Raw genomic sequence first — 130,601 nt, forward strand, 5'->3', positions numbered from 1 at the left:
CTTCACATCTCTGTGGCTAGACACCTCACCTTGGTGATGGCAGTGAAGACCTTCTCCAGGATGGCATTGGGCTGGGCCTTCTGTGGTCCGTTGGCTTGGATTTTCATACCCAGGGCACATGGTCTCGCAATGAACCTGCAGTGAGAAATGCATTCTTTATCAGGTTAGGGTAGATAGATTGATCAGTAGGCCCACACAGAAAACCTTATGAATGTTGTCCTTTCACAGTGGCTAATGAGAGTGTCATTTCCAGGAAAGGAAAAGTGCCACTCATTCTTGAGAACTAACAGTTTTTTGTTATCTCTCTCGCCATCCTGTCAGTATCTCTTCACTGAGGGGGGAGAACTTAACCGCATTATCTAGATCAAGACACAATACAGATGACATGTTGTTCTACATCTTTATTAGACCGAGGGCTCGAAGACAGACACGATAAACATCTCTGGGTCTGAGGCCAAATGAATGGCTCAACCTTGTCTTACCCTAGCAGAGATGACACAAGCTGGAGTCTTTTATCTCTGGATGATAAAATACACTGGGCTTGACATTCACAGTACAACTTAAACACAACACAACCAAAAAAAAGTTGCCTGAAAAGCTGTCATCTCTGGCCATTGCTCTACAACATATGCTGGTTCTCTGACTCTGCACACTGGGTCACTGAATACTGCGCAAACAAACAGGACAGTTTCATTATCACATCGCTTCTGAGAAGAATCATATCCTCCATCTGGCTGTGGGCTTAATACAAACATGTTAATGAAGCCTGTTTGGTCAGCCAACAAAAAAAAAACCCCTCATGTATCATACTGATACTCATGTGGTAAGCATTCTATCAAGAGCGTCACTGGCAACAAAGCCTGAAATAAATCTCTCTGTATCTGACCTGTATTCTTGCCTTCGTCTCTCTCGACTCTAACTTCTGAACCACAGCAGGAGACGGCAACGGGAGACTAACTGCTGCTGCGGCAGAGCGCCGGCTCAGAACATGTGTACTGTGGGAGGAACCGGCGGAAAGGACAAGAACGCACGCCTCTGCAGGGCCGGTGCTCCGCGCACTGAACAAGCCGCTCGAGTGCTCTCACGCCGCCACAGACACACTGCTACGGTGGGGGAGCGATAGCAGTGGAATTCACAAACTGCCCTACAAATCAGGTGGGGATGCCATCTGTGTGCTACATCCTGCAGCCTTAGGTGACTTTACGAGAGAGAGAGAGGGAGAGAGAGAGAGAGAGAGAGCGAGAGAGTGAGAGTGAGAGAGAGGAGAGAGGGAGAGAGAGAGAGTAGAGAGAGGAGAAATAGTTTTATCAGCCCAGACAAAAAGACAGGTGAACTAGGGATCTGTTTCATCCCTCACTAGGTTTAATATGCTGTCCCACTGCAGTTCAACTTTAAAGCACATTCTTATATGGTTGAATATAAAGTGCTCAAGAAACCCTTCTTGCTGCTTTTTTTTTTTTTTTTTACATTTTTTTATCATGATCCTACCCATGAAGTTCCCTATTAGATCCGAATTCAGAATCTAACTATGTCCAAATATCCACACGTCCTCTCTATCTTGGTGCATATTGGCCTAAATTGTATGATGAGTATTTTAACATGTCATGCTTCGACCACTCATTTCAACCAACCATTCTCAGGACCACTCTAGTGCTGCCCTGAATAGGCCTATTAATTACCCTGATCTACTGTACCAGTGTGCATGATTGTCCTTCCACACCCAGAGGCAATGAGGAGAAACTACAGTTAGATCAATAGAAGACTAACTCAATTCAGCTTAGGCCGTTAACATGAAGTGGTTCTGGATGAAGGTTGCAGCAGAAAATATTCTTATTACCCTACAACCCTCCCCCAATCCCCCTCAAGGCCTGGGGCATTACACAAGCCCTCCATTCCAGCTAGGCCTCCTCTAAGATGCAGCGTGCTGACTTCCAGGGTTCTTGCTCCTGCACAGTGGTGCCAGTAATTGAAAGATCTGTGCTCAGAACACAAAGTCTGTGTTTGGTCATGCTGTAGATGCAAATCATCAGAACAAGTTAGAGATATTGCTAAGTTTTCACAGAGTAAAAGCTGTCTCAGGGGATCAAACCAGACCGCTCCTGTGCAGTTACTGTTCAAGAACTAATATGACATGAGCATGTGGCTGCTTTGATGACCTGTACAAAGTAATGCATTTTCATGACAAGAGCATTGGCTCCTGATGTTTTGATGTTCTATTCCTGCCTACTGCAATAGCACGATGAAGAATCCAGCGTTTTGCACAAGGTCAGTTCTCAGAGTAGCCCGCTTTAACAAGAGTTACAGTAGCCTAGGCATTTTGTTCACTGTTTAGAGGGTTAAAAATGTGTAAATGTTGTGGCTTGCATATCTCAAAGTCTAAATAGTTTCAGACTGATCTGTAGCCTAAATGCTAGACCAACAAAGAGGAGTAGCCAACACTTTGTCCTGATATCCACAGTTCTTCATTGGTTGTTCTGAAAACGTGTATATTACAATGCAAGGAACAATTACTGAAACAGATAATGCAAGATAAGACAAGACAAACTGGAGTTTTCCGCCTCTTGGTGACGGATGCAACATCCAAGAGGCTACAGGCCAACTGTAACTTATGAATTATATCCATCACATTCATAACGTTAATAAAAGACTGTATACAAGGTAAGCACTGCAAAACAATTGTTTGAATTTCAAGCTGATGAATTGTCGATGAAGAAAATGGCTCCTAATAAAATTTCTTTCTGACAGTCTTCCCATAACGCGAGGTGAGCGGCTCGTCCAGGAAATCCTCAACGTTAATCGATTGCAGCGAAGATGAACGAGATGTTGAATGAGATACACTTCTAGACTTGAAATTTGAATTACTTCATCACAGGGACGACAGGTTTCATACACATACCTTTCAAATACCAGCCGGATCATGAAGATGCAGAATGCTAAAGGGCATGCCAGATACAGGTCCTCAGCTTGCGGGAAGGTTAACTCGTCTGTGTTTTTTAAGTCAGCCCAGGTTACATTATGGGGGAGCCAGAATCTCTCGTTCCAAAACCACACCAAAATACCAGCCATGGTGCTCGACAGCCTGCCAGTCGGCCTGTTTTAATAAGTTACACAAGGTGCTATTGACAGCCGATGCTGGGCTGTAGCCTATGTTGCTCCGACGGCAGATCTTTGCAGCTTTCAGTGTGATGATGGAATCAGTTTATGCACCGCCCGTTTATTTGGTCGCTCTCGCGTTTTCCAATGTAAGGAAGTGAACTTCGCTTTTCAGCGTATGATTGGTCCGCGTATGTGTCATTCATCTAACAGCCATTTAAAGGCCTACACATTGATACTGTAGTTGCAAATTAGTAATTGTAACACTTTTGGCAGCCACAGTGATGCTGATGAGCAGGTCGACACGTTAGGCCTACTCTTGTTGCCTGTTTGATGAAAATGACCCGTAGTCCGATGTTGGATCGCGTTCTCGTTATCTTTGTAATCCTCACACGAGTAGGCCTATAGGCTAGTGAATATGTCAACCTATTATGTGAAAAGAAGGCTTTGATGTTGTTTGCAGAAGTCAACTTTCCTCAAGTGCAACCTATTTTTTTTTTTTTTTTTTCATATTTTGATTTTTTTTCTATCTAAATGTTCTTCAAAGCAGGTCTTACAAGACCTTGACACCAGCTAAACATATTGCGTTGATTTGGCTAGCCTCAGCCGTGGTTGACGTTTCACACTTTCACTTTTTCGCACACAAATGTGCTCATATAGGCATATGCTCATGGTTACAGTCAAGTCACTCATCTCATAGGCTACACCTCATCACAGACACTAACAAAATAATTCAGTGGAACATTTTAATTTGGTGGAAAGATTTAATTGCAGCAAACTTTATGACAACTGATCTTGTTCCGTTCTTTTTGAAAATCTCCACATAACATAGGCTATTTCCAATAGTTTCCAGTAGAGAATACAATCTCTGAATACGATGGCCTACTGGCGCCATCTACCGGCCAACATTGACCAACGCTATGCGCTCCCTGAATACAGGCATAGACCAGAGTAAACTGCATGACATGACTTGTGATGTCACGTTGTCTCAGAATACCACAGGCCACATAAAAAATTTTTTCCCGAGATGGCATAGTCCGATGAAAGGCCAAATCATGTTTTAAAGTTTGGATACAGTATTTGTGTAGCCAAAATTAACACACTGACTGTACAACATAAAAATACGTAGCCTATAGGCTACCGAAACAATATGCGCCGAAATACTGGAATTAAGTGTGTATTTAAGTGGCCTAAACTACACTTGAGAAGATTAAACGCTCTAAACCTAAACCGCCTTTCTGCAAATAACTGGATTAGCAAATTAATCTAAGACTCCCTATTAATGAACGCAACAATCACTGTCAGTTTATCTCTAATTATTTTGACCAAATTATTCTATTTCTAATATCTATATTCTGTAGACTACATTTGGCATAAAATAGCCTATGCATAACGTAGCCTAAGCAACGTATCTACCTTAATCCTTGAAAATATTTCTGTTAGTCGTGTCAAAATGCCACTTAGGCTACTTAGCGGATGGGTGCATTGCTAGCGGTAGGCTATTATCAGAAGCAGACACACTTTTTTTGTCAGGAGGTGAGGGCCGCTTTCTACAGCGCTGAGAACTGTCAACCAGCTAAGCTAAGTAGCCCAGCTGCACAGACAGCATCATGGCGGAGCAAGGCGATCCTCCGGCTCTTGGCCACCATCCGCAACCAGTGCCGACAACGAGCTGGCCAATTATCAAGGAGTCTTACCAGCTGCAGGAGGTTATAGGTTAGTTGCGGCTTTAATGGCTACATTGTTTATGAATTAGCCTTCTCTGTTGGCTTAAGATCTTGTCAATTGTGAATGACGATGAGGGCCTACCGGCTTTTTCATGTGCAACAGCCGATGTTGTCGTACAAAGCTAGTGCTTTGCAATGCGGATGTGAGACACCGCAATATTTCGCATGCATGTGCTGAGTAAATGTTCCTTTACGACATGTACTGTGACTATAAATGTTCATTTTAGCGCGCAACCGCATAACGGCGACTGTCATATTGTTCCAAGGCGCACTGCGTGTGATTATTTTTAACTGAAAGATGCTTTGACATGACATTCATCCACAGCCAATTGGTCTATCATTGTCATGGAATGTAATTGATAGTCTGAAAAAATATTTTCGGGCCAGACTAGAGAGCTGGGGTGTTGCGTCCCCGCTTTTGGCACCGTTGTTAATAGAATAGTGACATTTCCCTCTGAAGTTTAAGCTTAGATATCGCTCTCGCCGTTCAGCTGCCACCTGCCGTATAGTCCATGCTGCTTCGGTGATACTACAAGGGAAAATGGACTATGTCCTTATAAAAGACGCTAAAATGGTATTGTATGTGAGCGAATAAAAGGATGTGCTAATATTCATAGCTCTATTGCTAGAGTCATGATTTCCTTGCTGAAATCGCGAAACCAGCGATATCTGCCGCTCACTACTCACGCCTGTCAATTTTCTTAACTGCTATTGGTACCTTCTTTATATTGATCATATTATGTACGCCCTCTGTTGGTTCTACTGCAGTTCGCATGCTGCTCTAATAATTTAATGTATCATAAATGTGGATTTAATATCAATCAGTGTATCCTTTGCGTGTTTTAAGTCTGTGAAGCAATTAGGTCTACCGCTTGCCCATGTCCCTGAAGGCTGGCCTATAAAACAGTTGTAACTTTTTCTCACAACAAGTAGAGGAGTTGGGTGCGAAGAAGACCCACAAGTCTTTGGCATTTGACTGCTGATAAGCAGTTCGGCACTATAGTGGCCCTTTACAGTGCAGCACTCAACCACCGCAGCGCTCATAATCAGCACTAGTGTGTGGTCAGGTCTCTCCTCATCCTTATCTCCTACAAGCACTTGGCATTGTATATGGTACATGTCACATACGTTAGTGTTCTTATCAGCGCACTTGTGCGTCTATTTTGTTGTTTGTAACACTGTAATGACATGTGTTCAGTGTTATTGCTTCCCATGGATTGGTCTTGAAGGCAATTATTATATTCTGCTAAGCAGATGAATGATGGTGTGCAAATGGGTCATTCAGATCAAACTGATAGGACTGTCTGTGCAACTTCGTTTTAGAGAAACAATGTCGGTAGGCCTGCTAAACACAAAATCAATTTGATTATTTACGACTGATGTTTTTGGTGTTCTTGTAAACAGTATCCTTATTCACCATCATTATTATGCAATTATTCTGAAAATCCATATACTTGACCTTTAAACCAGATCTGACAGCGTGAGTGTGTGGGTTTTGAAAAGTCCACGCAGGCATTTTTCGATTCTTTTTTTCCCCCCCTCCCGTCTTTCAGGAAGTGGGGCCACGGCCGTAGTGCAGGCCGCCCTCTGCATCCCACGGCAGGAGCGTGTCGCCATCAAGAGGATCAACCTCGAGAAATGCCAGACCAGCATGGATGAGTTGTTGGTGAGTGAGTTATAAATATGGGCTATTTTTCTCCCTCCTGTCGTGTTTTTGGCCAGACAGATACCACCCAGCCCTCCACCCACACCCACACCACACCACCCCACCTCCACGCCAGCCTTACGCCCTCCCAGGATTAAGCTGTTTCTCATTGATCCACTTTGTAGGGGTCTAGCATGAGGGTCGGAGAGGGATCTGGATGATTAATGTGGGGACAGTTGTGCACATGAGTGCACCCTGGGAGGGGAAATGTGTGATTAAACAGGCAGCAGGGCTGATCCAGAATGGCTTGCTCTAGTCACACTGCCCCAGGCTAGACCCCATGCTCTTCAGGAGGTGTTAAACAATACCTAGCATGTGTTTTGCTTTTTGGTTTGTTTTGTTTGTTTGTTCAAGGTTACATTATTGAGATGCCATTTCCCCTCTGCCTCCCTTTTCTTGCTTTATCACAGAAAGAAATTCAAGCAATGAGCCAGTGTAGCCATCCAAATATCGTGTCCTACTACACTTCGTTTGTTGTGAAGGATGAGCTTTGGTTAGTCATGAAGCTTCTCAGTGGAGGTAAGTTTGAATGTTGCCAGTTGAGTCGATATTCACAAAGCAGCATACAGGTCTGTGATCATGTTGGCTCTCTGATTTGAGAGTAGAGTTTTTGGCTGCAAATCCCTGCATTTGGTACGTTGACGGTCATTTGATGAGCCTGTGTCCATCTGAACTTGTGCAGGGTCAGTGCTGGACATCATAAAGCACACAGTCAACCAAGGAGAGCACAACAACGGAGTCCTGGACGAACCCACAATAGCCACCATTTTAAAAGAAGTTTTAGAAGGCCTTGACTATCTGCACAGAAATGGACAGATTCACAGGTAGAACTCTCTCATACTATCATACCCAGCATTTACACACTCTGGTCAAATCACACTATTTCACTACTACTGTAGATTGAAAAGTTGCCATACAGTATACTGTATGTAAGAGTTGTAAACACTGTTTTTGTTGACATCACTTTGTATGTTGACTATGTTCACAACTATCACAGGATGTATGTTGCACAGAAAAAAATCTATCCATCCATGTAGAGCAATGATTTGAGGGATTCACTCAATGGCATTGATTGTAAGACCAGAAACCCGTAACTGGGAGGTCATGAATGAACCTCTGTGGATGTCACGGACCGGAAAGGCCTGAACCATCGACATCCCTCAGGGGTGTGCTGGGTTGTGACTCTAGTCAGTCCTAATGGATGCTGACAGATGGAATCGATGGTGCCCCAATCCGCAGTGGGTCACCCAGAGTTTCTCTTTCTCCCTGTGTTATGTGTGTGTATGCGTGTGTGTGTGTGTGTGTGTGTGTGTGTGTGTGTGTGTGTGTGTGTGTGTGTGTGTGTGTGTGTGTGTGTGTGTGTGTGTGTATCCACAGGGACGTGAAAGCGGGGAACATTCTGTTGGGGGACGACGGTTCGGTGCAGATCGCAGGTTGGTTGGGATATTATTTATTCCTTGGGGGGGGAAAAAACTGAATTCACCTCAGAGCGCTCAGGACAGGGCTGTGTTGGTTGGGGGTGGGGTGAGAGGTTGGATAGGCTTGGCCCCTGCTTCACTGGATGTGCACAAGGCAAGCACTTCTCATGGCTGCTGGAGAGTAGGCAACCAGTTACTCTCCGCTCAACACGACCCATTCAGCTCTGGCCACGTTTAGAATAAGCCCTCTGTGTGTAGGACTCTCAGAGGGTACAGTAAAGATAAACTCTCTCCTGTGCATGCCCTTACCATGGACACCATTCATTTCTAACATTAGTCTGACATGGAGATATTAGAGTCTTCAGTTGTCCTATTTAGAGAGTCTTTGTGCACATCCCAGGTGCTGGACAGAAAACTTAAAATGCTCGAAAAGAGAAGTCTGCACACTCCTTGGTAATTTCTTTTCTTACTTTATTTTCTCGTGTTTGACTTATGAATGAACGTCTCGATCTACTTGTCTTCCTCAGACTCACTACTCGAGCAGTAACAGTAGTGAATCTGAGGAAAACCAGTAGGTCGAAAACATCATTAATTCATAAGCCAAACATGAGAAAATAAAGTAAGAATAGAAATGACCAAGGAGTGTGCAGACTTCTCTCTCAAAGCTAAGCTGTCCTATTCACAGCTTTATCATTAATACATATTTTAATTATTTTTATTTTTTTTAATTGCTAATATTGATTTGATGATTGTTATCTATTTTGGACATGCATTTGTTAGTGGCCTCATTTTAACAATGACACACTTATTTGGATCTGTGCTAAAACTACCACTGTATGTTAAGTAGATATGTAGTGTGGAATATGTGGAATGTTTAGGTTTTTAAATATTTATCAGATAAAAGAAAAGGGATCGGTTGCATGCTGCTAAACCAGTTTCAATTATTCATGGTGGTTGATTTTTCCCACTCTGAAGCTGATGGTGGATCTGGTTCAGTTGGGTATTGATTTTGGTTATGTAACCTTGTTTACTATTTTTGACCTTGACTGACATTGCTCAGTGCATAGGTTGTAGGGATTAAGGCATGATAAAAAAAGGATGCTTTTGTGATAGTGCTAAATTTGTCTTCTTATAGAAACAATATTAAATGACTTACCTGAAAAAACCTTAAAGGGATATTCCGCCATTTTTGGAAATACGCTCATTTTCCACCTCCCCTCGAGCAAAACAATCGATATTTACCTTGTTCCCGTTCATCCAGCCATTCTGTGAGTCTGGCGATACAACTTTTAGCTTCAGCCTAGCATAGATCATTGAATCGGATTAGACCATTAGCTTCTCGCCTGCTAGCTTCATGTTTAAAAGTGACTAAGATTTCTGGTAATTTTCCCATTTAAAACGTGTCTCCTCTCAAGTTAGAAAGTGCAATAAGACCAACTGAAAATGAAACCTGGCGTTTTTCTAGGCTGATTTGACATGGAACTACACTCTCATCTGGCGTAATAATCAAGGCAACTTGCAAACGTACCATAGGCGCAGTGATATCGTACGCAGCATCTGAAAATAGTCCCCATAGACAACAAGCAGTAGTAGTGCCAGTAGTGTGCAAGTTGCCTTGATTATTACGCCAGATGAGAGTGTAGTTCCATGTCAAATCAGCCTAGAAAAACGCCAGGTTTCAAAGTCAGTTGGTCTTATTGCACTTTCTAACTTGAGAGGAGACACGTTTTAAATGGGAAAATTACCAGAAATCTTAGTCACTTTTAAACATGAAGCTAGCAGGCGAGAAGCTAATGGTCTAATCCGATTCAATGATCTATGCCAGGCTGAAGCTAAAAGTTGTATCGCCAGACTCACAGAATGGCTGGATGAACGGGAACAAGGTAAATATCGATTGTTTTGCTCGAGGGGAGGTGGAAAATGAGCGTATTTCCAAAAATGGCGGAATATCCCTTTAACCTAACACGCTAGCGGGAATGTTTCATTCTTAAATAGATTTTGGAGTCAGCGCATTCCTGAACACGGGAGGAGATGTAACGAGGCACAAAGTTCGCAAGACGTTTGTAGGTACCCCATGTTGGATGGCACCAGAGGTGATGGAACAGGTAAAACTCATCAGCAGTTTTCCCAGCCTGTCGTCTGTAGTGCAGTATCCCCTCTCCTAAAGCTCCAACTCTGTTGCCGGCAGGTACGAGGGTATGACTTCAAAGCCGACATTTGGAGTTTTGGAATCACTGCCATTGAATTGGCCACAGGCTCGGCGCCTTACCACCGATATCCACCCATGAAAGTAAGAGACCACGCTCAATTTACTTCTAACGTTGGGCCAGTTTATCGCTTCCTATGAAATTATATCGTGCATAACTTGTATTATATGGAGTTCTTTAGAGACTACATCTCAATGTCTCTGTCAGCCCCTGCCTTGTTCTGTATTCTCCATTTGAACAGTAAAAGATTATGACTGCTGGTAGTGTTGTGAATGGCTTTGTTGTTGCCCTCCAGGTCTTAATGTTAACGTTGCAGAATGACCCCCCGACCTTAGAGACGGGCGTGGAGGATAAGGAGATGGTGAAGAAGTATGGAAAGTCCTTTAGGAAACTTATAACCTTGTGCCTTCAGAAGGATCCTGCCAAAAGGTTTGAATCTCATTCCGTTTTTGTTTTGATTTGTTCAAGTTTGTTTTGTTTTACGAATTGTTGATTAATTAGCTCCAGGCTATTTTCAGGGCCCAGCCTAAGTTACTGGGTTTCAAGGCCTTGTGAGAGTATAACATTTCTAAAGTTCAAAAATGGAGCCAGAGCCCTTTAAGTGTTTAAATCTTTTGTACAGTTCTGTTTGACTCAAGTAGATGTGCTAGACTTCCTCTTGGCCTCTTCCTTTTTTGGTGGCTTTGGTTCACTCAGACTGAATTATTGTCAACTTGTCACTAACTGGGTGAAAGGTCATTGCTGAAGAAGTACACGTACAGCCATTCAACCTCTTCCTGCTGTCTGACCTCAAACTAAATGTATTGGTCCCACAGCTGAAATTGAAAGAATTAGCTGAATGCCTCCTCATTTCTCCAAAATCAATACAATAGGAGGCAAGATGACTGGGAGAATTGAAATGTAGGCTCTCTCACAAGCGCCTGGGTGAATTCATATGCCATTTAGAAGGTGTCCATCAGCAGGAAGGACTGCTGTGTGATTTGTGTGGTCTGATGTGTGGGTGATGGCTGAGTGTGTGAGGGCCATGTGGTCAGGAGCGAGCGGGTCTCAGGGGAGTGCTTTAAGAGGAGCTGGGCTCAGTGCTGTCAAACTCGGCACAGCATGTTTCATACACCTGGAGGCACATGTGTGTGAGCTATATGAGTTACACAGTGCTCAGTGAGCTCATAGCCCCTCTTTTGTCTCCCTCTAATTCCCCTCTCTCTCTCTTTATCTATCTATCTATCTATCTATCTATCTATCTATCCACCCACCTCCCATTCTCTGTCTTCCTCGCAGGCCTACTGCAGCAGAGCTTTTGAAATGTAAATTTTTCCAGAAGGCCAAGGTATGTCCGTAAACCACACTCAAATCCAGTTCTACTTTACATCCAATCCACACTGTCCCTGCGCAATGCATTCAAGGCTTATTCCTCCTCTCTCAACGGAGCAGACCCACGAGTATTTGACTGAGAAGTTGCTGTGTCGAGGTCCCAAAATAGCCCAAAGAGCCAGAAAGGTAAGGCCTTACTCCCGTCAAGCAGACACATGCCATTCGATCCCTCATCTCCACAGCAGGAGCAGCCGAGGCAGCTGTATTGACTGAGGGAGAGAGAGAGGGAGAGTGCAGGCAGAATGCGTGGCTTTGTTTGGGGGAGTTTTGAAGGGTGTTGACAGTACAAGATCCCCCAGAACGGCACATTTACTGTCAACACGTACCCATGCCCACATACGCATGCACACATGTATGCATGCAAACACACACACACACACACACACACTGCATACAGACAGACAAATACTGTACACACACACACACACACACACACACACTGACCATCCTGTCCAGGTCGATCCTTGGGTGGTAACAAACCAGGGCTGTTCCGGGAGGCATCAGTCATGCAGAAGGCCGTGTTGTGTGTGCTGACAAGCCATGCGTTCAGCACTGTCTAATGCCCCTTCACTGCAAATGGAAGTCAAAGACAAATGGGCCTTAATAGCTGCCAGTCCCGTAGCTGGGGAGGTGCACTTAAACACACCCATTTGCATGCCCAGTTGGTTCCTGGTCACAGTTAACTGGCTGTGGGTCTGGATCTGATGAAGCCTCCGCTTCTCTTGTCTCTCAGGCCAGGCGTGCTGCTGCCCTGCCCAATGGAGCTCTCAGTGCTAGCAGCTAGCAGCTATTAGAAGGGTCACAGGGGCCATTGAGAACTGCTGGCAAATACTAGGGTGGAGTGACCTTGTGTAGGTTTTAAATGAGAGCTGACTGTGGTTGTTATGGAGAAATAGTGCTAAGTAGAATTAGTGCTGGGTTTTTGGTGAGGAGGGTTAGAGTTTGGTGGTTAGTCCCAAAAAGTGTGAAAATCCCTTTCGAGTGCAGTGATGAGTTAGCCACTCATAATAACTCACTTTCTGAAAACTTTCAGAAAGAACAATGATGGGTTATGACAATGATGTGGATTAAGCAACCTATCATTTTCTGTTGTTTTCCATTAAATATATTCAGTGATGTCCTCTTTAAATGGCATAACATGCCAGTGAAACTGTGTGGGCCAAAGTTACATAAGATGGACAGCTCAGACTGAAACTTGACAAGGCCACAGTCTATAGTGCCAAACCACATCCATTTGACTGAGATCACTTCTGATGATGAGTCACTCTGTGGGCCTGTTGATTAATCAGGCCTGCGTAGCGTTCATGGAGAGGAGAGGAGAGGAGAAGGAGAGAAAACTCCACTGCCCCACTGCAGCATGGCCTCTTAAGGACTAGAACAGGCCACAGACCAGGGGCAGGAGGAGCCCTCTTTAGTCCAGGCCTCATTGGGCTTCCCAAACTAGTTGGTCGGTTCCCTGTCTGCTCACCCACTGTGTGGTCAGCACAGCTGACTGCTGCCACACCACTCAGTTGGGCATTACATTTAGGTAGGAATGTACTGTAAGCCCCCTGCGATGATCATGGAGTGGACAGACGATATGGAGAGAATATTTGGTATGTAGGTTTAGCTTCTCAGTCAGGTCACAGCTGAATTTGAAGAGACCTGAGAGCAGTGTGATAAGTGCTTATAAGTGATTGTGATTCAGCTAGGGTCCAGAGGCTATTTGGATAAGATGTTGCAGTAAATGAATGTAACAGCTAGAGTAATTGATGCTCTTTCATTGACAGCCCTGTGCAGTGTCTGTAATTATAAAATAAGCCTTTGAGTTTTTTTTTTCTTTTAGCCTTTTAGACTTACAGGACCAGACAGATAATATTATTATCTTATTATATAAACCTCTAGTAATAACAACCTTGAAGGAAATGACACTAATATATTATGCATGGGCTGGGATTATGGTTTATCTCCAGCACTTAGATGTGGATGATGAACCACTAACCTCATTTTCAAACTGGCCCCTTAACCCCCCTCCCAACAATAATACATGTGGCCACAGCACCATTAGATTTCTAACTGCAGTTAATGAAGAAGACATTAAGCAAACTGCAAGGCATAGCTGCCATAGCACAGGTGCCATTGTTCACTGCACTTTATAAAACCTGTTCATGTTTGCATTGACACAGTTGTTGGTGGCACGCCTGGCCCCCACAAGGCTAAATTCTACTTGACTAAATATGATGTGCGTTCTGTTGAGACAAGTGGATGGCTGTTTTGATAACTGATTGCTTAAGTCAATGAGCTTGATGTGGAGAATTACACTTAAAGCATAAAAAGCACCCTAGTGCACTTCCATTGCTTTGTACTTGACAGAGAAAGCTAATGAATTCACAGCAGGGTTTTTCTGTCATCCTGACCTTGGGCGGAAAGTTGTGAATGCAGCAGATTCCAGGCTTCAGGGAGCGGAGGTTTAATTAGCGACCTCACAGGCAGATTGTGACACAGAACTGACTGGAAATGATGGGAGGGAGATCTGCTGTTTATATGTTGTGACTTGATTGGCTTAACTTTGTATTGTGCATGTGGGTAACATATTCTTATTGTGTCCACTTGTGTGTATAAGCTTGTAATAGATATGTAGATTATGTATGAATATTTGTCTGCCTGTTTTTTTTGGTATGTCTGTGTGTGTGTGTGTGTAAATACAATGTGACAGCTATATTTTTTCTCTCTCTCTCTCTCTCTCACACACACACACACACACACACACACACACACACACCACACACCGCAGCCTCTGTTGTTTGACATTTTGGCTTTGGAACCATCCACTTACATTACAAATCTGCTCTGGGATGCTGGCAGAGACAAAGTCAATTTATGAAGGAAAAAATGAATCCATGCATTACAAGTGAATGCAGTACTGACAGAAGGTTAAATGAGTTTACTGTGTTGCCTTGGCTCATGCAGATGTATTACATTACAATGTAATGAATGTGAGTTGCCTTGAGCAGTGTGTGAGCGGTATAATCTAGATCAATGTTTTTTATGAAAGAGGGACATTTTTTAAGACTATTTCAAGAAGTGTACTGTTACACCAATCAGAGACACCCACAGTGTTCTTAGCAATAAACAGAAACAGAAGAGAATAGCCACTGTGAAGACACTGGAGAGAAACATCAAAATGCCAGTGACCTTTTTCTGTGCAATGACATAGCATATTTCAAAGTCAGACAGACGTGCGGAGCTGTCTTGCATTGAAATGACCTTTCTGCATGTGTTACTTGATGTAGCCAGTAGAGGGCGCTTGTGCTCTTTGTTTCTCGATCGTACCATCAGTAGCTGCTGTGGGGGAATAATCTGAGATCATGTTATCAGACATTGTGGTGTTGGCATCAGCAAACATCTGTCAGTGTGGAACAGGTGTATTGATGTTGTGCAGTCATATAGGGAATTGTGTTATGGTGCCTCTTAACTAAATCTAATAGTCTGTGTTCTACAAGCAATGGGGCCTAGGCCACATCTCTGTGTAAAGTAGCTTAGTCTTTTATGTGTGTATGAACTGATGTTGTTTTTGTTCTACACAAGGGGCCTGAACAGATATCTTGGAACAGGGGTTCTGAGAGAGAACATGATGTCGCAATGGTACATATATGACTGAGTTTAGTGACTGACTTTTTTTTTAGTTTTTTTTTGCTTAGATGACTAAAAAGCAAGGTGCATTAGATAATGTCTTTGTATGTCTGTGACTTTTGTGTTCATCATGCTGCATTTTTTTTTTGCCATTGCACCCGCTTTTAAACAGAAACGCAGGGGCTCACTGTGCTCACTCTAGCATAACCGCTTCTCTCATTCATATTCACATCGACATTCACTCCGGGCCCTGGCTGCCATTTATGCATATTTATAGCTGGGTAAGTGTTACGCTCATTCGAGTGCTTTGCTCTTGTTTTCACACGGAGGAGAATAAAGGGGGGGGGGGGGGGAAGTGTGTCTGGTAGACGGACGGCGTTATGTTCAAGGGCTCTTTTCTTGCGTGCTTCTGTCCCAGGTGCGCCGGGTGCCCGGCTCCAGCGGACACCTGCACAAGACGGAGGACGGCGACTGGGAGTGGAGCGACGACGAACTGGACGAGCAGAGCGAAGAGGCCAAGGCCAACGTCAAGCAGGGCAGGGTGAGAGAGCACGTGAGTGAGTGTGAGAGAGAGAGAGAGAGAGAGTGAGAGAGAGAGAGAGAGAGAGTGAGTGAGTGAGTGAGTGAGTGAGAGAGTGAGAGAGTGAGTGAGTGAGTGAGTGAGTGAGTGAGTGAGTGAGTGAGTGAGTGAGTGAGAGAGCGCAAGTGAGAGAGTGAGAGAGAGAAAGAGAGTGAGAGAGAGAGAGAGTGAGTGAGTGAGTGAGAGAGAGAGTGAGTGAGTGAGAGAGAGAGAGAGAGAGAGAGCACCCACATGTCTTTAGCACTGCAGCCCTGTGTGGACGTAATGCTCCTCTATGCCCATACGGGTCCACTTTGACGTAATTGGCGGAGACCATAAACACAATTTATGATGCTGTGTCAACATCACAAGGCATTTGTCAGTGTATTGCTTTTCACCATCGTTCATTTTAACGACTTGGACATAATGATGTTCAATGAAAAAATCCCATTAAACTTATTTGACCCTTATTTAGATTTTAAGGTAGAACATGCTCATACATACAGTACCAAACTAAGTGTACTAAGCTAAGTGGTTCAATGGAAAACTTTATAACTCACTCAATTTCTTGCATTTAGACATTATTCAACATATCACAGTCTGTTAACCTTGGTGTTGTGTGTTAGTGTGACTGCTGTATGTGTGTAGTGTGCTTTGGCCAGAACAGGCGAGTGTGTGGATGGAGGCGTTGGCCTCTGATTGTATGACATGATCAAAGAGGCGCTGTTGTGCCTTTGATACGGGCCTGGGGGCGTGTCAGCCTCACCGCTGCTGGGGGGGAGGCACATCTTCGCCGGAGCCAGGAGGCGACAAAATCACTTACCGAAGCCTCCTCCAGCTCAGCCTCCCTCCACATCATCACATAGCTATTGTGTCTGTTGTTGTTCAGCAGACATGCAAATGGCTGTGCTCTGATTGCTTCCTCCACCCTCCACTCCCCTCCCCTCGGCCACGGCTCTGGCTGCTTGGCTGTCAGCAGTGGTGCTGGGGTGGGGTGGGATGGTGGCATTAACTCTGTTTAACTCTGTCATTCCTTTGTAGTCTCCGAGGGTCAAAGAGGAGAACTCCAACGTAAGTCCTCCATCGCTAGCTCGCCCGCCTCCGCCGCCGCTACGCCAAAAAAAGCACAGAATGCCGTCATCAAATTCCAAAATCATTCCGAATCATTCCGAAAGCTCACCCTCGTGAGTGCATGGTGCTGTTTGATTCTCATTTCTTCTCATCTTCATTCCGTGTCTCTGCTCTCTGGTGGCGATGTGTCCTGTGCTCCTAGACCTGCGCGTGATTTATTCAGGCCTCGTAGACTCTCCACGAGACGCATCCCCCGAATCCTCCTCCTTAATGCCGTGGCGTGTATCTCGTATCACAGCGCATGCTGCAGGATACAGAAGGCTAAGTAGGCTAAAGGGTTCAGCATAGGTTCAGCTCAGTTGAATTATCAGCAGCTGGCAGGAGGTCTCTGCTATAAGATACATTATTTGATTACAATTCCATGGGCAGATTGTGTTGCTATTCTTACGCTTGTGAACAGATTTCCTACTCTTCTCTCCTCCCACTCCTAGCCCCCCTCCCTTCCCTTCGAAAAAAGCTAGGTTCACTTTAGGACTAGGTTTGGGCTTTATCCAGTCTCACAGTTTTACAGCTACCATGCTGTTGTTTGACTTTGAGCCAGATTTCCCACCGAGTTTGGTTTAAGCTGGATGCTCTTCACTTCCCTGCCCAGCATGCGGATCAGGTTGCATGTACTATCACTCGATTACAGCACTGCTTTTTTTTTCAGCCATTATTTTCCTGCCGTAGTCATCCGCATTATAAACATTTGCGCTCTAAAAATGAAAGGAACGCTACAATTAGCGCTGATTGATGTTGTTGCTTTTTTCCCCCTCCGTATAGCTTGGCCGCGGTTCCGAAAAGTTGTTTACAGACACAAACACTCGCACCCAATCATTACATCTGCTGTGCTGTGATCACTCTCCATTTGGTGTTTTGGATTAGCTACTGTGTAACACCGTGATAGGGATTGCTTGCATCTGCACTCCGAGTGTGTGTGTGTGTGTGTGTGTGTGTGTTCGTGCATGTTGAGGCGGGGAGCGGGTGTCGTGGGGATTGTGTGGGCTTTAAACACACACACACACACACACACCCATATACACAAAGGAATAAAGTAACTGGTTGGCAGAGGAGGAGAGGGGAAGAAAGTGAGTGTGAGTGCTGTGCGGTTGCCATCACCACTGTGCCTTATCCGCCGTGTGTCTGGCTTCCCCTCCGCAGAGCGAGCCCAACGCCAACAGTGTTCCCTTGGAGGGGCTGTCCATTCAGCATCCCCAGGTGAGGAGGGGCCCGCACCATTTGTCTTGATGCGGTGACCTTGCTGCCCCGCTGAGCAACTCTCTCTCTCTCCTTCTCTCTCTCTCACTCTCCTTCTCTCTCCTTCTCTCTCCTCTCTTGCTATCGCTCGCTCTCTCTCCCTCCCCCTCTCTCTCTCTCTCTCTCTCTCCCTCTCTCTCTCCCTCTCTCTCTCTTTCCACACTCTCTGGGGCGGAGGGAGCCTTTTAGCCGTAATGACGGGGAGAGCTGGCTCTGGCTGCAGAGCCCTGCATTACTCATTTAAAAGCCACCAGGGCATTCACTCTCTCCACCGCCTCATTGTCAGCTCAGGAAAAAGCATCAGAAATGGGACTCAGGCGCTGGCTCTCACCTCTGGGTTAGAGTCTGGGGTCACTTCCACCCCCATCACCCCAAAATGAAATGGCCTGAAAATATACAGTAGATACTGTCAATGTGTTCATGCGTTCACGAGAAGGTTGAACATTCTATATGTTTAAGGTTTTTTTTTCTCCATATAGGACTATGTTATGACTGTGTTGCTTCCTTGGCTTATTCATTATTCCATGTGCTCCCACATGCTGTGTAGGAGAATATATGCTACTTGACATGGGTGATATTGCCTTCCCCGTTTAACCTCCTGGGCAAGCTCACACTCCACAGACATTTTCATCATCACACTTAGTCACCGGTGGAGCCGCTATCTGTGTTCCTGCGCGTGAGAATCTAATCTCTTCTCTCTTTCCTCCTGCTGAAGGTGCAGCCGTTCGAGCATCCTCCTGACATGCAAGGTGTTGTGAACATGGTCCTGCGGCTGAGGTGAGAACCTCGTGTTTTTTTTTTTTTTGATCTGTTTTGTCTTTCTCGTGCACAGAGCCCAACATGTAACCCAGAACAGTCAGTGAGGAGCGGGAGCGGGAGGGTAGGGGGTGTGGGGGCCTGTGGGGGGGTATATGTATGGTGGAGGTGGTAGGAGCTGCTAGCAGGGATTTCATCTCCCCTTCCAGAGGCTGTGCTGAAGAGAAGCTGGAACTCCTCCAGTAGAGAGGTCATATCCCCCCACACTACACACACCACCACCTCCACCTCCACCACCTCCAGCAGCAGCAGCAGCAGCAGCAGCAGCAGCAGCAGCAGCAGCGTCCTCCTCCTGTGCAGTGAGGTGGAGGGACAGTGGCAGAGGCGAGCTCTGAAATTAGGGTGTCATGCTCGGCTGGCTCCGCTGAATTGCCTGGCGCTCGGGGACCCAAGCCCAGGGACTGGAGCAGGAGAGCTGGGGCCCCGGCCCGCCCGTCCCCACCCCGCCTCTTATCACTGCCGACTCTGCACTGTGCTCATCGCAAGCCACAGCAGCACAATTCCCCCAGCGTTATCGTTTGTCATTGAGGTTGAGAAATTCATCTCTGTATTTCGTGTTGTTGGAGTGACATTCAGAGTCCCTACTCTCCTTTTCAGAGACTTGTCTTTGTAAGGCTCGCGTCGAGACATCAATGTGTCTGTGGCCTCCCTGGGTTCTCCATTGTTGCACTTTAGCACATGCTTTGGCAGGTCAGGGCTGAAGATTGTTGAGCTCTTTGGGAGATTTACTTGAGCACACTTGACTCGTGACTTACACTTGGTTTGGATGTTTTGAAAGAAGCGGACTGGTCTTAAAGCTCGATCACAAACAATGCCTCAGGCATGGCGTCCTTGAGAGTGAACTTCTCAGGTACACCGAAGTATACAGCTTTTGATTAAATCTGAACAGCCTGATGGTTTAAAACCTCGCTAACTGTTATCTTCTGGCGATATTGGTGATGTGAAGGCTCTATCTACCTGTTATATTCTGCTCCTTACATCTTCACACAGACACTGAATATCTTGTTTGCCCAATCATAACAATTTTAACACATGCATAAATCCCTCTTTATCATTACGTGCTTATTCCCCATTGCAACACCCAGCTGGGTACAGAGAGCCTTTCGTGCATGTAGTCCATTTCGGAAGAGACAAGTGTGTTCACCTACACATTACCATGTTCCATTAAAATTAATTTGAAGTTGGTACCAAAATCTCATTGAAATCCTACGTCACAAATGGGTATATTGTTTTATTGGTAATGTGTTGCTTTAAGCCATAGGGCAAGTGTCTTGTTAGTGTCAAAAAGCCACTGACATTCTGAGCATGGCTTGTGTATTCAGGCTGAGAGCATCTACATAAACTGTGCTCCTTCTGCTGCCACTGATCATCATGGCCATTGAAGTAGCATAGCAAATACTGCTTATGATATTTGAGGGGCACGCTAAGCCCCGGGCTTCTTCCCTAGCGCCATTAGAAGATGATCTGCTGTAAGCCCAACAGTGCTATCAGTTCTACTGAAGACAGGCAGGAGCGACACTGACAGGCGCTGTCTCTCACAGGCCTGTGCTAATCTGCTTGGGTTAGGGAGAGGGGGAGAGGGGGAGTTGGGGAGGGGTGGGTGGTGCTGATGGGGTTCAGAGTGGGGTGTTGCCGAGGGCCCTTGAGGGTGGTTTATGGCTGGCGATCAACAGGGCACCGTGTTGCATCGCTTTTGATTTCAAACAGACAGAAGCCACTGGAGTCAGCTCGGCTCAGAATGCGACACCATGGAGACTAGTTTAATCAGCGCTCAGATCTGCACTGCTCAGACGCCACTCACATATTTCCCTTTTTAATCTCGGATTCCATTTTGATCCACGACGCCCCGTTCCCTAGGCGTCAAGATAAAGTTGTTCCCTTAATCTCAGTCTTGATGGGAGCCTCGGTGGGGATTGAGTGCCGATCAGATTGTCAGCCGCTTGTCCTTGTGTGTGTGTGTGTGTGTGTGTGTGGAAGGGCAGTCGCTGTCTTGATCAGATGATTGATAAGATGACTGGAGGATGCTCGTCGAGCTTTTTGTACGGTCATACACACTTGCCCTTTAAGCTGTGAAATTGTCATATGAGGTTGGAAGTGTACAACTATTGCAGTGAAATGAGACTTTTGCGCGTTCCCCTCGCAGCTAAGTGTGAGGAAAGTTAATACTTTGGAGAGTTGAGCGCAGCGCTGAGCAGAGCGTGCCAAATCACATGGTGATTACCCCACGGAAATCCTAATCAGTCCTCCAGAGTAAACACGCACACACACATTATTAAGCTGGTTCACACTCGCACTGCGTGCACTCACTCACCACGCATACCCACACACACACACACACACACACACACACACACACACACACACACACACACACACACACACACGCACGCGCACACACACACGTATTTGATTGCTTATATACACAAACACAGAGACATACAAAAGTGTGTGAAAAGAGTAGAGGATCTGGCAGGCAGGGTGTATTTTTGGACAGAATCGTCTCTTGAGATAATCAGTGGAGGGCTGCCTCTGGACTGGGCTCTGGGCAGATGAGATAACAGCTGTCTGCTGGGCCGTCACCAGGCCTAGTGTGTACACACACACACACACACACACACACACTCACACACACACACACGTTCACATACACGGATACACACTTGCCAGCAGCAAGCCAACTGGAGCACTAACACAGGGAGCAGTAATTATTCTAACCTTGACATGTGAATTAATTGTCTCAGCGCATGAATGCAGTCCTAACTTTTTCCCCTGTTACTAGTTGTCCTCACACACAGACTGCAACTGCGTTTGTACGGATGTACGCTTGTGTATTTTGAACCTCGCGTTCTCGACAGTGTCCATTTCCCCTGTGCAGATGCGAGGGCTGCTCTGAACAAGCCAAATAAAGCAAACGCCGCAACATGGACGTCCGCTTTTGAAACCAAAAAAACTCGGAGCGGACATCTGTCAGCCCCCTCGTTTGTCTGAGGCAGTAGTGAGGGCATTGTTAAAGCACTACTGTAAGACTGTATGGGGCGGATACAGGAGAGAGCCTTTATCCAGCAGAGCTCTGCCCCTACACGGCAGTGCCGAGGCCCGAACGTTCCCTTTCTCCGGCACGTCCGTCTCCTCCTGATGTGGCCGAAAGAGACGTCTGAATGAAATGTGCGCTGGATTCGGGACAGGCCTGTCAACTCCACTCACAGCCTCCCCGCTGTCCCCGCTGACATGCTGCGGGCCGGCAGCCAGTTCTGGCTCTGAATTCCTCTTTGTGCTTTATTTGCATGGCAGCGCTCCCGTGACCCTGCTGATTTCCACGCGCTGCACACAGGCAGATTTTTTTTAGGGGGGGGGGGGGGGGGGGGGGTCTTTTCTTTTTGTGCGAAGGGAGATAGTTGACTGAGCGTTACATTGGATTGGATGCGCCGGGGTGATACCTTTTTCTGTGGAGGCTGAATTACATTAGTTGCATTTCATCGCGCGCGTGCCAGAGAGAGAGAGAGAGAGAGAGAGAGAGAGAGAGAGAGAGAGAGAGAGAGAGAGAGAGAGAGAGAGAGAGAGAGAGAGAGAGAGAGAGAATGGGCCGCGAGGCACTTGAAATAGACACGTCTGCAATGCAGTATTTCAGCTGGGATCCCTCCATTCACAAAAACACAAGTACAGAGCAGCATTTGTACCTGGGGAGCAGGAAGCCACAGTGTGCATGGGGCCGCAGTAGTTTGCACAGAAGCACTAGTTGACAGAAGTGAAACAGTAGCATCAGTGAGCTAGCGGTGCAGGCGGTCAGCTGACACATATGAGCCATCATCTGAGTGTCTGGCGCACACCGCAGGCCTATGGGGAACTGATTTGGTCTCATTAGGGCCGCAGGCAGCCATGGAGTGCACAGCTCCTCCGTGGAGGAGGCTCTGACAAGAGGGTCAGGCAGTGCGTGTAAAGCACTCTCTGGTTCCCTCGCAGCACCTCCACGCTACTCCTCCACCACCACCACCACCACACCTCCTCACCGAGACGCGGTGAGTTAACAAAGTGCCAACTTGTGATTTTTTCCCCCTCCTTGACGGAGGCTATATCTCTCTGGGGAGCAGGGAGGTTCATTTGATGGGCGAGTGAAAGTTCTTGCTTTTCCCCCCCTAGAGAGAAAGAGAAAGAGAGAGAGAGTGAAAGAGAGAAAGACAGAGTCTCGGAGTGACTTCCATGGAAGTGTTGTTGGTGAGTGGTGGCGGTGAGTGCTGCTGGCGGGCGAGCGGAGTGGCATGATGGCCGTCATGCTTGCCTGGAGGGTGGACAGCTCCGCGGGCTCGACTCGGGGAGGAGGTGGGCCAGCAAACGCCACGGAGTCAGCAGGAGCGTGCTAAAGTGGGGATTTCTAGCGCAAAGGGACAGGTCTCTGACGAGTGTTGGACAACAGGATTAAAGCCTAAGCTGACAGCAAGCAGGAAAACGAGAGAGAAAACCAGCAAGTGAGAGATAGAGAGAGAATGAGAGAGAGAGAATGAGAGAGAGAGAGAATAGAGACAGAGAGAGTCATACATCAAAGGACACAGCGAGCCACCTCTGTTTTGATACATTTGCACAACAGATCATCATTCACATGAGGAATGCTTGAATACTGCGACTGTGAATATTAGTTTGTGTCCACACTATTGAATGCCACAGATTTATCACGCTGGGCAAATGCTAATGCTAATATCAGATCATCGGTCAAACGGGGCCGGTCCAATGCACAGCTGCAATATTAGCGCTGCTTTGTCAGGGATTTTCTGGTGGGAGGGCAGAGCCGCCCTGAAAGAAAGGCCCCTAATTGCTTTTCCGAAGTGTTACGGTCTCAATTATTTTTTTCTCCCACGGACTCCCGGCAAATAACGAGCATGTCGAGGCCGTGTTTTTTTTCTTCTCTTTTCTGTTGGCTGGTCAATTGATGGACCGCTGCTGTGGGTATCAGTCAGAGGCCAGAGTCTTGCTGCCGAGCAACAAGCAGACAGCCTCCAGCTTTGACATCCGCGGCGGGAGAGACGGAGCGGTCGCCGGTGGTCAAGCGCGGGGGGAAATGGCCGCTGCTTTTCTCTCTTGATTCGTGGCGTAAATGTTGGCGATGAGGGCAAACACTGGTCTCTGTCACTGCCAGAGCTTCCAGGCTTCCGCATTGATCCCCAGCGATAGATGCTGTGCACACACACACACACACACACACACACACACACAGAGTCAGAGAGCCAGCCTGGCCACCTATCACAGCAGCGTTTCCTCTCGAGCTTCCTTGTGTTGGTCGTGGTTCTGTCTGAGTGCTGTTTGATTCTATTTGCGCAGCAGGTAGCCATTCATTTGCTGTAAATGTTGATATGTGGTTTTTGATTTGCGGAAATGGGAGCACAACAGAACTGGAATTAGAACCAGAATTAGAGCTCGAGATTAGATAGCGGCTTGGGCTATTACTGTGATGCTGTCATATGATGCCAAAAATGCCTTCAGATGCTGCCACTGTCACTTAGGATAAATATTCCTTTAGCTTTACATGTGATGAAAACGAAAAGAAAAAACCCATCGGCTGCCTACTCCAGTGGAGGGGGTGATTGAGAATAGTGAGGATGATTCCCTCACAAAACCCCTCACTTTGTTTAGATCCCAAATAAATGATTTTAAAAGTGGCCATTGATTTCCTCCCTCTCCTCCCTTTTGTTTCTCCTCGCCGGTGATTACCCCTTTCAGTCAGCCGCGCTCTGCTCAAATGGGCTCCGCTCAATCTATTTACCTCCCACAATGCAATCTGCCCGCTGCCGCTCAGGAGCTCCGCTGCCGCGCAGGGTAGGGGCAAGATGTTGTGGGACACACACACACACACGCACACACACACACACACACACACACACACACACACACACACACACACACACACAGATGGATGTACAGATGTGGTCGTGACAGATGTTGCAGCGATCTCATTTCTTCTGTCATGAGGATTATAACCAGGATCTATTGTTATCGCTCTCCAGCCTCCTGAGTCTAATTCCTACCCGTGGTGGTTAGGCCAGCCTCTCGGCTAGGCTACAGTAGCTTTGAACTGTGAGCCTGGGCGTTGAGCTACGAGTTGGTGTGTGTTTGTGTTGACACTCGAGCTTCAAAGCGGCAGGTAGCTATCAAAACAGGAGTGCGGTGTTTCCAGCTGCAGTAAAAATGTTTGAAGTTGCAGGAGCGGATTTATGGCGCAATTACATAAAGGTGCACTCAGTTCAGATCGATAGCCACTGGACCAAGTTATTGACACATGAATTCTCAGTCAGATCCGTCCATTTTTCCTGGAGCCCTTTTTACATATGCTCCACTACAGTCTTGCTTTAGATATAGTCCTTATGCTCACCTGCTTTAAATGTCCCCTCGTCAAAACCCACTTTGATGCCGTGAGTCTGAGTGAACAGGCGCAAGCTGAGCACCGGCAGCAGCATTTCAATCGAGCGGCGCTCTGAGAGCTTTTTGGACCAGCAAAGCCACCGTGTGATCAGCACAGAGCCGGCATTAATAAAAGCTAAAACCCTCTCTCCACAAATTGTGCTCCCCGTCAGTCCTCCAGAGAACGGCCATCATATATCATTTGTGTTCCCGCCAGCCCTCACTGTAATCTGGGCTAGTGGGGCTGAGTGTGTGGCTGGCCGGGGGAGAGATGGCCGAGAGAGAGAGAGTGACTGTGTTGGGCCACTGCTGCACGCTCCTCAAGCTTTTCTCCCCTTTCCTCTCTCTCCTTCTCTCTTTCTCTCTCTCTCTTCTTCTCTTTCTTGCTTTTTCTCTTCCCCTCTCTCCCTCTCTCTCTCTCTTTCTTCCTCTCTCTCTCCCTCTCCCTCTTCCCCTCTCTCCCCCTTCTCGCTCTCTCTCTCGTGCTTTCTCTCTCTGCCCCTCGCTTTCTCTTTCTCTTTCCCCCTCTCTCTGGATAGAGAAGGTCAGAGTCAAGGACACTTGCTATTGCAGGGGAAAGCTCCCAGACATTAGGCAGATCTCATAATGGAGATGATGTGTGGGCTCGCTCCCTAACGGCAGGGCGCTCCTTAACAGGAGCTGTAAAATATAATGGGCTGCTGATTAAAAAGGATTCCGCCGATGGCTGAGGAGTAACCGCCGTAAACCCTACAAAGACTAGCTGCCTCTCACCTGGAGTATTGCCAGATCAGGACCAAGTTGGGGCTGGATTGGGGCCGGATTGGGACCAAATCTCGGCCAGATCCGCTCTGGGCCTGCACCTATGTGGGCCACTCACCTGGCTCTCTGTGTCACGTCGCTTTTGTGAGTTTCTAGGGTGCACCTCGTGGCCATGTTTTATTCCTGGGCTTTGCAGCACGAGAGAGAGAGAGAGAGAGAGAGAGAGAGAGAGAGAGAGAGAGAGAGAGAGAGAGAGAGAGAGAGAGAGAGAGAGCCATAACAGGTTCCCATCTGTGAATCATGAAGGGGAACGGCCCTGCCTGTTGGCCGTACACTCCCTCGTTCTGGAGGCTCTCGCTGTTCTCTTCTCCTCTCGCTGCATAACTAAATGTGGAGAAGCTACTGTTTTTCTGTGTGTGTGCGTGTGTGTCTGTGTGTGTGTGTTTTTACTGTACGTATGTGTGTGTGTGTGTGTGTTTGTGTGTGTTTGTGTCTGGGTACTATGTGTGAAGCAGACTGTAGGAGTGGAGGTATCTGTGCATCTGTATATTGTTTGCACTTTGCTGCATATTTTTTTTTTTTTTTTTTTTAAAAAAGGAGGAGGCCGTTTTTATTGAGCCATCAGACTTTTTATTGTCCCATCCCACCCAATCCTCACCGCACCAGCAGCATCCATAGCCGTGGCGGTGGCGGCAGATACTCCGTGAGCCTGCGCTGTTTATCACCCAGGAGGATCAGCTACCCCCCCCCCCTCCTCCTCCTCATCCTCTTCCTCCTCTTCCTCCTCCTCGTCGTATGTCATCCTGCCGCCCCCTTCCTCCCCTCCGCAGCTGTAACTCAGAGCGCTGAGCGCCGCATGATTCACACCACTGCGCTCACGCAGCGCGCGCACATGAGAAGGCACAAAAGACAATAAAATATCCACACTCGTGCGGCCAAAACAGACCCTCTGCGTGTGTGTGTGTATGTGTGTGTGTGTGTGTGTGTGTGTGTGTGTGTGTGTGTGTGTGTGTGTGTTGTAGGGGGTTTGAGTGAGGTGAGCTGAGAAGAGATGCTCATACCTTTTGAGTGTTTTTTTTCCTTCTCAGGGATTTTTTTTCTTTTTTCTTTCTTTTTTTTTGTAATCCACTGGAGTTATGGCAGGTGTGCTTTTGTGTGTTGGAGCCCCCCCCCCTCTCTGAGCTCAGGAGGGAGCGCAGATGGCCGGGGCTCCTGGGAGTGGGCTGAGCCCAGTCTGACAGGTGGGCCACTCGGTGGCAGGAGACAGAAAGAAAGAGAGAGGATGCAAGAGAGAGAGAGGAGGGGTGGGGGTACATGTGGAAAAGAAAAACAACTCCTCAGTTTCCCATCTTGTTGTTCTGCAGGAACTCCAGGAAGGAGCTGAATGACATACGGTTCGAGTTCACTCCCGGGCGAGGTACGTGCACACACACACACACACACACACACACACACACTCTCTCAGGTTCATGCTTCCAGTGCCTGGCACACATGCCGCACGGCACACTGACTGTCGTCCCCAAAAGAGTGTGTGTGGGTGTGATGGAGAGTGCTTAGCTAACCAAAGCGTGGCGTGTGTGTGGGATGCAGTGAGGGAAATCTCATTTCCGTCAGTTGAAGCTGTGAGTGGAACCTGGTGGAACCCACATAATGTGCTGACTAACGTCACATCTCGGCTACAGTACATTAGCAGATGTGGTTATACAGTATAGGCTCACAAACAGCACTGTTCTGTCCTTGTTACCAGTCTTTTATCTAGTCACATCCTGCGGTATGTATGAAACAAAGATTTACAGTAAGCTGCTCACAGCCCATCCTTATTTGTATTTGAAAAAGTATGAGGGATATATTTGTGGATTTTCGCATGTGGGACATACAGTAAGTTAACATATTTGACTGTTGCTGATCATAGTGCTTTGCCTCAAGTGTGCTTTTGTGTGTGTGTGTGTGTGTGTGTATGTTGCTTATTTGTTTGCCTCTCTCCCTCAGACACAGCAGACGGTGTATCCCAGGAGCTTTTCTCTGCCGGTCTGGTCAACGGTCATGACGTTGTTGTTGGTAATGGCCCATCTACACGCCTAACACAATCGCTATTCATAAAGAGGAAATATAAAAGTAAACCTTTAAACCTTAACACAGCCCAGTTCATCGGACTGAAGGATTAGTCTGCCCCTTGCATGAACTTACATTCCTGTTTTTCCTGACCCCATCTCTCTCCGTCTCCTCAGTCGCTGCTAACCTTCAGAAGATTGTCGACGACCCGATTACCTACAAAGTGTTGACCTTTAAACTGGTGAGTGCCCGTCTTGGGAGCGTCGAGTAAGGGCGCCGCGTGTCGACAGGCTGCGGAGAGGCGCTATTGTGTCGGAGAGATGTTGAATTGCGTTTCTCTCCGAGCACGGCGAGGGCTGAGCATCACAGTCCACTGCTGAGCGCTGCCGGAACATAATTGCCTGTCTCATTGCGATGCTATCACCGCTACACGTTTGCACCAAGGAAACGCTCATATGGGCAAGGAAGCATGGCCTCAACCAAAAAAAAACCACAAAGGCGTCTTAAATGCGGACAAGTGGTACAAGTTACCGTGTCCCCGCATACAGAACCATATTGATTAGAACTAGTTGTAATCTGCATATTCTTGCCTTGTTAAAAGTGTGCCCAAAGTAGACTGCATGGCCCCACTTGGCCTGGCGCATGACGGGCCAAAACTCCGTGAGATTAAAAGCACACATGAAAGCAGATGCCAGGCGCTTGCGAAGGCGTCCCAGTGGACCTGACAGCATGCTGCCATGACTGTTTGCGTGTCCTCTCGGCAGAGGCGTGTGGGAGAGCAGACGACATCTGTGTGCTGCGGGGCGGCTCCTCTCCAAAGTGACCTTTCCTGCCTTGTTGTCTTAATGACAAGCTGGCGAGACTCACCTGTTTTGGTGTGTACCCTCGTCTTTCCCCTTCCTGCCATCTCTCTCTCTCTCTCTCTCTCTCTCTCTCTCTCTCTCTATCTCTCTATCTTCTCTCTCTCTCTTTTTCTCTCTCATCATGCTGAGCATGTGCAGTAGCTGGCGGGGACATAGAGAACCTTCTCTGTCTCTGTGCTGGAGCATCAGTATGAGACTCAATTCCCATGTCCTCTCATTGACACTGCAGGTAGACAGGCAGCCTGCTGTGAAATCACCCAAAACTATTTAGACTGGAGAACAACGGCAAACCACAAAGTGTGTTTATGCACACATATATAGATACAGTATACTCCCTGAATATAAACACAAAAGAAATAAAAGTACACTTTTAGTTGGTAACATTTTAAGCAGGAGGATTTATGCAGCTTGTACACTTTTATGGCCGGGTCCTGGCCAATACATCAGCGGCGGTGGCAGAGCCGAGCATGCTGGGAATGGATTGGCAGAGAGGGTCATTTGTCAGCACAGTGGCGTGCCCGCGCGCCACGCACGCCCACTTGTGCTTTTATGGCTGCGCCTCGCTCTCTGTGTCTGGTGCGCCATGCTGGTCTCTCACCCCTGATGTGGGCGCAGCACACATGACTGAATCCCACCTGATACATGCCTCTGGTCTCCACAAGGATGCTAGGAGTGCAAAGAGAGAGAGAGAGAGAGAGAGAGAGAGAGAGAGAGAGAGAGAGAGAGAGAGAGAGAGAGAGAGAGAGAGGGAGAGGGGCGCCATGTGAATCAGAGTGAAAGAGTGAGGGCGAGCTGTGAAAGTGAAAGAGAAGAAGAGGAAGTGGGAGAGCAGATCTCGGGGAGGGGGGGATGGGCAGAGCAAGGAAAAGTAGAGATAAAAAAGTACAAGAGAGGGAAGACAGAGAGAGGATGAGACGGTGGAGGACACAGACGGTGCCAGAGATAGGAAGGAATGAGGAAAAAGAGAGAAAAGGCTGAGTGGAAGAGAGGTAAGAAAGAAGAGAGAGAGAGGTAGAGAGAGAGAGAGAGAGAGAGAGAGCCATCGATCGCCTGTGAGGGAGCCATTGCAGCTGATCTGAATGGCGGTTGGCAGTAATAAGGCCTCCTCACAGGCCTCGCTAGGCACCTCCATTTTAGGTGGAGGGTTTAGAGGCAGCCGGCAGAAAGCCCTCAGTCCACAATGAAAGCCCTGCCAATAAAATGAAAGTGGCGTTTCATCAGACCTGATGTAGCTTGTAGGGGTGGTGGTGGCGGCTGTCGCAGGAGGACTTGTGAAAAAAAGACTTTTGTGAACTTTTGTGGACTTTTGCAGACAAAAAAAAAAAAAGAGCCCAGACTGACCACAGCATGTTCGTTACCGACGTTATTGTACACTCGGATGAGCTCAAGCCCGAGCCAATTCCAAGCTGAACGTCGGACTCCAATTCCGAGCCAAAATGGGGGAAGATGAAAAAAGGGGGGAGACCGTTTCAAGCCGAGATAAAGAGCCCAGTGCATCAGCGATTTCCACAAAGCAGGCTTCCCATCAGAAGACGAAGACGAAGACGAAGAGGAGGAGGGGGGGGGGGGATACAGGCTCTCGCAGTTTCCTGCTCTGCGCTTCCCTGTGGCGGGGAGTCTCTGCGCCTGTCTAGCGTGCCAGGGAGCAGAAGCCATTACACATTCATTTATCTCCTTTCATCACGGCCCACTCGGCCCTCCTCCACACGCCGGGAATGAAATGGGGCTCTGCCACAATATGAGCCTAATGTATTGTTCCTTAGCGCTGGGTGTCTGCAGTCTAGACAGGAATGCCAAAAAGGGCAAAAAAAGGGGGGGGGGGGGGGGTTACCCGAAGCGTGCATGTGTCAGATAGTCTTAGCTCGTATGGTTCTAAAGGGTTTATCGGGGTTCCGCGTGGTGTCGTGAACTCTGTCAGAAGAGATGTTTGTTGTTGTTTTTTTCCTCTTTTCTCATCCTAATGGCAGTTGGCTGTATAGACGGGAAGTCTTTGTCTTGGAGCGCTCCTTCTAAAAATAGCACTAATCCCCGCGCTGGCTGCGCTCGGAGTCAGGTCGGGGAGGGCTGATCTGGGCGAGGGCGGCCGCGTGGGAGGCCTTGGTCCAGATGTTGAAGCGCAATTATATGGGCAGTGACCGTCTCCGGGCCAGCGTCCAGCGTTTATGCTGATGCCGTCTGAGTCAGACGTAGCCAGCGGTTCATTCAGACAGACCTGGGGTGTGTGTGTGTATGTCTATGCGTGTATATATATGTGTGTGTGTGTGTGTGTGTGTGTGTGTGTGTGTGAGTGTGTGAGTGTGTGTCCTTAAGGGTGCATGGTATTGTGTGTGTTGTGTCTGTGTCTATCTGTTTATGGGTCTACGATAGTGTGTGTGTGTCTGTCTGTTTATGGGTCTACGGTAGTGTGTGTGTGTGTGTGTGTGCCTGTGCCTGTCTTTCTGTCTGTCTGTCTGTCTGTCTGTCTATTTATGGGTCTACGGTGGTATGTGTTCGTGTATGTGTGTGTGTGTGTGTGTGTGTATCTGTCTATCTGTCTGTTTATGGGTCTACGGTGGGGTGTGTGTGTGTGTGTGTGTGCTGTGTCTGTGCTCCTCTGCTGCATTTTCACCATGCTGTCTCCTCGGGCAGGCTTCGGGCTGTGACAGCACTGAGATCCCAGACGAGGTGAAACTGATCGGCTTCGCTCAACTGAGCGTCACCTGATGGCGTGGCCCCCGTGTGGGCCCAACCGGTGGGGAGGGAGGAAGAGGAGGAGGTGGAGAAGGAGGAGGAGGAGGATGACGAAGACATAGTCACAAGCACTGACTGAGCACACCGAGGGGGGAGTGCTAGCCCTCCCCTCCATCTTCTTCCTCACAAACAGATGCACACACAGACAGAAACACACACACACACATACTGTACACATAAACATTTGCTCACCCATTCACGCATACATGCTTGCGTCCATTTACATGCACCAACTCTACCTTTGCCTCAAATATTCAAATCTCTTGCACACACTCATACACACACACACACACACACGCTTTAACACATGCAAACACGTACAAACTACATATACATACATACATACATACATCCACTCACTGTCAGCTTTGCTTCTCCTCTCTTCACCGCTCCAGCTAACAGCCCTCCACTATAGCCCACTCTTGCCCTCCCTGCTTACCCCAGCCCTTCCCTTCTTTCAACATTCCACCGCCTTCTCCCAAAATGGACCAGGAGTCAGCCCAGCTAACTAAAAGATATACTCAGGTGGCACTAGCTAGTGATAAAATACAAATTATATATATATGTATATATACATATATATGTATGTATATATACAGTATATACATATATATTTATGTATATGTATATATGTATGTGTGTATATGTATGTAAATATGTATATGTATGTATGTATGTATATACAGTATATATATATACACACACACACATATGTATGTATGTATGTATAATGAGTTTTTATTTTTTATTGTATTACCTCTGCTTTCAGCAAAAGCTCTTAATGTTATTTATTTTTTTTAAAAGATTTGCCTTTTGTTTTCGTCACTCTTGTGTCCATGGTCCGTTGTGTAGCGTATGTAGTCCGACGTGTGCTAAGAAGTGAGCTTTGGGAAACGGAGTCTGTCCACATGAGTGTTGTTCTTATTCTGAATGTACAAATTCTTTTATTTATGACAAAAGCACATTTTCATGATTCCATTTTGAATGTCGTCTGAAATGAGCGAAACGTATTGTACATTGTAAGAAACAGAAGCAGAAGAAAAAAGAAAATGAAGAAGAAAATAATAACAAAGATGTAATCCAATGAAAATTAATGGAGTCATTTTCAGTGTGATAAAGTGTGAGAAGAGAGAGACAAAAAAAAGGAAATAACGGTGACGCCTGAATGCTGCCATGTCAAATAACTGCTTAATCCACAGAACAGTGTTGATGCTTAAACTGCTAGAGGTGCCTTGTTCATTAAAACTGTGCCTAAGAACGTAGGTCACAAAGGGGTTGTCGCCCCTGCAGCAAGATCTGCAGATGTGTGTCTTGGGACATGTTGACAGAAGTGCTTTCCAACTACGGTACAGACATCCGTGAATAGTATTTTCACCAGTCAGTGGCAACATATAGAAGAATAATAAGAATGAAGAGAAAAAAATGAATGGTATATTAAAAAAGCTACAATGCACTTTTTGGGCAGTGTATACGCATCTGCAAATCAAATAGCTTGGCCCTGGGAGTCAGCCCATCAACCCTACCAATAAAAGCTTCATCCAAGGCCACCTCCAACCATTTCCCAAAACTTCAGCGTATTTCACATCCAAAGCCAACAGATACCAGTAAATACTGACGCCATGCTCCGTCTTACTGCACTACAAAAATAGAATGTCTTGAAAAAACAAATGCATTTTTTTTGTTCTCTGAAATGTACTGTATAATAATGTATCCACGTACGGAAAAACCAAAAGGCAACTATTGAACGTACAACGAGCCATTTATCTGTCCAAGCAGGTACTCGTAGCTCCAAATTATATTTTCAACTCAAATGGGGAAAATACTATTAACTTGTACTAAATACTTTATTATAAGACATTATGGTGTTTTCTACATACAGTGTACCGTGTCCTCATGCTATCCTTGTCCCTCTCTGTATTTGGCAATTAAAAAAAAAAAAAAAAAAACGTCTGTGCTGAGGAGGAACAAATAAAGAATTGCTATTATTAAAATCAGAGAAATACTGTGTGCTTCATTCAGATCCGGTTGATATCCTGGGATGTGTCCATTGTTTTGTGAGACTGGTAACTGAACACTGCTTTGTGTGAACGTGAGCCATCTTCCCAGGGCATCTAAAGAGCCATGGATTTGACTCTGTCATGTCAGACTTCTCCCGAGAGCCATCCAGACAGACATCTGTGCCTTACACCAGCAAACACGGCCATATTTGCTATGATGACATCCAATTGCCCTACATGCACGCAGAGCCAATGAGTGTGTCTGCCCATTACAAGCTGTCGACAGAATCTGGCACTGTCCTATGTTTTGCTCATCATACATCCCTGTCTGTTCCGTCTGCCAAGTGAGCGTATTTGCCCATGTCAGTGTTTGGCAGGGCCCCAACGGTTGAGCGGGGTGTGTCGGGCCAGCGCCGAAAACCCCCTCAAGTGTCCCGAACCTACGGCACGGCCCACCACCCGCTACAGCCCAGGCCAAGCACGACCACTTGGCTCAGCTCGCGTCAAACTGTGGTGCAGAATATCAAGAGAGTGGAGGCAGCCAGGGAGTTGGGAACTGCTTTAGTATTTCTCGTATGTAAAAAAAAAAAGGACACAATAGTACAACAACCCCTTCCAGGATGATTGATTTGTAGTCTAAGCTTTCACAGTTTAATGTCACAACAGCTGTATAGTACTACAGAATAAAAAAATACACACTTGAAATCAAATTTTGGCCTCAATGCAATCAAGTTCTAGAAAATATAATCGATATTTCCCATCAGTTGGACTGAAGTGCTTCGGTATAGATTGATATGCCACAAACACATGATGTTACATTCTCGAGGGAATGTTCGTCGAGTGATCACAATGTAAATATTCACTTGCACAATATGTTACTGGATAGTAGGTGTTGCTTTGAGTACATAATCAGGTATATATGCACATACTGTACAGTAATACAAAGAGGAGTTGGCTAGATGATCTGAAGCAAAACTGTCACCCGCAATGGCAGAAAGTAAGAAAATAACTTTGACATTATAAATAAATGAATCTCACCTTTAGTACATATTTTCCCCCATGAAAGCAGTAACACTGTCAACAATATGTAAACAAATAGACCCAGGCGCTTCCTACCTAAATGGATGTCCTCCACTGGCTCCACATAATTAGAACTCAAAGCTTTACCATCAGCATTAAGGCTGATGAACTGCCTCCTTCAAATAAGCCAAACAGAGATATGTGCAATATTAAATTAATATGAAATTAAAGACTCAGTAACATTCACATTTGGTCATGTTTTCTTTTCCTTTGTGGAAGAGCAAATCATCTGCTTTGCCTCCCAGCCGAATTGCAGCAGCGGTATTGGCTGTTTATGTATGCATGAGCGCCCATGTTTCTCAGTACCTCCTTAATAGCATGTTGCACCATAACATGATGAAATTTTCAGACCCATCGTCAATACAATTTGTATGTCTCTCACTTTTTCTTTTTTTTTTTTAATCCCTTCTATGCTTTGCACGTGAAGATCAGAAATGACTTCCACTCTCACAGGCATGTAGACAAATTACACATCTTGGCAAAATGCTGGACTTCACAAGATCACGTGTTCATCCAATACAATCTCTCCTGCGTGACATGTAGCTTTAACCATTTCCTGCACGCTTTAAAAAAAACCCTATACACACAAACCTCTGGAAGCGTTTTTGTTCGCTAGTCTTTTTGTTTGTTTGTTTGTTTGTCTGTTTGTCTGTTTGTTAACACTTGAGGTGCTTCTTGCTGGACATGTCGTTCCAGACGCGGTGCATCTCCTCGGGGGCGATCTGGTGCACGGTGATGACGCGGCGGTAGCGGCACAGGCTGTAGGCCATCTTCCAGTGGTTGAAGCCGCTGTTCTGGAACGGGTGGATGCCCAGCTTGCGCAGGCACACGCCCACGTAGACGTCCTCCAGGTGCAGGAGGCGCGTGTGCAGCGACGTCTTGTAGATGGCCTCCGCCACGTCGGCCGAGAACACGTAGCCCGTGCCCGAGCAGAACGGCGGGTACTTGCTCTCGGGGTAGAGGTCCCTGGGCATGTACCACTTGCTCCGCATGTCGCGGATGGGCCCGCCGTTGATGACGTAGCCCGTGAAGTAGCGGCGGCGCGGCTTGGTGGCGGGCTTGAGCAGCCGGTAGATCAGGTTGTCCATGTTGACGAAGATGTCGCTGTCCGTCTTCATGACGTACTTGGCCTTGGAGCAGAAGGTGGCCACCCAGCGCATGCCCATCAGGGTCTTGAGCGTCAGGTTGTGGTAGGAGTCCACAAAGTCCTCCACCACGATGTCGTGGAAGATCTGGCTCTCCTGCTCCACCATCTGGTTGAGCACGGGGTCGGTGTTGCGGCCCAGCAGGAAGAGGGTGACCACGCGGATGTCGGCGAAGGTGCTCTCGTCGCCCCAGGTCTCGCGGATGGCCTGCCGCGCGTCGAACTCCTTGTGCGTGGTGCTGATGAGGATGACCAGGAAGGGCGTCTGCTCCTCGCACTTCTTGGGCTCGTTGATGACGAAGTCGAAGACGTGTGGGTTGAGCGGCCGCGTGCGGATGTTGGTGAACGTGGCGTTCTTGGCCGCGGCGTTCTTCGCCGCCGTCTTGGTCTTGCGCGACACAGACATCTGACCCACGTAGGTGGACGTTGGCCGCGAGATGCTCAGGTACCACAGCGCACTCGCCCAGCACACGACCGTCAAGACGTATAGGCATGACACTTTTGAAGGCATCCTGATGCACTTATGTATGCAAAGTGCTCTGAATTTTAAGTGACTTTCCTGCCATTAGTGGCACTTCCATTGGCAAGGCAGCATAATGTTCCTCCTGTGTGCTGCTTGACATTAACGACAGGCGGCTGAAGGCTTTGCCTGGAGCGCGTGGGTCTCCATCAATTTCATCCGAACCGGCCCCCACATGGTCTAAAAATAGTCACAGGCCTCCGAGTCCTCTTCTTGACGCTCCTCATGATCTAGCCCAATCTGTGGGAAAAGAAAAACAGAGAAAAACAAACCTCAAGTTTACAACCGACAACCACAAAGCACAGGCAGATAGCAGAAGTTTCAGTCAGAATAAATAAAGGCAAAGCGAGATTTTATTCAGACGGATGCGATGGAGGAAAATCTGAATGTGCTATTTGGTATCAGTAGTCCATCAGTTACTGTGGTGGATTTTTTTTTTTTTGCACGCCGGTGGAATTGTCATGCTGGGAGTTTTTTCAGGAAGCCACGGGGCCCCTTCGGAGTTTGATAAGGAAGTTCTATCAGCAGACCGGCTTCCAGGCATGTTCATCACAGCGGGCTGTCTGGACCATCAGCATAAACACATCCACACGGAAACCGTTTCACTCCGGCAGAGAGACGGAATTCCTCTGAATTCTAGAGAATGTGGATCAGTGGGAGAGCGTCATGCATGAAGATGGAAGTCTGAGTTGGGTGGGTCCTTTGCTATTAATTAGTGAGACCTTGTGAAAGATATTCACTGTTATTCTTGGCTTCGTTAGTACTGACAGTACTTGGAAATGTCTGCAATAATTTCAGTGATTAATTCATGGCAAGCTTAGGTACGGCATGTTTCACATGCCAAGCCGATAAATTCTAGGGGAAACAGCGGGATAAAAAGACTGATATGAGTACAAATAAAATCCTTTTTTAAAAAGATGGATTAAAACCACATACAGAGCTTACACCGCCATTGCACTCGCTGATAAATATTATCTGAGGATATACAAGGTAAGTTTACAAAAAACCCAATCCAGATAATTGATGCCCTCTGTCTGCTTTACTGGTGAAAGTGAGTAAGAGAATTTAAAACCCTGGCACACTGAGACAGCGAAGCACTCGCCTAGTTAAGAGATAGAAATGGCCAGAGCTGACGTGAAAAGGGAACCCAAACGGAATCAAATCAAAAAGATGGCAGTAAAATCACAGAGCTCCACAAGAGGCACAGAGGTTTCTGAATGCTAACTGCACTGCATCGTGTTCCTCTGAGCAAAGCGGTGCTGTCCGTGGTGCTGAAAGCCTCCTTAAACCACGGCGCTTCCCAAAGTCAGTGGAGCCATCTGTACTCATGCAAACAAGAATACAGGTTCTACTCTTACACGGTGTGTCAGCTAACAAAAGACAGCAATCAGTTCAGTCTTCACATATTGACTTTTCAGTGTGTGAGCAACATATCTGTGTTTCCACACCATGGCAAAAAAATACAAAGCATTTTATACATTATACATTTAAGCATTTCCATAATAATCGAATAGCAATATAAATATGGCATCTACGGGAGTGGACCTGTTTCACGTGCGGTGTGTGAGATGAAACTGCTCTGGGAAACGGTGCTATTGACTCACTGTGGTTAAGCCTTTTGAGATGGGGCTTGTGATAGCAACCGAGGCCTGATAGAATATCTCAGCTATCTATCAAACCCAGCGACTACAAGGTGCAGCACACAACGCTCAGTCTGTCTGTGTGCACTCTGCAGCATGTGATGTGTGTGCAGAGAATTTTCATGCTGGTGTATATACATACACTCCCCCTGTCACACACACACACACACACACTTCAATGAGTGACAAACTCACACACACTTACGCACAACTTGAATGAATAATGTACAGGGCAGCTGCTGGCCATCTGGGTGCCCAAAGCAGAACTCTGACATTGTACCACATCTATAGCACAATATTAACATTGTATAATATCAAGTTGGTATAAATAGTCTCCATTCCTTTGGAAATAGTGGCATGTAATAATGACATGATGCTAGCTAAACATTTTCTGTTTGAAATGAAAAGTGAATTATGAGCCTGGTAGCCACCTAGTTATCTGAGTGGATCTTCAAGACTCACCAGTCCCATTACACAAAGGCAAACACCACTGTTCATAATCTTGTCCATTTTCCAAACCACAGTGAGTGCAGCCTAGGTCAAAGTGCCCTCTCACAGTATATGAATGGTCAGCAGTGGGAACCGGATAACTCCACAATCTCCTCTAGCCTCGTCTTTGTTGCCTTCACGATTTCCTTTTTTAAAGTTTCTTATATCAAAAAGGAGATATCAATTATCAAGAATGACAAGCCAGCTGGAGCCTGCCACTCTCTCCCCCTCTGGTGTGTGCTCAGATGCATTGCCAATTAAATAAAGTAGCATAACGTTCAAGTTAGATGTGCTGCATAATGGAAATTGAGAGGGGACCCGAAAAGTCTAATCCTTATGGAACTTGCTGTTGGTGCATTTTGACATTGCAAACATTGTCTAAGAAAAGTGAAAAGCAGTTCGCAGTAAAGCTATTCCTATTTATTGGCTAAATTGTGTGTGATGTGCATGGTGGTAGCAGAGGCATTGGTCATGTGTGTTGTGCAGAAACAGCTTAGGTGGGGGTTCCATTTTAGCAAACACAGTCACAGCCACAAACACACACACACACACACACACACACACACACACGGACCATATAGAATGCAGCTGGGTCTATGACTACTATCGCTGCTGGTTATCAACCTTCTTATAGAGTGTGGAGCAGCTGCCCCTGACTTCTTGACATCAACCCCAGCTCAGGTTTTGAGATGGCGACTGATAAAGCCCATCATTGAACCATTGTGTGTGTGTGTGTGTGTGTGTGTGTGTGTGTGTGTGTGTGTGTGTGTGTGTGTGTGTGTGTCTGTGTGTGTGTGTGTGTGTGTGTGTGTTTGTGTGTATGTGTGTGTGCGTGTGTGTGTGTGCGCACATGCTGTATGGAGCTGGGGATGAGGATGGCCGTGCTGATAACACAGACAGGCTGGTGTGGGCTCAGAGCAGAGACCTGGGCATGCCTGAGCCTGCTGCTCCATCAGCTGACAGGCTGGGAGCTGTGTGGGTGTGGGAGACACGCAGTGACTAATAGTGCATTTGAGAGCCTGCTAGGGGTGAGGAGGGACTGCAATGGAACTATACAGGTGGTCATTACTGTGCCACAAAGTGCCCATTGTGTGGCAATATACACTCTTTACACCAGTGCTTTAACATATGACAGGTTACTGAAATAGTTTAACAATTAAGATTAACAAAATGTACTGCTTTAGGGGCTTTTTTTTGGGGGGGGGGCACATCATGGCATGAATAACATTAAAAGGTACCGTAATTTCCAGACTATTAGCCGCGGCTTATACATTGATTTTGCTAAATTTCCTCCGATATGAGGTTAATACAGGGGGGCAGTTAATATGGTGTTAATATGGTTTTGTTTCTTTTAACTTGCATAAAACACTGTCCTGCGGCTTATACATACGATTTTTAACCTGCATTTGGACTCATTTTAATTTCTATGAATGAATGCAGCGGGCCATAATAGAACTGGCTGGTCCCTCATAGCTCATGTGCCCCATGGGACCATGTTCCCTTTTTCATGTCTGGAAACAGCTGTGGAAAGACTCCTCCCTTAACCAGCTTTCTGCTGTGTGTGTTTGGGTTGCCACCACCTGCAGAGACTAGGCAGGCGGGCTGTGTTTGTTGAGCTTGATGAGTAAGCTCTCCAGTAAGCAACAGTTCACCCAAACGAAAGCAACACTATTCTGAAGAGTCTACAATGACGTACTGTGATGGTTGACTGTAATGGCATGCCACATCATTCACTGCCGCCGCCACTCCCTAGTATAAAACATCAGTGCCTCTGGCAGATTTGTAATCAGTAATGTATTCCTCTCGCTAAATAAGGCGCTGTCCATGTTTCTCTCACAGCTCATGGGGCTATCCTGTCAGGTAGATCGCCTCATCTGCGGCCATAGACTGTTTTATTGCACTTCAGCAGAGCAAAAACAGGCACATTTAGCAGGCATGGTCTGAGCTGATCCATCACTCCCCTACTCTCTAGTGGCTCATATATAAACATAGATTCTGCAACGGGTCAATATCATTATGGGGCATTAAAGATAAAAGCACAGCACCTATAGCGCCTATAGCTCTATGGCTATATAAAGTGGAGTGGTGTCCATTTCACATATGATTGGCCAAAACCTTTTAACGTTCAGGGGGAAAGAGAGCACGGACAATACCGGACTGGGGATACAAAGGAGAACTAGCAGCCAACGCTGATATGATCTCAGCCTTGCGTCTGATGAGATTAGCTTCATTATGCCCTCAGGGTGAATGTATGTTACTGCATGATGCTATCGCTTCATTACACATGGAGTGTCAGTCTGACAAACGCCACGTATACATTTGAAGACACTGGGATGGAGTTAAAGCACAATCTCATACGCTTCTAGCGCTCCTTTTAGCTCCGACCTCTGAGGACTATTAGGCACAGCGTCTCAATGAGCTGATCTGAGGTCTGTTGAAAAACAGCAGAAATATGTCAGATTGAGTGGGCTAGTAATGAGTCTCGTGCTGATTACTTTATGGAAAACCAAAAAAGATCATCTCATTTTCCATCCTTATTTTAGGGTATTTCTCTCTTTTTCTGTATTTTCTTTCCATGATTCTACTTAACTGTAATGTTTGCTGTAATGTCAGATATAATTGCACTGTTTTAATGACTGTGTTTAATAGCTGTGTTTTGTAAACTTGGATAACTGAACCCGAAATCGACTGCTACCATTATATTGGGAGCTGTGAGAAAATTAAAATACTAAATACAATTTCCAAAAAAACCCCCAAACCCCACAGTGTCATACACCCCAAGTTGACAGTGTCGTAAATCATTGTTGGTGTGTGAGAGTTATTACAGCTGGCTCATTCCCAGACCAAAACACAGAGGGACACGGGCAACAATGTTGAGGTTTGCGTGAGACCAGGAGGAGAGGCCTTTATATGGGCGATTCTACAGAATTCGTGCAAATTGCTGTCCCGGAACCAAAAAACAAATTTAATAAGCAGTAATGTAGGAAATTCTTTGATAATAAAATAATACAAGCAAATACCACTCAAAACCCAAAGTAATATTTGATGTAGCTGCAAGCTTTATATATAAAATATCATCATTTATATGGTGCTTTCTATTGAGAGGTGGTTGTCCCGAACGCTAAGGTCTGAATTTTACCATTGAAAAATAAATATGAAATATTTTTTTTTAATTTTTTAATCATTGTTTTTAGAAGTATCTTTTTGAACACTTCTGATAATTAAAACAAAAAATATATATTTATTCGATATTTTCAGGAAAAATCATGAATAATCATGTAAAAAATGCTGTCCCGCATTTTCACGTCACTACCGAAACATTGCACAGTTTGGTCAATAATATGATACTGCTTTAAGCCACTCCCCTCCTTTTTGGACCAGGAAGTTTTGCCTGCACCTCTCTCCCTCATGGTGGCTTGGTGAGTAGATCAGGCCCACTGTTTTGAAGTAAATGTGATCGAAAGTTTGGAAATCAGTGTGTAACATTTAAGAATGTCACTACCGAACACACATTTTCAGTGCTTAATTAAGTTTTTTTGATTGTTTCTACTGGTCATTTAGGTTTTACTCATGTTTCAACAACTGAGAACTGTGCTAGCTAACTACGTACTGACTAGCATCTTAGTGGTAGGATCAAAATGGGCTTATTTCGTCACTACCGAAACTGTCACAACCGAAACATTTGTTGATATTTCGGTTGTGACGTGATTATTTCGGTAGTGACAAAATGACACTTATTTCTTTATTTTGATAAATAAATAGAAACGTTCAAGTGCACAAATATTCTTTTTCAGTACAAATAATTTGTCAGACATATTTCTGTAATTTTTTATGTGATTTGATTAGGACTACCATCTAAAATAAGTGGCAGAGCTAGACGTCGTTCACCTATCCACCAGCTCCTCAGCGTAATGTCAGTGCAAAGTGCTTTTATGTGGTCTTGCTTTAGGTCCTCTTTGTTCTGTATGTTTTGGCTGCATGATGCCAACCAATTTTGACTAACTAATTACTTTTTTTTACACAAAATATCGAAATGTCAAATATGTTCGTCACTACCGAACATTTGAAGTCACGACCGAAACACATATTATTCTGGAAAAATAAAATATGTTTTGCCATCAGAAAATATTACATAATTTTATTTAGTGAGATAAAAATTTAAACTAATGAATCCTTGAATTTGAAATTTGTATCAGTGCATATATGGCATTTACAGAGAAATATCGCTTTCAAAATGAATTTAATTTGATGGACCACCCTTATGGTTTTGTTAAAATGCTATTTCTAATCAATAGAACCATAACACTGTCTTTAAAAACATGTAAAAAATATATTTAGAAGGTTAATGTAAAGAATATTTAATTTTAATGTTTAAAAACTTATTTTTATAGCAAATGTTGTTGCGTTTCGGTAGTGACACATTTTGGGAGAGAGAAAAAGTCTCAAAACTGTATAAAAACACGATAGGAAATTAAAGTGTCCAATCAGTAGAATAGTGTTCCTTAGATGTTCTACTATGTTTATGACTACAAAACTTGCAGGAAAAAACACATTTTTCTCAAGAAGTTTTGAAGTGTGAATTTGCACCAATTCTGTAGAATGGCCCATATACTCACACCCTGATGCAGGTGCACTCACCCATCTAATGAAGCGAGCCCGGCCCTACCTGCCTGCCCGTCGACTGACAGGAGGAGGCCTGAGGGGGCACAGGGGGTCGTGTGACGAGGGTGGACTAACCTTGTCGTGCGCGCGTGCTGGGAGACGAAACCTCAAGGGCACACTGATGACAGAGCGCTAATGTGGCCCTGTCTCCCCTCAGGTAGAGGCCCTCAGTACCCGCAGGTCCTCACAGCGCTTATTCTATTAAGCGTCCCCGCCGCTAGCTCTGGCGCATTTACCACCGCTAATAATACACTTCCCGCTCCGACACTGTGTGTGAAGCACATTCACCTGAATATGAAAGCCATAGAGGGAGCTTATTGAATTGCTCAGTTGGGGCACAGGTGTTGGGCGGGAGGTGGGTGTTGGTAAGAGAGGGAGGTTTGAGTAGAAATGTCAATATTTTAATCCATTAGGTGGCTCTGTACGCCTGGCAGTCTGCTCTGGGATTAGTGCGGCGTGAAGAAGGTTCTCCTGGCCACGAGCCAGAGCGCTGTGGTCAGAACAGAACACCATTACTTCAATCTGTCTCAACAATTCTACGTGACACACACACGCACACACACACACATTTGTACATCTATTCATATTCATACTGTCACTGTAATGATGTCCTCTGCATGACTACCTGCTCTCTGTAAATGCCATAGGCTCCAGATCTCTTCCTTCTCTTGTGCAAACATGTGTGTGTGTGTGTGTGTGTGTGTGTGTGTGTGTGTGTGTATGTGTGTAAACTTCTGTTTCATATCAGCCATTAAAAGCAGCCTTGTTGTTCGCTGCAGGTGTTGGAGACACAGATGTTTTCCATTCAGTGAGGAATATGATTGGTGGGTTGAAAATGAAGAAATCTAATGTTTTACTTATGTGTAAACCAATCCATGTGCTTGCCACTAAATCCTGTCAGGTTGCCTTCTAGAACACCATCAAGCATGCATGCTCAACTGCCTTCCTCCCATTCGGTATGCATTACAAATCACTTCAGAGCAATGTATATTCATGAAACCAGAAGACAAGCAATCTATTGTACAGGGCAGAACATTATGGAACGCTCAAATAATTAAACTAAACAACCAGCAGATAGGAAATACAGAATATCGTGATTTATGGCGCGGTGCAGCCAAAATCGACAGCAGAAGTGCAATATACAGACAACTATTAATCAAGGTAGCGGCCTCCATTTCATCTAGCCGTGAGCCCCGGGCCTTCAGTGGACTAGTTTGCGAAAGAGATTAATTATACACTTGGCTGTACAGTAGATAGACGCACACTGTGATTTATGGCTATGTGTAAATCTGTGGGCAAATCTTCCTAAACGTCCGGCCAATGAAGACATCTCCCAGCCAGCGCATCCCTTCCCATTCATAAATCCACGTATTCATTTCATGGGGAGCAGAAATCCACAAATCTGTCCTTTCTCAGCTCATGCATTTAGATGAACTTGTTGGACTCGCACAGCACTTGTTACTTGTTGGCATTTGGTCAGCATCAACCATTATGTAGAAATATTCTTGGAACGGAAAAATAACTTCACAGTGATCCATGTTTACTAGAAAAATATAAAAAAAAATCAAGCCATACTTTACTAATTTAAAGAGATGTTCCAAAATAGCCTGAGCATGTTCCTGCTGAAACACGGACGATGTACGACGACTGCTAAAACCTGAAGGTTGAGTGATGCAAATGTACAGTGCGCACTATAACTGATATTTCAATTATTCAATAGACGCTTGCGTACATCTTATTACAATCTACTGCCTTTCACCTTGGGAGGGATAGAAGATTGTGCAAATGGAGGAAGGCCTGCCGGTGCGCTTTCTGATCTGACAACACATACGGGAAAAAGCTGTCAATTTCAATGCGCCTGGTTGTGACAGGCAGGTTACCGTTTTTTTCCCCTTAATCTTTGTATGCGCCCTGACTCCCTATTCCGCAGCCCACTGCCGCCACTAAAGGAGATGTGACAAAATGCATGCTCCCCAGCAGGAGAATATCCACAGTTAATCAGCAGCCCAATCATTCCTGCAGGCGTGACGCTGGCCACCTTCCCCGAGCCAGCTGCAACTTTACATTTAAAAGGCTGTGCCTGCGCGGGCTGTTTAATGATGCATGAAGGTCTTTATGGAGGTTGTGTTTCCACGGTGGCCCCCCGTTTTTTTTTTTTTCCTCCAGATTTCTAATTAAAATGGCGCCGATAAGGAATTCTCCGCGTGGAGCACCGCACGCCGGTGTTTTCGCCCCGATAAAACAGTAATTGAATGATTGCCGTCCCGGAAACCGCTGATGGACACACAGGTCGGCGTAGAGAGGAGAGGAGAGGAGAGGAGAGGAGAGGAGATGCAGAGAGGACAGGAGATAAAAATGCCCCTGTGAGGCTCAGCATGGTCTGACTTAATGCTCCTTCTCCTGCACCCCTGCCCCAACTCTCCCAGCCCCCCTCCTAAAACAGAGTCTGGAGCCCCACTCCTTCATCAAGCTATCTGCTGGCTCTCGTCATTAGCACTAGTAGGGGCTAGCATGCTAACTCCTGTGCTGCTGGCTGAGGGAGGGCCACTGCGTTTGCCTGGTCAAGGCACACGTGAAATTGGGAGGGTAGGCGCCATTCGTAGATGACCGGGCCTCATTACTGCCCGGAGCAGGCCGTCCCGACACGAGAGGCGCTCGACCCCAGTGGGCATCACACATTGAGCTGGCGCTCGGAAACTTCCAGATGACTTTGGCGTTTTTCGGCTGTTTGGAAGTTAGCGTGCGGACAGGCCTCGCGCAGAGCCTGTGGTGTCTGGCGTGATTAATGGGCCCCGACCCGAGAACAAATGGCGCTGATGTCAGAGCGCAGGGAGCTGTTGCAGGAAGGGTGCACCTGCAGCTGACAGCGCCGTTACGCCGTGTGTGTCGCGTGTACTCTCCACTCCGCGCTGAACCTTCAAATGCCCCAGACTGCCCCGGGCGACGGATGGTGCATTCCAAGATCTGCATGGATGGCTGCTTTCTTGTAACCAATATGCATCATGTCCGGGGATGTTATGCGGCATGAAAACTTTGAATTATTTTCTGCCCACTGCCTCCACCCCCCACCAAAACAATAATCTCTTTCAGACAGCTGACCAAACAAGGTTTGCCAAATTATGCTGTAAATGATGTCCAGCTCTCCCAACAAGGACAAACACACACACACACACACACACACACACACACACAGTGACAAGCAATAACAGTGAACAAATAGCTCCAACAAGCAGCAAAAACAGAACACTAATACGAGTCTGGTCTCAGCACTGGCTGTAAACAATGCAAACCCTGGTTCTAACTGAAGCTGTGCACTCCTCTCCCTAGAGTCAGTGACACTCTACATACTATCATCTACAAGGTGAAACACACTACTGAGGTCACTGTGGTATAGAAAGGAAGAGTTCATATTGAGAGGTCATATTCATTAGCTGAGAATGCTGCTCCAACTTTACCCAGTGAGTCAATAGAGGCTTCTCATTTTTGAGGCAGTCACCAACAGTTTGCCAACAGCTGCCAACAACCGCTGTAACCAATGGGATCTTCTGCCATTTTCTGCCTTCTGCCTATAAGTCCTTCTCTTCAACAAAGCTGATCACTAGAGGCGAACGTTCCCAAACTCCCCCTCCTTCAAATTCAGTGCCACTGTCTTGTTTGATGTTCCTTAAACAAAACGCTGGCATTGGTAATGTAGCATCATTTCCATATTCGATGCTCAGGGGCTAAGTTAAATTGGTCTTGCTTTTACAGCGTGCACAACACCAGGAAGAGGAAAATCAATCAGACAATTAAACGAGTGAAGCCACATTAAGCTGAATGAAAACTTTTGATAGATAGCAGAAGCATGAGGCAGACAAACAAGCTCATAAAATCTGCATTACTGTCACATTATACCGAAGAGACCGTTCAAGTCTTGTGGCCCGTATCTCAAGAAAGATAATCAACGTTTTATGGTTTCATGTTTTGCTGTTATGTGGGCTGCGACAACACATGCCAAAATGGAGTGGCTGCCAGAGAGATGTGCAGTTATTGAATACTAAGCAAACACAGTCAACAATTACAAGACGGTGGTTATCTGGACTAAAGTACACAGAATAATTCGGTTTGGCACTAATGTAGGTATCAGAGCCAGAGCCTGGGCCTGCAGCAGTAAGATTAGTCTGCTGTGTATGGAGTTGTCCAGAACCTAATTAAGGCCTGAGTGGAGGGCAAGTGTTCAGTGACTATATTTACTAGAAGTTGTTCAAGTAGTCGCCACTGAAAAGGGAGCATAACAACAGTGTCTAATGTAGCCCCATCTGAACCCTCTGTGTGTCACTTCTGTACGTGCGAGAGCTCACAGCGAAACCTCCCAGGTTTGTTTTGATTGCGTTTGGGCGATAAACACATGAATATTCCACAACTCTGTGCAGCAGCACTGGCGTCAGCAGCAGCAGCAGCAGCATGAAGTCGTGCTCAAGAAGTGTCAGGACCGGAGCATATGTTCACCCCTGGGGTCATCTGTCCAGCGTCGGCTAGCCAGGAGCACCTGTCAGACGCCGCAGGAGAACATCTGCCGGAGGCGTGACGGTCAGCGCAACACACACGTCCAGCTTGCTACATCCAGAGTAGCCCCTACAGTACGCCAGGAGAGATGCACGGCATGAAGGGCACCTACTGGCCGTAATATCCAATTAAGCTTGTGTAAGCTGTCAGACGCACATACAGTAACTTAAGCCCCCATCCCCATTTTCCGCCTGGCCATAGTCCCAAGACAGGGAAACTGTTTAAACTGCAATTTTAAAAGAGGATTGCATCATCATCCTTTATGTCCCCTGATGGCTGATGTGCGTAAAATTCAATCAGACATGCATTATTTTCAAACCAGTGGCTCTGATATATGGACAGAATGTGCTATTGCTCTCCGAAGATGCAGCTGGTGTTTTTCGAAGAGAAATGCACTCTTCAGCCATTGTGATACCTTCCGCAGCATTGAAGACGACAAAATACAGGCGTTTGGAATCCTAACTGCAGACTTGTTTACATCTACCCTGAGGGATAAGTGCATGTGACAGATTTACATATTGCCTTTTAGTCTGTAAATTGACATTGCAGTTCAACGCTTTGAGCTCCCCCAGTTCATTTTCATGTAATCTCCGCAATATGCTGATGGAGCCTCAGTAAGTACAACAGATGGAGATCACATTAAACTTAACATGCAGTGTTGTGTGTGTGTGTGTGTGTGTGTGTGTGTGTGTGTGTGTGTGTGTGTGTGTGTGTGTGTGTGTGTGTGTGTGTGTGTGTGTGTGTGTGTGTGAGTGGGGGTGCATGGAAAGAGGAGGTAAGTGGGGGGTTGGGGGAGGTGGGTTCTTCAATCCAATTCCTCAGTCCATAACTTATTTAGCGGTGAATAACTAAGGCATATGTTCAGCTCTTGAGGAGATTGCCCCCTCAGAACATCATGCGGCCTGAAGTAGACCAGTTGCGGTTGCTAATTTTATCCCTGTGCCCAGCTGAGTCGGTAAATAAATCATTACAGCCCCGCCGCAGACAATGAGGCCGAGCGGCGGGGCGGCACCCAGACCCAGACTTCAGCACGGCTGCAGAGGGCCGTAATGAGCTGACGCTGGTGGTGAAGGGGAAGAGGAGCACTGAGCAGGGGCTAAGGTGGTGGTGGGGTGGGGGCTGTGTGGAGACTAAGGTGTGGAGGGGTGGGGGCTGTGTGGAGGACACTAAGGTGTGGTGGGGTGGGGGCTGTGTGGACACTAAGGTGGTGGTGGAGGGGTGGGGGGCTGTGGAGGGACCGAGATGAGCAGAGCCGCTTCCTGACCCCTGAGGTCTGCAGCCCACTGGGCTACCTGCACTGTTAATCCCCTGCTCTCCCCACCCCCCTATATCCTCAGCAGCCTGCTAACTTGATAACAAGGAGCTAAGTGTGCAAGCCAGGGCAGATTCTGAAGCAACTGAAGTACACTGCAGTCTTCCAGCAGAGAATGCTAAAGTCTGCTAATAGACACCAGCGATGCTAAAACTCTGCTAACCGACACCAGCGATGCTCTTCACAAATAGACACTATGATCAGCAGAAGCAGAAATATGGTCGCTAACTCTCTCATAGACTCCCATGAGACAGAAGCTAACGCTCCAGCCAGGCCAACACAGTCTTCTTTTAGGGCCCATCTAAACCCCCTGAACACATCCTCCTTACTTCCCTCCAAACGGAAGGGCAATCATACACCACCTTTGATTTACAACCCTCACAGCACCCACCCCCCACAAACCCCCTTTTGCTAAAGCTGCATACTCTAATGGCTATCACTTTAAAATGGTTGTAGTTTGGTTGGAGCCATCTGGGATGGGCATAGCAGACTGTGACTCTACGACTCCTTGAGAGGAAAAAGGGAGTAAAAAATGATGCCTCAGCAGAAGCTGAAGATGTTTTAAAGCTCCACTTACTTCTCCGCCATTAAAGGAGCGCTGAGCAGTTGGCTGAGACTTAAGGGCCTAATGAAACAGCCACAGCTCTAGATCATACACTGTGCCCCTCATTACTACTGACTAATGATAAGTCCGGTTCACCAAATAAACACATTTATTTTCAACGCAATTTTCCCGAGCAAAAAAAAAAAATGTGTACATATTTCAGAGACCACAGAGTATATTCAAACAAATGCATGTCACTCAGCAGCTGGAGAAAGAAATCTTTGTAGTGGTTGTCAGATGAGACATAATATAACCCAGGGAGCCTGAGATTCGATTTCATAGAAGAATTCATATCACCTCATTCAGTCCACTGTGAATCCGCTGTGATGGTGTAAAAAAAAAAAATAATCCTATACATACTTGTCATCTAACTGAATCCTCTGTACAGCTATCTGATATTTCATTTGCTTAAGATGTCAGTTTCACTTTGTGACAGGGCTGTGCTTCAGAAGTGAAGGATATCTTTGTAGTTTTCCTCTTTGAAATGAGCACAGCGCATAGGGCTACTGGAATATATCCTGTCACAGGCACTTACTCTCCGAGACAAAAAGGAGCCATGTATAAAGGACAATGTGTTTAAAGAAAGAAAGAAAGCCAGGGCATTTGGATTTACCGGCTGTCTTTTCACATCCAGCACATCAGCTCTAACCTCATAACAAAACCGCCTTTATGGGTATTAGTGTGCAAATGATGAGTTTTGAAAAAGTATCCAAAAATATTCATGCCGTATGCAAGTCCCTACCCTACTGAAAAAGACTTAGTGCATCTTTCCCCCCCAATTTTACTGGCAGATAGGTCTCTTAAATTGGCCTCAGAATTGCATTTTCTGGAAACAAATGAAGCTTGGGTGCCCTTTCAGAGACCACTCGAGTATTTTACTTTCTCCTCGCAAATGCCCTCTTTAATACATTTATACAATGGCATCCTAAATTACTTTAGGACGTTAGCCAAGGCGGTGCCAAACGACCTTAGTCTGTGGCTGGAAAACCTGCCATCCTAAATATTGAACATGGTGTGCAGCAAACCGTGGCTCACAAACATCCTGCAACCATTGTAATAAGTCAAGCATCTGTGGTGAATGTAGCATGACAGGGGTTTACTGACCAGACATCTGGGAGCGGCTGCAGTGTGAGGGGATTATGGGTGCCGCATAACGAGTGTCTGGATTACAAAAATATGTCACTATACTAAACGGCATGAGCAAAATTACCTTACCACAGAGAGAAATCCAAGTGCATGAATCACTTCACTGTCACACGATGGCATTTCCACACCTCTTTGACTGGTGTAAAAAGACATTTGATGTGCCAATGCACCCTAGCTCACGCATGTTTTGTCTAAACAGCAAGTACACATTCACAGCAGAACCACGTTCACGGGATTCTGATTTTCAGATCCTAAGATTGCGTTGCCTTTAGAAAAGAATGAGATGATGTGTTCTCCTCAGAGTGATTGTCTGGCAGTGTGACTGAGAAAAATAGTTAGAAAAAAGTTTAAGTTACAGACAAATGGCTGTTCAGCATGCAGGGATATCTGTCTTAATGTCTTGATGGTGAGATTTCACCTTGAAAATGGTTTCAACTCCGTTAGCTCATTTTAAAACTAATTTCAAGTTTGTGGAAATCTGAATATACAGTATAATAAACTAACACACTTGAATGAAAAAACAACTAAGCAACTGTACTACTCTGACATACAAAACATGCAAAGGTAACTGATGTTATTTAATGATACTGTATGTGCAATGTGATATTGCTTGAATAATTCAGTATGCTAAAATGTGAATCCATACCATCTTGTAAATGTCAACAATTGTCAGCTCAAATTGGAAATGCAAGTCAAACATGGACTTCCTGCTTGAGGGACTTGAATCTGCTGATGTTGCCTCCAGCATAAAGAGACAAGAAATGACAGCCTCTCTACGTAAGTCTGTATAGTTGCTTCAAATCCAATCGGACATAAGATAATGCCAATGATTCCCAACTTCACAGCTCACTATAGGCCTTCCCACCTGTGCTGCTGGAAGTGTGACTGTAGATCTGTGCAAATTAACAGTAGATTTAATTTAATTTAAGTTTCCAGTATTCCTGTGCGCTACATCAATAACAAGACTTTCTGTATTGAGGGTGCCCTGGGAAAATAACTTTTATTGCATTGACCAGACGCTGTATTTGAACACCAGATATGACTCATCACAATAAAAACACCTTTCAACTTCACAGTAAGATGGATTCTCCGACACCTGTGGTAGGTATGGACAAGCAGACTACAAGCAACTGAAATAAACGCTAGTCTACAAACCTTTTCTCATTCTACATTCTATCTTATCAAATGATAATTAAAACATTCTTTCTTTAATTATGTCTTTCACACTCACGGAGAGAGCTATTTTTCTGCAGCGTTAATTAAAACCATTGCCAGAGACAAAAGCGAGAGGAAACCTGAAACATACTTCTACACAAACACTAGGAATTAAACCTTCATATTTCTGACTCAAACATCACTGAATAACTAGAGAGCACAGGTGATGCGTCAGAAGTGGATTCGGCTATCTGTGGGTTTGGCTGTGGGCATATGTGTGTGTGTGTGTGCAGTCCTGTCCACGCGCGCTTGTCCATGTGTGCATCAGTGTGTGGCCGCGGGGGGTTGTGGGGTCCACACGTCTATGTTTGGTTCGTGTCCATGTTTCAAAATGAGAGTGGGCCGATCATCCGCGCCTGGCTCTGGCGTCGGCGGCGTGTCAGGACTCAGGAGTGGTCCGAAGCCCGGCTGTGCTGCAGTAATGAGAGGGATGTGTGGAGGGGCTGGTGGTGTGGAGGTGCTGGTGGTGGTGTGGAGGTTTGGGGGAAGGGGTGCAGCTAAACCTCCTCGCATGCCAGAGCAGGTAGGCATTCCGCTGGCAGATGGTGCTGCCTCTGATTGGCCTGACCCACTTAAGGGGTTGTGTTGTGTGCCCCCTTCCCCTCCCCAACACACACGCACACACACACACACGCGCGCACACACACACACACACACACACACACACACACACACACACACACACACACACACACACACCATCACCACATGGCCAGCTCTGAGGCACAGAGGAACGCGCTGGCACCTAATCAAGCCCAGAGACTGCAGCCGTCAAAACAAAACAAAAAAAAAGAGAGAGAAGAATCCCAAGCTCAGGTGGAGTTGGAGCGGAGGAGGAAATGCGAAAGGTAAGAACTTCAAGGCAGCAGAGGATGAGAGGCCGCTTCAAATTGCGTCTGTGTGCTGTCACCGCCTTCAGTTCTCCTCTGCGAGGAAAACCGAGCTCTCTCTTGGTCGTTCAGTCCCCACTTTGAAAAGTGAGACCATAGTGCATGCAATCAGCTCACGGTGTGTTTCACGCCACGAACAAAGCAGTTTACTGTCGACGGCTACAGGAGGACATCCAAAGGCATTAATATGCCGGCGACTGCATGAGGCGAGAGCATCAATTCTCCCACCCTTTTAGCCACCTCATGCAAAAAAAGTGTTTGAATCGCAAGACACCGCTTTCTCGTCTCTTAGCATTTGGTTAGTGTGATTGCGACAATCACAACCCGAGAGGAATTGGGACCGTCTTGGATTAATGGAAATGATGGTGATGCAATTTAGGGAAAGGTCACTTGGGCTGCCCAGTATCACAGCGGTGAGAAAACATACAGCAGACGCCTGACGATGGGCTGCTAGCTCACCTCATTTGAAATGGCTTGCAAAAACAAAACAGCTGTTCCTCCCATAAAGAAGGAAATCAACAGGGGAAACAAATTAATGTGCCATTATCAGCAAAGGTGCCATCATTTCTGGAAGCTCGTTAGTTCAGTCCAATGCACAGTGCATCTGTTTCTCAAAATGGGGAAGAAGCCACAATGCCACATTACGTGGGACTGTTGGTGAGAATTCTGCTGCCTTCTCTCCCTCCGCCTGTCTCATTCTACTCTTGTGGTTGTCGACAAAATCCGAAACGCGATGTTTCAAACCAATGACAGGCTTTTTGTCTGGACATTATACAAATGTGTTATTCAAATGAGCAAGAAAGCCTATGCATGTAATGGCTTTTAAACCTGATCACGGCTGTGTTGTGGTAATGAATGACAACAAAAAAAACACATGCACACACACATCACTGAATGCAAAATAGGCTCCACGCAACCAAATTACCATCATTTTTACATTGAGAAAGCCTCTTCAAAGGCTGGACGGTAGGAGCTGATCTATCCTCAGTAGCAGCGAAGGTGCCAAACAAACACACCTTTGAAAACAGAGCGGCGTGGCAGTGTGACTCCATGTAGGCCACATCAAAGGCTAAATGGATGGGAAGGAGGGTGTAGCACAACACCAACCAAAGGCTGACATGGCTCAGGTCACAGCAAACCAAAACAAAGGCTCTTGAGAGAGCGCTGTGTGTGTCGGACTCAACCCCTCACTCTGTAAACACCAGTCTCCTGGATGTGCTGTGTGCATGAGCAGTTCAGCGCAAGTGGAAGTAAAGTATTACCAGTCGCGTGAAGACAATCTCATGACAGGGAGAGTAACTCATGCGGCTAAATGCGGGAAACATTTACAGTAGCACACAAACAAATCACGGACAACACAAATTGCCATTTGGCAAACCTTAAACATGCATGTTTGTCAGTGATAACAAAGCCTGTGTGTTTTGTGTTTTCAACAGGGGGGTTTTCAAATTGCATTGTTTTGTGTGAATCTTACTTGGTAACAAGTGTCCCCTATGGGATGTGGCACACAACCACACAACCACATATCCCAACTAATTGTGGTTTGCAGTTCAATCTATTCCCTTTTCTGGCAGCCCGGCAAAGTAGTCCACGTCTGTGTGACTGGGAGCAGAGGGCCAATTAAATGGGGGCGCTCCCATTAAAAAACAGAACATCAGTGGATTTATGGCCACAGCTTGTTACTGCAGCAATCAAGTGCACTAAACTGTGGAAACATTGCCCTTAACCCAGCCTCGTTGCCATAACTACATGTGCTCCATCCAAAACAGCTTAGTTTCTTGCGGGGTTCAGCTAAATGCTTTTTTCCCCGACACCTATGCGCCATCCAAAATAGAATGGGGTGGTAATGTGGGAGGTTATGTCTCGTCATCAAAAGTCTGTTGCCTACCAGTGGATGTCTGTAAGCGGGTTTACGTTTTGAAGCGCCAGTCAGAGGGCGGAAGCTGGCGCCGGCGCTGTGACAGAATAGGAGCAGCAGTGGGAGGCCTGAGCAGAAGGGACATTACCAAACCCCAGCGCTTATCGCAGAGTTGCTCACGGAGTGGCACAACTCTCCATATCGCACTCCTGGATCGCCTCCCCTAGTGCCAACACTGGCACTGATAACACACACACACACACACTGGAGCTGGACATCTCCCCATATTCAACTCATTAGGCAACCATCAGTTAGAGATACAGTACTGTCCACCCCCGGCCACCTCTTGTCACGAGGGGGTGTAGGTCAGCTACGCCTGTCCATTTTCCCGCCCTGGCAGGTTGGGCCCTTCAGCCCGTTCCCAGACCACTGATTGCCAGCGCAGACGAGCTCTCTAAACAGGAAATGATGCAGAGGCAGGCTCTGGGCAGCAGTCAGACGTCTGGCGTGTGATGTCTGGTGTGGGCTTGGACGGCTGTGTGGAAAGGGCGCTGCGTGGCTTTCTGAGTGATTGGCAGGGGCTGATTAGGGGTGGTTCGCCAGCAAGGACTGATAGCAGAGCACAGGTGACCACGGAGAAAAACAGAGGGTCTGGGCATGTACTCAGAAGGGTGGAGGAGTATTAGTGGTGGTGGGGTTGGAAATGCAATGGAGGTTGTCACTCTTCTGAACAAACTATCAGGTGGACCTTCCTACTCTGAAATGTGTAGTTGTGTCCATAAAAAATGTTGTCAGTCATGTGTCAACTTTAGACATGTGAACAGCCCTTCATCTAGTGATCCTGCTGTTGTCTCAATCTGATTCTAGCTGATCATGTTTTGTTCTGTGTTTCAATAAAATATTCAACCAAAGGATGAAGTTAAAGGTTGATAAAAAAAGTTTACTTATGAAACACAGAAAAATCAATTCTTCAACAGATTAATTGTACTTACATGTTAGTTTTTATACAAATGTTGACCCTTCCAGTGAGTGTCAATGTTTTACATAGCTCATCAAATTTAATTGGATCTCGCCTGATCTGCCATGGCAACATGCCACAGTGCATGTGTGTTAGCCTCAGAGCTAAATTGACTCATAAATAAATGAGCCATTACAACGCTGGTTCTGTAGCATTGTGCACGTCCAGGGGCACTACGGAGCGCTAGAGCGGGGTGACCAGTGTCCCCTCTGGGTGTACAGTGCCTGTAAGTACCAGCACTTACATCATGTGAGCACAAAGAGCGAGAGGGGGAGAGTGCTAAAGCAGAACACAGCTCATACAATATGCCGTTCATTATTAAAGAGCTTTGACATCTGCGAGGCTATCACACACACTCATGGAAATAGGCCCGGCCAGTTCAATTTAAAGATAAAGGCGCTCCTTTGAAACAGCGCGTCGGAGGAAACCTCGCCGCGGTCCCTGAAGATGAATGGACAACAAATATCACAAAGCCAGAGCAAACAATCACAGAATTATCTTGCGCTGAATGGGCAGGAATAGAAATTTGCTTGCCCCGGGAGAATGTTTTTGCTTTCCTAGCACCTGAGCAAAGTGCAGTGACAAAAATGCATATGCCTGCGCTATGCTGCTCACATCTCCGAGAGTTAAAATGTGTGTAACTTCTTGGTAACCTTTCTCCACCGAGCATATCCCCCGAATGCATTATTTAAGGAACTGCTGCGAGGCACGGCTAATTATAATCAGTGAGTCACTTTGCCATCTCGCTGGGGACCCTACGGGGTCACAGTTTATCATCTGTAGATGAAGCCAAAGCAAACACAAGAAGAGGTATTCTTAAAGAAAAAAGGTTCACCGGCGCAACTCAGATGTGAAGTTTTTAGATATTTATTTAAGGTGCCAACATTGTAGGACTAACGTTTCGACGTCTGCCACGTCTTCATCAGAGTCCCAAATAAATATCTAAAAACTTCATATCTGAGTTGCTCCGGTGAACCTTTTTTCTTTACTACAGTTTGTCCTCTGCCGTTGACGCACCAGATAGTGATTTCAGGAGCGCGGAGGACTTTTTGTTTTTTTCTGCGAGGTATTCATAAAGTTCAGGCCTGGCTGGGGTCTTAGACAGCAGCCTTGATATACACTTTTGTCAGGGCTGCCAATTAGCATACGCAACTTGATGCTTCAGATTCTAATCTTCCTATCTTTTTGGATGCTATAAAATCAGAAAGCAATCAGCAATTATAATCAGCAGTTAAACCCTACAATGCTTCAATTCCTCATCAGCTATTCTTTCTTTTAAAAAAAAAAAACAATATAGAGAGGAGATAATACGCACGATATGAGGCATTCCAATGGTTGAAAAAGAATGTGATTAATTCCCAGATAAAAAAAAAAATCTCTTTATGTCGTTTGGGAGCTATTGTGTGTGGAGCGAGGCCGTTCATTTATCCTTGATATCGACATCTGTTGCTACAGCCAGAATTAATACGCTTCCCAAAACAGAATTACAGCTTACAGCGCTGCTTGTCAACAATTCATTTTCTGCCCTCGCGTCAGCTAAGAGAGGAGCCAGAGAGCGATGCCATCTCAAGCGCTGATGAATGGGAGCCCACATGAGACCCTGAGCAGACGAGGTTTTTTTTGGAAAAAAAAGAAGAGGGAGATATTTTCACAATCACTCGGGCAACTCGCATCGATTATTTCTCTTTCTTTTGTGTGAGTCAGAATTGCAAACAAAAAAGCCCCTGGATACTCGCCTCACCTGGATCTGAACTCAAAGAGCACGAACAAACAGCAGGAGGACAAATCCACAAAGGAGCTCAGATGTCATCCACAGTGAGCCCGGCACCCCTCTCCCTCAGCCCCACTGCCCCCCTACAGAGCCCCGCGTTTTGGGCTGCGGCTCGCTGAGGGGATTGCGTGTCGGACTCCGGTGATGGATGAGGAGATGGAGGCGGATGGCGGATGGCGTGGGCGAGGGGGGGCGAGGGGGGGGGGTGTTTGGGCACGGAGGCCCGGCGGAGGAGACGAGCAGCCGGAGGGACTGCAGCAGTGGAGAGGGGCGGCGGTGGCGGCGCATCGGCGGGCGCTCCACTCGCTCACTCAGTGTCAGGAGCCAGAGGGACGCCAGAGGACGACAACTTTCTCTCACTCTCCCCCCCTCCCTCTCTCTCTCTCTCTCTCCCCATCCTCTGCATTTCTCTCTGTCATCTACGTCAGCTGCTTTTTCCTCCTCTCTTCCCTCAGTCCACTCTTGCTGCTAGTACAGCATCTCTCTCTCTCTCTCTCTCTCGCTCTCTCATCCTTCTTCTACCTCGATCGAACTCTTCCACTCCCTCTTTCGCTCTTTCATCCTCTCTCTCTCTCTCTCAATCCTCAGCTAACCCCCCCACACACACACACACACCGGTCTGTTTGCTTTTCAGTAATTGCTCAAGAGGAGATGTCATCTCGCAGAGGTGACACCCAAACGGTCCTCCTTGACTAAAACGCTGGGGGGGGCACGGACAGACAGACAGACAAGACAGACGGACGGGCGGACGGATGGCTCTCTGAGGCCATGGCTGCAGCGTGGCAGCTCGCCACCTCTCTGTTTTCATGTCTGCCCAGCATGCCCCGTTCAGGCAGGCGGGTGAAGGGAGCCCGCAGCGCACCACTTGGATGGCAACAGACAGGCCCTGCCAAATGTCCACCACCCTACTCTACTCTGTGCGCTTACGAAAAAATGCACGATGCATCTTGATTACGTTTCCGGCCCCTTCCAACAGCCGTGATTGATAAAACGTTAATCCACTAGCAGATGGCCACACCAACTGTGTAAGTGGAGTGACTTCAAGACTCCGAGTGCAGAGACATTTAAGTCATGTGACTGAGGCAGAACCCCATGGAGAGAGAGAGCGATGGAGAGAGAAAGAGAAAGAGAGAGAAGAAGAGGGAGAGAGAGAGGAAGGGAAAGACGAAAGAGAATGCATATGAAAGAAAAAGAGAGACTTAAAATCAAAGAGGATAACTTCGACACTTTAATATGATCACCACAAAAGAGTGGAAACCATACCCTGCGCAGATCATTTCAAAGCCATTCGTTCTGTTTAGGGTTGAGAAACACCTCAAGCCAAAATGTTAACTGTAAAATCGATATAATCTTTATCCTCTCAGGCAACAGTGGCAAACAATGATTTATGTGGGGCGTAGTGAGAGTGGCAACTGTAGTCTGTAGGCTCTGTTTCACGAGCTTCCCACTCGAGCGTCACTGACAAAAAGCCTGGCCTGATGAATGACGCCGGAAGGTGATGGAGGACACCATAAATTCCTACATTGCAAAGCCACACATCTCCCTCTCCTTCTGATGAGATCTCAAAAGCCGCCCCCCCCCCCCCCACACACACACACACACCACCTTTTTTTATCTCGACTTGTCTACAGGGACTTTGTGGTAGAGCGAGCAACTGTGAGAAAGTGTCCTCGAACTGGATGGAGAAGAGAAATAAATAAATAATGAAGCCTGCACAGCTAATGGTGTCAGAGACGGAAATGCTCCCCACGGAAGTCGAAGCCGCAAGGAATTTCTCTGAGGAATTTATTTAATGTGGCCTATACCTAACCAGACGGCAGAAAAACAACGGCATTTATATTTGACTCTCTCATCTGAAATAACAGAAGACTTCGGTGAGACCAGATGCCAATGGCGTAGTGTAGTTAGCTGCATGAGCATTTTTCTTATCACAATGCCAGGCCACACAGTTTCACGACTTAAACACACTCAAGCATGCTTATCTCCTCTCATATATGAAATGTTTTTTTTTCTAGGGAGGATGCATGTCTGCAGTGCTATTACAAACAAGAAATGTGAGAGCCTGGTATTAGGGGTGAGCATGTTAGTACTAAACATCAACATGCTGCTATACTGTAAGACTGGACATGTCCATTTGTCTCATACGACTTCTTGGAGGGAAAACACAATCCATCTCTGCGTCGCCCCGCGACAGCTGAATAAACTCATCACAGCGATATTGCTTAACCAAGCACACCTGATCCCCCTAGTCAAGGGCATCACACTGTGGCTGTGATCAGGTGTAGCGGGGCAGGAATAAGGAGAACACACGCACCACAAGGGTCCCTCGGGAGAGGCACTGGAAAACCCAAGGACGAGCTCAGGTGTGCGTCCACTGAATGCTAATAGCGGCGAGCGCTAGGTTCATTAGCGGAGGCAGCGCTTGGAAACACACCAAGAGACAACAGAGCATGGAGTGCAGAGCTGACATGCTCTCTGGCTAAAAGCCTCCACTGATGTGTGATCGCTCTGAGCTTCTGTAGGGAGTCCTTCTCTCTTACATGGAAACAACCTTCTCTTTTATATATTTATATACATGAAACAACCTTCTCTACTGTTGGTAGACGGCATGCTATTATTAGCTTGAGAAATATGCTGCGTGACACCACTGAAGCAGAACAATTAAAAACAATCCAATAAAAACTCTTATTCCTATTACTTTAATGCATGACCATTCACACTTCACACTGGGAAGGAACTATTCTGTGGAGACTGGAGAGCAGAGCTCATTATCGTTTCTCTGATGGCAGTGATCTTTAATCCTTTAATCATTTAAAGAACATAGCTGCAGTCTTCAGAGGAGGTGCAAGGCAAGGGAGTTTCAATCAATCTGTCAAGTTTGGCTCGAGCAGTTTGATTTGAACTTAATATCCCTTCGTTTCAACAGACCATTGTTTTGGAACCACTACCGAAGATAATTTACACTTTCTGATTAGCACTTTCATAATCAATTCACTTTCTGGACTAGTGTGGTAGGAGCTTGGGGGGGTCACAGCTGAATCCAAAGTGATCCAGAACCACCTTGTCTGACAGCCCATTCATTTCCTCCGCCTTATCTAGGCGCCTTAACAATCAATAAGTGGGGAGACCTCTGGGTTTGCTGTTTGTTGTTGTTAACACAGTTGTTAGAGTCAGACAGAGAGAGAGAGAAAGAGAGGGAGGGAGCGAGAGGGAGGTAAAGAGAGACAGAGGGAGAGAGACAGAGGGAGAGAGAGAGGGAGAGAAAAGGAGCTAAAGAGAGAGAGAGAAACAGGGAGAGAGAGTCAAAGGGAGGGGGGGAGAGAGAGAGAAATGCAGGTGGCTGAGATGCAGCAGAGCAGATTAGCAGTAAACAATGATGTCTGGACTCAGTCTCAGCTGGTTTTAAACACCTTTGCATTCGGGGAGCAATGTACATCATATCGCTCTCTCTCTCTCTCTCTCTCTCTCTCTCTCTCTGTCTCTCTCTGTTTCTCTCTCCGAGTCGGTGAAATCCATATAGTGTGTAGCCAGCGGAGGAGAGAGCCCATTGCAGACTGCAGCCCGCCCAGTAGGACGCCTCCCCTGCCAACCACACGCAAAGGGAGCTCGGGTTTGGGGTGAGCTGAGTTGAGGGAGTCTCTGTGTGTGAGTAAATCCGGTTTTAAAATGGAAAATTCCTGTTCAGAGAGATGATTACAGCCAATGTGTGCCGTTACTACCCAGGCGGCTGCAGGAAGGATTTGCGTAATCTGCAGATTTTCTCAGCTATGCTGTCTGCCGCTGGTGCAGGAGGCCAGCAGTCTGTTTTCAAGGAGAGCAGAGGGCAACTGACTTGTGCGCTGGCAAAAATATCTTCACAAAAACAACAGCGCAATCCCCACCTTCCAAAAAGGACCACTTCCACAGTTGCAATTCAGTGAATCGTTCTTACCAGCGTGACTCCAGTCCTACTCTGAGCACCTAGAATGGGCAGTGGAAATGGCTGGAGCAACAGGGCTTCTAGGTGCCATCCAAGAGCACAGTTACAGGCTAAAGCGAGGACACAAAAATCGTCCCCAGTTGAAACAACTGTCCTTACACGGTATGATCATTAGATATCATGGCTGGGACATCCAAGCACAGAGAGCTCCTGATATTGGCGTCCCAGTCCAAGATGCTAAATGCTAAATGCTGGGAGAGGGAGGGGGATGGGGAGGCGTGCTGTCTGCAAGAATGTCTGCTTCTATTCTTGTTTTGATTTCCCCAGATGAACATCTTATGACCAAGGCTCGTAGCCGGCCCCAGGGCAAGAGCTAAAATTAAACTTTATGCCTTTGCTTGCACCTAAGGTGCAGGCACTGACAACTGTGCAGTGCTGTGGGCTATTCAAAGGGATAAAGTCCAAGAATGTTCATAATTCCAAATATGACAAGACGAGGAAATATAGCCTTTCTGTTTGCATAGGTTATTACTAGGCTGTTAGCTGGAGGCACATTTGATCGATTTGCTCTCCCCTCCATACCCAACAGCTTCAGAGAAACGATTATCTGATCGCCTAAAGTTTAAAAAAAAAACTGCGTATTCACCAGAAAATACTACCACAAAAACATAAACTAGATGACTGAAACCCTCTCTTAAAACTATCAATATGTACGGTACACGACATCCAATCCAAAAAATCCAAATATCCCAGAACCCATCTGCTCTCCCAAAGCCATCTGCCACTACGTGTTGCATGCTCAAGCTTCTGCCACTAAACACCGACGCACTGCTTCGATATTAGCTGCTTCTGGGGACCACTTTCAAAACTTAAAGGGAGGTGCTATCAACAATCCATAAATCAGCCACACAGGCGCGTGACAAGCATAATCATCCTGTGATCATTGAGGCTCAAGAAGCAGGCCAGGACCAAGAGCAAGCCTTTATGAGCGCTGCCACTTGGGCATACCTGGCATACCAAAGGCCTGCTGGATATTTATCATGTTCCTGACAACCATTAACCTTTCTGATAGCTTTGACCTCCTATTGACCTCAGGGGAAGCCTGAAGTCTGGAGATTCATTGCTCACTGGTGATTAGATACATCAATCCATACACTCACTCACTCTGTAACACACACACACACACACACACACACACACAATATGGAGTGCATGGAGAAACACTCAATAAGGTATGATTTCAAAAATCTGTAAGTTGGCCAATAATTTATCAAAATGCCCATGTGTGATGTGTGAAATCAATTGCTTTTTCTCCATCCCCCACTTAGTTATTGATTGTAGTGAGTTAAACATATCAGTCGATACTGTTTTCCTACTTGGCCACCCATGGCAGGGATTTGCTGCTTAATAAACAAGCTTGCCTGCGTCTCGTCATATCAAAGTGATTGCACTGCAATCTTCTTGAATGATGCGTGGAGCTCCTTATGTTTGTCAGCCATAAAGGTAATGGCTTGCTATCCATAACAAACCATTCAAAGTTTAAACGATAAATCTACCCGGGGCAGTACCAATGCCATCTCCCAGGAGCTTAAAAGGCGGGGAAAAAAAACCCCTATTCAACATCAGACTCAGTTCCAATACGACTCTATATCATGCCTTTTTTTGGGGGTATCTGTGACGGGAAATCATTGTTCTTTGTTGAAACGCGGCTCACTTAGTGTAGATGGAGCTCAGTGAGTAGTTCCTCAAAGGAATTTCCAACAGCTGAGTTCAAACTTGACTAAGACTGAACAGGACCAAGGGAGGCAGAGAGAAAAAAAAGAGAGAGAGAAAGTGTGTTGAGTGAAAGTGTGTGCGAGTGAGAGAGAAAGAAAATGAGAGTGTGTGAGAGTGAGAGAGAAAGAGAGTGTGAGAGAGAGAGAGGGAAAGAGAGAAAGAGTGTTGTAGATTAGAGGGCTGCTCCCAGGTCTCCTCTGGCGTCTCTATCGCTGCGCTCCAGCTCTGGGGTGCTACTGAGAGAGAGAGAGGGAGAGAGGGAAGAAGGGGGGACAGCCTCCACAGCCTCCACAGCCTCCACAGCCTCCGCGCTGCTGCCAGGGCTCTGGATTAAAGACACTCCAGAGACGCGGAGCCGCAGAGACCTCGCACACGCTGCATTATTGATGAGCCATTCATCCAACCACCACCAACACGCCGCCGCCAAAACCCGCTTAATGAAATCCCACTTCAAGGGCACCAGGTTTGGTGGCACCGACAAGGCAAATATATGCCATCATTAACAAGGAAAACCATCTTGTGGTGGCAATAATTATTTGGAAGAACATGAGAATGCAGTGGTACAAGCGTTCGCCATCTTGTGTTGTTGAAACATTGGCTCACGAGCACTACACCTCTCAAGGCTCGGATCTCTCAACGAATTGTGTTAATGGTTCATCTGCTTAATTAGCCTCAATAATTCATGACTGATGGATTGGTGATATTGATTAATTAATTAAAACAAGAAGGAGGGAGGGGGGATTTAAAGGGTCGTTAATTTGACGGCCTCAATCACTCTTTTAACAGAGCAGTGCGGATGCCTCAGGAGAACAAATGCCCCAGGAGCAGGGTCATGCTCTGTCTCGAGCCCAGAATGGACTCACTCTCTCACACATACATACACGTTCCCTCATACACACACACACACACACACACACACACACACTTAAAAGGCATTGGAGCAAAAAAAGAAAACACAGACACGAGTGAGAGAGTCACAGGGCAACCACTACATCCAAATCAAAACAAAGCGTACTGTAATACCCATTTCTTCAAAAAAATATCTGTACGTACTGAATCTGCGTCAACATCCATTCATGGTCGGATCCACAAGCAGTTTTCATGTGAACTACGCTAACTGATCTATCAATAGAGCCTCCACACAGCCAACAGACCTTTCCCACCACCGCCCAGTGACTCAAGTTCAGCATTATTTATGGTACCACACATTTACCCTCAGAGCCACGTCTATTTTTAAGAAAGAGCGGCCTACATTTACGATGAAAACTTGGGTGGGTGAAACTGGGAATAAAATGCTTTCAGAGGAATTATCAAGGGGATTCCATGACTAAATGTTGCGTGAATCAAAAAAAAAAGCACACCCTGTATCTCTGGTAGAACACTTGCTAAGCCACTGCACAGTGTGCATGCTGATCACCCCTGCATGGTGACATTTTCCCGCTGAGAGGCAAAACAAAAACAAGCGCGCGTTGCATCACCGCGCCTTTCATCTGTCTCCGGTGTCGCATGCGTCCCTGTTCTCTCCGCGCTCGCCGCTCCTTTGTCAAGCTCCCGCGTTCCACCCGCGCGGCGTTTCGCCGCACGCTCCCGGTGCGCATACCTTGATGAATGCCGTGGCAATTATTCAGCCAGCTCATTTAGCACATCGCTACGTACACACAGCTCCACAGCAGCCAAACACTACGGAACGTTTCGATTTTTTTTTTTCTTCCCCCGGTCCACGTGTTTCAAAGGCCTGCCACCCAGCATCGCCCTCTCCAAGACCCCCATTAAAAGAAAACGCAACCAAGAGATTTTAATGAGCCGGCATGGCCCACGTTTGCCTCTCTGGTCCTTTGACAGGGCGCGCGCCTGTGTTGGTGGAGTCCATGATTCAGGGCTAATTTTAGCCCCTCAGATGCTACTCAGTGGACCTAAAGCTCATCTTTAGGACAAGTTTAAACGCGGCCCTGATGCTTTAATGGATGCTAATTGCTCTTTGGTCAGTGCACAGATTAGACTGATGCTATTATGCTTCATTAGGCATCAGTGTTCCTTTTGGACTATTTAAGAATGGTTCACTTTCAATGGTTTCACTTCTGAAAGTACAATTGCCACATTGCGGTAGTGTGCCTCTGACCAGCCTTGTCACTTGGCACAGCCTAATGTGCCTTTGTATTGCGAGGCATGTATAATTCATCGATTATAGAGTTGAAAGGAATCTAACCAGTTCATACTGAATTTGAGGAACGCTGCTTGAAGTTCGAGTTCACAAGAATGGGTCCTAAGTGCGGCCACAGTGACCTTGACCTTTGACCTTTAACATACAAAACCTAATCAGTACATCTTTGATTCCAACTGAATATACAGCAACAAATCTGAAGCGTGTCCCTTTAGGCGTTCAGCCGTACGGATGGACAGACAACCTGGACCGTCTGAGGCTGCGGCTATCACTGGTGCGGAGGCATAGAAATGAGTTTCCTCTTTTCTTTTTCAAATGTGTAGTGGATGCTACGCTCAACAAAGGTTCATTTCAGCACCAACTGAGTTTTAAACAAGGAGAGGCATCACACCCTCCATTTGGGAAAAAATAATGACTAACTCAAATCGCCTACTCAAATTACAGCCAGCATGACTTCCCATCCTTCATCTCTCCTAACCTTTATTCTCAGCAACCTCGCGTTGCTTTAGAGCTCCTTGTGCGCCACTCGAAAACCTCACGGTCCACTCATGCCCCTACTGAGCATGGAACACATGACAAAGCACTTCCCACACACTCACATGGCCAGCTCCTGGAGGAGTACCCTGCCTACACACGTAAAGAATAGGTAGAGCAGAGGTGCTACGCTCGTCTACGGTATCATAAATTCATATTGACTTCACCTTAAACCCCTGGCGCCCCTCCAGATCCATCACGCCGTCTTTCACTCCAACACTCTGAAAACAGAAGAAGAAAAATATTATTAGAGTGGAAGTGAGAGAAAAAAAATGGCAGCAAGCGAATAAAAAAAAGAGAGAAAGAAAAGGAGAAAGAGAGAGCGAGTGAGGTAGAAGAGGTAGGTAGGAGAGGGAGGTAGGGTCATGAATGAGTGCTCTTCTTTATGGCTCTGTCAGATGCCCTGAGAGGAGGAATTGATCATTAGCTGTGGTTAGTTTGGGGCTTCGGCGTGAGATGGACTCATGGCTGGTGGTGGGGCGAGCCTGTGATGGATGCTGACACGTCTGAGTTAAAGAAGACTGCGGGCAAAGTCTACTGGAGGAGAAATCACAGCAGAGGTCTCCCATGTGAAAGCTTTCTCTTGGACGTAAAATCACTGAGCTTTGAGCGGGCAACTGACGAGAGTTGACTCATAGCAATAGATTGTTGTTTACCCAAAAGAAAGTGCACAGTTACAGAAGTATATCGTATTCCGCCTTTGTAGCTGCTGTTACTATGGACAAATCTCACCGCCATGGCAACATCCGTCTGGTCTTTTTCCCACTGATGCAAATGTCAGACTTATTGACATGTACTACAGCACAGGAAATGAGAACCCTAAAGACCCCCTGTTGTGGAAAAGGTCAGGATGAGCATTCGGTAATGAATCTGTATTTTTGACTTCATTATCGTGTTCCCATTGATGACAGTGTTGACATAAAGGGAAGATACAAGCGTACCATCAATCTCCTCCTGCCCTAATGCAAGGCTCGTAATAACTCCTCATGTGGCACCGATTTAAATGTCAAAAGCTATATGGTGTCTCCAGGATCTTCATTAAACTGCCTTTTACGCATGCTACCAACGTAGCATGTACAACGTCAGAATGAAACAAAACTGTTCTGTACATAAATGATTTTCCATTTGGCAAAGAATGTGTGTGTGAGAGAGAGATAGAAAGAGAGAGAAAGGGAAAAAAGAATGAAAGAAAGACAGACAGATCTCATTTGAGGAGACCTTGTTCACATGAAAAACTCATTTTGTATCCAAAGGTGCCGCCACTGGCTTTTCATTTATGGTTCCTTCGAGCCAGCCACAAGCGATCGATAAATTAGTCCGGCATCAACCACCAAGAGTGCTCCCTATGCCCTCACCATGATGAATTTCTCTGTTCCCAACTTCGCCGGGGCGGTGACAGAGCGCGTGGATATTAATTGACGCTGACAGCGTGCCTCGCGCCGGAATGAAGCGGCAGGCTGCAATTAAAGAGGCAGATTTATCATATTTACTCCTCGCGCTTCTGTCAGGGTGACACGGCTCCCCCGATCAGAGACGCACCCCCTGCCAAGACGCAACGCTGCTGCCGAGTCTAACACACAGAAGAGGGGGGATGGGGGGGGGTAGTGCTGAGGTGCGCCAGCGAGACTCGTCACATGATCACACAAAACAAAAAACATAAAATATGGAGGGGGGGGGGGGGGGGGGGGATTGTATACGTATGCCTTGCAGAGCATAAATGAATACAAGGGATTTGGTTAGCTGAAACCCTTGTGTGCAATGACTTTGTAGAAAATTGACCATGTCATAAACGTAATCTGTGCCTGGACTGCTAAACTATCTATTTTGTCATCATTAGTTCCCCAGCAAAGGTCTTCAATCTCTGGGGGAAGTGGGGAATTGGAGAACCATTTCGTTGATAATAACAACAATTAAACAGAGAACCCCGCCTCGGTGTTTGATTGATATCCCACACCTGTGACTGGGAGTACTCTAATCTTATCCAATCTAATCTAATTTAATGAGGCCCGGGCTGATAACGCCCTAATCACCTCAGCGCTTTTCTGGAAAAGCTGGAGGTGCTGCTGTGTCCTACAATTTTACTGAACAACCTCGGCCGAGAACTTTTAGCGATGAGGCCCACTGCGGTTCTTCCAAAGTCCACTGCGGTTCTCTCCCGAAAGCTGTAGTGTGGAGCGCGAGCGTGGGTGGCTAATGAAAAGGTCTTCTCAGACCGCCTTAAACAGTCGGGCTGGATAATGGCAATAATAGATATCAGTGGTGTTTACACCTCAAGGACAAGGCCCCTCAGACTCCCGTTAGAGGAAGGCAGACACCTTAGAGAGAGGCAATTACACCGACTGTACAGCGCAGTGTGAGCAAAACCAGGCAAGCAGAATCCAACACAAAAGAAAGAGACAACTGGAATGTTCTCCAGCACATTTTCCACATTCTTAAGGATGACCTCAAGTAATGAATGCAAGTGTCATCATTTGATGGGCTGAGTTTATTTCACTTTCTTTTTCAGTTTTTTTTTTTTTCTTTTTCTTTTTTGTTGTTGGTGAGATGAGGTGTTTCTAATGAGGCTGTGGAGCTGAAGGGGGAGACCAGACCAGACCAGACTAGACGTGGGGGCGCTTGGCCCTGAGACGTGGGCATGTCGGCGCTGCCGTCACGGAGGCTTGCTCCAGGTGAGCGGCGAGTGACGGCGCAGACAGCTAATAGACATCAGAGCAGAGCTGTCAGGCCCGGCCTGTCACCGCCCAGCTGACAGGAAGCAGCTCCGCCACGGCGCCGTAATTGAGAGGAAAGTCAAAAACTTACATGCAACACACACACTCACACACACACACTCACTCACACACACACTCGCTCTCACACACACACACACACACACACTCGCTCTCACACACACATTCACACACATTATGCATACACACACACACACACACACACACACACACACACACACACACACACACACACACACACACACACACACACACACACTCGCTCTCACACACACATTCACACACATTATGCATACACACACACACACACACACACACACACACACACACACACACACACACTCGCTCTCACACACACATTCACACACATTATGCATACACACACACACACACACACACACACACACACACACACACACACACACACACACACACACACACACACACACACACACACACACACACTAATGCACCTACACCCAAGCAATGGCATTCCCCTAGACGAGTGTGGCTGTTTCACACCTCCTGCCCCTCGGGTCTGTTTAAATATCAGATTCAGTCTAATCCTACGCTCCCACTGCACCCAATGGCTAAACGCTCTCACTAACACCTCCGTCACACTCCCCAAGGACATCGGCTGAGCTACGCTGTGCACACGGTTGCCAGTCTGACATTTGGGTTTATGGCCCTCCGTCCCCAGAATTAACCAATCACGCTCCGGGCCAGAGACAAAATGGACCAATCGCCCCCATCATAACTGCTCGACCTCCACAACCTCCAGGCTTTGCACAAGCACATCCCTCTCAGCTTCGGCTAATGTCCTCAATTACTGGACGGCGTGGGGGAGGCAGGGGACGGGGTCTCCATTCGCATACATGGCAGAAAGGTCAATGATGCTGTGCGCCATTATAAGGAATGTCCTGCTAATAAGACTGGAAGTCAATGGCCTGTAGTGCTTTGTTTGCTTATGATCATTAGCAGCAGGCTAGAATGCATTGGCATAATTAACAACAATATTGTTTACAGGCACAAAAAAAATGATTTATCTAGCATTTGGTGGAGGAAAACACTAAGAGATCCAATGAGAGGCCTGAATAATTTATACCGGAAATACTGGCAAGCGGGCCTAAGCTCGCTTAAGCTGAACTGGAAGCTTGACAGAGCAGTGGTGGAGTTTTGAGTGTATGTGTGAGTGTGCAAGCGTGTGTGCATGTGTGTGTGCGTGTTTGTTTGGGTGGGCTACGGGGTGAAAGAGAGAGAGAGAGAGAGAGAGAGTGTGTGTGTGTGTGTGTGTGTGTGTGTGTGTGTGTGTGTGTCACCAGGCAGCAAGGCAGTGTTAAAAGGTTATCTGGCACAGCAGAGTCTCCTTGCAACTGTGTCCTTTCCCAAAGACTGACAGATCCTTGACATGCATCATGAGTCATACAAATACATATTTCATAAACATGCTTTGAATAGAGGTGATTGATCTCAACAAGAACGGATGACTTGTGTGGGTGATGTGGGTGTGTGTGTACAGCTTTCTGCAGTGTGCATTTGTGTGTGTGGGTGCATGTGTGTGTGTGTGTGTGTGTGTGTGTGCATGTGTGTGTGTGTGCGTGTATATGTGTGTGTTTGTGTACGTGTGCGTGTGTGTGTGTGTGTGTGTGTGTGTGTGTGTGCGTGCGTGCTGGCACATTCTTCTCTAACTAAGTGGCTGTCATCATTTCCAGCACTCCCTCTCTTTATGAGCGAAATAATGAATATGTGACTTAGATGGGAAATATGTTGACAGCTTCTCAAGGCAATTAAGCACTTAAATGCTAATCAGCATCGCTCACCCGGGTATTTTCATAGATATCAACTGCACACGTTGACTGGCACTGAGTGGCTACATACTGAGAAATGATCCGGCTTTCTAAAGATATTTCCCATACATAGAGTTGCGCTTTAAAAGACAGATTAGACATTTTAACGACGCTGCAAACAAGAGGTCATGAATGGGATCCGTGATGTGGCTGGCTGCCTTCGATATGAAAGCTCTGCTTTTTCTGCGCCCGCTTCTCTGAGAAGGATTGAAGAAAGTGAGCACTTTTCTGTTGACGCTATTTGGGAAAATGGAAGGCAGGGTAATGTCTTTTCCCTCTCCAGAGGTAATCACTCCGACAGGCACTCGTCAGGCTGCAGGCTGAATCCATCAGCCTTATCTGTGATCCACCATTACTCCTCTATGAAGCACCAGGTGGAGGGGGACACAGGGTATGCCTGTTCAGGGTGTGGCGCTGCCCACATAGGCACTGCCAGAGCCCCCCTTGGTGTATCTCTTCACCATGAGGGTGATAAAGATGCAGCTTTTAAAGTCCTGTGTGTCACACTGAGAAGACCCAGAGAGACAAGAGGCACAAATAGATAGATAGACACTGTAGATAGATAGATAGATAGATAGATAGATTACTTTCCGAGGATGGAATTTCAACAGGTCCTCATGCTCTCTCTGCTTTGGGTGATTCTAAAGCCTTCACCTGGTGCTCTACAGTGGGTATGAAGCCATTGTTTGTAGTGGTGTAGGGAACTGGTGGAGTGAAATGGCACAAGCACAAAACGTGCAGAATTTGAATCAAATGGCAAAGACTCATTCTGTTCTCTCCAGCCTCAGCTCTCTACTTCTGCTCATTACTATCCCAAGAGGATACAGCATGTTCAAGACTGGTGTGCATGCTCCGTGCCATACTGCCTCCAAAGGCAACATATATGTGCAGCAAATTCCTATAAGGTCGAACGTGCGGTCTGGCCTCGGCCGCCTCATTCAGTGACCTCTCCGGATGCAGTCGCCCCTCATCACGTGGAGGTTAGCTCCATGGCCCAGAATCCGTCCCCCGTCCAGCCCTCCTGATCTGGTGGGGACCTGGGGGTCCCCCGAGGGGGCAGCTGGATGGGGACCCTTCTCTGGCTTAATAAGGGAGCCGAGGGGGGCACGGGCAGCAGGCCAGTGGGGTGGAAGGGGCAGGAGGGAGGGCAGAGCTGGAGGAGAGCTCATTAGGAGGGCCGAGGGGCGCACCAGACACAGCTCTGCTCCGCAGCATTCCATCAAGAACACGCTGGCCATATATCGCCACTACTGTCTTCTGGGGCGTGTATAGGTTGACAGTATTATCGATACCTTGCTCAACACAAGGTGTGTGGGTGTAGGAAAGTCCAGGGAGTAATAAACTGTGAAAACCGTCTCAAAGGTTTCTCAAAACTACGTTATGTATACAGTGCTGTATATACAGCAGTGGTTCTAAATTGGTCTGGCTTTTGGACCCACAATTTCCTGTGCTCATAAAGTCGCGAACCATATATTTATTTAGCATTGAAGCCAATGGATATGGTGAGCTACATGGTGACGTACAAAGTGCCTGTAGACCTACTTGTCTGGAACATACAGATGTTTGGCATTATATCTACGTTTACCACTAAAATTATGTCTAACATTACCAGAAAAAAAGCGCCGCGACCCACCCAGAATGGTTCCACCCATTTCTGGGTCACGACCCGCCAGTTAAGAAACACTGATATACAGTATATATGGACATTTTACACGTTCCACCTTTCCACTCCTATCTGTCTTCCTTATTATCCATCATCTTTCCTTTATTTTCCACACTACACATTTATTCTAGTTCTTTTCTCCTATTTTATCTTATTCCACTCTTGTATCATTATTTCTCTTTCTCTCTGTCTGGCTGTCTCTGTGTACTATATCTAATTTCATAATTCATCATTCTTAAACATCTTGGGCTTTATCTTTCCATTTGCTTTATTTGTCACACGTTTACTCTTTTCTGCTTTCATTTCGGTATCAGTCACTGGTGCACTGTATTATTGATTTCCTAATCATTTTAGATATTAAATTAAAGGATGTCTGAAGTACTCAAATATTCAAGTTTCCCAGCTTGAGGTCAACTGAGGTCTTTTGGCTGGCCGTAACACAAACAGAATTTGTGAGCTGTGAATGAAATGTTAAATTGTGAATATACTAGCTGCACCATTGTTGTCAGAGAAGCCAGTATTTCAGTGTAATGTGTTTCCTTAATCTCTGATGACATATCGTGGTCTTTTTAGGAGGTCCTTTTATGATTTATTACAATAAATTACTTACATGGTACCACGGCTGAAACCAGCGGGCCAGGTGTCACCATGATAGCCGTGCATGCAATACAGACAGACAGTATGTTATCTTACACACACACACACACACACACACACACACACACACTAAAATAGATACACAACCCATTGCACCTAGGCTAGATGTCTGTGAAATGTATTGCCACCGAGCACTTGGCTGCTGAGCGAGAAGGCAGCGTTCGGGGAGGCAGAAAATGCAGGTGTGATTAAAGTGGCCCATCTCTCCAACACCACTGTCTTCGCCTGTAGCCAGCCAGGCGTGATATGGGCGCGATGATACACCGCAGTGTGAAGAGCAACAGACAAAGCAACACAGGTACATGGAATAGTGTTTTGTGGGCAATCACATGGCATTGCACACCTCATCTATATGCTCTTGATTCCTGCCTATGGATGGGCCTGAGCCTCTGTCCTGTCTCCCACGCTGGCAAAGAAGCTGCACTTGAGTCAGTCTGGCAAAGAAGCTGCACTTGAGTCAGTCAATCATTTGTCATTCTGTTAAAAGCCACAAGCTACATGTGACCAAAGAAGCCAAATCACCGCTTGGCCGTCTCCGTGAGGTACTTTCACGGGAGACAAATGCTCGGCGTCGTGCGCGCAGAGCTGTGTGGAGCGGCACTGAGCTGCATCTCAAGTGGGCAAACCAATCAACAGCAAGACCCAAACCTCTCTAAGTGACAAAAGCTCCATCAGCAGCGGGATGCATGGCGGTAGAGCCCACACATGCCCCCCCCCCCCCACACACATACACACACACACTCACATCCCCTCCGCAAACACTTCTTACACCTTCACCTTCCCGTGGTTCAGAAAGCAAAGAGAAGCTGCCCCTCCTCATCCAATTCCCCATCCCTGCTCTCTGAAACAATCCTGCTTTGATCCCTTCCCCAGACAGGCTCTGTCTTCTCCGTGCCAATCCTCCTGTGCCCTGTGGGGGCGGCTCTAAGCCCCTGGCATCCCCTGCCACCCAGGCCCCGCCACTCCTGCTCTCCTGCCCACTCCAGGCCAGCGCAGGGCCGGCCGGGGCTCAAGCCCCATCATTCTCTCCACTCGTCTGAGTGAGCCGAGTCTCCTCCACACACCCCTGCCTCCACCCCCCACCGCTCCCCTCGGCCCCGAGCCTTTCATCCACTCTCTGACCACCAGTGGCTCACCAGAGAGCCCATCACAGCCTCAGAGAAACACAGAGAGAGAGAGGGAGGGAGAGAGAGAGAGAGGGATGGGGAGAGAAAAACAGAATCACAGGGAGACAAAGATAGAGAGAAAGACAGAATCAGAGATAAAGAGAGAGGGAGAGGGAGGGAGAGAGAGAGAGAGGGATGGGGAGAGAAAAACAGAATCACAGGGAGACAGAGATAGAGAGAAAGACAGAATAAGAGATAAAGAGAGAGGGAGAGAGAGTCAGCGAGCGAAACAGAATCACAGGGAGACCGAGATGGAGAGAAAGACAGAATCAGAGAGAAAGAGAGGGAGAGAGAGAGAGTCAGAGAGAGAGAAACAGAATCACAGGGAGACACAGATGTCGAGAGAGGCACAGAATCAGAGAGAAAGAGAGAGAGAGAGAGGCGTGAGTCAGAGAGGGCGAAAGAGCGGCTCTTTAATCTTGGGCAGAAATCAGCCGTGATGGGGGAGCATGCCAACCTAATGCATTCATCCCTCAGCCTCCTCCAGCGGCTGTCATTATCTACTGTTAAGGGGCCGCCTTGTTTCTCTCTCGTCTCAACTAATTGATGCAATTATTGGACTATATTTGGAGAAAGGCGGCAGAGGCCCAGACCAGGAAGAGGAGACGGAGGGGAGAGGCAGGCCGGGGGAGCGGAGGGGAGGGGAGCTTTGAGGATGCCGGGAGAGGAAGCAGGGGAGAGCTGTTTGCGCCTAATGAGCGAGCTGGCTTCCTAATCTCTGGGCAGGATGACTGGTGCTCTCAGGGCTGCTTAATACTGGGAGTAATTGCATTTCTCCCGGCGTAATGTGAGCGCCGACCACAGCACCACCGCACCACCGCAAAAGCCCCTTCTATCAAAGCCCAATGAAGTGGCTCCCACTGGCGTGCTTAAAATGCACCCAGCCGTCCTTTCCTTCTTTCTCCATCACTCTTTCTATCTCTCTCTCTCTCTCTCTCTCATAGACATAGTCATGTGACATAGACCCCATTTGTTTTTATTTCTCACTGCCCCTAAGAAGCCATCATGTCAGTCCATTTACCAGTAGGCCATCTTTAATTCCAAACCCAAGGTTAAATCTCCCAATCTCTCAGAGCACTCGTGCATACATGTCTTCTGCGTGGCAGCTCTGATATCTAATTATGTTTTGCTTTTATTTTATTTACTATGAATTACACGGACTGTGGCAATCTCCTCCCGTGAGAGCAAGCATCCCTAATGGACACCCACAGTCGACTAAAAAGATTTCAGAGTCACAGTGCACTGAGGACAATGCAAGCCTTGTTAGCTGACAAAAATGAGGTTTGCCCGCCAGTAATCTAGCACCGAAAACATTGGAGGATTGGGATCATGTCGCTTGCATCCATAAATCCGCGCTCTGTTTGTTTACCTTAATAGGCAGATTAATAGGGGAAATCCCAGAGTGCTTTGGGATGATTGAGAGACAGTGTGGCGAACCAACGTTTGGTAGCGTATCCAGAACGTGTGAGCAGAGAACTGACATCTTAGGAGTCTGCAGCAGCAGTATCAGATGGATGCATGGCAAAGGATGGGCTATAAGGCTCCAGGACCTCTCCTGGACCTCTGTCAGGTGACAGATGCCAAGGAATGTTGGAACTTCACTGAGCACTCTCACCTGCTGCATATTCTTGAGACAATCCACAACACACCTGACCACAATTAGACACGATCCCCAATCTGCCATCTTCTTAACACTGGCTAAATTACATTTGCATTTGCATAATCGAATGCGCATAAAAAGTCTCTTAAGAGAATTTCAATTTTTAATTCACATACTGCAGTGGATGGAAATGCACACACAATGCACGTTTTCATTAGCTTAATTTTCATAAATGTGCATAAAATATGTCAGTGAGCTGCATGGAAATCCAGCTAGTGTCAAAAGCTTATCAGCAGTTCCCATTAGAACCTTGTGAGGCTATTGCTACACTAACACTATTGAGAAAGTAAACCTGGGTGCAACGTAATTTAGGAAAGGGTATTGAGGTTCTGATGTTTAAAAAAAAAAGAAAAAGAACATGTCTTTCTACATAAGCAAGGAGGAAAGTCTCGTATAATGTCCTTTTTATATTGTCTAATTTTCTTAATATTTTGTATCAAAAACTTCCACAAGCCTATTCCAGTCTGGAAAATATGGTCAGATTGTCCTCAGTTCTAACAATAGCGCTTCCCTAATGGGATGTGCCTCCTCCATAGTTCCACTGTAACTAAGCTCCTCCACATCATTAGAACTCCCAGGGATAGCCCTCTCTCCAGCGCCCCGAGCTGCGCCGGCCCACATCTAATCAGCACACATGAAAGAGGAAGTGGATCTGCGTCCGCTCTGGATAAAGTGTGTGTGTGTGTGTGTGTGTGTGTGTGTGTGTGTGTGTGTGTGTGTGTGTGTGTGTGTGTGTGCGCGTGTGAGTGCGTGTGTGTGTGCACACGTGGGGGGAGTAGTCTTTCACTGTGGAGAGGAACATGATGCGCCCCATAGGGCTAACACTGAGGCCATCAGTGTCGTTGTGATAACAAGATCTCTTCTCAGCGAAATCGTCCTGGGGTCTCTGACGGCTTCCCGGACTAGCAGGTGTGAGCGCGGCCAGTCTGGTGCTGGGGGGAGCGCAGGCCAGTGGGAAAGTGAAGTGTGATGATACAGAAGAGGGGCTTATGGGAATGCCATATGTCACTGGCCACCAAAGTCCCCTTCATCCCGATCAGCCGAGGCCAAGTGGATTTTCCGCCGAGTCACACAGAACCATTAACCCTGATCCCACCCGCCGCACAGTCCTCTGTCACGCCACGCGCTACGCGTTCGCGGGGTCGGCGTCACTAATGCTGACACTCAAGTGTCAGGGTGACGAGGGTTATCCCGAGGCAGACGCGCCCAGACAGCAAAGCTCCTGAGTGGGCTTGATGAGAATGAGAGGAGAGGGCTTAAGAGTGCTGGAGGTGTAATCTGTGGAATAGGCGGACATGACAGACAGCCCCAAGCGTGTCAAAATGCTAATATTACATCAACAGGTCCATGTAGTGACAGGAATTATCATGTTTTTATAGTTTTTAACTCATAAACTAATAAAATAACTGATAAACTATACATGCCAGCACTCACTGGGAAATGCTCATTTGAACCTCCTCAAAAATGCAAAGATGGCAGAAAATCAGGGCTAAAACGTTACGCTCTTTCAATAGCAGACTTAAACATTTAGCTTGTGCTCCGATGTTCTTCCGCACACTTGCCCAGAATACCAAACAGCCGTTTCCTGATTCATATTCATGCAAAGGAACGTATCTGAGCCCCTGGTTTACCACTAAGCAAGGGTCAAGTGGGTGCTCAGTATTTAAAACAAAAATGGCTGCCTCAGTGACTAACATTCTCAGTGCCTCCCTCCTTCATTGAGCTTTATGTTGTCTACTGAACTGATTGGATATTTGGCTCTAGGCATAATATCAGATCCTATGTGCAATCCCCAGAATAAGCGCCCATTTAAATGTCACAAGGTAAGTAGCCCAACCTGTATTGTAACAATGAAACAGAACTTACATAATAAAAAATAAAACTGAAAATACTTCAAGATGGATTTGAATATTAATGGTAATTTTCTAAGATAAAAGAAAAGAGCTATTCATTTTGATTGCACATTTGTTTTGATTGTTTGCGCTACCGTAGACAATCTGAAGCACAAAGAGAAAACGGCCCGAGGCGCCGTCTGTGAGAGGCACTCCAGCCTCAACCAGCGGCATCATGAGATTTTTATGAGAGCATATTAAAACAGCCTCTGAATGGACTGTTTATAGCAACCGCAAATGTCACCCTGGTCCCCCCTCCACGGCATCTTGGTTAGCTACAGACAGACTAGCCCTTGGATGCATCGCACACAGCACATTCACTACATGTCAAAGTTCATATTCAAAATAGCATTTGCTCACACAGCATAGACAAGTATATACTTGTAAAGAAAGGCTGCTACATGATTGCCGGCATACACTGCGCCGCCGGTCCGTAATAGAGATCTCAGGTGTCAGCTCTCTGTCTGACAACCTCCACTCATCACTTTCTATTTTCCCTGTCATCATGAAAAGTTCACTGAGGTTTCTCCGATGGCGTGAGGAAGCAAGATAATGAGACTCTGGGCCAGGCGGAGGGGGAACAATGGCTGCTTTGAACTCGTCCTCTCTTATTCTCTGGGCTGGTGCAGAGCATGGCCATGGAGAGGAGACCAGAGGGGCATCCTGTGTCTTACGCCTCAATCTCATTTGGGCACAGCCAAGCATCGCCAAGCTGCAGTCATGGTCCAGTGTGCGTGTGTGTGTGTGTGTGTATGTGTGTGTGTGTGTGTGTGTGTGTGTGTTTTGACACATTGGTGTGTGCTGGATGCTGAGTGACAGTGAGTGTGATGACGTGCGGCGCGTTTGTGCTCCAGTGTGCCTCACAGCCCAGCGGTGTGGGGTGTCACTCTTGGAGCCGCAGGGCCTGGAAGGCACCTCATTAAAATGCTCCACTTGAGCAAAAACCTGAAGAAAGGCCCCCTTGTGCTGTGAAAACACACACACACACACACACACACACACACACACACACACACACACACACACACACACACACACACATGCACACACCCTTCTTGATGCACACAAACAAAACCTGCAGCCCTCTCTTTGGCCGGATGTTGTGAGGAAAAACTCCGCAACCCCCTATCAAGAGTCTTCACATGACACACACTGTGTCAAATGTGGAAATTATCAGTCAAGGTAAACATGGCTGTGCTCCATCACCATTTCCTCCTGTAGGGTTGGAGCATCCCTGAAACTGCTGCCAGAGCCAGCCTCCAGTTTGCACCTGGGCCATTGTAGGCTACCGTACAGTAATAGCATTCTTTTAAAGACGTGTTTCTTAATCTGTTCCTGTATTTATGCTGTTTTAAGTCACCTTCATTATCAGGGTGTTGGACTGACTATATCAGACTAAGAAATACCTAATTTCAAGGGACACAGTGTTTCAACAAAGGTCAAGTTGATTAGATAGATAGATAGATAGATACTTTATTGATCCCCAAGGGGAAATTCAAGAAATTTAATTTAATTTAATTAAAGATTAATGAAATGAAAGAGGAGATGTCCACCATAATGAAGAGTGCAATGATGAGCAATTTAGTTAGGCAAAGTGTAACAGTTTGGCAGAAGTCTGTCTGAGAGGGTGGACAGACACTGAAGCATAGCCAGTCAGGGCATTGAGAAGTCATGGGAACGAGAGCAGCGTTTCATCCCCAATGAGTAACGTCACTCTGGCTGGTTAGAGAGACCGATGCCTCAGCAGAAACTAAGGTTGGTGGATCACAAAGTCGTTACAGTATCTGGGCCAAATGTCCCGCTGTGTCCACAACCGGATATGCTTGACCAGTCAGAGGCAATTCAACTGCTCCATGGGGTAGACCTAGTTCTGAAGTAAAAGCTACTTTAATTCTATCTTTCAAGCCACACTTCTGACCGTTACGGACATCTCTGATTCATATTCTTAACTTGGCCATTGCACAGAAAATGTAAATGTAGAGAAATTATCTTTCTCTTCAATAACATGAAACGGGTGATGCTCTAATTCTAATACACTGTTTCAGGTTGCAAGCTGCTGCCCTGAGGCAATAATAAAAAATGTGATCTTGCTTGTGTCCCTGGACGCTCTCTTGTGATTGACACTGTGGACATCCAGTGAGAAAGTGTCACTTGTGGAAGGGGTGGCCATGCAGTCTCCAGCCCTCTGTCTGTCTGGCCAGCGGTCTTGTTGGCATCTGCCCTAATTTCACTACATGCAAGAGTAACCTCTAATTGCTTAAGCCCACTCATTTCCTTCAATACCATGGGGCTGCACAAATAACAGTGTTGTGGAGAGGCCCATGTGTCATTCTGCTAAATGTGTTAAAACACGAACCACAGAACAGTTCCAAACACAAATTTGCTACTAGAAGCAGTAATGAAGAATACCACTGCTGGCACACACTGTGTATGTAAAATGTAGAAATTGCCAGTCGCGGTAGATATGGGTGCACTTCATCATCACTATTTCCTCCCTGAAACTGCAGCCAGAGTGAGCAGCATTGCAAGTATGGCACCACATGCTAACTCACTCACTCACCTACTTACTCACTCACTCACTCACTCGTTCACCTACTCACCTACTCACTCACTCACTCACTCGTTCACCTACTCACCTACTCACTCGTTCACCTACTTACCTACTCACTCACTCACTCGTTCACCTACTCACCTACTCACTCACTTGTTCGCCTACTCACTCACTTGTTCACCTACTCACTCACTCACTCATTTAGTGCTGGTTCAGTTAGCGCCAACGACAGGACAGCACAAGCAGGAAATACAAAAGATACACCAACTGAGCAGCTGAATGGGCTGAGTTGCACAAACAAAAATACACTGAACTCCTTTCTTCCTGAATTTAGCTCTTTAACTCTAACTCGAAGTGTGTGGCCCTTTCCGAAACCAGCCCCTAAATCCTAACACTACACACTTCCACTTCGTTTGCGCGTTCACGCGAGGGTCCGCCACATTAAGTATCATCCGAAACGAATTTTGAGTCGAGTGAAGTGCCTAGGGAGAGGGGCTACCACGCCTCCAGGAGCAAGTCAGCATCGATGCTGACTTGAAACGCAGGTGCAACCGTTTTCAAGTGTTCGTGCAGCACGTGAATCTCCCTGCCAGTTGTTTTTTGGTCCGTATGACGGCATTTACAGACAAAAGCGTGATTTAAGCTACATTGTAACAACTCATGTTCAGTTTGATACTCAGTAAAATGTGCAAGATCGTACAGAAGTAGGCTGTAATATTTGAACACATGTGCAGGTCGCATTTACAGCACTTTTATAATTTGATGTTAAATAAAGCATAAAATTCAACTCCTCACTCATAGTAATGAAAGGAGAGAAGAGGGATGTATATCCTAATACATAGGGGTGTCCAGAACATCTTAATTGGCGATTTAATATATATTGGCTTCATAATTTCTATGAAAACGAATATGACGTCAACTTCCTCCTCCCTTCAAGCGCATCCGAAATGTAGCGCTGTTTTAACCCCCTAACCCTTCAAATGCGAGTGTTCTCCGCACCCACGAGTGGACTTGAAAAGGAAGTTCACTCGCTAACCGAGTCGAAGTGAGTAGGGATCCGTTTCGGAAAGGGCCTGTGTCCCCCATGGACACACTCAGGCTGTGCACATGCAGACATGCAAAGACACCGACAGCTCTGAAGAACGTAGAAGTCGTCCCCCTTTTTGCCCACTGTCTTCCTTTTCTGACAAAAACGTCTTGGATGTGAGCTCCGTGGGCGCGGGCTGTCTCTGCACCAAATCTCGTGCCAACACCACTGTGATCCTCTCCTCCAACACAGAGGCCTGGATCACAGGAGATGGAGAGACTGTGATCCCTCCTCAGGTTTCAAGGACTCGCCGGGTCAGCTTTGCCTTTGGGCCTAACCTCCTCACTGTTTGTCTTTGTAGAGATTTCCACAATGGAAAAAAGAACAGTCATTTGGAGAGCAGTGGTGGGGAGAGAGAGAGAGAAAGCTAGAGATAGAAATCGAACAGTCAATAAATAAAAGCTGAGCCATCTCCAGGCTCTTTGGGTGCACATTAAATAAAAAAAGCATGCAAACACTTGCTCTCTAATTGCCGAACGGACATTTACAGTGACTACAAAATGCAATGCATAACCTTTACAATGAACCCAAGACCATAAACATGTCGATACCTTCGAAGCCGAATGTTCTCTCACTTGCACTGTTATTGTTTCTGCAAACTCCATTGTCTATATTTGGTCCACTAATGGGGAGAAAGGCTTGAAGTAGAGTGTAGGATTGAATATAATGTCAGATAAATATTAGCCAAGTTAGGCTAGCCTTTCACTCCTCTGCACAGCGCTGTTCATTAGCGCGTTGTCTAGGGTCTGTTGCCGTTCGCGCCGACTGGCAGCGGAGATTGAGTCGAGTTAGCATGTGTTTTCCGAGGGCGGGTGGTGGGAGGACAGCCTGACAGGCAGATGAGGACGGGCGAGTCATTAAAATGACAGTTAGTTGCGGAGACGATCGCTGACCTGTCCGGGTCATCCGGCGAGCTGGAGCTTGAGTGTGGCGCGCCTGGCATGTTTGGTAATTGAGCACCGGGGAGGTTTAGCTGACCCAAGCCTGTCACTGCTGCCTAACCTTTCCAAACAAGGTCCAGAATCCCCGTCCATCAAGTCCGGTCGCTGTCCAAACCAGCATACGCATCTGCGTCCACACACCTTGCTTCTGTATGTCCTCATCACTTGCAATGAGACAATACTGATGCTGCCCTATTGAACTGCAATCAAAATCATTTCTTTGTCATTGGGGGCCACTTCTTATCTAAGGACTGACATAAGTCTTCATTGGCCTAAAGCAATCTGCTCTGCTAAGACATGCTATTTAAATTCCCACATCTCTAACTTATGAGTGCAATGAGGAAGCCGAACCCTGAAGAGAAATGAAAGGAGGAACATAAGGCACTAGTTAAGTTTTACAAATGAGGGGTGGTTCAGAACGCAACATCGTAATAGAGCCCACAGATCTATATTTATCAAGCCAACATTAGAAGAGACACATTTAGAAAATTGGACAGATATTATATGCCGTGTCATGTTTCTAGCGGGCTGCCGATAAATGAGAAGAAGCCTGATATATTTGTTAGGCTATCTTATCCGAATGATATCAGAGGTGCTTGAGAGCACAGCTTGGTAGGTCTACATAATGTAATGGGGCTGGTTATGCATTTTTCCCACCTAATTTGCATGCATTACTGCATACTTGCACTGTTGAGAGGGGAAAATCTCATCACAGATTGTTCAAGGACAAAGGTAAGATCAAACTGCTCTGCTAACTTTTCTTTCCCTCCACCGAACCTGATTCCCTCTTACTTTCAGTGCTACAACTCAGGCCTAATATGGTCAAACAAAATCAGCCACCCTTGGAGTTGATAAGGAACATGGAGTTTTTCTTAAGCTAGATGCCTTCTTAATTCACCAGTGCTGGATAAATTCTCTCTGAACTCTCAAATATTCTGCTTAGATGAGTGGAAACTGATAGGCAAAGCTCCCCAATGGAGTACAAAGTAAATATCCCGACAGAGCTTAAATGCATTATATTATTTCAATGTTTGAAATGGAAGAAAAATCTGCCTTTAAATACGGCAATAGACTTTCGGGTCAAGAAACTGGTCAGACCTTTAGCTAAAGGGGCTAAACTGTGGACAAAGCCTTTCATTTTGTCTATAAACCACAAAAAATCCTGAGGTAAAATAAATTGACAAGAGAAAGATTTTGCAATGACAAATCACCCCAATGTCAGATTTTCCGCCTTCCTGGAATATATTGTCATTTTATTTCTCAATCAGGGACATAATGGAAAATGTACAGTTCTGCGCCGGTTTGAAGGTGTTTCGGGGGGAAAGTTGTTTTGGGGCACGTTTCTCTGGAGAGAGTCTCTGGGGCCCTTTGACAAATTAGCTTTTGAGGCATTTGAAATTGGATCGCTTGGAGGAAACACGGCAAGTCCAAATAAATCTGATTTGAGTTCCGATTCCGCGGGCTGTGTCCCGGCTGCCTGACAGAGATGGATTGGAGGAGCAGCTCGTGCTGTTAGTCGAGGAGGTTAGTGAGCCAGTCTGCTAGTGGTTAGAGGGCCATTTCGCCCTGCACAAAAATGTCCTAACTGGCTGTGCTAAAAGGTCCTGGAGCAGTCCTGGAGTTTTATGCCATGTCATCTTGCATCCAGGAATCCACCGCCATTAATGGTCTCGTGAACCATTTATTTTTGCAATAACAGCTTGCTTTGCATTAAGACATCCACTGTCTGAAAGGATACACACACACACACACGCACGCACGCGCGCACGTGCACACACGCACACACGCGCACACGCGCACACACACACACACACACACACACACACACACACACACACACACACACACACACACACACACACACACACACACACACACACACACACACACACACACACACACACACACACACACACACACACACACACACACACACACACACACACACACACACACACACACACACACACACACACACACACACACACACACACACACACAGTATATAGGAAGCCAGGGTGCTGTACCAAGTGCTCTCAGGATTTCCCAAAAACAATACACCTAAATGGACTCTACAGTATATGTAGACCAATAATATTAACTAATCTTGATGTATGATACATTGTCCCAGAAAATATTGTGATAATGATATGATTGTCATTTTCGACCACTTCATGCAAACCGCACAGTAATGCAATTACAAGGTCTCTCCACCTGCAACCGCTGTTTTTTGTTCCCAGCTCAGAAAACTAATGGTGATGTTGCGGTTGACTTATGTTAGCAGTATTGTCATGCTCCAATACCGAAAACACACAGCTTATACAAATGCATTGACTGTGTATGCACAATTTTCAACCACTAGCTCTGGTCAAGAGCAGAAATAATTATGGTCATTATTCTTTTAGCAGACACTTGCATGCAAAGGGCAGACACATACATGAACATACTCATTTGAGCGTATGCTCCCTGGGATTACTGCAAACTAGTTGATAAAGGAGGGGTTCTTATATTTCATGCATCAGTGATTTTTAGCTAATTAAATGACCAGCAATGGAATTTTAACTAGGTAGAAATTGCTATTTAGATAGAGAAGTAAAGTGGCTATGAAGGGCTAGAGAGAAAACTATCAATAACATAATGTAATTATCATGGCAGTCCTATCTAAATGCTGTCATGTGTGATGACGAAGACTCATCTCATTGGCAGCACATTTGTAACATGGGTAATGGTAAAGTAGAAGACTCATCCAGCGCCTTTGGAGACGGCTTCTCAATTTACTGCAGTGTTCTGTCTGTGGGCAAGAAAGCGCAGGGAGCCTGCAGGTGGAGAGTGGGGTGGAGTGTCATGAATACCCTGATGATTCTGGGGGTCACAACTCCAAAACAGGTTGAGAACCACTGCTGTAAGCTGATGTGGCTCGTGCCCAAGAAAACAGTGGGGATTGGTACTATTTTCATATGCTTGTTTATACTGTTATCACAAGAAATACCATGAAATATTGTGATAGTTTAACAGTGCTCTAAGTGATGTTGGATAGCGTCACCTCTGTTGACGTTCAAACAAAACAGAGCTAGCTCGCCTCTCCCTCACGTGTAAATTGCTTTGCTGAACACACATCTCATCGGTGAATTGTTTATGTTTCATGGTCCAGGGCTGTTTGTGTTGCTGTTTTTAGGGGCTGCCTACCATTAGCTTCTCACCTGCTAGCATCACGTTTAAAAGTGAAAACGATTTTCAGTAATTTTCCTATTTAAAACTTGTCTCCTCTCAAGTTGGAAAGTGTAATAAGACCAACGGAAAATGAAGCATGCCGATTTTCTAGGCTGATTTGACATGGATGGAACTATACTCTCATTCAGGCGTAATAATCAAGGAACACCATGAGCACAGCAGCATATATCATGCAGCACCTGAAAACAGTTCAAGTGGGCTAACCTCCAGCAACAAGGTTGAGCTGCAGCAGACGAAATGGTTAGTGACTGGATTAAATGTGATGCTAGCAAGCGAGATGCTAATGGTCTAATCTGATTCAATGACCTATGCTAGGCTGGAGCTAAAAGTGGTATTGCCAGACTTAGAGAACTGCTGGATGAACTGGAGAAAGGTAAAAATCAATTGTTTAACTCAAGGGGAGAAGGAAAATGAGTGCAATTTCCCAAATGGTGGAATATCCATTTAAGGCTATATCTCCCATCCTTACTATAACAAAGTAACCAAGGCTGCAGCGTCCAAACTAAGCTACACTGTGTACTGCTACACTAGGGTTTTCTTTCATAAAAACATACATACATTTGTGAGGATTTGTGGGCATTTTTGGGAGGTAACATGCGGTAAAAAGGTAGGCCATGCTGCTAGCTCAAGGGTTCTAAAAGTATTTTATCATCTTTATTTGTATAATGAAAGCACCGTTTTTATAGCCATCCATGTGTGCTCACTTCTGTCTCCTTGGCTATTGATTTGGTAATTATAATGAGCTATTTGACTTCTTTAGAACACTAAACATATTGGAGGTGTCAATTGTTGAGTTACTCCAGTCTAGAAGTCTTTCTGACATTAATCACTCCTCTTAAATTGCTCTTGCGTAAGTCAAGTGCCTGCTTCAAAGTTAACTAACTGAGTGTCAAATCAACCAAAACCTTGATATTGTTTCCACCTCCATGTGGTCTGTGATGTAAGCTTGTGTGAAACAATATTCATTTTACTGAGACCTTGGTCCACAACGTAACCTGAATGACAACTTGTCAACAAGCTAACCTACCCACTGGCCCAAGTGGTGTGAAGACGTGGAAGTACAGTAGAAGTTACGGTGTGTGAGTGCAATGTGTCCATGTCAGCTTGGCAGAGCTTTAGTGAGAGGTCACTTACTGTACCTGTGGCTCTCACTGTCCCGGTACAGCCCACTCGATCACTCTCTAAATGTAATTCCTGAACAGCCCAAGTGTTGGTTCCTTTCATAGATGTATGTTCAACAAAGAGACAGGTCCAAATTTGCCGGCTCATGACGAGCAAATGAACAGGAGGGGAAAACTTTCCCAAAGGCCTAACACTAATTTTGAGCCCCAAAGGCGTGGACAGGTGTGCCTTAACCAATGAGTCTCAAGTAGTGGCATCACTGAAGCTCTGTACTGTACGTCAGTGCTTTCTCTACCGCGTGCCTAACATTTACAATCATCACACACAACAAATAGCAGCAACTGAAATACTCATTCCAATAACTTGTCAAGACTACAAAAACACAAAGCCTTCCATGTCATAACCTCTTCACTCCCAGAGATGTGTAATGAGAATAACAAGTTATCAGGGGAATCTAAAGGTATCCGAGTGAGGATTCAATCCAACATTTATTTATCAGTTGTTTCTTGCACTTCATCACAAGTGTTGGTACAGAGGTTAAAACAGATGTTGTGAGTTGCTTGTTCAAACCACCCACCACGCTCATCTCTGGCTGATTACTCGCACAAACATGTCACCATGTTCTGGCATTTTCTTTCACCGTTTCTCTTTCTATACATGAACATGTCGTTTTCAACTCAGCAGGGGTCTCGGTAAACCATTTAGAATCCTTTTGATCCCAATCTAATCACTACACACAGCGGGCCGCCACATCCACAGCACGCAGGTGACCTGAAAGTGACTTGACCCGACACGGCTACATTCAGCACACTGGAGCATCTCCACCCGTGGCTGTGGTGTGAAAGCCCCCATTTCATCTCACAGCATTAAGAGCTGTGTGTGTGCTCAGTGTTAAAACTGCATGGGGCATCTGGAGCCCTGTGTGAAACAGAGTGCAGGCTCAGAGTGAGACGCCTGGGGACCTGCACACAGCCCCCGTCCTCCTTCCCCTCGGGCCCTTATATGGCACAGCTGTGCGACTCCAGCACAGGCGCGTGCCAGTCTCTCCTTTCACATTTCTGCATTTTTATTCCCCCTACCAGGTAAACAGTTTGCTGGGAATGAAACGCGACAGATCCTATTTACATGACACGGTGTTAATGTCTCAAAGGGAGCCGCTCGCTCTGTTTCCACTAATCCCTTCGGGCTCCCCACAGCGACGAGTCCTACTTCAAACACCTGATGGATTGACACCTCTCATGTTGTCAAATCCCTGCCCCCCCCCACCTCCCCCGCGTGTGCGAAAAACAGCACAAACACGAAAAAAAATCTAGCGACGCAATTCTGTTCCTACATTGTTTCTGACGCGTGCCTCTGATCTCTCAATCTCATTGAGATTGTGTGGTGTCATTCCATACAAATGAGTACGCTAGGAGTGTGATGAGAAGCTGTGGTGAAACGTTATTAGAGGCAGACGCGAGTTTGTTCAACCGCCTCGCCTCTCTCTCTGCTACCTTACCACTGCCCACAATGAGATTTTCCATTTCATCCCATCACGGAGCGGGTTGACTGTAAACACAATGAACAGGTCCCGCTTTAAACAGCCGGGCAAAGTGATGTGAATGGGAATCTTGTAAATAGATGGAAGATGCTGTCAGACTTCGGAGGAAATGACAGACTGCTTATGCCAAGCACACTGAAAATAAGCAAAAAAATAATAACACCGAAATGCAAAGTCAAAACCGCTGAGATATGTCTACACCAATCTACAGATAACAGAAACCAACACACCAGTACGGCTATACAAACTCAGTTCTACTGAGACTGTATTAATGGATGAAGTCCATATTGAACACATTGCAGAGTGCTGGCATTGCTGCAAAACCAACACTGCAAAGTAAAGCCAGTGACAGCGCAGGGGGAAAGCTCAGAGTTCCTCCCTTTAGGAAAGGAGGCATTATCCAAAGCAGCCAGATTGTGAGCTCTGGACAGAGATTTACATAAATGTCTGTGCACTACACCGCAGTGGCAAATCCTATCTTTCACAGGCTATTATTACTCACACACACATACACACACACACACACACACACACATGCGCGCGCGCACACACACACACACACACACACACACACACACACACACACACACACACACACACACACACACGCATGCACATGCACACACACACACACACACACACACACACACACAGATGGCAGCTCTTGCAGACAGCCTGCTGAAAAGACAGCTAAAACAACAACAAAAAAATCTGTGTTATCGTAATCACCCCAAGAAAACAATGGGCCGGTGATGTTGCCAAGACCGGCCCTGTCTTTTATTTCATCAAAATGGCTTTTTTCTCTCCCTGGCTGCTATTTGTCTCACTGGAGGCCAAGCCAGCGAGCGCCCCCGTCCCCGTCTCCGTCCTGTCCCCCCCCCCCCCCCCCCCCCCCTCTCTGCTGTGTGCAGGGGACAGGGGATCAGCGGGGTGCGGGAGGCAGCGCTGGTTCAAGTGGCCGACAAGACAATTTGCCTCCCCACAAGGGAAATCAGATGAACTCTGGGAAGAGGCAGAGGCCTGCCTGTGTCCTCCGAGACACCCAGAGGAATGCTGCTGAGAGAAAGAAGGTGTGGACACACACACACACACACACACACACGCACAAAGATACAAACAAATGGACACACACTCACTGACGCACACTCATACACAGTGAAAGACAGAAATATGTAGGGAGGGGATGAACTTGTATCCCACTGTCTGTTGTACATGTCTCCCTATTCAGTGGAGCGAGCATCCAGACAAATACAGTTGTGTTACTGTAATATAAAGAAGTGCATTCAGCCACAGACTGAGAGCATGCAACGGGAGAGAACACACGAGAGGGTCTCCATGATCCCCACGTTCTGATGAATAACAACTGTAAAGCATTCTCACAGCGTGAGCTCATTTCATCCAAAAGCCTGACTGCAGGCACTGTTTGCTGAGCGCAGACAGCAACACACAAAAGGTATCAGAATTACAACTGACAGCACTGGAAATAATGCATTTGCAGCACACGGGGAGATAAGTTAAGAAAGCATTTGACGGCTTTCGGACATGCTCGATAGCGTTATCAACTCATCGATCACAAGAGCGAAGATGTTATCTCAGCAGAAAGACAAATCAAGTTACAAATCAGGAGATGCCTCTCTCTTGTAGCTCTACGAGATAGACAAGGATTAACACTGGCCTCCAAACAGGTCCTGTCAAAACAGCTTCAAAGGGACGTGTGTATGTGTGCAGTGCAACTTGGAATGATCACATGCTAAACTAAATCTCTAATTTAATTAATTACATTTGGCTTAACCAGCAGCATAGCTCCACACACACGCACGCACGCACACACACACACACACACACACACACACACACACACACACACACACACACACACACACACACACACACACACAGACACACACACACACACACACACACACACACACACACACGCACACACACACCAACACACACACTCTGAGTGCAGCAGCATCTCATCAGTATGCCCTGAGTGCAACACCTGCCGCCGGGGAGCCCATCCTCCTGAGCTTCATTTGATTGCTAATGTTTCCCTACGAGATGATCAGTTCAACAGAGTAAGCAAGGGAGCGCAAAGGAGTGTGGACAACACAGACCATGGGGAATGGGGGGAAAAGATAATGAGAGATAGACAAAGAGAGGCCGAGAAGGAGAGAGAGAGAAAAAACGAAAGACAGAGAGCCAGTGAATGTGAATAAGAGAGGAGAGAGCGAGAGATAGAGGGACACAAAGCAAACAGTGGAGTGAAGAGAAAAGAATTTATAAGTCTCATTAAGAGCAGCCGACTAAGGTGAAGACCAACATAACCAGACGACACTCTATACAAGCAGTCTGGCCAGACCTTCACTAGCTTCATCTCTCTCTCTCTCTATCTCTCCTTCTCTCTCTCACTCTCTCTTCCTCCCCCCCTCTATTGAGTTATCACTCTTATTTTAAGACCACTTCGGGTTTCGCCTCCCCTCCAAGCCTCTAATAAATTGCGCCGCTCAATAACCATTAGCTAAGGAAAGGTGTCAGATATGAGGAGCTAACCTGGCAGCGAGACCGTAGCCCATCGCTCCGGTGCTGGGACAGGACAGGGGCCACTTTGATTGGGCCTTTACCCAGTGACGAGCTGCCGGGGTCAGGGCCAAACAAATGAATAAAATGAATAAGGCCGTGCCCTGGGGCTCGGCGGATCCCAGGGCCTCGGTACTCCACTCTGCATCCTCATGTGAGTAGGCTTACCACCTCGTCCTCTTCCATCTCGTCATGCTCTCCTCATTATGGCACTGAGATGCACTGGCACACTTTTCTCTCTCTTTCTCTCTCTCTCTCTCACTCTCTGGGGCAGCCGCTTGAATTAATGATGACTGATGACTTAATTCCCATGTTGTTTAGAACGAGGCAGGGACTTGCTCGGAATGGGGCTTGCGCACAACTGAACTTATTTCCATAAGCAGGGAATCAAAAACAGACAGCTTGGCTTGTTGGAAAACACACACACAGAAGGTTGAACATGTTTTGTTTTTTTTGTTTTTGTTTTTTTTTTTTAAAAAAGAGAGGAAGTAACCTTTAACAAAATGCCAGAATTAAACGGCACTTCCAGAACACAAAATATTTGTAAAGTACAGGCTTCAGGGTAGTGTCTTCTTGGTGACATTTCAGATTGCTGTGTCTGGTGTCTGAAAAGTGCTTTACAAAATGTACCCTAATGCCACTCTCAAGCTCTCTCTCTATCTTCCTACACTGTTACCATGGGGCTACAGTTAAGGGTGTAGAGAAATCTCGTACCAAGTCCACCTAACCACATGCCCAAGACCTGGACAAGGACAGCTTGGTTCATGGTAACTAAGCCTTTGTGACATTTTGAGTCTTGAATTCTTTCCCCCAAGTGCCATAGCAACAGTACCACCTGGAGAACACTACTGGTTCAGCAGGTGGGCCAAAGTGCTCCATCTAAACTGTGTCTCCTCCTCCTCCACGTGGGAGTTGCTGCTGTACCTCCTTTATTATCCAGCCAGGTACTGAAGGCTGACAGACTATCCAGATCGCTGACAGTGTACCTAATTAATGGCATCGGTCTCATTTCAATACAACATTTCAGAACCAATAAACATAATGATGGTGCACACTGAACTGGATTAACTTCCTCCACGGGGCCCATTTTCATCACGCTATCCGTGAAATTAATCCAGAAAAAGAAGAGGAAAAAGGGAAAAAATGTTTGGAGAATAATCAAAACGATCTCATATTATCATCTCAGATATTGACATTAGTCCCAAGATAAATCTAAAATAACAAGACCCCTGAAATATCACAGATCAGGGAATTCTTTTCTAGAGCTCTTAAAAACAGTCTTTCCTGTATAATCAGATCAAAGTGTTTTGGTAATGAGATAAAGGGCTATACTGATCCATTGCTATTTCAATTAGCACAAGTTATGCTAAAAAAGAGCATGTCTAATAATGGCTTCACTTTCTTGTCACACTTAGTGGGATCATCCTGCATTTGACTATTCACACGAGCCTCAATTTGCAAACCATTTCCAAGATGTACTTCAATAGCACTATGCTGCTGTGCAGCCATTTGATAACCTTGTGTCACATCTCGTGTTCAGGAGGGTAGTCATTCATTTCCTGCGTCAGCTATTTCCGTCTCGCCGGGTGTCACATTCACTGCGGAGGACACTCAGCTCTGGAATCCCTTTTCGCTCGCTCGCATAGCTCACCATCTCAGAGCTGGCTTCTGCCTGTCTCTTCTCCTCACACTCTATGGGGAGGTTTGCTGGGATCTCGTGTCAAACCACCAGGCTATTACAGTAAATATGACAGCTTTCTCAAATGTCTGCATTCAGCGACTCTGAAAGGATGACACACATTTGGTTTACGTATTGTCATGTTTGTTGACATGCTGAACTGGAATCATTTGTGACTTCACTGATGGCTGGTAATGTTATGGCTCTTCCATGGAATGGAGGAAGCAAGCATGATGGAGGATGTGTCAACAGCATGACAGAGGACTGATCGATCTGATAGCCTAAGTGATTAAATGACACCAGCATTACTATGAACACTATGCGGTTCTATACAAGAAAGAGTAAATGATCAATGACAGATCATGTGTACAGCAGCACAAGAGGCTTGGGAAACACGTCCTGAAACTTAAAGAAATAGGGCACGCGTTCTCTTCCCTCCCACTGGTATTCATTTACTACAACGTTCTGAATAGCACACTATAAAAACTACATACATCAACTGTAGCTGAGGAGTTTCAAGAGAATCATGCTTCAGGAGTTGTCACACTAACTGGACGACCGAAACACAGCGCACACAGGCTCTCTGCTGCTCTGAAACCTGTGAGTCAAAGCCCAGGATCCAAAGCCCAGTTGTGAAATATTATTGATGTGCCCCCTCAGTGAGTAAGGCACTTAATCTGAATTGCTTCAATGAATATCCATTTACAGAAATGGGCAATGGGCAGCTGTAATCCTTTGCCTTTGGTTAGGGCTTTCACTTAGCAAAAAAATATCAGGAGGCCGTGATTTGAGAGCTCTTTTCAGCACAGCCATAATAAGGCCGGCACGGCCGAATAGAATGGATATATAGTCAGAGGGTAGTCTGGGAGCACACACTTCCTTCCAGGCAAAATGCTTTTAAATCTTGCAACGCTAAAGAAAGGGAATAAAACTGCCCCTTGAACCAGATTTGCTCCAAACCGGTGTGTGTTCTTCATTGACCTATGCTTCATTCCTCCACAAGGTTTCATGAGATTTAGCCCTGTAGCATTATCCCGCTGATAGATGAACAAACAAACAAACAAACAAACAAACAAACAATACAAAGTGAACCGAAAACATGAAGTCCTTAAAAAAAATGTCTGGGTAAAGTTCAATTGGTTTGGAGGAGGGGGGGGGGGGTGACCTGAATTGTCGCAGTGATATTTTAATAACAGTGCTATATGATCCGCATGACCGGTAGTTGAGAAACAGGAAGCACTGGAGTGTCAACACCAGCAGGCCTGGGGGACTCAGCAAGGCCTTCTGTTAAACCCAATAATAAGCAGCGCTGCAGCGTCACGCTTTAAGGAGAAAAGAGGCCTGGACACTACACCCAGGGGAAGCATGAAAAGGTTCCGATACAAAAAATCCAGCCAAAGCTGTTCCCGAGGATGCTTCTTAAGTGTGCTTTCATGTGAACGCTGAAGTGCCTCAGTCCCATAGATATCTGACGAGGCACATTTCCATTCTCAGCTTCACTGTGAGTTTATGAGACACAATTTGGACAAAAGTGCAACTTATTAGTTAGTGGCACTTCATGGCCATCACTGAGGTCTCTGCGATAACAGCAAACAGAGTTGCATAGGGAATATTATTTTGGACTGTTGCTGAATAACTCTGATCTGTTCCTGAATCAGATTTTCAAAGCACGTTCACAAAGGCTTTGAATATTGACCCCCCAAGAAACACTCGGTTGTCCTACTGAATCTTATATTTCAAGTCTTGAAAGTCATGAAACTCAAAACATCAGAGCCGAAATGGACCTGCAGCAACTTCCTTTGCAAATGTGCATTCTGTTGATTGGCAGAGGGCCATCAAATCAAATATTGAAAATCATTTTTAGGCCATGACTGGAATTAATGTGACACGTCGTATTCATATCCATATTCATATCCATGGCATCTTGTTTTTGGGCTTCATGGTAGTGCATAATGTCGATACATGTCAGAGCTGAGAAATCGGCTAACTCCAGCTGTTACCGGAGCTATTCCAAACTACGATCAATATGTCAGCGTCAAGGAACTGGTCCTGGAGCTGTGATTACACAGAAACAGCCATGCCCACCAACTGGCTGCAGAGGTGATGTGTCTGTGCGAGTGTGTGTGTGTGTGTGTGGCTATGTAATTCTAGCCTGTGCATTTATGCAGATCGGTGCAGTTGGCTCTGTGTGTGGCTAAAGCTACCTGTAAGTGCAGCCATCGGGGTTCAACCTAAATATGGGTTGTCATGATGAGCATGTTTACGAGTCCAACGCCCCTTGAAATGGGAGCTCAAAGCTGGGAGTTGTACTATGCAGTGTTAGTCGTACTATGCTGTTCTAGTTGTACTATGCAGTGTTAGTCGTACTATGCTGTGCTAGTTGTACTATTCTGTGTTAGCCGTATATGCTGTGTTAGTTGTACTATTCTGTGTTAGCCGTACTATGCTGTGTTAGTTGTACTATTCTGTGTTAGTTGTACTATGCACAGTATCTGTGCTTTGGTTACGATAAAGACAGAAGAAACTAGCATGGTTCTTCAGAGCAATCCAACACCAACATTTAAAACTTTCAAGCACTTCTATCAGGTCGTCTCTTCTAGCTCCGTGTGGCAAATGCAGCCTTTATTTCATCTAAATGCAGATGACAGATCCATGCCAAAAGGGATATGTGCCACAAATAAAAGTACTGTACTTGTTACAATGTGACTACCATGCAACAAAAGGTAATGACACACTGTATTTAGAGAAATAAGGCTAGAGTAAAATTGAGGATTAAGTTCTTGGGTCTGTCAAGTCATCGCAACAAAAGGTCAAGTTATCAGTTAATATCCTTAAACTACAGATAGAACACACTCCAAAACGACAGAAGAAACATGAGTGTTTGACAATGTTTTTTGACAATGTTTTATAATTATTTGAAGGTTTAATTAATTATGTTTGATAGTTATCAGGCTACAACAAATGTTAATTTAGACTCAGCATCTCATTACGCAAAAACATGTAGACATTCACAGCACTACTACCACTAACTCCACAAAGAAAGCCAAGTGACCACAGTTTTTGTCAACACAGCAAGTGGCATCTCTTACACTGGGATTGGCATATATACCTACCGTTGCATAAGGCTGCTGAACCATTTACAGACAAAAGCATTACAAAGCACCAGCTGTTTGTTGTGCTTGATAACAACACTCCATGTCCTAACTGAGTTAAATAAAGATACAATGGTACAAAGAGATGTGAAACAAGCCAAGCACTACAAACCCACTAAACAGACCAAATGACTCGGTGCTTAACATATTTTCTTTGGCTCTGTCAGACATCCAGACAGCCTGGGCTGTGCAGTGTTTAAACCTCACACCTCATCACCTTCAATAATGAAAACAGCTGACAGTTATGTGCATTTTTGCCTCCTTGGAAGCAAGTTTGGCTCCTGTTACATTGGGAGGTTTGCACACAAGGAATAACTCAGGACAGCAGGCCCTGGTCTGGTGTGTAATTAACCACACACTCATTCATTGACTGGTTGTGCCAAGCAGTCTTTGCCTACTCTGGTTTTAGCCAACTCGTCAGGTAAGGAAAAACTGGTCATAAAATTCCAGTTTTAAAAGCAACCATACATCTTCAAATGTATGGGGAGCTACAACAACACATTTAACTTCTCAATTCAGGGGCTGCTAGCTGCTGTAGTGTGGCGTCTAGTGTGACTGCCACATAACAGTATAATTCTGCTATCTATTTGGCTGCACGGCCAAAGGAGGTCTGCACACTTCTGGCTACAGTCTATACAGTCTCCTCCTCCATGACCATTCAATGACACCACTTATAGACTATGCAACCACTAGCTGGCACAAGATTGCAGAAACCATGGTCTTAAAAGGTAAGATAATCTCCACAACAAAAAAATGTAATCTGGATCCCAAGTGTCTTCATTGGTACACTATGGTAAGGCATAAACATAGCCTGAGGAAATGTTCTTTTGGTTCAGTATAAAAAAAACCTCAACATACAGCACAGTATACTTATTTGGATTTGGCTGTAAAATGACTGTGTGCATAGGGAGGAAAAACTAACTGACATCCTTTCAATATGGCACAAACAGTTCTACTACAAAACTAACACATTTAACAGCACCAAGCACAATGAGAACTCAACAAGACGCCAAATAAACTACTTGTTTTGGGGTTTATGAGGATCCTAAAATCCACAGGGCACGTGCAAAGAGATCAACCGTGGACTGTGAAACCAGGCTGTGGCAGGCACAAGCCTCCCTTTGCGCCCCCATGGAGGTAGCATCTCATGGTGTGCAGGGATGAAGAGCTCAGTGTCTGTAGCCAGGGGTAAAGTGCATGGAGGCTGTTAATGGAAAACACTGGGGAACAAACACCTCCCCAAAAAACAGTGCACAGAAGCCTGCCTGAGAGTTGAAATCTGGAGCATGGCATGCCCGTAGCTCAAGAGCGGTGATCTGCATTTATCTGGATGACTGGAAAAAGAGCTTTACGTGTGAGCTGCAAGAGTGATTTGTTTCTCTTTGGCTGAAAAGTCTCCGTCTCCTTTCCCACACGATGACCCTGGCATCGAGAAAAAAGAAAGCAGGGGACACTCTCAAGAAAGCATTTTCATTCCCCATTTGGTTATTCGGCGGGGGAATTATGAGACCAATCAATGGACCTCACTTCAGTTATTTGAACACTCTAAAGAGGTTGTTGGAAATTTACAACAGCAGAACCAACTGTGCTACTGAGCTCATAGCTCTAAAAGCTGAAGTCATAAAATGAGTCCTTGAGGAAGATTGTTCAAATTATGCACTTTAAATTTCTGTAATTAGGCTATTTGCTGAGATCTAATTGTAGTCTAGGCTACTAGTGGGCCAACATAATATGAATGCCCATCTAGAATGATTTCATTTTGAAAGGTCAAACTATTGTTTGATATAATGTATCATTCTGACGTCCAGAAAGTATGTTTACTTGACCCAATGACAACAAAATCAGTCATGTACTGTAGGCCTAATACTTTCAAGTAAATATCAATATGGACTACCAGTAACAAAGGCCATTCATTCAGGCGACTTCAATAGGACGTACTACATAGCCTATAGCCCACTTTAAAATTCCCAGTCAGCTGCATTCTGTGCTGAAATATGGTCCAAAAAAGAGACCGGCTCAACCCAACAACCAAATACCAGGTGGTCGCAAAACACGCGGAACTTCAAGTAGCCTAACCTATCGATTTGGAAGATTCACTTCAGTAAACCAATAGCTATGTCAGCAGGGTTCGGACATCATTCTCGGAATATGACAGCATCTGTCAATGTGAAGCGGAGAAAGCCAGTAGCCTAGTGTCAGTAAACCTGAATTCGGCAGGCAGCGTAGTTGGTAAAATCATTGTCATCAGGCAAATAATGTTTGAGGACGAAAGCCTGATACACAAATGAGTAATGTTACAAACACAATATCATGTACAAACTTCACAAGAACGAATCTAAAGTTATCTGAAAGCTTTCGAGGATAGTGCGCCGATTTCAAACTATAAGTAAACGATTCTAAGAGGCAAAGTAGATGCTAAGGGTTCTTCCAACACAATTGCCCAATTGCCCTATCACCAGCAGTTCATTGATCGGCTGATCTTTTTCTCGACGCATGCCGCTGGAGAACATCGTCAAAGGGCGAAACAGTTAATGGCACAGTATTGTGTCGAATAAGCTACATTCTTGCAACAAAGCCACAATTTGTTACTGATAACAGCATCTTGTCACCGTGAGCCAGTGACAACAATGTGTCAAACCTGTTTAATGTTTAGTTACGAGATCGCAGCACATTCCAAAATACACCATCGAAATAGTCTACAGCTTTACGCGTTTGCCTGAATGGCATGATCATCACTGAGAAAGTAATTTTGCTTTACCTTACAACTCGAATGTGTCCATCCTGCCAACACTTCTGGTCCTGATGCTTCTGTAGCCTGTGCCCCTGTCTACTCAGTATCTCCCGGCAATAGACTAAATGGTTAGAGCGAGCACTACGGAGCCATGTAGTTGTATTTTAACGCGACAAGAAGCTTGACCAATCAGAGTTCTAGCTGTTGAATGCGCTAACCAATCATGAGAGAGTACCAATCCACACAGCATGTTAGATTGAGATTTTTCATAGTTTTAACATAATAAAAAAGTAGCATTTATTAGAAGACAAACTGGAGAATGTATTAACTGTCGGAATTGAACGCAGATAAAGCATCAATGAATCTCTCTTCACCCACATTGCTGTGTATTAATTGCAATATTGAGCATGACTTAAATAAATACATTCAGTGACAACAAACTGAATAGGCACCTCACCCTTAACTTCAATGTGGCTCTGTCAGCTAATTGACTACATCAGCATCCAATTATGTTTCTGCCTCATGAAAAATGTAAAGCCCCTAGATGTAAGGTTATGTCTTTGCCATAATGCAGTCCATCCATTTAGTGAATTCTCTCATGCCCTTTTTGATGAATAGTAGCCTACAGTACCTTTGCATCTCTCCACTAAGGCTCTGTGGTAGGCAGGCAATCAGAGGGAAGCCGGCCAAGTAAGAAGGCTGAGGGCAAGCAGGGAGAGCAGGTGTAAGGAGAGTAAGCGTATAGGATTAATCCAGCCTAAGCCTTTCACACATACACACAAAGAAGTTTGCTTGCGTGCCTGACTAGCTGCAAAATAGAGACAGTGTACTATTCTTGGAAAGCAGACAAGGGTGGAACGGATCAGACAGGGCTATTGCTGGAGCCTTCCTTTTCTTGACTCACCTGCCTGCCTTAGTTGTAATACAATGAGCTTAGGCCGTTTTGGAATATGAACGGACGTACCTGTGTCTGTGTGGGACAGGGTATTACCTAGTTCCACCTGGAATTAACCAGTGCTTAGCTGCAACGTCTTTGCTGTTCCTCTAGGTCAATCTGGAGTTTGTTAAAGTGAACACACAATGTTTCATTATAATGTTGCCATCATTTTGACTCATTATTGATCTTGGTATACAACATTTTATGAGCTTGTTACAAATAATGCAGTAATGCTTTACGGTTCAAGAGAATTGGTGTTAGTGTTCCCCCTATCTCTCCAGGTTGCATCTTGTGATGCAAAACAGTAGACACCTGTGCTGTATCTGTGCTGCAGGCTACTCTATCTCTTTTTCATACTCAATCATGTACATAGACAAACAGACACAGAGACATCAATATGTACATTGCATACAGATAAACAGATTAATGGACACATACGCGCACACACACACACACACACACACACACACACACACACACACACACACGCACGCACGCACGCACACACACACACACACACACACACACACACACACACACACACACACACACACACACACACACACACACACACACACACAAATGCACAAAGAAATACTGTACATGAACACATCATTAATATATTAAAACGATATGCATTCACATCACTGTACGGTTATGAATATAACCTGGGTTCTGTGCTTTGTCTTGTGCCTGTGATAGATAGTAACATTAGATATCTTGCAACAGCATGAGAGGAAGCATGCATCACCCATCCCCTTTCAATTGAACGTCACCTGTCAATTATTTCAGAGCACTCTCCCCAGACATGATTTGTGTTGGGCGTACATTCCAGTCTTCCTATTCACCCAAGAGAACACAACCTAGATTTGGCCTGGCACTCTCAGTGTTGTTTAAACATTAATGAGTCCTGAACGTAGATGAGAGCAAGCCACCTTGTGGTACTCTATGGGCCTTAATGGGTTTTGTAGAAAGGCTTTCGTAATGTGACTGATGCACATAGAAATTTGAACAGCATTAGGTTGTGTTAATGACCATGTTATAAGAGCAATTCTGAGCTACAGGTAAATCTTGTGATTGTATGGCAGTGAAAGTGTTATATGCCAAGGGACCGTTAAGTTGTTATGTTTCTGCTGCTGTTAAGGCTAACTGCTTTCAGAAACCTCTTAAGTCACCATAGCCCAGACAGATAAAGGTGTTACATGTCAATGGCATGGAATAAAACCCAGCTGGATATTATAAAAATCAAATCTATAAATCGAGGAAGAGGGGTTTGATTACGTTATGTATGCTATGTATTACAGTATGTTCCCTCTTGGTGGCATTGGTTCTTGTAAATGACTTTGTCATTGGCTTTGTATTTGTATATAATCTGTTTTGCCTGACAGTCTTTTTTACAGTGAAAGGTAAAGTTTCCAAGAAACCATGGGAATACACTCCCCCAGAACATTTCTGCATTGTAAATATGTTCTCTTTTACAGAAGGCTTAAAGTGTGTATACATACAGGGTATACATCCGACTATTAATAGCATTACCATAGCAATTTGTGATCTCGGATTCAAATTCCAGGGCTGATATGATAAATTGTAAAAATATGTCATGATGCACGACGAATAATGTTTTTTATGTACCTTTGATAGTCAAATAGATAACAATGCTGGAGGCTCAAATCCTGCCTGAATCTGCATATTTTTCTACATAGTTTTGGACAAAAGCATCTGCTGAGCCACACCAGAATCATTTTAAACTAAGCTTACAGTAAGTAAAGTATAAATAGCACTTGCTTGAGACTGGAGAGCTGCAAACCACCTACAAATTGATAAGAAAGATGTAACTAATAGTTGCCCATCGCACTTTATAATACCCATTTATTATGTTATTTCTAAATAGTGAATTATGTTAATAAGGGGGTTTTGACATTTATATTAGCTCAAGGATTACGATTAACAAACATGTATGCTATGCATGAATTACACACTGCATACAATATGCATATTTAATACTGCATATATTTTGGGTGTCATAAAGTATTGGTAGGTAATCTGATGGGCACTGATAGCTAATCATTCAGTAATTAATTGTAATGGCTTATTTACTGTGATTATAAACTACTTGCAAGTACTTACATTTGATAATTACCTGTTACCAAATGCAAGTAAATATCTAACTATCTAACTAGTTAGTAATACTTTGTAAATGGTTTGTTAGCACACCTTATTATAAAGTGTTACCCAGGTGTGGGCTCTAGAACATTCCTTAGATCAGTTATCATGAGGCTGTGAAGGCGTGTACTGTATGTGTGGAATGTATTAACCTCAAATGAGAAGAAGAGCCGAGATGGGTGATTAATGCGGCGTAAAACCCACCCGCACACAAACCTCCATGGAGACACATGGTCGCTCCACATAGAGCCCTCAAATCACAGAAGCACTGGGGTTTTACTATCATTTATTGCTGCTGAATCAATAAATTATAAAGACTATTGTTGAACCAGCCTGACAAGATAACATTATCAGGAATTGTCTTTTTGTTTTGATTTTTTTTTTACAAAGAATATAAGACTAATCTAAGATAAAATGTACCTTGTAAAATATTTCCTGTTTAGAATAGGATTAAAAATATCCAAAAGAAAGACAATTGATACCAATTAGATATGACATGATAAAGAAAGAAACATGCTTGATCTGTTCTTTCAGCTGCACACCAGGTGCTTGAAAATGTAAAAGTAAAAATGAAGATATGCAGAAAAGACTTTCCAGGACATATTACAACCTTATAAAGAATAAAAAATATATATACTGACAAATGGTGATACTTATAAATCTAAGTCCTATCGCAACTTTCTCTCTCTCCATGGCCACTGTAACAAAATGAGAGCAAATGTGATGATCTTTCAATACAGGGTGTGAATGTTGTACAATACAATGAACATCTGGAAAGACTGAAAAAACATTGAGGTATGTAAACACAGAATGTAACCATTTCTCTGAATGAGAATTGCTGTATGTTTGTCTTTGTGTTCCCCCACGTATAGAACAAATTTGGCAGTACCTGAATTAAAATGAAATTTCAGGGTCTTAGCCTTTTTGGACACTAAGGTCCATAAGGTTTTTTTTATGATACTTTGTTTGGGTATAATGATGCTACATTCACAGACATTGGAGCATTGCTTTTGGGTTAAAGTTGGGTATGAAACTATATGAAACATTCTTGCAGAGTTTCTCCATCTGGCTCCTTCTTCCCATCTTCAGCTCTTTCATTCATTGGTTCACGTCCTTACACTCTCAGCACATTCCTTACCTATTGATCATGTGTTCAACCACACACTCACATTCACTCTCTCCTCTCCACTTCTTTCCTCTCCTCTCCTCTCCTCTCCTCTCCTCTCCTCTCATCCCACACTATGGTCCTTTCCTGGCAGGTCAGTTTCATAGTACCTTCTATATTCACATTCTAAGTATTTGCCTTCATTACTCATAGCTTATCCACAATCCTGAGCCTCACCAGGCCTTTATACATTTACTTGCTATACAACAACTATAAAATCTCTCAGCAGAAGGTTGATGCAGACCTTTTTGTTTTCTGACTTCTGAAATATGCTGGTTTTGCCTCTGTGCCTGTGTCCCTAGCTCGTTGGGATTGCTTTTCTTTGGTGACATTTTGGAGACTTGGGTGCCTCACTTTTGGGGGGCCAGTCTGGTTTGACAACTTTTATGTCTGAGTCTATGAATAAAGATCTTTGGGGGGAGTCTTTTTCTGGGGGCCATGTCAGGGATATTTTGCTGGCATTGTGACCTGTTTTTCCCGCTGGTTTGACTGTTTCTTTGTCAGTGGTGGCGATGAGACTCTCTCTGTCTGTCGAATAGACACTGCTCTGTGAGACAGAGTATCTCCACTCTGCTCTCGCAGTGGGAACAATAATGCTGGTGCTGTCTGTGTTATGAAGTTGGTGTTGTGAGCTGTGCAAATCCAGTAGATCATTTTGTCCAAATCCTTCACCAAGATTTCCTTTGATCTTGAAGAGCTGTTTGAAGTGCGGGGGGCAGTACAAATGTCCATGGAGAGAGACGTAGTTGCCAAGGCTGCAAAGAATGTTATCAGACACATGGATATAATTAATAACTTGACCTCATTTAGAAATAATGTCATGTAGTGGTTAATGGCATAATTCTCAAGCATTGTGTGTAAAACTTATGCTTAACTTGTGTGCTCTCCTACCTTAATTTACTCCTGCAGTGCTCGCAGGAGAAACAGGATTTATGGAAGTTCTTTTTGTCTGCGATTAGAGACTCCATTGGAAACACCCTTCTTCGACACGCCGCGCACAGCTCTGACTTTGGAACTCGAATCTGAAGTGGAAACAAAGCAAACAGGCTCACTGTCAGCATTACTATCACTTGTGCATAACACGGAGAAGTAGAGCAGTGGGTTGCAAAAGCTTTCGTGCCACAAACAATCCTCTCTGGGAATTCAGTTATGAAATGTATACATAAATTCAAGAGAGCAGCTGTGCTGCAAAAGCAAGACAACACAGAAAGGGTTAGAAAACATAATTGAGCCACACATTAAAAGTCCCATAAGCACTTTATGATGTACAGGTTGCCATTTTCTCATGTTTTATTCATTTATCTCCATCATATAAGCTGGTATATCTCATGTAAAATTATTGCATAAACTGTGCATATCATACCTCCCTGAGTTATTGATCTGTGTTCAAGTCAGTGGCAAACAGTGATTTCCACTGCATGCTCCACCACTGACTGGAGTTAATTTTTCACTCATGCCATGCACAGCAAGCATGTTTACCGGTCTTCTTCTGCTGTGTTGTAATCTGTGAAGTCGACTCCTCGGAGACGCTGTATCCGAGGCTCTTAAACACGATCTCACTCTCGCTCCACGTCTCCTGGAAGTTCTTCAGCAGCTCGTCCGTGGAGACATCCGCCGCAGCCGCAGCCTGAGCGGCATCAGCCGCAGCGGCAGCCGCAGCGGCCTCTGAGGCCTTCTTCCTCACGGCGTCGGCATAGGAGAAAGGCACGCGCGGAGCCACACTGACACTCTCGGAGCGCTGGGAGACCGAGGTTATGGTTTTTGATCCGGTTATCCTGTTGCCAAATTCGTCCACTCCGGAGTATTGCTCTGAGGTTGTTTTTGTTTCGGAAAACCCTGCTGGGTCAACCGACTTCTCTGTTAGCTCTTGTTTGTGAGGAGGCAGAGGCAGGTTCAGCTGGGAGCTGGGCTTCGTCTCGCGGGAGTCTTCTTCCTTTGAAGCCTCCGATGTGATTTCCTTCACTTCGGCATCCAGCTCCTCCTGTTTGTTTTCCTCCTCTTTGACAGGGAGGCTTTGCTCACTCATTTCAAAAACATTTTTAATAGTCTTGATGTCGAACGCCGGCATCTCCTCCTCTTGAGTGGCTTGTTTGTCTGCTTCAGTCTCCCAGTCCCAGTCTTCCATATCGCTACCCAGCCGCTCTGGTATGTGGATGGGGTCTTTCCTGCTATACACTTTCTCCTCAGGGGTCTCAAATTTGTTGAGGAGGCCGGAGAGGTCAACCTTGGGGAGTTCCTCTTTTTCTTTCTCTGTCTCTGGCTCGTCGTTGTCGGGGCCCAAGCGCTCAGGGATGTCAATGGGATCCTTTCGCACGTACGTCTTGTTTTTTTCCGCTCTGCGTGCCTCTTCAAAGAATTCCTTTTTGTCTCTCACTGACACTGTCTCCGTTAGTTCATCTGCCCCCTCTGGAGCCTCTGAAGGCTCAACCGGGATCTTCTCCACCTCAGGGATCTTCTCCACCTCAGGATCCCTCTTGACCTCAGGATCCTTCTTGACCTCAGAGGCCTTCTCTGCCTCAGGAGCCTTCTCTGCCTCAGGGGCCTTCCCCTCGATTTTGATTTGTCGGTGGAATGCCACCGGGGATGCCACAACTTCAGCTCTCTTCGGAGTGACCTGGACAGGGTGTGGCACTGGGTCTGGGGAGGCTCCACGGGAGAGTTTGGCGGTGGCCTCCCTCAGCCTGGTGAGGCTGTCCGACCTGGAGAGGTTGGACGAGGGCGAGGGCGACGCCGTGGCCCTGCTCACGCGTTTCTCCGACCTGCGAGGGGGTGGCGTCGGTGGGGTGGCTGCCCTGAAGAGAGGGGGAGGCGAGGGGGCCACTCTCTGTGGTGAGTCTGTTCTCTTAGTGGACTGAATGGTGATGAATGTGGGCGAGGGTGGACGCATGCGCAGGGAAGGTGACGGCGCACGGGGGTCGATTGTTTTTACCGGAACTATGTTCAGCTCTTTTGTCTGCGACCTAGACTTCTTCTTTTTGGAAGATTCAACTTTAGTTGAACCGATGCTTATTTTTGAGACTCTTTGCATTGTAACCTTTTCAGATGTGGATTCGGATTCATGTTTTTCCACCGTTGCTTGGATACCCTGTAGAGATACCAGTTTGGCTTGTACAATATTTTCGACATAAGCGACAGTGTCCTTGAGTTTCTCTCCACTACTTTTGTCGGCATCTCGCTCCAAATTAGCCCTCTCCTCAGGCTCTATCAGCCACTCAGGAACTTCACTGAGCAGCGTCTTCACAGACTTTGAGTCCATTTTCCCAAAGGTCCCCTGCAGCTCAATGATATGAGCCAGCAACCTCTCTACCTCTCCAAGTCTGTCTGACGCCTCAGAGATATCTGCCCAGGACATTGTGGGTTCTTTTTGTGCTGGCTTGCTTGTCACTTCTCGACTTTCATCCTTTTTCTCTTGATTCGACTGGATGCTTGTTTCCCCTTTCTTTTTCTTGGCCTGCTTTTGATGTTTGACTGAAGCCTGTTGCTGAATGCTCTGCTCAACTTTACTCTCCGTGATAATCACCTCCTCTTTCTGAACCTTAATGTGCTCCTGCAGGACAGCTTGCTGTGTCTGCACCACCACAACCTCAGATGACTTCTCACTGACCGCCTTCCTGGGCAATGCAGGGGAGGCAGCGGGAGTTTGCTGTGCGCCTGCCTCTTTATCCTTCTTTGCCTTCCTCCTCCTCTTTTTAGAACGGCTCTCTGATTTGCCTTCTCTGCCATCTTTAGATTCCACAGAGGCCTCGCGACTCGGCCTTTGATTCATCTCTTTCACCTTGACATCCTTTGCTTTTGTCTCTGGGATTTTTTTCTCACTGGTGTGCTCTGCCTCCTTCACTTCTTTGTCTTTTGTCTCGGGGATTTTTTTCTCCCCCGTGTCCTGTGCCTCCTTATCATCCGCCTTTACAGCCTGTGGCTTCTCTGTGGCCCCCTCCTGTTTTGCAGCCTTTTTGGATTTCTTCGCTTTTTGCCCATTTGTTTTGGGCACCTGTGGGTTTGCAGTGGTAATGCTGTCATCTACACTTTCCTTGACTTGTTTGCCCGAGTCAGGGGAGGTTTTGGCCTGCCCCTTGTCAGCTTTCTTCCTGCCAGTTTTAGGAGATTTACTTGGAAGATTTGTAACATCTTTTATGATCTCCACTTTGGTCTCTGTGACGTTTTTAAGGGCAGTTTCAGACTGTTCCGCATCAGTAGATACATTTGCAGAGGCTGTCAACAAGGTTGTGCTGTTCACAGCAGAGACAGACTGAACAGAGGACATGGCAGACATGGTGGACATGGAGGACATGGAGGACACCTGTTGCATGCTGGTGGTAATAGTTTTGTGCTTTTTAGTCGAGACGGTCTTGTGTTGCACTGTTGACGAAGCAAGAGAAGTCTGATTAGAGGTAATGTTCTGTTTAGCTGGGGAAATCACGGCCGATTCCGGGGGAGATTTCTCATTTATGTCAGAGATCAAAGGCTTGCTTGGGGGAGCGTCTGACGGCTCGGTGTGCTTGGATGATTCATGCGATGGTGTGTCTGATTCAGCTTTGGTCACAGTCTTTTCAGCATGCTCGTGAGTGAAATCAAATGCTATGCTCTTCTCTGATTGCTCTGTGCTTTGAGTCTGTGTGGAAAGCATTACTAGAGCAGAGCTGACTGACTCGTGCATTTGAATTTCAAACGGTGCCAGACTAGCAGGCGGATTCAATTCTTCTGTCTCTTTTTTGTATTTTTGCTCGGACAAAATTAAGGGGGTATTGAATTTGGAAGAATTGGATTTTGATTTTGATTTCCGCTTTGGAGTTGGCGAGGGAGGTGGGGTTAGTTTCACCGTTGAAATTTTTGCAGCCTGCAGAGGTGACTCTGGCTTAGTCGTTGCCTCTGAAGTGTGTGTGACTGTGGATGATACTGTGCTGCTTTTCTTACTTTCAGTTTTACTGATCTCCTGTACTGTCTTGACACTTGTCGAGGTCACATGTGACACAGACTTTTGTTCCTCCTTCAACTCCTGCTTTTCAAGTTTTTTCTGTGAAACCACTGGCTCGAGCTTTGGCACTTTACACAGTTCAGGGACTTTGACCTTTTTGACCGTCATCTTCTTTGCCTTTTTGACAGAAGTACTGGGGGTCTGCGATGGCATAGCATCAAGCTCCTGCTGAGAGGGAGGAGGGGGAAGGAAATCCAACTCCGTCATGGAAGGTGGAGGAGTAGGTGGTGGGGGTAACATGTCCAGATCGAACTGTGAGGAAGTACGAGAGAGAGGAGGAGGAGGAGGGGTAGGAGGGGGAGGGAGGTCATTATCGCCTGGGAGGAGAGGAGGAGGAGGAGGTGGTGTTGGGCACGGCTCACACTCTGGCAGTGCTGGGGGTGGGGGTGGGAGGGGGAGCTCAGGCAGAGAAGGAGGAGGGGAGGGAGTAAGAGGCACGCGTATGACTTGTGTCTTAACTTTGGTGCCCAGCTTGATCATGCCTTTTTGATTTGTCTTGAGGTTCCTGAACTCTGTCCGCAGTGTCTTAATGCCATGATTCTGTGTGATTGTGTTATGCTCCATCACAGTTGTCTGTGTCTGTTCGCCTGTGTGGGACTCCTCTGTGCTGACAGTCGTTTGTGTAGATTGTGCAGGTTGCAGATTTTTCACAGCGGAATTTGATTTCATTTTCTCCAAGGCACAAGTACAGCATATGTCATGCTCTTCATGTGGCGGGGCTTTCGGGAATCTAACCTTTCTGGTCGCCTGTTTTCTCTGGATTTTAGTATTGGCCCGCTCTGCTGTTTCCAGCAGACATTTTATTGTGCCTTTAACATCCCCTTTTACAACTTCCTCTTTATCCTCCTGTGCCTGGTCTTGCATTTCATATAGAGATTTAATGGACATCTTTACATCACCTTCAATGCTTGGCCTCCGCTGTGGCTGAGGAGAGGCCGGCTGCTCCAGCAACTGCTGAATAGCACCTCTCACGTCTCCCTGGACACCAATTTCTTGATGGAGAACTCTTCTCTCGTTAGAAGCCTCATGCAAGCTCTGCAGGGCCACGTGAATGTTCCCCTTAACAATCTCCTCCTTCTCCATCCCTCTCACAGCTTGTTTTGCCTCCTCCAGTGATTTTAAAGCACCTTTGATGTCTCCAGGCACTAAATCTTCAATTACAATTCCAACTTTGCTGGTTGCTGATTCCTCAAGCGACCTAAGCGCTCCTTTGATGTTGCCTGCTACAATTTCGGGTTTTTCCACATCTTTGGGTTGATACTGGGCTTCCTCCAAGCACCTGAGAGCTGCAGGTATGTCACCTTTTATTACTTCCTCTTTCTCCAGCATCACTCTTTGGTTTACAGACTCTGTCAGGGAGTGAAGAGTAGCCTGCAAATCACCTCTGACTATCTCCTCTTTCTGTAGTTTCTCTAGTTGAGGCTCTGTCGTGAAAACTTTGACAGCATTGTGAATGTCTCCTCGAACGATGCCATCTTTGTCTATTGTGCGCTCAATTTGCATTTGATTGTTTTGCAGTACACGTTTTGTATTTTTGACATCGCCTCCAACTATTTCTTCTTTCTCCACGCAGTTTGACAGGTCTTCCTCTGAACTTGCTTGGAGTTGTTTCAGGTAATCCACTGCTCCTGACTCGATGCAAGTAGAGTAGAAATGGACGTTGCCCTTTTCTGTCTCATCCACTTGGATTTTCACCAACCGCCCTTCGTCTGAGCTGTATAGACTCTGTAAGGCGCTTTGTAGGTCACCCCTGACAACGTCTTCTTTTTCAACTGCGGTGTCGTCCTGCTTGTTGAGAAGTGAGTAGATGGTCATATGGACGTCTCCCTTCTCATCCTCCTGGAGCAGAATACCACTCTTGGCGGAGTTCTCCTCCTTCAGGAGGTTGTTGATGGCCTCTCGAATGTCTCCCCTGATGATTTCTTCTTTTTCAACGTTAATGTCCTTCTGAGTGAACAGCTGTTGGACTGTGCTGTTGATGTCTGCCCTAATGATTTCTTCTTTTTCAACGTTGATGTCCTTTTGACTGAACAGCTGCTGAACCGTGCTGTTGATGTCTGCCCTCTCCTCTGTGTCTACCCTGATGCGGCCCACTTCAGACTCGCGTCGGTTCAGGAGGTTCATCATGATGCTCTGGAGATCTCCTCTAATGACATCCTCTTTCTGTATCTCAGGGGCGTCCCTGTTCATCAGGTTGTACTTTGCCATTCTGATATCCCCAATCTCATCCGTCTGGATAAGTATGCCCTTTGAGTCCACCATTTTATGACTGAAGAGATCATTGAGGGTCTCTTTGATGCTTTTGCCCATGATTTCAGTTTTCTCAAGGTTTCTCTCATTGAAGTCAGTGATTGGGGTGGTTTCAAAGAGCTTGGTGGCAGATCTCACATCTCCTTTAACGTCTTCCTCCTTTTCAACAACCTCAGTCTCTTCATCAGAGTTTTCACCATGTATTTTATCTATGGTGTGAGTTTCAAACATCCATGTAGCAGTTCTCACATCACCTTTGTGGATTTCACTCATACTAACTGTTCGCACCAGGTTCCCAGACATCAGATCAGATTCAAAGTGATTTTTATTTGATTTTACATCCCCTCCTTGGACATCCTCCACGGTTTTTGTTCTTTCTTTCATGTCTTCAGCAATGGTGTCTAGTGGTTGTGTTTCAAATCTATACCTGACTGAGTTAACATCACCTTTTACAACATCTTCCTCAGTCACTGCTTTGATGAGGTACACTTCGTCAGAGTCTCTGATCGAATCAAGAGGCTTTGTTTCAAACATCCACCTGGCGCCGACCACATCGCCCTTCAGAACTTCTTCTTTGGTGAGCGTGGTCACCTCATGGTATTGTCCCTCTTGGTCTTGGATAGCGTATAATGGCTGTGTTTCAAACATATTGGCATAATTCCTAACATCACCTTTCTCATCTTCTTGGCACAGAATTTTCTGCAATCTAGTCATCTCTGACTCAGAGGACACCTCCTGAATTTGGTCCAGAGAGCATGTTTCAAAAATGAATCGTCCTTTATCCACATTTCCTCCCTGGACATCTGTCACTGTGCGGGTATTTCTCTGTTCATCAGTCTCAGATATAGCATCGATGGGTTGGTTTTCAAACAACCACTTATTGTTGACAACATTTCCTCTCTGGATATCCTCTGCATGTGCAGTTTTGAGCTTCTGGAAGACTTCCTCAGAGGTTGAGGTCACAACGTCACATGTCTCAAATTTATATTTCATATGGGACACGTCTCCAGACTGAATGTCAATTTCAGTAACTTTCTTAAAAGACTCATTGTCCTCTCCTATGATGTTTTCAAGATCCTCTGTTTCAAATAGGAAGCGAGCCATCCGTACATCTTTGCCCTGAATGTCTTCCTGGCTCACTGTACTGACTTTTAGCACATTCTCTGAATCCTCCTTGATTGCATCAAGATCCTGAGTTTCGAAGAGCCATGTGCAGGACTTCACATCTCCTTTGTGAACCTCTTGAGCATCGCTCTTCATCTCCTCCTTATCATAGAGGACATCCATCGGTTTAGTCTCAAATAGCCACTTGCAGGTTTTGACGTCACCCTTCACAATTTCCTCAGACTCTTGGGTAACACATTCTTCATCATCAATGTTGCTGAAATATTTAATTGCGTCAAGAGGTTGTGTTTCAAAAAGCCATTTAGCCATTGTTACATCACCTGACTCAATTTCCTCTTGTGTTATGCCCTTAATGACTTGTAACTTGGTGGCACTTTCATCAAATTGATCGATGGGTCGTGTTTCAAACATCCATTGGCAGCTTCTTACATCACCTTTGACTATTTCTTCCCGACGAACTGTTTTGACCTCATGATAGTGGCCGGAGCTGTCCTGCAGAGCATATGTAAGGTTGCCTTCGAAACGGTCCTTACTGGATTGAACGGCACCCCAGGTTACTCCCTCCACTTGGATCTTTTGTGTCTCATCATATTTGTTCAGGTCATAGGTTTCAAACTTGTGCTTGTAATTTGCTACATCCCCCTTATCAAGATGCTCTAGGTTCACAGTACGTATGAATTCTTTCTCTTCGTCTCTGATTTGTTCCAGAGGTTGACTCTCAAACCTCCACTTTTGGTGTCTCACATCACCCCGCTCCTCCTCAGACGCCGCCATCTTTTTCAGTTTGCCCACATCTGCAAGTTCCTTGAGGTCTTCTGCTGGGGCCGTTTCAAAAAAGTGTTTGGCTGATCGTACATCACCCCTAACTATTTCCTCAGCTGACATCGGTCTCTCATTTGCATCATCTTTCAGTGTATCCATTGGCTGAGTTTCAAATACCCAACAGTTTTTGCGAACGTCCCCTTTGTAGCCAGACTCGGAGTGGAACTCCTCTAGATTAACCGTGCGAACCAGCTCTTTCTGCTCATCTCTGATGTGCTCAATCGGCTGATTTTCAAACATCCATTTCTGGTGTCGAACATCACCTTTCTCCTCCTCAGTTGCTACCACTGTCTTGAGTTTGCCCACCTCCACATCTTCATCCTTTATTTTCTCCAGCGGCTGATTTTCAAATTTCCATTTCTGGTGTCTGACGTCTCCTTTATCTTCTTCAGCTTGCATGGCCTTTTTAAGCTTTCCCACCTCAGCAAGATCCTTTAAGTACTCTTGAGGTGCTGCTTCAAAAAAGTGTCTGGCAGATCTCACATTGCCTCTAACAATGTCTTCCGTGGTCACAGGTCTGGCATTAGAGTTGTCTTTTAGGGTATCCATCGGTTGTGTCTCGAAAACCATGCAGTGCTTGCGTACGTCAGCTCCAAGAATTTCTTCCTTCTCAATTTTGGAACGTTCCCACTCCTCGTCATGTACGGCATCAAACATCCTGGTTTCAAACAGCCATCTGCACTTGCTGACGTCATCCTGATGGTAATCCTCCTTGAAAACACCGGACACAAGTCTAACAAAAGAAAGGTCTCTGTTGATCTTATCCAGTGGCTGAGTCTCAAATAGCCACCTTGACGTCTTGACGTCTCCCTTCTCGGTTTCTTCGCGACGAACAGAGGTGATCTCGACTGTTTCACCTGTCTGCTCTTTGAGCACACACATGCACTGAGTCTCAAACTTCCAGATGGTTATTTTCACACCATCTTGGATGTCCTCGTTCCGACACCTCAGCGTCAAAAGATGGTGTTCATCAATAGTTTCAGTGACACCATAAGAATCCAGGAGTTGATTTTCAAACATATGTCTCACCGATTTGACATCACCCTTCACTACCTCTTCAGAGAAGACTACCTCTTTGGTTTGTTCCTCCTCACCAACGTGCATGCGGTTAAGCCTATCAAGGGGCTGGTTTTCAAACATCCAGGCAGCTGAGCGCACATCTCCTCTGTAAGATTCCTCGGTTGTGTTCCTCTGTTCAGCAGAACTTAGAGCCTGAGACTCAAACATCCAGGCTGTCTGTCTCACGTCACCCCTGGCGATCATTTCCTGTTGGCTGCTATTCTTGGCTTCCTCGGGATCGGATGATTCGTCCTTGATGGCGTCCAGGGGCTTGTTCTCAAACATCCAGCGCATGGACTGCACCTCGCCCCTGAGGATCTCGTCCCACTCGAGGTACTCCCTGTCTGGGCTGCCATTGCTTCCGCTGTTCTCATACTCGTACTGCTGCTCGTCGTTTTCATCCTGGTTAGTCTCCAAGTGGTGGTGGTGGTGATGGTGGTGATGGTGGTGATGGTGAGGACACTGGAACTCCTCCTCGTAGATCTCTTTCTCCAGGGTCTTCCTGACCTCGGGGTGGATGTGCTTACAGAGACGCTTCAACTCCAGCAGCTCGCGCTGTTTGGCTTGGTGGGCTTTATGCACTGGACACTGGTGACCGTTTGAGTTTGCAGGCTCAGGGGGCGCAGGCAGGTCCTCAAGAACGTCTGAAGGCTCCTCTAGTAAATCTGGTGGTGGAGGTGGGAGATAGTCCAAGTCATCAGAGTCAATGGCACAGGCAGAGGCCTCTTCTTGTGCTGTGTTGTTGTCATATGGTAGGGCAGCAGCCTCAGAGTCGGGTGTGTGATGGCACACGTTAACCTCTGGAAACCAGTTAAACTTGCTGACACCACGATCAATCTTTTTCAAGGGGAGGAGGAGGAGGAGGAGGAGAGAAACACATCAATCAGCAGCTTATGTCTGACACATATGTGTTTCTTGTGGCATGCTAATACAATGATTGAATTGGTTGATCAAATTGATAGAATACGCTACAGTTAAAGATAAAACAGCTAAGTGCACTGAAGATCTACTTTTGACATGTATATGTGCACTTCTCTATGAATTATAGTGTGATAAGAACATATTTTTGGGGAGTAAAGAGAATAGGAATATCTATTATACCTTAATCTGCTTTCTGGGAGTTGCCTCTTCGATGTTTTTTTCAAAATGCTTGGCCAGTTCTTTGGCAGTGAGTCTGGATAAATCATCTTCATCAACCTCCTCTGCTGGCAAAAAGTGATATTTGCACTAAATATAACAGTAAACATAACTAATGAAAAGCAAATTTGACATCTTCACTCATTTTCTGGTTCTTATTTTTACATCTCAGTGTAATAGTGCAATTATGATGACCGAGTGAGTTAAGGGAATCCTGAGCATGACAATTACTGTTTCTGTCTGAAATGTACAAATATAGACCACAGCTTTACTATTATTCATAATTACATTTCTAAATACATGTGGTATACTGTATCTGATGATAACAGATCTTCATACTGTACATGTACTTAAAAGGACAGGCATGATCAATTAATAACTAACCATTTCCATCAACATGGTTTTCAGAGTTGGAGGTCATATGCTGGTCAACAGCTTGATTATATACTGTCTGTAAGAAACAGAGCATGGTTAGTTATTTTGCAACATCTGAGTTTGAACCTTCGCTGCATTGGCTGTTCTTTCTCAGTATGTCATGTGAAACAATAATGCTTTCTTTCTTTCATTTCATATCTGCATATGTTGACAGACTACATAGAATGCAGACAGGGATATTAATTGTGTATAATTTTGTACTTCTGTTTAGGGTGTTGTGTGTGAGTATGAGGTTCTGACAGTCTGACAGAAATGGTTTATTCTTTTATTAAAATGCCCCTTAGCCAGACAAATACATGAAGTGAAAATTAGCTGTTATTGTCATTAGAGACTAATTATCCTTTTTTGTGGTCGTCATTAAATGCGTTTTGCTCGGCAGAGTGCTGCAGTACCTTCTCATGGTGGTGCATCTGAGCCTGCATGAGGGGCGGGACACTTTCTTTGGTGTTACTCTTCACTGTCACCTCGGATGTGTGTGACACTTCCTGTGAAATAGAAGACACACCTGCCGTCAAAGAAATAACTGGAGATACACCCTCTCTCTCCCTTTCTCTCTCCCTTTCTCTCTCACTCTCTCTCTCTCTGTCACACACACACACACACACACACACACACACACACACACACACACACACACACACACACATACACACACACACACACACACACAGAAACAGCAGGAAATGGCTCCAGCTCAGTGACAACCGAGCCATAAGCAGCTGGAGTGAGATTAATTAACGTTCAGACAGTGGCAGATGAGGAGAACAATCAAGGGACACAAAATTACAGGAGACAGAGCAATGACACAATGACACCCAGTATTCTCAGAGTTTCTCTGGCTCCTTTTTGCTTCTTTTGTAATACACAGCTATATGCTGTAGCGTCAGTAGTCGTGCAATATCAAGCTCCACAGTGTAAAGGGCACTTGCAGGAGCCGATGCTAGTGCACTGAAACCTTCATGCTTCAAAGAACCCTGCAGTCTCTGGAGAGAACACAGTCACCCTTCTAGTTTGCTTCAATGCAGGCGGAACACAACAACCAAGGACTAACGCATGATTGACAACATTTGTAAGGGGCTGCTTGTTGTTGCGTTGGAATAGTAAGGAGGTGAGCACCTCTGCCTGCGAAGCTCATCCATCATTCAGCACTCGCACAGATTTGCACTGGCTGTCTGGCTGCGTGCGCGTGTGGCTCAGCACCCTACAGGGGAGCAGCATGTGCTGGAGCACACGGCCATGGATGGGTGCTTGGGGCAGGAAGGAGAGGGAATTAAACAGGTTCTGGGGCGGCCATGGTGTCCGTCTGCCCGTTCCTCCGTTAACCTGCTGCATCCATGCCTCGCTTTCCGTCGCCCTTTGTATCGCGTGTGCTTTGAGAACTTGACAAAAAGCCCTTCATTAGAGTCTCAAAATGCGAGAACCGCTAATTACACAGGCGCTAATCATAGATTCGAAAGCAAGCCTCCCTTCTTACTCCTTCTCCTTCTCCTCCCTCCTCCCTCCTTCCTCTGTCTTCCTGCTCTGTCGAGCCCATTACCTACATTGTGCTCTCTTGCTTGACTGACATCCCAGAGGCGAAAACCTTGACTTTCAGACTAAAAGTGGCTTACTGTGAAGTTTCACAAAGGAATTTCTTTTCTATTGCTGCCAGGCTATTCAATGAGCCTGACTCAGAGAAGTCACCGGGAGCTCGTGCCGTGATTGTAAGCTCTTTTCTAACAAAAGCACGTTCATACTGCGGATTTAATTACCTGCATAGTTCTCTGCTGGTACTGGAACTGGGCGACAGAGCTTTGTGATGTTGCAATTCCCTCAAACTGTTTCCGTACGCCGGCGAGTCCCCCAGGCAAAGAGCAGACCTCTGACTCCTCCATGACCTAATGAAGCAGAGCAAAGATCATTAACTCCTGGCAGCTTTGCGTGCTGCTGATTCCAACCACATCTCCACAGAGCCCCTGATTATGCACATATATAACATGCAGAATGAGACATCTCCCTCTGTCTGTATGTACCAGAATCAGTTCATCTGCTCTCCTTCTGCATACATACAGCTGCATACAAACAGCTATGAATGCCAACCAAGACTTCATGTTTCAATGATGAGACACAATTTCCTTTTGCTTTGTCTGCCAATCATTTTCTGAAAACAGGGCATGTTTGTTTTATCTGCCAATCAGCACAACAGCAGTTCTTTGTTTTTGTTTGTTTATTTTGGATGCAGTTACCGTTTGTGTGTGTGTGTGTGTGTGTGTGTGTGTGTGTGTGTTTGTGTATGCGTATACATATGCATTGGTGTGTGTTTGGCATGGCAATTTTGATGCCCAAGGTTAGTCTGCAGGGGGCATCTGCATCCCACCATGTTGTGTCCTGACTATTTTAGGCCTCTGTCCAGTGAGTGTCAGCTTTCTGGCCATCTGCAAGGCCAAGGAACCCTCCAGGGGTCAGCTGTCATCATCACATTCCACTCATAAAGCATGACAATGCCATCATCATTGCTTGTAATAAGGATGTCACTGGGTACAAATCACAAGCACTCCACTCTACTACTGGACACAACACTGACCTTAGTGTTGCTAAGGAGAAGCTAAGCTCCAGGGTTACATTACACCACTCTTCACTGGTGACGTCTCGTTAGCTCTTGGCTCTCAGGTACGATTAGCAGCCCTGGCTCTGGCATCATGAGCAATATCCAAAAGATTCTCATAGCTGCTTTGTGCTACTTCAGTATTCTGTTTGGTCAGAGCATCTAAATGAAATCGTAAATTTCTAAACGCCTTCCAAGTTTCTGAGCAGCAATGGCCACCTTAATAAATACTTTGTGTGCATCACTGAACGTGTTGTGTACAAGACAACAGCAAGACAGTTCTAGCTCAGCTGTCAACTGTAGCTCCCAATATGTCTAAAGGAAAAGAGAGAATCTGCTGGAGGGCTGTTGTGTAAATTGTGCTATGTTTACTCGGCACTTGAACTGCTGAGTTTCAAAAACAAACTTGGACAACTAAAAGGGGGTTTATTAAACCAGTCTCTGAACTGTAACAGGAACCTGAGTGGTTTCAGGCACCACTGCATCTAGTGGAGCAGATTTAGGGGCCCTTGCCCACCCTGCCTCCCCCCGGCCCCCTGCCTCCTCCCCCCAACCCCCCCCCCAGAATATGTCTGGCAGACGGAGATGAGCTGTGGGACTGACTCACCCCGCTGGAGTAGCTGGAGGTGTCCTGTTTGGACACGGCTGCCTGGTACATGGCCATGCGGTCCTTCAGTGGGATGGGTTCTGCGAGAGCGCCGCTCCCCTGGTCCTCTGTGTCCTCAGGTAGTCCTGCCCTGGTGACCAGTGAGCTGCCAGCAGCTACAGACAAACAACAGCGCCGCGTCAGTATTACTACAGTCACGTACACAAGTTAACAGTTATAAAGAGCAGCGCTCACAGACAGAGCTCACAAAACAACGCCTTTTCATTTGAAATGATTATAGGACTGCACTGCTCAGTGAATCAGATGCTTTCTCCATATTGATCTGTGCACAAAGGATGTGGGTAAATCGCTGTGAAATGACAAAACATGTTTGAGTTTATAAGAGGAAGAAATCAATGCAATTTACCATCTGCCAATTGCAGATAGATGTCTTGCGATGCGCAAAAGCAAAAAAGCCACACATTTTTGATAATGCATTGAAGACAATAAATTGTTGTGGCACAAAGGAATGATCTACCAAACACTGGTGTCCAAACAATAACTGTTAACTTGTGTACAGCGCAGTCCACATATTGCATAAGCTAATGTCGAGTTTTTAAATATAGACAAGCACCTTACAAGGAGCTCATATTCTTGGAAACTGGGGTTACAGGAGATGTTCGCCCTCAAATAACATGTTATCAAGGGGCCAGGCTTAAAGAGGTAAAGATGCTGCATGTTTACCTGGGGGGACAGAGGGGGGCATCTGACCGAAGCCCAACTTTGACCACAGGCTTCATTCGGCCTGTCACTTCCAGACCAGCACGGACCTCCAGCGCTGTCAGCGGCTGAGGTCATGCCGTCACCATGCCCTTACGCTATACATAGCCGCCGCACTAAAACTCAGAGCGGACGTTGCCAGGTTTTTCAGCCGGAGCCGTGTGCTCGTGAATCATTGTGGGCGCCTCTCCTACCTTGCCGTTCCCAATAAAACACAGCAGCATTATTCAAATCAATTACAAACAGACCCAGTGGCTGTCCAATTACACAGAGGGGGAATATAGATTGATGTGGCTCTCTGGGCTATAAAAATGTTGTTAAGGTAATGAGGCTTTGACACCGCAGACCGTCTCCACACCCATGGAGAGCACATTAGTGTTCGGCGCTACGCCTGCCGCTGCCATGGCTCTTCATTACGTGCACAGGAGGTGGGTGGGTGGGTGGTTAAGGAGGCTCGCAGGGGTGCATCTAAGCCTGTTTGTTTGGGTGAGGCCACGCCTGGCTCGCCCTCCGACAGCTTCGGCTGGCTTGCATAGTGGCGTTCATACACAAGGGACATGACCAATGTGTGCTCTTACTAGTCGATAAATGAGGGGATTTTGCCCCTGAGAATGTAAAGTGGTCATAATTTGCTTAACAAGACATTGAGAGTTGCCCGCAGGCCTTTAAAGCTGTCATGTTTAAATCCCCTCACACTTAGTGCAATAACTAAAATCACTGAGGAAAAAAAATAAGAGAAACACTGTCACCAACAATGGAAACCTCATTAAAGAATATAGACTTGGACAGCCAGATCATATCCATAATTGTTCGCTAAATGAGCACAGTCAGCCTGGAGGCCATTTGTGACTGAAATCATCATTTTCCTGCTGACATGATGCATTTTGAAGGGGCCTCAGTCACTTAATCGCTGCCTGATTTGAACGAATTATGATAAATCCTTGGCTGCCTATTTATTTGTTACAGGAGCAGTCAAAGGAGAGGTTTCATAATTAAGAGAGTACAATTTGATTTGGAGATGTTAATGTTACATCCTTTCCTCAGTTAAGTTCATTTTCATAGAGCCCTTTTGCTGCAATTACTTATGAATGGGACAACAACATCATCTCCTATCTTGATAATAAAGATTCTGTACCAATTTATGCTTTTAAAGAACACTAACAACGTTCTGATGTCGGCCCATTTTGCAAAACAAATCTTTACTTGAGTTTTTGAGTTCATATATGTGCCAATTCTAAAAACTATCATGAATAAAACTATTCCTTTGATATTCATGGCCAACATCAAAGATATAACCAGAGATTAATTAAATTATAAAAGCTGCTCCTGCTATCAAAAGGCGGACCTAGACAGAGAGTGGCTGGCCTTTTCAAACTGAATGAGAGATGCTCAGTGGGCTCCATTAAAGATAGTCAGAAATGTCTGATAATCTGTGTCTTTCCTCCCACCATGATGAATGGAAACAACGCTTAGACGGAGCGACACTGTGACATCTTTTAAATAATTTACCTCTGTCTCCAGATCAAACAGTATTAAATCTCACCATTATGGGGTCTGCCTCTCAATTGCACCATACAAATCAGAGCATTCGGCACGAAACCGGTTATTTACTGGGCAGAGAGAAACCTCTCACCCCCTCATCACCATTATTATTCTGCTGATGGAGCTAAGAAAAGCACTTATTGCCATATGATATCTTTCACTAGCTATAGATTTAGAGAGGGAGAGAACAAGTTATTACTGTCATCAAAGACAATCTGGACCCTGACGCTTCTTTTATTTCTGTGATTCTGCCGCTGCCCTTTCCATCACATGCAGCCCAGACTGAGAAGATGTCACCGAGTCTACAAGTGAGTAATTATATTACAGCAGTCTCCTGGCAAGGCAGGATTTTCTGGTCAGGAAATGTTAAATGTTTCTGCTATGACCCATCAGCTGAAGCAGACCCCCCCACACACACACCACAACCACCACCACTCTAACCCCCCCTGATTTTAGCTGCCCAGCCATGACCGGAATGCCCGTGTAAACCTATCAACCTGTCAAGAGGGGATATGCGGCGTATACCGGCCTCCCAAAATAATCAGCTTCCTTAATGCATCTCTAAGTGCATCGCATACAATATGAGAGCAATCTGGATGTGTATGTGGAGAGTGCAGACAGGAGACAATGGCAGGAGCAGCAGACAGGTAAACACCTCCTCGATTTGCAACACAGGTTGCTGTGCTTCTTCTGAACATGCATCCTGTGTCATAGGGTGGTCTGTGGGAATTGATGCCAAAAAATGTGACTCGGAGTCTCGGGCTATCTGGTGACGAGCCAAGTACATTTTTGAGAGCTCACGTAACAGGAAAGTGAAGTAATCTAGGCGCCAAGTACCTGCAAAAATACATCGGCCTTATTTTAAACTGACACTGGCCTAAGGGGTCGTGTTTCCGAGTGGGAGCAAGCAAGAGATGGCCTGGAACATGAGTTTCCTTTAGGTGAGTTTGACAGTCCATCAACGCCCGGCCTCAACACACGCAACTCACTCTTTTCTCACCCCCCTAAGTCTTTAGAGTATAGTCACACCAGCTACGCTCTTTACAGAGAGGGAAGTGAGTTATGAGGCGGATAAGACCTGGTTATGGGACACACTTGTAGTTGTAGATTCCATTTTTTCCACATTTCACGGTTGTTATTGAATTTTCAAAAACTAAGAACATTGCGGGAACTGTTTGAAATGGCTGGGAGCGCTGCTGCCTATTGTGTCTAATGTCTATTTCTTTTTTTTGTTTAGAAAGTCCTCTGCTATTTATCTCCCCCCCCTGTGCCAAGCTCCTGAAATGTATTGTTTAATAGCTGCTTCTGTCTCGGTCCCGCTCTTCAGAGAGAGAGAGATTGTGAGTCCATTATCTAAGCCAAACGCAGCCAGCATGAGCGATCAGCATGATAAATAACTCATTTTGAAGTTGTTTGCTTAGTAATGCTACTTGGTAATCACACGTTGCTCTGTAAAAGGTGCATCTGCTCAGACATATTTAGGCCATGTTTCATGAGCACATCATGACTGCTGAAATTATTAGAAATCAAATCACAAAAAACAACCTCTCAAATTACAACACTTTGAGCCCTTTTCATAGGATACATATCCGAGAAGACACCATAGAAACAGCTAAGTAAAAGACCTCGTATAGGCCTATTGACGCTCAATGCAACTCACCGAATCCTTGCAGATAAGCAACAAAAGCAGAGCGAGATCAGCAGATAGAATCCCACAGTTTGGCCTGATAAAATCCCTGGCCTGCAGGGCGATAGAACCAGAGCAGCAGAAAGACCCCACCCAGTGTTGGAGACCAGCTCCAGCCGCGCACATTCACCTCTGTCCCGCTGGGGCCGAGGGCAGCTCGTTTTATTTTGGACTCGCACCACCCCCTGCCCCCTGTCAGGGGACGCGTCTGAAGGGGGCTTTTTTTAGAGGCTCGACCCCTTCCAGGCTTTCCACTGCGGGACCCCTTTGCCCTCCACCCCCACCACCAGCCAACAGCACCACCACCTACTTGAGTGGATTTGCTAAGGGGTGCCTGGGCGTCTCTCTCTCTCTCTCTCTCTCTCTCTCTCTCTCTATCTCTCTATCCCTCGTTCTCTCTACCCCCTCCTCCTCTATCTGTCTGCTAATAAATCAAAACATTGGTGTTTCATCATCACCAGTGCGCCATGCTGATGAATGCTGTCCCTGGCTTGATTGAAGTACAAATCTTTGTGGCCCTATAAATCTAGATCTTTCTTTCAACGCAGGTCAACACACGAATACATATTGCTGACATACACAGAGAAACAGACAGACTGACAGAAACACACACACACGTACACACATACACACCACACACACACACACATACACACAGACACATAAACAAACACAGAAGCAAGTCCTCTCCCTGACCCATAAAACTGTAAACTACATCTGCCATAATCTATAATTACAGTTTACTACTAATCACACGCTGGCACCAAGTAGAATAGCTGTGAAAGTTCAGTGCGGAGTTAGTGTGTGTGTGTGTGTGTGTGTGCGTGTGTGTGTGTGCGCGTGCGTGCGTGCGTGCGTGCGTGCGTGCGTGCGTGCGTGCGTGCGTGCGTGCGTGCGTGCGTGCGTGAGTGTGTGTGTGTGTATATGTGACTTGGGGGGTGTAGCTGGCAGGTGGGACACTGGGTTCTTCAAACTAGGTCAGAACCATAAGAGCAGCCCCAGTGCAGTGGCTGCTGCAGTGCAGGGTGAGCGGGAGACACCTGAGGCCAGCTCCGCTCCGCTCTCCCCTCTCTCGTCTCCTCCCTCGGTGACCCATCTCAGGGCAGCCGGCGCCAGCGCGGCTCAGGCATCCCCGGTAGGGCCATGCCATGGCTGCCATCCAGACCCCGCCGCGTGCGCGGGAGAGAGAGAGAGAGGGAGAGAGAGAGAGAGAGAGGGAGACGGAGAGAGAGAATGAGAGAGAGCGACTACGCCAGCGTCTGCGGATGAACGCCTTCCGTCTGCCACCTCCCAGGAACGACAGGCTCGCCACATTCCTGCGGCGCTGCTGGAGCCCTACCAGGAAACGATCCCGGTGAATCAGGCTGCCGGCGAATGTTTACTGATCATATACCATGAGAGAGACAGAGAGACGGACAGAGAGAGGGAACGAGGCCAAGAGAGAGAGAGAGGGGGGGAAGAGAGAGAGAAAGGGGGGGAAGAGAGAGATAGAGGGCAAGTGCAAGTGGCAGTGCGCACATGGAGCAGATTACAAGGAATTGGAACAGCGGATAAAAATGACCTCATGTATAACATTTACCCACAATACTTTGATTTGACTTAATCTCCAAGCATTATTGAGATTGCTCAGATTCACACACATTAATAAATAACAAACTAAAAAAGGATAGGTTTTTTTTTTCTTTCCGACAAAGCCCATGAATTCTGAGCCAGAGTCTGCTCGTGTGGCAGAGTCTATGGCTTGTTATTGAGTGCATTATTTATGACACTGCAATTTTCATGATAGGGGGGCTGCCTCTTACTCTGCCAGAGGGAGCGCGTCCGCTCTGATCCGCTGCACCAGGCTCACTCATGCAGAGTGGAGCACAGCGGAGCGGCAGCCACAGCCACAGCCAGAGCAGGAGCAGGAGCCGGAGCAGGAGCAGGAGCCAGGGCCACCGGATCAGAGCCAGGACTGGGCCCAGGGCTGCTCGCTGCCTGACTGCCTGCCAGTGCCCCGGCCTCCCACGTGCTCCGCTGGGGATAAACGCTGGCTGCCAGCACAGCCCTCCGTCTTCTCTAAACCACTGAACATGTGCCAAAAGCCCCATGACCTAGGATAAGGAGAGAGATAGAGAGAGGGAAGGAGAGAGAGAGGGAGGGAGAGGGAGAGAGAGAGAGAGGGAGGGAGAGGGAGTGAAAGAAGAGAGAGGGCACTACTGCAGAAGGATGGAGGTCTTGAAAGACTTGGCGAGCAGAAGAAGGACGAGCTCTGACGGAGAACCTGCTCATCAAATCCAAACTGCACCTGGGAGAGCACTTGTGCAGTGCACCACCTCAATTGTCCTCATTTGGAGACAAGGTGAAGGGCCCCCCCGCCCCGCCAGCACACCAGCACCTAGTGCAACACGGACATAACAATCTGGGTCAGAATCTGCTGTCATAAAGCTGCCATCTTGAATTACGGGGGGGCCTATAAGTTATAACTTCTACCATAACTATAACTCTGCAGGGCTTGTGGTGTCAGCGTGTGCCGCATGTTGAACTGCAGGTAATCCCCTCTGTAAACACAAGGCAATAACCGGAGTGCGATCAGAGTTGAGATGTGTTTTCTTGATTGACAAAATGCCTGGTGGTGTCAAAAGGCGCGAGGCTCACAGGCTCGCTTCAGAGGGTGGACGCCTCTTCTCCGCCCCTCATAAATCCTCCGGGCCAGCGAGGGCAGTGATGGATTGGAATGGAGGATGGGGAGGCAGGATGACATAAAAGGTCTCCCAAGGGTCAGTATGACTTATCAGCACGTCCCTCTCGAGAGGGCCGAATTTGACAAAAGTGCCTGATATGTTGCCAGGCGCCAGTGATACGACTCCTCAGCAAGGCAAAAGAGCAGTGCGATTCTTCCTTCTGGAGAAGCGGTGACACTTGTGTCAATATCTGTCAGGCTACTTTTTGTTATATGTTTGCTTAAACACGTCATAGACTTTCCCCAGTTTCCTATTACAAGCTATAAAGCAGTGATTTGAAATCCACCTCAACGTTTAAATGAATGCGTTTAAAAACGAATGAGAGGCGGGCAAATTAAAAGCCTAAGGAATGTGCACAGTGCAGCACTATTCACTCTAATGGCTCAGCTGTGGCTTTGAAACATAATTAGATTTCCATTAATAAAAACACATTTGTCTTTAAAATATGTGAATAAATATTTGCTGTTTAATAAAGAACTCTAATGGCGTCTCTGTGCTATAAATTTGTGGCCAAATGATTTTCTCCCTCATTTCCCTGCTGTTGTTTTACTACAGTGTTTAGTCATCAGCCGTGATCTCCCACATCGCCGCTCTCGCTGCACTGACTCCAGACCAGGTCGTCTGATGGAGGGAATAGCAGCCGCATATTTCACGTTATTGTTTTGCCGTATCACTTTACTCTGAGGCATTCTGTTAATTGTGCCCACGCACACACGCCCACACAAATACACACTCACACATTGCACTCACTCAAGCAGACACACACACACACAAACAAACACACAGACACACACACAAACACAACCTGCACACACACACACACACACACACACACACACACACACACTCACAGAGGTAAGATTATCCTTAATTTGAAAATGCGCCGATGTGAGATGGCTGTGGCGGCGAACCTGATGATGAAAACACCATCTGGAGCAGATCTGCCGCCCACACGTGAAAAATCAGCATGGCCATCAGCACCTCCTCAGTCCCCAGGCAACTGTCCACACTTGATTACACTTCAGGAGGACTTGAGTGTCCGGCGCTGGCCTGGCGCCCAGACAGGATTTTTAACGCTCGTCGAGGCCTCTTAGCATTAAAGCCGTCGCATGGCGCCGCCAACGATGGCACCTATCATGCAAGGTAAAAAAAACCCGGAAATCTGCACCGCAATTTCATCCTCTAGGGCCTTATGAGTTGGCAAACGAGGGAACGGGAATTGGAAAACAGCACAACAACACAGACAGTGTGCAGGTTTTTTTTTTAATGGGTGGAGGTATCAAATTGCGGGCCTATTTCAATTTGCTGCGTGTTAGGGAGCTTCACACTGCATCAACAGCAGATGCCATGACAAGCAAATTGGAGCCTTTAATGATCTACCATTAGGCATGAAGCTAAATTAATTCCACTGAGGGGAATGTGCCCTGTGTGCACTGTGGGGGAACTCGCACCGAGGATGCCGGCATAATTGTCTATCAATAATAAAGGCTGCTTCGTAGGAGCAGGAATGTCGACACAGGCACCCTGCGTGCTTCAAACTTCGAGCTGCCACAAAAGCGTTGCCATCTAGCAGGGATGGCTCTGTGAACAGAGGTGATGTCATGCAATATCCCAACAATCCTTTTTTTCCCCCCTTCAGAGCAAGGGTGGAGGTGTATTTTTGGGTTGGGGGGTGGAGGCTGGGTCATCATTGGGTGAGGACGTCCAGAGTGAAGATGCGCTGCTGTCAACATCTTCAATAACCACACCAAGCCCTCTAACATTTATCAAACAACGCACCACAGAAAATGATGGGCCCTGTAACTGGACCATTACAGCCGATCGATGATAGATAATTGAAAGGAGGCAATGTGAGCCGAGAAACTACCTCATACACCGTAGACTAGGTACTGTGAAAAAGATTTGTATTTGCCACTGAAAGCCATACTTTGGGCACCTGGATTGAACTCTGAGCTATTCTCCACAATGCAAGTTTTTTTTTCATTCTGTGAAGAAAGCTGCCCTGGTGCACTCAGCAAGTTAAAAACACAAAAGGGAGCCAGGACGTGAATAGTGTACAGATTGAACGGTGGACAGAATGATTTTATTTCTTGTGCTGAAATCCATTCTACTCCAACATCACAGAGCTGAGGAGTGCAATGCTGTGCTTCTGTTCTTAAAAGCATGCATGAATCAAAAGACAATGACAGAAAATAACACTTGTATAATATAAAGGACTGCTACATAGGGAACTAGTCAAATCTCAGGCTCTGAACCAGTGACTCATTCAATCTACAATTGAGTTCCTTGCTCTCACAATGCAGAGGTAAGAGGTTAAGGCAACAGTTTAAAATGGCTGTTGCACAGAGTCAGACTATAGTGTGGTTAAAGCAACATGATGGAGGAATTTATATTTATGCCCCTTGGCGTCAGTATTCAACACCATGTAGCGCTACGATGGTACCCAGTTCATCAAAAACGGACTGAATTTGTCATGATCCTGATCAACAACGCTGCAATGGTAGTGCAATATCAAGCATTGCAGGGTGCACATTGGGAATGTCAGAGTCTTCATTTTCCGTATTATGAGTCAATGCATCAGAATGAGTTACTTTGAAGCCATTATTTTAAGGTAAAAAAACGGCATTGTGCTACTTTAAGGCAAACAGTTACATACAGTATGTAACTACCAAATACACCATAGACTAAGTAAACAAAATCATAGCACAGCCAAACAGCCAAACAGCTGATGCTCCCTCAATAGCTCAGTAACAGGGGAATTACTGCTATAGGCTGGCATTGATAAATAATCATTTTATTGTTAATTGTAACAAATGGATTCTTCAGTCATTAGATGACTTAAATCCACTGACTGACTGACCTCCTGCAGTAATGACAGAATTGGGGTGAGGGGGCTTGGGGGTTTTGGGGGGGGGGGGGGGGGCGACAACCTATCCTCTGTCTCTAGTCTCAGCTCTCAGCTCGTCAGGCGGAGCTGGAATCCGTGCGTCCTGCGTGCCAGTGAGCTCACTCCTTCACAGGTCGCCTGGAATCTGTCTCCATCCATCACTCCACCATTACGTGTCTGAAGGGACCTCAACCTTTCCCAGCAAAGCCCAAAAGGTCAGGGTCACCCGCGCCACCTCCACCACAGAGGACAACCGACAAAGCCAGCGTAAACAAGCACGTCTGCACAAGACGGAGGCTTTGCGTAATATGGGGCAGTGTCGTAGAGTGCTGAGTTGGGCATTTTAGAGGTCAGTGAAGGTGAGTAGGAGGGCACTGGCGTGTTTCCGTGTTTCCGCTAGAGACTCTCTTCCTATCACAATATTTTGAGAGTGGAAAAGGGTCTGATTAATTATGGAAAAACTCTCTAAATATTCAGCTTGTGCCCAGATGAAAAATTCAAAATGCAGATAAAAAGTAGGATATTGTTCCATCTTGCTCAGAGAGGGAAAAGCACATGCATATTTATGGCAAGACATTAATAAGGAAATCTGTTGTTATTCATTTTTAATCATACACACACACACACACACACACACACACACACACACACACACACACACACGAACATACACGCACCGCACATGCACATACTCACATACACAAACACACACTATTTTGCAAGGCAATCAGCAACTTCATTCAGAGGCACTTCTGTGAAAAATATTATTCAAAAGTAAAATTTCACTTAAGAAAAACAAGTTGAATAAAAAAAAAGATTAAAAAGACACCTACATTATTGGGTAAAGCAATCCTTCAGTTCTGTGAAGGACATAGAAATGGGATAGAAGAACAGTGTTCTTCAGTGTCTTTTTTTACAATATTCATCTTAAATTTGATATTATGATTAAAAAGAATACCTAATTCTGAACTACTCACTACTCACTACTACTTTGCTTTAGTAAATCTAAAAGGGTGAGTGAGAACAAGAGAACAGTTGTGTATCTCTGCGGCACTGAATCTCAGAAAACAACCACTTTGCTTAACATTTGGAGGGGTTTTGTCACTTTAGGGAGGGCGTAGCAGGTGCTGATTAGTGTAGCACGCACTTTGGTCAATATAAACGCAGAGAGGATGAGACAGAATGATTCAGTACTTAATCTGTGTGCATTCCAATGGTGCTTGGTGATCTAAAAAGTAATGGAATGTTCCATGTTCTGTCACAGGCCATTGTGTTCATATTATTATATGGCCTCCACTGACATATGACTCCATTTTCCACTTGTCTTTGGTTTAATATCAAAATAACCAGCTTTTTCTCCATGTAACACCTATATTCATTTCCCACCTATCTTTTTGCACCGGTATCTCTTTATCAAAAGGTGTGTATGAAAGAGGCAAAGGAAGCAGGAGTTAATGTTCACAGCCATTTAAACACAATGGTCTGTGGAGACGTGAGCCCTTTCACTGTTTTAAGAGAACGTCTAACTGTCAGCTGAGCGTGGTGTGGAGCACATGGCTGCCTTTAATGAGAGCTGCTTCATTCAAGAGGATGCCCAGAGGTCAGGGGGTCAAGCTGTAAAGAGGAGCGGCTAGTTAGTTGGAGCAGCTGGGCTGTGCACTGCCCCCATCTCTACAAGCAACCTTTCACATTACTAGTTCATCACCTTTTACGCGGGCCAGTGTGCACATTACTTTCTATCAGTCAAACTTCTAAAATCCGTCAAAAGGATGAACAACATTAGTGCTTGTAGGTCTCACAACCAGTCTTCAAACTAACTTGAGGTTCTACAGCTGTACAGTATACATTTGGAGAGCCTGTATGTGTGTGTGTGTGTGTGTGTGTGTGTGTGTGTGTGTGTGTGTGTGTGCGCGTGTGTGTGATGATGAAACTACTGTATGGTAAACTGGCTAAACGTATTTGAATTAGTGACTAAATGTTTGAGTAGATGTGTTGACCGTTTAGCAGTATATTTGTATTTTCACATAGCATTAGCAAACACAGAAATGAGGCCTCTCATCTACTGGCAGAGTAACTACAAATGACTGAAGTCACATTTCAGAGAGGATGCTCCACAGAGTTTTGACCATCTGAATGTTTTTGCTCAAATCCTCTCATACACATGTATAGAAATGACCCCATATTCCTGGTGCATCGCTGCTGCTCGCTATGAAGAAAACCTTGAGTGACTCATGTGTACGGAGCTGTAGGCCTGCTGAGAAAGGTGCTGCACTTACTCTGCATGTTGATATATGCTCATCCGAGTGGACACTGGACGTCTGTGCGGTCAGTCTCTCGCTCTCTCTCTCTCTCTTGCTCTCTCACTCTTCCCACTCCTGTTGAATGGCAAAAAGAGAACAACATTAAAACCAATCAGTATCAGAGTGGAGAGCTCTCTGCTCTCTTGACTCACAGTTAAATACACAATTAACAATCATTAAAGTGACCCAGGATATCCAGGAGTATTCGCTTGGCAAACCTAAAATAAATAAATAAAAAAAAATCCGATAATTAGCACTCCCTGAACCACACCGCTTGCTGCTATGGTAACAGATGAGCAGCTATCGCTAATGTAAACGATCACTCATTTGTATCATCCTTGAGAGAAGCTGTGAGGCCATTCCCTGGGAGAACATCGTTCTCAACTGTTCCCAGGTCTGTGGGCGAGGCTGGGGCTGAGGCGCCAGAGAGCTTTGTTTGCTGTTTGCTTATGAAATGTGTTTGGAAATAAAACATTCCACCCCCGGCAGCAGTTAGCCTCCAGCCTCCTGGCTGCTCTGGATGGAGAGGAGAAGCTACTGAAGAACACACACTAATTACCAACACCAGGCAACCGCCAGCTCCCACTCTGGCATCAGGGCTGTGCTTGGTGGAGACTGTGCCTAACAAACACACACAAACACACACACACACACACACACACATGAAACACACAGTAAAAAGAAGAACTACAATGGGATTCAAAGAGGCTCTTTGTGGGATTATCTCCCAAAGGATCAAATTATCAGTTTGCCACGAACTTTCACACACACACACACACACACACACACACACACCGAGAGAGAGAGAGAGACACCCTTACATCCAAATGTGAATGCTTGCCATCTTTTACCACCCCAAAGCGGCTCCATGGAGGCTTTGAAGAGCGATGATAGTGTTTTGTAGTCACCAGAGACATGCTGTTGTGTAGCACTGTGTTTGTGGGGGAATCACAGACCTTGTGTGCATACATAGGAGCTGAGATTGAGAACCAACGAGACTGGCGTTGCACGTTGTGGGGGGCACACACACACACACACACACACACACACACATTCATTGCCTCCCATATCTCAGCGTCTTGTGTATATTTAGGCCGGAGGTTCAGCTCGTCTGCAGGTGGGGAAAGGGGAGTTTCCATCAATCACTGGATAGGAGCGAGGGGATGAGCAACCAAGAAGGGGGATACACAGAAGCATACTTCAATCTGCATAGCTTTATGGACAGAACTTGGGCCACAGCCAGCCAGCTCCAGCCTTTCCAAGAAAGCCACGTCTCCTGCCCAGCAGG

At 46.0% G+C, this 130,601-nt stretch overlaps 4 protein-coding genes across 6 annotated transcripts in view; 1 reads left to right on the plus strand and 3 right to left on the minus strand.

Annotated features, from left to right (window-relative positions):
- The window catches only part of cers6 (ceramide synthase 6), a 21,262-nt gene extending 18,083 nt beyond the window's left edge, over positions 1-3,179 (minus strand). The window contains exons 1-2 of the mRNA XM_062533980.1: positions 2,897-3,179; positions 30-135 (exon numbers count right to left, since the gene is read on the minus strand). Coding sequence (XP_062389964.1) covers positions 30-135; positions 2,897-3,066 — 276 coding nt within the window. The 5' untranslated portion in view covers positions 3,067-3,179. The remainder of the gene's footprint in view (positions 1-29; positions 136-2,896) is intronic.
- Positions 3,180-4,649: 1,470 nt separating this feature from the next.
- On the plus strand, positions 4,650-33,508 carry stk39 (serine threonine kinase 39). 2 transcript variants are annotated; one of them, XM_062533977.1, is made up of 18 exons: positions 4,650-4,809; positions 6,374-6,486; positions 6,936-7,044; positions 7,208-7,349; positions 7,903-7,958; positions 9,939-10,048; positions 10,132-10,233; positions 10,446-10,579; positions 11,429-11,477; positions 11,582-11,647; positions 15,552-15,686; positions 16,734-16,763; positions 17,964-18,020; positions 18,775-18,836; positions 27,368-27,420; positions 27,993-28,061; positions 28,232-28,296; positions 31,547-33,508. In XM_062533977.1, exons 1-18 carry the CDS (start codon positions 4,704-4,706, stop codon positions 31,619-31,621), a joined length of 1,533 nt encoding a protein of 510 aa, XP_062389961.1. In that variant the 5' UTR covers positions 4,650-4,703; the 3' UTR covers positions 31,622-33,508. The 2 variants fall into 2 exon arrangements, with proteins under 2 accessions (XP_062389961.1, XP_062389962.1); XM_062533978.1 differs by having other exon boundaries at positions 4,651-4,809; positions 15,552-15,674.
- A 733-nt stretch (positions 33,509-34,241) lies between these two features.
- b3galt1b (UDP-Gal:betaGlcNAc beta 1,3-galactosyltransferase, polypeptide 1b) lies at positions 34,242-98,267 on the minus strand. The gene is made up of 3 exons (XM_062533395.1): positions 98,187-98,267; positions 66,097-66,150; positions 34,242-36,629 (listed from the first exon to the last, which is right to left on the minus strand). The coding sequence occupies exon 3, from the start codon at positions 36,378-36,380 to the stop codon at positions 35,382-35,384; it is 999 nt and encodes a 332-aa protein (XP_062389379.1). The 5' UTR covers positions 36,381-36,629; positions 66,097-66,150; positions 98,187-98,267; the 3' UTR covers positions 34,242-35,381.
- A 3,261-nt stretch (positions 98,268-101,528) lies between these two features.
- On the minus strand, positions 101,529-121,528 carry xirp2b (xin actin binding repeat containing 2b). 2 transcript variants are annotated; one of them, XM_062533982.1, is made up of 9 exons: positions 121,377-121,528; positions 117,416-117,570; positions 115,976-116,101; positions 114,617-114,709; positions 114,174-114,240; positions 113,754-113,854; positions 103,904-113,489; positions 103,316-103,446; positions 101,529-103,179 (listed from the first exon to the last, which is right to left on the minus strand). In XM_062533982.1, exons 2-8 carry the CDS (start codon positions 117,470-117,472, stop codon positions 103,355-103,357), a joined length of 10,122 nt encoding a protein of 3,373 aa, XP_062389966.1. In that variant the 5' UTR covers positions 117,473-117,570; positions 121,377-121,528; the 3' UTR covers positions 101,529-103,179; positions 103,316-103,354. The 2 variants fall into 2 exon arrangements, with proteins under 2 accessions (XP_062389966.1, XP_062389965.1); XM_062533981.1 differs by having other exon boundaries at positions 113,754-113,857.
- Positions 121,529-130,601: the final 9,073 nt, after the last annotated feature.

The sequence above is a fragment of the Sardina pilchardus genome, chromosome 4, assembly GCF_963854185.1.
Source record: "Sardina pilchardus chromosome 4, fSarPil1.1, whole genome shotgun sequence".
NCBI classification, from domain to species: domain Eukaryota; kingdom Metazoa; phylum Chordata; class Actinopteri; order Clupeiformes; family Clupeidae; genus Sardina; species Sardina pilchardus.

What these genes read in the sequence shown, in the direction of transcription:
- stk39 (XM_062533977.1), top strand. Translation starts at nt 4,704, where the DNA reads ATGGCGGAGCAAGGCGATCCTCCGGCTCTTGGCCACCATCCGCAACCA. An exon ending in CCAGCATGGATGAGTTGTTG is followed by an intron (nt 6,487 to 6,935) that starts GTGAGTGAGTTA and finishes GCTTTATCACAG; the next exon opens with AAAGAAATTCAAGCAATGAG. An exon ending in ACCGATATCCACCCATGAAA is followed by an intron (nt 10,234 to 10,445) that starts GTAAGAGACCAC and finishes GTTGCCCTCCAG; the next exon opens with GTCTTAATGTTAACGTTGCA.
- b3galt1b (XM_062533395.1), bottom strand. Translation starts at nt 36,380, where the DNA reads ATGCCTTCAAAAGTGTCATGCCTATACGTCTTGACGGTCGTGTGCTGG.
- xirp2b (XM_062533981.1), bottom strand. Translation starts at nt 117,472, where the DNA reads ATGGCCATGTACCAGGCAGCCGTGTCCAAACAGGACACCTCCAGCTAC. An exon ending in ACCAGCAGAGAACTATGCAG is followed by an intron (nt 114,710 to 115,975) that starts GTAATTAAATCC and finishes TCTATTTCACAG; the next exon opens with GAAGTGTCACACACATCCGA. An exon ending in CTCCCAGAAAGCAGATTAAG is followed by an intron (nt 113,490 to 113,753) that starts GTATAATAGATA and finishes CCCTTGAAAAAG; the next exon opens with ATTGATCGTGGTGTCAGCAA.